Raw genomic sequence first — 126,507 nt, forward strand, 5'->3', positions numbered from 1 at the left:
CGCAACACATTCAGGGACATAGCGCCGTGGTGTTGAAGTCAGTGATCTTCGAAAGGCACCAAAACAAAAAAATATATAAACGACAAGTAGTATTTTCCACCGTTCCTCTTTCTCTCAGCCTCTGCACTAGCCTACCTTCTTCACATAATTTAGCATGTCTGATATGTATTTCTGCACTCGACCTGTACATATCATCAGAAGCTACATTCTTATACAATGTAACTTCTTTACCTTCTAATAGAAGGTAAATAAGTTACATTGTATTAGAATGTAACTTCTTCACATTCTATTAGAATTGTCTTTTGAAGATGAACAGGACATTTTTCAGTTTCAAGTAATGACTGGGTTGTTACTTTCGGTGCTGCTTTAGTATTGATCATGTTTTGATATTTGAGTAATTTTGTGGATGATCAGATGGAGTTATGATGGTAGCAGTCGCCCAATTGCAGATTCAGCTTGAGCAAAACCTTTGCCTATTGTGTTCAAATCAGGCCCACAGGAGTTTACAAGGCAGGTGTCCTTTCTCTAAACACTCACCTGATGCATCAAGTGGATATGTTTTGCTGAACATAATATTATGCATTTGCCCTCTACATCCTCTAGTCGGAATGAGCAGACTTATAAACGCACTGTTACAACTCCTTCATAGTGTCATATTGCTTTTCAGAGAATTATGATGATAAGTTCATCATAGTAGATGCAAAAGTATACTTATGTACAATATATTATGTTGAACATTGTTGCTCCTGGATGGATCACAGCCATCCCAATTATGTTCAACACAGCTCCATGTCCTTGGTCATGGTGCCACAGCACTTAAAATAATAAACTTCATAATTCTCAAAATTCTGACCCTTTGCTTTTTTATTAACAGCATTTACTTTTACTTTTACTTTCAATACTTAAGTACATTTAATATCAGAAAATTACTTTTGATACTTAAGTATAATAAATATCAGATACTTTAAGACTTTTACTCAAGTAGTATTCTAATAGGTGACTTTTACTTTTACTGGAGTCATTTTCCAGTAAGGTGTCTTTACTTTTACTCAAGTATGGCTTTTGGGTACTTTATACACCACTGCATATCATCCCATAGACATGTCACGTTTCTTTATGCATTTATGTAAGTGTATGTATTGTGCCATATATATGATTTGATAGAGTAAAAAGCTTACACTACCTAACTGCTCACCTCCACACATTGTATTTCTTTACAAATATATAGCTATATGTTGCTTCCATCACTATTAAGGTGTAGGTTTATTTATAGCAATCCACAAATGTATGATATGTAACGAATATAAGTTACATCTCTCTCTCTCGCTCTCTATCTATCTTGGTCTTCCATTACTTGGATATATCCCTACACCCCTCTCTCTCACACCACATCTTTGAAGACAAACCCCTCTGTATTCTCTCTCCCTTACAGCTCCAGTCTGAACTCAGAGGTTTCAAGAGGGGTCAGCTCAAGCGTTGACACTCCAGGAAGTCTACATCTGTGCTGCTTGATGCCCGTGGAGAAGTACAAGCTGTGAATACAGCGACTCAATGTTGAAGGATAGTATTTGGGAGTTCACAACATCCCATTCTGTGTACATAGTTAATGACTCTGCTGAGTCCAGTGCCCTCTAAATGGTCTGAATCATCTTTTGTCTGCTTCACAGCTACGCTGGCTTCTAAAACCACCACCCACACTGCAGCTATTTCAGTCACACAAAAGATTTAGTTTTAAAGTATTTCAGTCAATCATATACGAAAGAAACCTGCTGCTACGTAATTTTGGTTTTTGGCAAGCTAAGGTTATTAGTTTCACACCATTTTACGTTTGATTTTGTATTAAGTCATTCCATTTTCGACAAGGGCAATCTGGCACATTTCAGGCGGGTCTATATCTTGACCTAAATTTCAGCGGCAGCCTTCTGTATGATGTCGGATTGTTTTTCTTCCCTGTGTTTTTCTTTCTTGCTCTGTGGTTTGGGAGACCCCCTCCAACCATCAGTATAAGCACCATCTCTTCATCCAGCCATCACAGAGCAGGAAAGAGGGCTGTTTATTTCAGCTGGGCTTTCTGGACCCAGGCGCATGTCGGAATAATCTATCCCCCCCCATCTCTGCAATGCCCAATTTGTCAGCTCACTGATAAAGCACAAATGTTTTCTCACTTGCCAGTTTTGATGTCAACAGCTGTGTTTCATCTGCAGCCAGAACCCCTGTAGAGTTAAATGGAGCATCAGACAAAGCCCAAATGGCCAGGTGAACATTTTTTTGAGATGCTAAAATACATAATACCTGAACAAGGGACACTTTTCATGATTGCAAAAATAAATCTGGTGCCCACTATGGAGGAAAACACCGTGGCTATCTCCTCTACATGTTATTAAAAATAACCGGAGAGGATTGTTTCAATAGATCCAGAGCTCACATGAAAGGCAGCACTGAGAGCGACTCCACCAGCTTAGCAGACGTCAGAGATTTCAAAGGCTGTCAGTTGATAGATGTACTGCAGACAGTCATTAAGGCTGTGAAATAAAAGATGAACAACAGAAAATCATTCAGAAACAGAGAGGAGGCTGGAGGGAAAATCCTCTTCAAAACAGCACTCTTAAAGGACGCAGTCTACCGGATTAATGAAGCTTCCCTTTGTGAATGATCAGCTTTGATTACAAATTCAAATACTCCTTTGCTGGCGCCATCCGCCCAAACTGTGGCTGATTAGAAACACATTATTACACTCATTCTTAGTTTACTATTGTCTTCAGGGGTAATACTTAAGGCGTGTTCAGCTCGACTTAAACTAATTGGATTCAAGCACAATGAAATCAGAAACAATCATGAACGTGAAATATCTCTAACTGAAATCATGTGTTTCATTTTTAATGTGATTTTTAGATGAAGGTGATGGATACTATTCGGGCACAGGTTGCTATTTATAACCCTGGTATAATTACATGTCAAGTTCTTCCTTTGGCTGTGATGTACATTTTTAGCTGAGACATAATTCATCTTGCCACATCGCTGGCATTCATTATTCTCGTGACTGGGCTCGAGTCAAACAGCCTGGGAAAATGCTCTTTCTCTGTAGATATCAGAGGCAGACACAGCAAGCGAGAGAGGATTTTTTATTTATTTTTATCTGCTTAACCTTGTCACCATTTTCCTTGTATCATTCACAAATCAGTCTAGACTTAACATGCAAAGTCAGGGCTGGAATTGATTCACCGCCACAAGGTCTCACCTAACTACCACCTCCTAGCCACAACAAAGACAGCCCTGAGAGCAGAAAAGGCAGCATCTCACTGAAGAGTCAAACTACTGCCTGCATTGTTGGAATTCCAGTTTAACTTCCTGAGTCTGTCCACACCTGGCCGACCGCCAGCACACGCGTTTCTCTCTCTTTTCCCCCCTTTCCTTCCCTTTATCAAGATCATATGTAGAGTAAATGTTACTGTTGAGACATAACTTCAGTCTTTTCCAACCACGGGTTCTGTGTCTTTCTTACATGTTATATATTTATATATTTTAGCACTATTTATCTCTGACATTGGTCATCTATCCATCCATCCATCCATCCATCCATCCATCCATCCATCCATCCATCTATCTATCTATCTATCTATCTATCTATCTATCTATCTATCTATCTATCTATCTATCTATCTATCTATCTATCTATCTATCTATCTATCTATCTATCTATCTATCTATCTATCTATCTATCTATCTATCTATCTATCTATCTATCTATCTGTCTATCTATCTGTCTGTCTATCTGTCTGTCTGTCTATATCTATGTACGTCTATGATGGCATAAGATGAGGCATCTCCTGATGTCATAAGTTCTCTGTTTTCATGAGGCAAATTGTGCCTGAATTTCTTCGGTATCTCCGGCTGCCGTGGGCGTGACAGACATCTTCACACTTGTTCTCATGTCCAAGTGAACCCCTGTAATGAAACTGGCAGTGGCAAAGCATCGCTGGAGCTCAGCTCAGTCAACCATCTGCTAGGTTGCATGGATTCATGCGGAGTAAACTAGAGTGGACCTTGTATGGACATGTTCTAGTATGACTGTCATGACATCAATGTTCACCATGAAATGAACAAAAGGAAAACATTCCTGTCTCTTTCTAATGGAAAAAGCATGCGAGGAGAGCATGAATCACTGCCTTCCATGTCTAAGCCAGGTTTCAGTACATTAAATAAACAGCAAACTATATATTTTGCATGTACATTTGCATTCACACGGAACACATTTTGGCATTGCTAAGGCTCATCAGCACTAGCAGTGATAACACTGATGCATTTTACACAGTGAAGAAAGAGCTAAAAGGAATCAAAGTGGTACTCTGTTGGCTTGGATGAGGTCGTGACGTGATAGTTTGTTGACCTTTTTCAAGCAGAAAGTCTGCCTACTAGTAATAGACACCATCTCTGGCAGAAATAAAACACATTTGAACTCATGGTTAAGATAAGAGTTCAACTTCTTTCCAGCAAGGACACATAAGACATATTTTTTCTCTCTCCCCTCAAGGACGAGGCGAGTTTTGGCTGCATTTTTCTCACTAAGTGGCTGAGCCATAAGCCCAGAGGTGAATTGCAGCTGCTCAGCCAACTTAAATACGACTCTGCAGGAAGTGCTGAGCTTATGGACTTTCACTGCTGCGTCTAATGTTAAAATCCCAGCCAGTGCTGAGTCCTTCACCACTTCAGAGCACATTATCTGTCCAGCCCTTCTTCCATCGCATGATAACGGGCTGTCGGTTCCCAGGCTGCTCACATCTTCACTTCCCCATAAACTGGGAATAAGATGTGTGGGAGGGAGAATACTAGGTTTTCCAAGAAGTAAGGAGGAAAGAAGGAAATAGATGTATATGGGTTGCCATAGCACTATATAAGGGAGGAAGAAGAAGAATAGCGACGTTCTCACTGGGAGGACTCAAAGGGGAGGGGTTCAGTTCAGAAGAGTGCAGAACCCACATAAATAAAGCTAATGAAATGGAAGTTGAGTCTGGAGAGAGGTGGAATGGCTGGTTGGGCCTTACCCACTGTCTGATTTATCCTCAGGGTCCCTGTGAGCACAGCAGGGAGATCCATTACCTCACCTCATCAATAACATCCCATGGACAGGGAAAAAGGCCTACTTTCCACACCGACACCCACCCCAGGGACCAGCTCAGAAGGCTCACTCAGTCGGGGAGAGGAAGCCGGCCTAATGTAGTCACACACAGAGAGCAAAAATGTCTCCGCTGGGGGATGGGTTGCTTTAGGCTGAGATGTGTTGGGGGGGGTAGCTCAACATACAGCACAGAACTTACTCAGCATATTGTAGCAACTCACAATCACATGCACATGCATCTTACAAGCAACTGAAATTGATGCCGTTGCCGTCTCCCAAACAATCACAGTGCCTTCATTCTTATTCTGTGAGTGGATGGTAAACTGGAGTCAGTTTATGCAGGGCCCTATCATGAATAAGAGTGTCAACACACAGAGACAAGTGTCCCCTAATTCATGAGAAATGTAGTCAATGAACTAGAACAGTCAAGGTGTACGCATGCCCGAGCTCACGATGCGCTATAAACAGATCAGTGATTTAAATGATCCCTGAGAGACTTGAATTATGAAGGTGCAGGAAAATGTTCTTTGATGTGACAGAGAGCATTAAAACAAGGCTTGTGATGAAGATAATAGGGCATTGGAAGTATTACACACCAGAAATGAGGTGAAATGTCAACAGAGCTTATGGTACAGGCAGTTGATAACAGTACAGAGATAAGAATAGAGTGCAATAGCAGATACTGTGATTGGAGTGATCTCTGTCACACACTCCCTCTCTCTGTGCATGTGTGTGTGTGTGTGTGTGGTTGAGAAGGATCTTTCATGTGCTTTTTCTAGTGAGATCACAAGGTAGTAGCAGTGTCTGTGTCAGGGTTGAGTAAGAAACACCCTGAGGGAAAGGCTTTTCAGCAGCACGGCTGGAAGGAGGAAGCTCGACACTCGAACATGCCTCAGAAAGACACAGAGTAAAATCCTTGTCTCTGAGTCCCCCATTTCCCCCCATACTGCTCCAGTGTCAGCTACTGAACTGTTCGATGATCATGCAATTGAGGATTTCACTGCTTGCATCAGGAATCCAGATACGCCCCTTAGAGAGATTCTGGTGTTTGGACTGAGAAAGTACTGTCATTTTAGCTTTATAGAGAGTGAGTCTCTCTCTTCAAAGATAAGCCTCTACACTCTGCTACGGCTATCTTCTCTGTGTTATGAGGCAACACAGTGAGCCTTAGCGGGGGCATGCAGAGTTTAGTTCCCTATTCAGTGCTCAGCCGTGCCTTTCAACAAACAGACAATCTGATTACATCTGATACATGTAATAGTTCCACTCCCAGCTGTAGGTGACTCAGATAAGCACTTGTAATTTCTTTAGGCCACATAGCCCACGAGAGCCAAACCACCCAAAATATGATTAATACACTTCTAGTGGCTGAGGTGACACTCAGATGTTACTGGGCTGTTCTAACAATGGAAATAAGATGGAAAATATCATCTGGTCAAATGAATCTAAAAGAACAACGACAGTGATATTTGAGGTTTTATAACTAACATTAATGTCACATTCATTTATCAAAACAAAAACTCGTCTTCAAAATAAATATATACGACTGCATCTTGGTTATAAAGCCGACAATAACTGAGCTTTTGGTCACTTAGTGGCTGCAGAAACAAGCTGTAAACACAACAGTGATATGTTGTCGCTTTGTTCTGTAACTGGATATGGTAAACTTATTAGTATATAGTCGCCATTCAACAGATATGGAGCAACATTAACATTCATTTGGAGTCCTGTTTCTGGCATCCAGGTGGATGTAAGTTCAATATTTATTCTCATTTTAGCTCTATTGTTGGTCTTCTAGTTTTCACTGTTAATACACAAAGCAAACACAAAGCAGCATACTGCTGCGTACGTCCTAGAGGAAGAGAGAGAGAGATATCCCATTCAGCAGCTTCTGTCTGGCTCTGCTGACACCAAGGTCAAAATGTACACAACCCTTCTCAGACGGGAAGGAGGGAAAATAGTCCATCAAACAACAAAGTGTTGACGCAGGAAAACAGGATCCTCGGAGAATAGAGGCCGCACTGTAAGCATCTAAAACGATCCCTGAGCAATCACAGTGTACGTTCCTTTTTTTCCACTTGACCTGGCCTTCTGTCCTCTTGCACAGAGCCAACAGCACTTGAAGTGTGTTCTCAGAAACGACTTCTGCTCTTGTGAAGGCTCAGAAAATCACGAGATGGTGTCACAGATTTATGTGAAATAAGCTACCACAGCTCTCAGATGGCGTTCATGTGAGTGTAATCAAAACCCTATTTCGACAGTATGTCAATTCCTGTAAACCAGTGTGGTCTTCCATGACAACAACACACATCAGAGTCCATTGTGGTTGACTACGAGAGAAGAAAAAAAAACACAAAGGCAGCAGAAAGAGCTGAGTGGTCATTGTAAGAGAGTAACAGAAGAAGAATTTAGCCTTCGACTGCCAAAGCTGGTGAGTCACATCCGATCTTAGAGATTCTTGTCAGATGTGGGAGAGTGGGAGGTGTGTGTGGACGGCAGAAATATGATATATAGCTGCAATCCAGCCTGCAAGTGTTTTTTTCCTGAACACCCAGAAATGAATCCATCCGCCTTGGAAAGTCCTCAAGGCTTTTCACACTAAGAATGTAATGTTAGTAACAGATTTGTAAAGGGTTTTTGTGTGTTTATGTCCGTAAGAGACAGAGAGGAGACTGTGAACACACTGTATATGCTGAAAAGCTTGTGTGGGATGCATGTTGACTGTTTTGTTTGAAATAGCTCAATGATATCGATATCCTCTGCTCAAGCTCCTGTCGCTGTACTGGTGTGTAACTTGACAACTATGCAGGTATAGCCTTGCACTCAGTTGCAATCCTTTTAAACTACTAAGTGTAGTAACGCCACCATTTCAAGTGCCTTACTCACTGTCAGTGTGTGCTGAAAGGAAGAGTCCTCATTTTGATCCCGGTGATGATTGGTGCCCAGCCAGGTGGCAATAATGTGCCCATTCTACTGCGTTTCCTTCCAGGGGTCAGGGGGTGCTGGGTGATTAACACACAGGATGTGACCTTTAATCCACGAGCAGCTCCTCGCAGCATTAATCTCCCCCAGCCAGCATTCAGCTCTGATAATGGCATGTTAATGAATGATGCTCTTTTTGAGGTGGCGTCAGCCGGCACCGGGAGCTCCAGGAGCTGGTTAACACCTCGCACGTGTTCTCAAACATGCAAGTCACCTTCAGAATATCAAATACATGCATACGCAGAACTCACCATGTGACATCCACAGATTTCTTCTCAGGGGCTGTTTGCAAATGTCCTTTTCAGTGGCAGTCGGTGGGCATGATTAAATGTCCCGTTGATAAAATCTATATTCTTTGTGTCAGTGCTGTGGAGAAAGATTTATACGCTATCTTGTAAATACCAGCATAGCCATGAATGCACGCTTTCGCAAGCGTAAAATGTCAAACCATTCTCTATTTCTGTCTCCTCATAGCTCTCTGGTGAAGCATTTGAAATTCACCAACACACGCGCACGATCCACCCAAAGGACTCTCGTGGTCCCGGCTTATACATATTTAATTCAACATTTACATTTGCTTGTTCACTAATTCAGGGCTCATTCGTAGTCGATCTAACAAAGTGTGAGTTGTGCTCCCCCTTATGCTACACAAGAAAACAAAAATAAAATAAATGAATAAAGATTTACAGTGGTAGATGAGTTGAGGAGTCTCAAAGGCCGAGGAAAGAAGTTACTCTAAAGTCTCGTCGTATGGCAGCAGGGTGAAGAGGCATTGTTTTTTAAAAGCCTTTGGGCTCTGCGCAGACACCTCACCTCATCAATATCACTATATATAGACAGAGGTGTGTCCTTTCCCCCCTTTTCCTTAAAATCAACAATCAGTGCCTTGGTGTTGCTGACGTTAAGCAGTAGCTTGTGCACCACCCTCTGTAACTTTCTAGCCAGGTAGCTACTCTCCTCTGAGCCTGGTCCGGAGCTGGTGTCTGGGTCTGTGGCTGAGGTCGGCCTCTTAAAGCTGTGGACCAGAGACAGTCTGAAGGAGGCTGTCTGGACACACAGGTACATGATAACCATTGCATTGAAAATGGTCGTGGAAATGTCCTGTTATCAAATACTTTTGGAAGAAAGTAGCAACTATGTTGTTTTTTCACTTACTGTTGATTGTAGGCTTACTTAATGCCCTAGGTTATGATAATTGTGTATGCTTTCTGACTGTATAAGAAGTGAGGGGAAAACCACACAAGAGGGGATTTAAAACAGAGGAAGAAAAACTGACTGTCTATTTCAATTTTAAATGTCAGCTCTTGCTAACATATTTTATCGGATTTAGCTGGTTAATAATGCCATCATTTGCACTTCCTTGTTTGTGACAGGTACAGAAAGTTTAAAAACATATTTATATAATTAGAGGAGCTCAGATGAAGGTCAATGAAACATGTAGAACTGAAGATATAACACATTTGGTTCCGAAATGTGTGGATGAGTTCATATTAAGAGGAACAAAAACATCCTTCAGGGTTTTTAATAGAATATAAAAAATACATTTATTTAATTTAAAAACACAATTTCCCAAACGCAAAAGGTGATGTCTTGCTGAAATTGCTGATTTGTCCAACTAACAGTCCAAAACCCAAACCCCTGTTAGAGAAAAGGAAGTGCCAGGAGGAAACCAACGCAGACACAGGGACAACAAGCAAACTCCACATAGAAAGTTCCCAAAAAAGAATAAAGATACAGTTAAATAGTGTGCATTGCTGAAAGCTGGTACACTAAATAGTCACCCCTCCCCTTTCTTTTCTGTTCTCCCAGTCCTCCTCCTTCTTTACTTTCAGCCCCTTCCAACCTCTAATGCAAGAGAAGAGGCCCCTGGCCCAGACACTCGACCCCATCGCTTACTGACATGGTAGTACTTTTGTATGTGTGTGTGTGTGTGTGCGTTTGTGTGTATGCATGCGTGCGCGTGTGTGTGTGATTTATGTGTCTTGTCCAGACTCAGTGGGAGCTGGGAGTATACCGACCCCCTATCCTCCCCGACTCGCTCAACAAAGCTCTCGAAAAATGTGTGTGAGAGGTTTGGGGGAGGTTCCCCTGAGAGGCAAATAGAATCAAGGAGCCAACTTGAGTCACTGAAACTATGCTATAGCTCCTCAGCTGACAGCGGGAGCACACACCCAAGACTTCCCTCGCACAGAAACCTGCATATTTTCTTTAACCTACACTGCAATCAAAACGGAGAAGAATCGATTTAGATCCTCATTTTGACCTATATTGTAGACGAACACAATGATTTGCATAAGTATGCCTCTAATCACACATTCTCACATAAGCAATGAATAAAGCAAACACACAGCAACACCATCAGTGGGCTACTCCCTCTAGCATTATTCTCACACATTTATTCTGGTCAGTCTACTTAAAGGCAGGAATCCACCAGGACATCTCATGTTGCATATCAACACTTCCATTTGTACAGCTTGAGGTTTAAGTCGGTTAGAGGCAGGCATGCGCACTCCACTTTCGTCTCCAAGCCCTCCAGGCAGCAAACGATTCTGTCAGAGAGGCTGCTGCTCGTTATCGACGTGCTCGCAGGCTCCTGCACATAGCAATGCAGACTCTGCCACACACAGCAGCCATGCTATAGGATATAATGGTCATCATTGCTTTATGCTTGATGCAGCACAGTAATTGCTCGCCTGTGGCAGCTCTGTGAGGCTGCACTTTATAACAATGGTTATAAAAATGTTACCAAAGTTCATGATAATCCATTTCATAAACCTCACAGTGTCGCCGGGTGAAAAAAATCAGGGGTGCACCAAAGTAATTTTGATTCATCCTCTGGAGACCACAAATGTTAGGAGAAAATTGATGGTTGTTAATCTGCCTCCTCAGGCCAGTAGCTGACCAGGTTGGATCTATTGATAACAACTCTTGTTAGCCCTGTTCCTGTTCCTCTGCATTGCTCAGACTCAGGGTTGTTATTTCATGAGTATTTGTGGCTGGAATGTGTGTAGTTGGTGCCTATATCTATATATATTGTATTTTGGGGTAGGTGTAGTGCATAGACATTTTCACAGAGGAGCGCACACTGCGAGGGGTTTTAGGGGGATTATGGCGCAAAGTTAGCTGAATTGTGCAATCCATATGTTGCACCTGAGAGGTCTGACTGGAGCCCCCCAAGGCATACATGGGACAGTGAATTCCATTATCTCCCCCCAACCAAGCTCCTCATCTAACACACATGTTTTCTATCATGGTCGGGACATTCCAGGCGTTGCAGTAGTCCACAAGAAAGATCTATCATGTACCAAGTACGTTCAGATAGAAGAAAGATAAACCACACTGAGGAAACCTGCTCGGATTTTCATGTTTGTGTGCAGGATATGGTGCAATAAAGGTAATGGCGTTAAGTGCACTTGTTAGCAAATCTGTACTGAACACCTAATTCCCATGGAAGGTGGGGAAGTTCCTGGAAAAGCTGTACAGCCCAGCAGTATCTTACTCTTTCCTAACAAGACGCACATAAAACAAAATGTCAAGACAATAAGTTGTGATTTCACTTGTTTATGTATTTCTAATAAAATGGAAATCAAGAACCTAGTCGGATGTAGAGAGGTGTAAAGCGAATGCTTCTTTGTAGGCCAACCCCAAAGTTGGCTGTATTCAGATTGTACTGTGAGTGTGGTCAGTTGGCTCACCACTTAACTGAAATATCTCTAACATTCAGTGTTCCCAGAGGATGAATCCGATCAACTTGGGTGGTTCCTTGACTTTCCGTCTTGCACTTATCCATCATTTGTCCTGTAAAATATCTCTATATACAATTAATAGATTGGTACAAAATTCACGATTCCTAATGGATATATCCTGAGGACTGTAATTAGCAAATGTTAGCATGCTAATATAATCTAAGAACGGTGAATATCGTAAACATTACAGTGGCATGTAAGCATGGCTGCACCCATGGGAAGTAAACTAATTGCTTGATACATTTTTATCTGCTGTGGGAAAATGTCTTTTATATTACGTTATTCTAGCTTCCTCTTTTGTATGTCCCTTGCCTCCAAGATTACAGCGCTTTGAAGAAGCTGTGTCACACAATGTTTACAAAGAGATGCAACAAAGGTCCCCTGCTGGACTGTAACTGGGGACGTTGGGTTCATGTTTGGCATGATTGGTGCCTGAAACCGGGTCAATTAGGTCAACCCTTTTTCTCTGGCCACAATGTCAGATACCACTATTGCTGCCCAACATGTTATGGTGATGACTTCTGCCTCCTACACTTACATTTGTAGTTAAAATACACAGTGTCTGCAGAACAAATGCAGCTCATCCCATGACAAAGCTCGAGGCAATGCATGCAATTTAAATAATGACCCTAAACATACACATTGCCTGTAGTCAAATGGTCTCTAAAGTGATGCGAAAACACTTTCTCAGTTTCCTCTGGACATCACACAAAGAGCAGAAGGCTTTTTACACAATGTACATCATGAGAGGAAGAGAGGAGGAGAAGGAGGAGGAGGAAGAGGAGGAGGAAGAGGAGAGTCTGCAGAGCCATCCGTGGGGGCGGATCAGGACAAGATCAATGGGAGTGACAGGGAGTGCAGGAGGCAGCAGGAGATTCAAAGTAGGCCAATAAATAACGTCCTAGTGAGACAGCAACTGCCTCCTCTTCAGCCGCCACTGCCCCCTTCCACCCCCGACCCCCCTGGCCCTGCCGACTGGGCCCCCTTGATTAGTGGCCTCCAAGGGGGGGATGGAGGCTACGGCTGCACAATACACCTCTCACATGGGGCCCTCACTCGCCTCTTGCCTCCATTTGTTGGACATTCATCTTTCAGCATGTGTGTGAGTTTGTTTAGGGGGTGGGGGGGCTTAGTGGAAAGATGGAAGGGGGTGTACGTGTGTGTGTGTGTGTGTGTGTGGTAGAGTGGGGGGTCTTCCATGTTTTTTACATCTTCTCCCCTCTAACACACCCCCATCGCCCTACACATTATTCTATATTCTATCTTGCCCCCCCCCCCCATCCCCAGACCACTTGGCTCTGCTCTGTGATTTCACTGACTGAGTCAGGAGGTTTAAACATTAGCCACTCGTTTTTTTTTGCTCCTTAGCATCCAAGACGAAGAAAAAGAGCTTGTCTGCTCTTTAGTCCGTGCAGCAGCAATAGTTCTGCCTGACACGAATAGCCCTATAATGTCTATGTGGCCACCATGTGGGTATAGTGTGAGATTTATAATTGCCAGCTATGCTAGCCGTGTGGCTAAAAATGGTTGGATAACAATGCTGGTCAGTTTGCCCACCACTTTTGTCTTGACTGAAATATCTTAACAACTATCAGATTGCTATGAAAGTATGTGCAGACATTCAGGATGAATCTTTCTGACTTTGGTCATGCCCTGATTTATCCTCTAAAGCCACCGTCAGGTAACATTGTTGTTTTTCAGTGACATGTCTTGACAACTCAGCTGTACCTCATCTTCAGTGTTTATTAGCAAATGATAGCATGCTAACAGGCTAAACTGAGATGGTTAGCGTGATAAATACACTGTACCTGCAAAACATCAGTGTGTCAGCATCCTCATTGTGAGCATGTTAGCATGCTGATGTTTGCCTTTAGCCCCAAAGCACCTCTGTGGTGGCAGCTCTTAGGCCGCAGTCGAACAGTTAAAACAATGTAATGTCTTATGTTCTTTCCAACGCACTTTCCCTCCAGGGAAATCATCATGGGGTCAAGGAAAGGTGAGACAAAGAATTCATAGAAATAATCAAAAGTCAAGACAATCTGATTGTACTTACACTTGGGTACATAATTATGCAACGGCAATGTTAATAACGTGGGTCTGCAGCAAGGAATTGTGGGACGGCATTATCTCATTTCCCTTCGTAAAGGATGGCCCAGTGTACCCTATGCTGAAGGAGATAAGACAGGAAGCACTGAAGCACCTTTCCTTAGCCATTAGAGAATTTGACCAGCTCTCATCATGGTCGCCACCTAGATACTTCTGAGTCATTTCACTCAGGAATCTTCTTCAACAAAATAGACCATAGTCTTGTTTAAATTAATCCTGAGTTTTAAAATTCTCATGAAATATGCTATTGTGTTGTACTGGGGGAAATATAGGGTCCAGCATTCTTTACGCTTGGCCGATACTTGGGACTGAAATTAAAGATATCTTGGCCGCTTTGTACGTTGTGTAATATAACACTGGGAAATATATGACTACTTTTTCTCAGTATTAGTGGATGTTGGCCCAATTCAGGTCATTGTTCATAAAAATCTAAACTTACATCACAATATATTACAAGAATTGACAGACTAAGACTGTGACCCATCATGAGTGCTTAAGAGGGGATCATGATTTATGCTCCAACACAGGATAGTGGTTTCACTTAATTACAGTGGATGATGCACCTGGACAGGAGAATCTATAACTCAGGAGTGCAATTCCGGTTGGGTGACTTTGCTATCTTCCCTTGCCTCACTGAGGAGTACCTAAATATTTCACAAAGCACAGACAGGACACGTAAGAATGTCGCCAAGACTCAGACAGAAGACCGAGATTCCCTTTGTGGTTCACAGCCACTCGCTTACATGACTGTCATACCACAAGACGTTTGTGTGGAAGAAGAGTGCAGCTGAGCGTAGTGAGCTGACAGGAGCAAACAGAGAGGAAGAGGCAAGCTGGGAAGAAAGAGAAGCCCAGGGAGACAGAACGAGAGAGAGAGAAAGAAAGAGAGATTCATGGAAAAAGAGTGGGAGGTGGGAGCACAGCGTGGCAGACTCGTACTGTAGATCTTGGTGGTACGTTTTTCAAAGTGCCAAATGACACTTCCTATCACTTTGTCGAGGGAAGTGGAGCGTGTCAGCTCTGGTGCTCTCTCACCCCATCTTGCATGCAGAGCAATTACCACTGGCACATAACCTCCCGTCACCATCACCTCCACCACCATCCCCCCTGCAGACCCGTGACTCATTTAGAGTAGTAGGCCTGTCCTGAGTTGGCCTTTAGGAGTCTCAACGCTTGTAGTAGGCTGAGGAGCACGGGGGAGATGACTAAACAGAGCAAAGCTGTCTGAATACAGGGCGGAGGACATCATAGAAATCATCTCACCTTTTTAATCCTTAGTTGTGTGGATCAGAAAGCCAGCATATCAACATCACTGAATAGCTGCTGTAGCCATTTCCTGACCTGGAAGATATCAATATTCCACCGTCAAACACCGTGCTTACCAGCCCTTTGGACAGCACAATATGAAATCCATATTTTGGTCCTGAAGCTGAACAACCGATTATTTAGCGTGATTGATTTATTCAAAGGGCAACCGAACATGAGACACGGCCGAGAAGCCGTATTGCCTGTAGTGTGTGTGCTACATAAACCATTGTTCCTCCTCCAGCCCTGTGATTTGCACTAAAGGGGTCGCAGTGGGTTGCCATGGCAACCTTTCAGTATCGATGGCCTGTTTCTTTTTTTTTTTTCCCCAATAGCGATCATCAGCATCATTGGAGGAGAGTCATTAGAGGGGGGGGGGGGGGGGGGGGGGCTGTGTGATCAGTCCCTGGCCAGGACATTAGAGAGTGTGGAGAGAATGATCGACAGAGGATTTGGCCTTAATGCAGCAGGGCTGAGCCACGACAAGACTAACCTCCTTGGGCTCCTTTGTACGTGGATGCCTTTTCTTTTTTTCCACCCTCGGCGGGCTAGCTTGCCTCTGCATCTGTTGCCTTCAGCTCTGCTTGTCTCTAAGGCAACAACAAAGCCCTCGCCGTGTTGATCTCTCCACTGTTGTCGTGTCAACACACGTAATGATTGTATCATCCCGGCTTCCAGAGTGTTATGATGTGGTGTGTTCATGGACCCGAATGCAGACTCAGACAGCAGAGTTCTATTTCAAAACCACGATAATTTATTTCTCTCAGTCAAGGGAAAAGACAGGAAATGGACAAAGTCAATAGGAGGCGTGTCCACGCCTCCGCACGGTTCCAAGCCAGAAAGTGGCTAATCCTGCTGAGCGGCAGACGAAGCCGACAGGAAAACTGGCCACTGAAGTGGCCGGTCCGCGTCCGCGGCTGGCAGGCAGGCTGGATCGTCTGTGTGGCACCCGAGGCTCGACACAGGAACGCCAAGACTACACAGTTCATCTCCGAGGAACTAACTGGAAGGCTTCTTCGTACAGGTGAAAACCCGAGGCTCGACACTGTACGGCAGGCAAGTTGAAAAAACGAAATGCATCATTAGTAGCGGATCTTCAGAGAGTGAACAAATGGACTACTCATGGGTCGGAATACCAGATAGGTAAACGGACGGACTGACAACTGGAATGAGAGTGACAGGAGTATTAGACACATGGAAAACAGGGTGGATCCTCATGGATTGCGGGAGCTTGAGCTTGACCATGACCAGGTTGATAACGGAGACAATGGGGAACGGGCCAATGAATCTGAGAGAGAGCTTCTTGGATTCAGTGCATAGGGGTATGTCCTTGGTGGAAAGCCAGACCTGTTGGCCGGGAAGATAGGTGGGGGCGGGTGTGCGGCGGCGATCAGCCAGACGCTTGTTTTGTTCGGAATAACGAAGTAGGGCGGCACGAGTCTCTCTCCAGACTCTTCTGCATCGGCGATGGTTGATTTGGACTGACGGGACGGAAATCTCGACCTCTTGGCTGGGTAGAAGGGGAGGTTGGTAGCCAATGGAGGCCTCGAAGGGGGAGAGACCTGTTGCCGTGGAGGTATGGCTGTTGTGTGCGTACTCTATCCAGGGCAAGTGACGACTCCAGGAAGATGGATTTGCCGCCGCTACACACCGGAGCATGGCTTCTAGCTCCTGGTTCAGCCTCTCGGTCTGCCCATTGGTCTGGGGGTGAAAGCCGGAGGAGAGGCTAGCAGTGGCACCGAGGCTGCGGCAGAACGCCTTCCAAACTTGGGAGGAGAACTGAGGACCCCGATCAGAAACAATATCCATAGGGATGCCGTGGAGTCTAAAGACACGTTGAACCAACAAGTCTGCGGTCTCGTGGGCCGATGGGAGCTTGGGAAGGGGAATAAAATGAGCTGCCTTGGAAAACCGGTCCACGATGGTCAGGATGACCGTGTTGTTCTCGGAGGGAGGAAATCCGGTGACGAAGTCCAATGCCATATGCGACCAAGGCCTGTGGGGAACAGGCAGAGGTCGTAATAGTCCAACAGGGGGTCTGTGTGAGGCCTTGTTGCGCGCACAGGTGGTACAGTCTGCTGAGCCTCCCGCACTGAAGACTCTATCGCCCAGGTGAGAACCCCTAGGACACAGGCAGGTGGAACAATCGTGTCCAGATCTGGGTCAACCTCGTCTGGGGAAAACTGCCGAGAGAGGGCGTCGGGCTTGATGTTCTTACTTCCTGGGCGTTTGGTGATGGTGAAGTTGAAACGGGCAAAGAACAGAGCCCAACGGGCTTGGCGGGAGTTCAGTCGCCGGGCAGGATGGATGTATTCGAGATTTCGGTGGTCGGTCCACACAATGAACGGGTGGACTGACCCCTCCAACCAATGTCTCCATTCCTCCAGAGCCAGCTTGACGGCCAGTAACTCCCGGTTGCCCACATCATAGTTCCACTCGGCCGGGGAAAGGCGGTGAGAGAAAAAAACACACGGACGGAGCTTAGAGTCAGTGGTTGAGCGTTGTGATAATAGGATAATGGGATAAATTATCGTGGTTTTGAAATAGAACTCTGCTGTCCGAGTCTGCATTCGGGTCCATGAACACACCACATCAGAACGGACTGACCATAACTATGGACCCAGCAGCCACAGCAGGATTTCCACCTGCAGATCCCCGGGTCCGTGAGTAATTTGTTCCGTCTCCTGAACCTTTCCACTGAGACATGAGAGGATGCAGAGGTTTTCTGCTCCAGATGACGTTTGTGTTCAACCAACAGCCCTGCACGTATGCATCGGACAGTTCTAAAATTGCCTATCTGACCGGGTTACTACATGGCCGTGCTCTCGACTGGGCCCAGGCCTGGTTCACTCAGAACCTGTTGGATACGGTTTCTTTTGGACAATACCTGGAGGCGTTTTAAGAGAGCTTTCGACCACCCTACATACTCTCAGGTCGCTGTTCAGAACCTCCTCCGCCTCAGTCAGGGCTCTGCTAGCGCCGCTGAACATTCCATTGACTTTCGCATCCTGGCCGCAGAGTCCGGTTGGGAGGAGAGGGCGCTAAAGGGGGTTTTTCTCAGCAGCCTGTCGGAGGGATTAAAGGATGAGCTCGCTGTTCTGGAGGAGGCTAAGACACTAGAAGACCTGATCGCTCTCACCATCCGACTGGATAATGGGAAAAGACAGAAAATGGACAAAGTCAATAGGAGGCGTCTCCACGCCTCCGCACGGTTCCAAGCCGGAAAGTGGCTAATCCTGCTGAGCGGCAGACGAAGCAGACAGGAAAACTGTCAAACGTCAGTACGGAGGCGCGTCCTCGCGCTCCGCTCGGATCTTAGCCGGGAAGTGGCCGGTCCGCGTCCGCGGCTGGCAGGCAGGCTGGATCGTCTGTGTGACACCCGAGGCTCGACACAGGAACGCCAAGACTACACAGTTGATCTCCGAGGAACGAACTGGAAGGCTTCCTCGTACAGGTGAAAACCCGAGGCTCGACACTGTACGGCAGGCAAGTTGAAAAAGTGGAATGCATTGTTAGTAGCAGATCTTCAGAGAGTGAACAAATGGACTACTCACGGGTCGGAATACCAGATAGGTAAACGGACGGACTGACAACTGGAATGAGAGTGACAGGAGTATTTATGTCAGCTGGAGGCGATCACAGGAGATGAGGCACAGCTGTGCCTGCGGAGAGAGGCGCGGCAGTGGGCAGGACTCGTAGGAGGACCCTACTGAGGGAAATACAGCAGAGCTAGACACAAATCCTCACACAGAGGCTGTCATTCACATGGCTCCTCCGCCTTCCATCACGCTGAAGGGGGCTCTTGTTTACGGCTCGGTGCAAATGGAGGAAAACACACAACAGTGAAACAGCAGCCCTCATCTTCTGGCTCACACGTTTGACATTGTTCAGAGGCTTTAAAGAGCCTCCTGAGGTGAACACGCTCATGGTGGGAAGGCTGGTGTCTCAGTAGGATGAGATAGACTGTGACAGCCTCAGCAGCTTTAACCTCACTTACCCTGCACCCCTCCTAATGCAGGACTTTTTGAATGAGATAAAGATATCACAATACAAGCACACCAAAAGTGCAGCCATGGGGGGGGGGTAGTTCCTACACACTGAACTTACAGCTGTAAACTCCACTCTCACTTCCTGGATCACAGAGCTTGTGTTGTTCCTCTGGTTTGGTGTTTGCATGTTTACAGTTGTGTGTGAATGGTGCACCTACACTCATCCCTATCTGTTACAAATTGACATTTGAAAAAAAAAAAAAAGGTGGGTGGAGGTTGAAGTGGAGAACGGTTACACAAGTGTTTAAATTTATTGTGTCTCTGCAGCTTTCTACCTCAAACGCACACATTATCAGAGAGCTGTGAAGCTTGTGAGGTGTATAACTGAAGGGGTGTGATTCATCTCTCCTTCACCACACCATGACAGCTCCTGAGCTCTGAAGCCTGCTAGCTGCTTCTCCCTCCAGCTCTAATGCATCAATACATGGGCCATCGTAAATCTTCATGTTTCTGACCTTCACATCGTGCAATAAACATTTATAATGTACAGTTCTTCAAGATAGAGATTAAAGAGGTCAAGCACAGGGATGGAGTGATGCCCAGGCAAAAAGGAACCAGCTTTGCCCATCTGTTCATCTCTCGGTCCTCTCTTCCGCCTCACCTCCCTTGTCGCACTCATTTAGTGGTGAATGTGGACCGGCCACCAAATAAGTGCCAGTGGAGAGAGGAGATGCAGGGTATGCACCAAGGAGCAGATGGGAGATTTAAATGAGCTGGAAACCCCAGTATGGTAGTGGGCCTTCCTCAGAGGGTGATGGTGATACAACAGTGCCCCCTTGTGGAACTATACACATCTGCAGCATTTCCTTCATGTAAGCAAGTCTTTTTTAGTATGTTGGTATTTAGAGGTGTTCTCATTTTTTTGATAATTTAGAAAGTGTTTGCAAAGGGCAAATGTTCATAATGTGTGGGGTGGCTGGGTTAATCCGCAGCTCCTTCGCCCCTTGTGTCCGACTTTCTCTGCTAACATATCTGCAAGAGTCAGCATGCAGCCAGGCCAAGCACACTGCTGAGAAGGCTTTAGTCACTATTGACTACCTCAGTCTGTGCAAAGGCAACTGCATGCCAAATCACTACTTTGACTTTACAGCAGCCTTTGACTGTGACAATTTCTGTTTGGTCGGGCGTTTTTTCCAGCTGAACGCTACTGGTCCAGATGCTGCCGGCCTCCAGGACCTTTTTTTAATTAATGACTAAAAGAAAAACTAATTTATATTCATACAAAATCCCTCATTAAAGATTACAACCTCTGGATTTTGGTAGAACAACAAATAAAGTCCCAGCAAACTGTTGGCTGCAGATGTTATAACAAACCAGGGAATGCGTTATAAGAACTCACAAGATTTCCAAGTAGTTACAACGGATTTAATGAAAAAAAACGAAAGGAAAAAAGATGAATTTGTGTATAAAAACAAAACACTTTATTACAATTAGGCTGAAAAAACCCAATGAAAACACGACTACTTTACAAGTACAAATGTTTTTCATTCATATTTACATTTTTTTTCCTTGACATCAATAAAAAAAGACAATTTATGAGAAAACACAAAATACTAAAGTACATGTTTACAGTGTATTTGCTGCAATAAAAAAAAACAAATGACTAAAGGAACGTGCATTACTCTCCATTCAGTATCTATAGACAACAAGGGAATTAGACATAAAAGGGACTATTTATGAACACATTTATTCTAATGGACAGTTCATTTCCCAATGCAGAATTACCCAGAAGCCTCAGATATCTCGAGTTATAATATCATCATCATTTGAAGGCATGCCTGCTGTGTCTGTCGCTTGATGTTTCGGGCAGTAGCCAAGGGGAAAGTTGTGGTAATGTCAAGAAATTTCCACATTTCATGACGAAAGAATAAATGTAACAATGTTTACTCAGTACGGCAACATTATGGATCCCACAGGAATTATGGGCGACAGTGCTGCGGTTGATCTGCCAGAATAGTTTAGGTGTGAGCCCTGAAATAATTATGCTGAACGCAGTTGTAATCGGTTAGAGGTTTGGGAGTGGCGATGTTTGGGGTGAGGTAACGGTTTGATGCGATTAACAATGTGATGCAAAGTCTGTCTCTGGCGTTAGCGGCTGTGGGATCTATAAGAATGCCTCAGCACAACTTCAGTACCGTCACATCTGTACTGCAGGAAAACATTTGGTAATTGCAGTTTCGCTAGTGTGCTTCTTCCTAGCCGCTTCCCCCGCTGGGCTTGGCGGGAGTTTTGGCCCGGATGCCGCCCTGGCGAGCTTGACCCTTGGTGGGCTGTTGGGTCTGAGCGGCCTGCTGAGCCGGGGACTCTGCAGAAGAGGGTGCAGCGGGCTGCTGGGCGGGGCTGTGGGGAGGAGGCGTCTGGATCTTGGGTGAAGTGGCTGCAGTCACCACCTGCTGCTGGAGGATCTTCTGCTGGACCACCTGGGCCGTCGCCGTGCCGGCAGAGATCATCTGCATCTGAGAAGGAGCAGACGTGGCTGCCTGGGTCAGAGTCACCGTCTGGGCCTGGATCTGAAGAGAAACCACAAGAACAAAACATCTGTTTCAGGGGTTTGATGTGATCCATTCCACTGCATTGAAAAGTATCACGGTGCTTTTACAAAGAGGTGACAGAGTTTAAGCTCAATCAAACCATAAAGACATAAAAGCATGTGACATTTGACAAAGTTAAAATGATGATTTAAACAAATATTCTCACGATACAGTTTAGGGACAAAAATGATCATCAATACAGAGGTTACCTTCAGGACCGATGATCGGCACAAAAAAACACTTTACCTGCTGGGAAGAAGACACAATCTGTGGAATATTGGCCACGGTGCTTTGCTGCTGCACTATTTGTGGGAGCTTAGCCACCTGATAAGAGAAGTCAACAACAAAATCTCATATCAACACACAAAGCCATTGTTTATCGGCAAATATTGACTTTGCGGTAGGGACTGCCACTGATAATACCTGGATTTGTTGGGCTCCAGTGGGTTTCTGAGTCTGGGAGATGGACGTAGTAAAGAACTGGGTCTTGATTCCAGGTTGGAGCTGTGTGGTGGTAGCATAGGTCACCTTCTGCTGCTGCTGGGCTGGCTGGGCCGCCTGCACTGTAACCTGCTGGGTGCCGATCTAAGGGAAATAACAGAATTACAGTTTACCTCACCTTCCTAATAGATTATTATTTATATTGAACTCATATGCTTGTGTGTTTACCTTCTGCTGCACAGTGGCCTGTCCTTGCTGCGGCTGCCCTGCTTTCTGCTGGGCTGCTGCCGCCTGCTGCTGCTGCTTCTTCATCTGAAGCAGCTGCTGGACCTGCATCTGTGGGAACGGCTGAGTCAGCACAGGCCCACCTGACGGAGAGGAGAGAATAACATATTGGGACTGTAGAATATAGACATTTGTGATAATGACAACAGCAGCATGGATGTCTCAAAAAGGTTGAGTTATTATTATCATAACAGCAAAACATAATTCAACAATGAAAGCCCACATTGACGTGAGGAGCAAGTCAGGGTCGAGAAACAATGTCCACTGTCAAAGAGAGTAAATAAGACTTAACCCACCTGTTTTCTGGGGCTGACCAATAGCCACACTAATGCCTGCTACTGTGACCGGCAGAGTAGTGACGCCGGCTGATGAGACCACAGCAGGCACAGAGACCACAGGAGGCTTGGTGAGGGTCACCTGGGCCGTCTGCCCCGCCTGGCCCTGAGTTGGCGCTCGAGTCTGTGAAAGGAACCACAACCAGTTTTAAAATCATTGTTTGTGTTCTTTCACGTGGTCTGTGATATAATCCTATATAATCCCATCCCTATCTGTAGGTAGAGTGTTAGACAAACACTTGACCTTTGATTCATATGGTGGAGACCGAAAGTGAAAGCATTCTCAATTACCGGTACTACAAATTCTGTATTTATGTCAAATCAAATTATCCTTTAAATCTTACCAGTCGGGCCACCTGCAGGTTGGCGACAGTGGTGCCGGTCAGCACGGCTCCAGGTCTGGGTGCTGCCACAGCCGCTAGCTGGGGGTTGGCTTGGGCCGCCTGTGCAGGCTGCAACTGGGCGGCCTGCTGGGCCCCTGCAGCCTGTTGGCCCTGGGCTGCTGCCACGGCTGCAGCTACCTGCTGCTGCTGCTGCAACTTATGCTTGTGCATCTTCAACAACTCCTGTACACACACAGATTACAGTGTTTCATTGTAGTGTTTACCGGGTAAATCTGAAGTGCGATCATTCTACGAAAGTACGGTCACAGCTGCTAATATGTTTGATTTATCCAACAGAGGAAAACAGAGATTCACATTTCTCAAAGTGACCCGTTGCCTTTTGTAAAGCCATTGTGTGGCGCTGGGAGTGTACCTGCGGTTTGCCTACAGCTTTGATCTGTGGGGACGCAGCCTGCTGTTGCTGCTGTTGGTGCTGCTGCAGCTGTTGCTGTCGGAGCATCTGCAGGTGGGCCGGGGTGAGAGTCTTTCCTTGTGGCAACTGCATACCTGTGGCTGGATGGAGGACAGCCGATAAGTCATATCTGTCAAACGGTAATGGGTACTCAAGGGATGTCTTGTTCGAGGAACAGCGCGTGTTCCGTTCAGTACCTGCTGAGACCTGAGTGACCAGTGGGCGAGTCTGCGACTGCACCGGGCTCAGAGTGGTAGAGACTACTGCGGACGCCGTCACTTGGGTCACGGCTCGAACACCCTGACCCGTAGCAATGGCGACCACCTCGGCAGGGGCAGCGGCAGCCGTGACGGCCCTCTGTTGTGCGTGGACCACCTGGGCTCCAGCTGCACCAGCAGGCTGGATCAACAACACAAACAGCAACACAATGAGCAAAAGGCTTTTACACTTGTAGTGATCATTCTGTCTCCAGGACTCAGTGGGTGTGCATTCTGCTTCATGACAATCCAACAGCTATTTGCGTCATTGGATTCCAGTAAGTCAGTAGGAGGCCGAGCTAAGCTAAAACAGCAGTGATAAACGAACATGACTCACAGACAGAGTGCCTGGTATCACGGGAGATGCCAGGCGTTTGTTGGCCTGGAAGGGACTTGGAGGAACTCCAGCTAGTGTGTTCACGATCACATTCCCCCCTACAGTCGCTGGGACAAACAAAAGAGAAATGAATAAACTATTCCAACGCCAACAGCTCTGTAACGTGAACCATGTGTGTGTCAGCGTACCAGCCTGCAGGGTTGTGCCCACAGCGGTATTTTTTATGGCTCCAGCCTGAAAAACACGAACAGCAAGTGTATTAAGCTTTCACTGGGTGAAGCGGCGTGTTTTGAGGTCACGACACGGAGAAGAATATTGGTTTTGGATGTTTGGATTCTCACCAGAACAGCCGCGTTTGGCACCACAGCGGCTCCGGCCACTGTGGCGACCTGAGGAACCTGAGCCTGGCCGGCAGCAGGAGTCTGCGCCTGGCCGGGGGCCACCGGGGCCAGGGGAGCTCCAGCCTGCTGCTGCTGGGCCAACTGCTGAGCCTTCTGCTGCTCTGCAAGGGCCTGGAAACACACACAGTGCACACAATCAAACACACACGTCAGTAAAGACGGAAAACAAGCACGACTTGGATCCGACAGCGAGGAAACACAATGCAGGCGCTCCTAATTGTCGACAATCACCTTTTTCTCCTTGGCAATCCTTTCAGCACGTTGAGATGCCACCTGGATGGGAGGCAGGGGCTTGTCGTAGCTTATCCCACTGAGGCAAAGAAAAACAATGTCATGCTTTGTTCTTCGAATCGAGATTTGGATGTGAACAGTATAAAAATGGTGACGTTAAACACACCTTTCTGCTAAAACAGAGGCATGTTTGGGATTCTTCTGGAATGCATTCATGCCGAGCCTGAAAGTAGCACAAATTAAATTAATACAATTCAAAATGAAATATCCCATCTGAACTTCGGCTTTTTTCCCCCAGTGTTTGAAACCTCCTGCTTTAGTGTTAGCAGCTTGAGGAAACTTACGCATTCATTGTCAACAGCATCAGAACTTACAGTGGTTTGATTGGTGGGCTCCTCTTGCTGGCAATAATCTTCATGAGTTCAAAGCGGCTGTTGTAGAGCTGGATGTGAGTGGCGTTGTCATCCTGTGTGTAGATCTGACAGGTCCTTAGAGGACGGCTGTTCTTAGACTGGACACGTACACAGACACACAGGAGACGAGTTAGGCCGTGAATTCAAGAGCAGAGAAGGATTCATCAAACACAAGGCCAGGATAGGGTACCTTGTATATGCTCTTGGTTTTCTTCTTGGGGTTTGCCTCATACACCAACTGAATAAAAAGTTTAGAGACATGGTTTAAAGAAACAAATAAAGAAAGTAGGGTGACACGGCATTCACTGCTCACTCTCCGTTACCTTGCCCTCTTCTCTGGGAATGATGACATTCTCGTAGCGGTTGCGACACTGTTTGGGCGAGCGGTAGATGCGGCTGCAGGAGTTCACCACATCGCTCACCAGGTCCCAGTTCGGAGTGTGTGCAGGAGAGACGATGGTCAGGTTCAGAGGCAACTCCAGCAGCTGCTTTACAGCCTGTGAGACACGCGGCGAGGGGGTTTGGACATTGAATGTACATATAATATAAATTGCAATTTCAAGATTAATCTTATTTCCAGCATGGTTGGGAGAAACGTCATCATGTAAACGATGAGTGAAGCCAGTACCTGAAGCAGAGCCCAGTCCTCACTGATGAGCCACTCGGGGTTGTCTTGGCCGGCCTCCATGGCAGGTTTAACCAGCGAGGGAAGGGGCTTGGCAAAGGGCGCCTGCTGCTTGAGGGAAAAGTTCTTCTTTTGGTCCTTTCCCTCTCTGCGAACTTTCAGCATGCTGGCCTTTTCGAACAGGGAGCGTGGAGGAATGACGGTCTCCCCGTGGCCCTTCTTCTTCTTTCTGGCTGCTGCTGGACAAACATACTCGAGTAAGGAGTGAATAAAACTGTATGCATCTATTCTTAAAAAGTCTCAAGAAACTATTTTCCCTAAAATACACATTCACTTCAAAACTTCCTTGACTGACTGAAGAAACCACTGTTTAGAGCATAACTGACATATTGTTGTACAAAGGAGATAACGGAGGCCTGGATGACTAATGTTGTTTTACCCGAGGGGTCCATCTTGAGTCTTTTGTGCTCCTTACGGACGTAGACGGGAGGCAGATTGGACTCTGGCATGGGTGTGGTGTCATACATCAGCATCATCACAGAGTCAATGTAAATGTCATTGTTATCCTGCGGTGGGGTCGGTGGAGTCCAGAGCTGTGTCACAATATAACAGGTCAGAACATAGCACATCATCGTGTGTCTCAGCACAAATACATGACATTAGAGTGACGATCCAAATTCAGATAATACAAGGATTTGTGTAAAAATGTACACATATGATCAAATCCATAGGTATTGATGCTATTTAAAAAACGGAATCATTTAAAATATTAGGCAAATCTGATATTTTTTCCAATTACATAACATTTTGGTGTCTTACCGGCATGATTTCTGTATGTCCGTCCTCTGCATCGAAGACATACTCCTGTTGAAATGCAGAGAAGATGTTAACGTCAACAACAGCGCAGCACAATCCGCACGCCACCTCACGTTTGATTCGCAGTGAACACCCACCATGTTGTAGGCATCCTCTCTGGTGTAGGTGAAGAGATCTTCGTCTCCCTCCGTAATATGCCGCTCCTCCTCCTCCTCCTTCAGCTTCTGCAGCTGCTGCAGCTCCCAGCCTCTCTTGGAGCACTCCAACCGCTCCTGAGGAATATAAACATGGATCGGTCCAATTCATCAACGGACAAATAGTACACTGAATCACCAACACAGCGGAGCAGAAATCAGAGCTGATCAGTGGGTTGATGGACAGATTTTCACATCTATACCTCAATACATCTGTAAATATATACCTCGAATCTGTATAATAATATTCAGTGAAAGTTACCTTGAGAGCAGTTTCATCGTCACTGATGTGGAGGTACTCCAGGTAATGCAGGGCATACCTTTCAATCGGTGTGAGCTGTTTAAGAGAAGGTAAGCAAACATAAACTCAGCAAGACAAACAGCAAAAAAACCCAATTGTTTTATGATCCATGTCTTGCGTGACTCGTACCTGTTCCATGATTGCGTTCAGCTCCTCTTTCTGAGCAGGCTCTTCTTTAGCTTGGTTCTCGGGCTCTTGGTAGTCCTCTGTTGAGCCCTTGCCTGCTAACGCCTCCTCCTCCTGCGGCTGCTCCTTCTCCTCGGGCGGGGCGTCCAGGTTTATGCTGTGGAGAGCCTGGATGTAGGGCCTAGCCACTCTGGGAGAGATGGCCTCGGAGGCCGAAGGCTCCTGGTGAAGAACCACAAACTCCTCCACCTTCTCTCCCGAGCCAGCCTCCACCTCAAATAGATCCTGTATAGTCCGCTGAGAACACAAACAGATCAGGTCAGTTTCTATATGTCCCCAGTTGAATGAAAGCATAGTCATGGGTCTTGCAGAAAATGACAGCTTTACTGATTCACAGTTTGAATAAAAGTAGCTTTAAGAAATTCAAAATGAAAGAACTGTGCAGAGTTTGAGACCCCAGTGAGTTCCTCTTACTTGTGTGAGGAAAGCCAGGGTGTAGTCAGTACCCTGGGCAGCCACCTCTCTGATCAGGTCCTTGGTGCCGTTCTTCAGCAGCTTCTCTTCGATGGAGTTCCCACTCTCCAACCTGGGCAACAAAAAGTAACCAGAGTGGCATCGAAGTCCTTCAATATCAAAGTGGGTAAGTTACGTTTCGAGTTTTGTTCCGGATCATAACGAAGACCGAACACAGATGTCACCGTGTTGATAATATCACCTGTATATGTGTATATCCTTGGAACGTCCTATTTTGTCACACCACTCCTGGGTGCGGGCATCCATGCTGGGATTGAGGTCCGTGTCGTAGAAGATGATGGTGTCTGCATCAAACAAAGTCCCAACTGCAGAGCAGCAGCGGTTGGTCAGGATGCTGCAGAACACCTTCCTGTTCCTGTTGAACTTCTTGATATTCTCCTGCAGGGACAAAACACACCAGCCAGGTGAACAGACTGGTAAACGACATAGAACCGTCATACGCTCTCGCCCTTCATGGCACAAGCTTGCCCACTACTGGTCAACTGTTATACCTGGTCAACGCTGACTTCATTTCAACTAAGAAGCTTGTTGTATGTATGGCTTGTCAGAACCAATGTTAGTGGTGGTGATTTTACCTGTCGCTCGTCAGGAGAGAAGCTTTCATCGACCCGCACATAAGTGAGCTGTCTGAAATCGAGGAAGGCCTCCAGGATGTCGAGCATCTTCACCATCTGAGTGAAAATGAGGACGCGGCGGCTGTCTGATCGCAGCTTCTGCAGCAGAATGGCAAGAGCTTCCAGTTTACCTTTGGGAAAGAAAAATATTAAAAGTTAGAATTCTTTGCAGCTGAAACACCACAGAGAGAATTATTTCAGTTATTGACTGACAGTTGTTGAAATTACTAGGTCAGAGCATGAAAAAAAGGCTAATTTACTTCACTGTTTCTATTTAATTATATTCAAATATTGTGTTATGTGTGTACAAGAGATGGTTATGTATGGAGAGCCTATTCTTCTGTTTGACAAAAGGTATACTAAGGAAAACCTGGGATAAGATGAGTCATTCACATAAATATATGTTATTCGTTCCCGGTATATTGCGGTTATCCATACATGTCATTAAGTCGTTATTTTTGAAGCCTGAGCTTGCTGCTTGTAAGAAATGATAGAAAAAGGTGCAAGGCTAACCTGAGTCCATCTGCATTAGCTGCAGGTCAGAAAAACGAAGGAGTGGCCTGGATACCAAGCGGTGGATTTCAGCACTGTGGGGAGCAGAGGCCTCCTGTAGACGATGGTGAAGGGATTTCTGCTCCAGGCTGTAGGGAACTGGGGGATTGGATGCATACAGGCGAGTAGGTGTCGCTTCAGCTGGAGGCACCACGCATACCAACCTATAACATGACAACAGTCCATCAGATAGTCATCATTTGGATTAAGAAATAAAACATTTGGATTTGCATTTTGATAAAACCCTCTTATGTAAATTGTTAATTTCATGAACAAGATGGTGGTCGAGATTGTGATTATTTTTTATATTGCAATAAAAAGTATTAGTTTTACCCAACAAATGCAGGGCTAGTAAGCTACACATACAGACGAAACAAGACTTCAACACGAGGCTGAAGTACCTCTTGATCAGGCTGTTGGCGGCCTCCAGACGGTCCTCCACAGACAGCAGAGAGGACTGCAGCGTAGAGGTGGTAGCCACGCAGGTTCTCTGGGCCCGGAGGCAGCTCTCTCTGCCCACCCACCTCCAGCCTCCAGCGGTCACAGCCGAGTGACCGGGCTCTGTGCTCAAAGTGCAAGCCTGCAGCAGGTCTGACCCGTACAACACTCTGCGGCTACAGCGTCGCTCGTTCGCTTCAAACAGGCGGCACAAGCGCTCCTTCAGCTGCTGAGTCTTTTCTTCTGAAGACACCTGAAGATTACAGCGAGAGACGGTACGCACAACCACAATTAGTCATTTTTATTTTTGTCTTTGTTTTTAGATTATAAAACAAGTCTGAACCGGGGAATATAAACACTTGCTTGAAAGAGATGAACTGACCTGAGAACCAGCATGAGTTGCAGTTGTGAGCTTGGTGGGGGCTGATGTGGCATTTGTTGTTACACCCAATGCATAAAAAGAAACACACAATGTCAGTAATAAGAAAAATAATCAATTCTATCAATTTACAGAAGCAGTGCTTTTGTGAATGCCAGTGTTCAACCTATTGTACAGGAAAATCGATTAACTTTCAGCATTATAATAAAATATTGGTACGAGATGACGTGACTAAACAAGTGACTGAGACAGACTTGATTAATCGGAGATAGCGATGCAACATGTTTACTGTGAATGAGTCACCTTGTTGGGCCGTTGACAGGGCAGGATGAGGTGGGCCGGGTGTAGCTGAGGCGTTGGAGGCCGGGACAGCTGGCGGCATTGTTTGCATGACCATGGATCCCTGTGGTCTGATGATCTGCTGCCCTGGAGCTGACACAATCTGCAGGATGTTGCCTAAATCCATGACACACATTAAGCAACAAATATAAGAGGGGCCTTCCCAAAACTCTGGCTAGAGTGGCAGTTAAGACCCACTGGGCCAGTAAAATAATGTGAAAAACAAAAACAACAGTCATGCTGAGGCAGAAACAACAGTACTTTCATGGAAGTATGGCAACAGCGGCGCATGTACGTGCTGAGGCCGGTAGCTCCCATGAATTTGCTCCATTTTTGTGTTGCAGAATGACAATAAAGGATCCTTGAAACACCGTCAGAGTCTGTGGCTCTTGTGTTGTGTTAAGACAATATGTTTATCTTTAACTGTATTCAAGTTTGATTCCACTTCTTTTTGCATTTAGTCCTTATTGACCACTGAAGACGGGACACATGAGGAGAGAGGCTGATGACAAGAAACAAAAGGTCCCCCAACAGAATCAAACCAGGGAATTTGAAAGTATATGGTACCCATCGTAAGGGATCCCAAGGCCTTGAGGACTTGCAGACAAGTAGAATTAGTGGATACAAAGGAGAGAATTATTTTGAGATAAAAGTGTGACAATGGGATGTACATTACCGAGTGTACCTTGGAGCTGCAAGGGCTGTCCGGTGGTGAGCTGGCGGAGCTGGCTGGGGGACAAAGTGAACTTGTTACCCTGAAACTGCAGAGTGACGGGAGTCTCTGGCTGGGAGATACGATTCTGACTGCCTGCTATGTTGGCCAGCTGGGCAATCTTCACCACATCTCCACCTTCAATGGGAAGGAAGAACAGACACTTTATCAAAGACGGCATTAAAAAGTCCAGGCTGAAATGTCTGTGATAGTTACAAAACCATATACTCTGCATCAGTTAGTTTCAGGGTGAAGAAGAGACAAGACATGCAAAAACCAGGGTGGATTAATCAGAGGAACGAGCACAGCCGCCCTCCACAACAGAACTATAGCAGCTCCCACATTTACAAACCCTGAAGGGGAAGGAAAATGTCTGTAAGGGCAGTCCTCAGTGAAACAGAGAACCTCAAACATACACATACACAAAGCACTGATGCACTTTCAAGGAAGTATACTTAAGGATTGCTGTCAAACAGTAATATCCATAATAACAATAACACCCCCTATTCATCAATCATTATGTTTATAGCTTTCTTTTTCATTTAATATTACATATTCAAACACTGCTTTTAACTCTTTTTAGCCTTTTACGGCGAAGCAATGCTGAGAGGCCGTTACATTAGAACATATGTGCGAGGTGTAAGAGGCGTAAATGAGAAATTGAGAATTCATTAAGAAAGTTTAGAAATGGTATGATTGATTTCCCAGTCAATTTCAAATGTAAGATCAACTGCCTCCAAGGCAAATCATGATCCATGGCAGATCAGTGTTCCTCATAAGAAATATTGAACATGATGATATATTTCACATTTCTACGGTCCCGTACCACTGACTCAGTGTTTGGAGTGGCCATTAGAAATGTTCAGTCAGACAGGCGAGGAAAACACTTGATTTCAGACCCGTTGCCGACTATGAGGGCTGTTTACAAACCTCCGACTAGCACTGCACTTCTCAGTACCATGACAATGTTAAGTAACAACAAAGCCATCAAAGAGTAACCAAAGAGAGAACATTTAAAAATGTTTACTGAGGATATAAATTGCAGTGTGTGAAGGCATTAATGATCATTTAAATTACCATTTACATTTTAAAAACCCGGTAACGGTGTCCAGGCTGTGGTTCACATATACTTTAGATATAGTTTGGGTTTTAGTTGTAAACAAGTGATTTTTGGCATCCTTTCATAAGATTGTTTCTGTTTATTCCATTATTTCATCCACACAAGTTATTAACTGCATGAAGTATTTACAGGTAACACATTGCTAATTAGTGGGCACAAGAAATGAGTGTGCATGAATCACGAAGTCACGTTTACAGAACACTAATATATGCTCACAAATGATATGTAAAAGTGTTTACATTCAAAGGGGGTCATCTCTTTAAAGTGTGATGTTACTGAAAAGGATTCTCTGTTCACGTTTGAGGGGAAAGTGTTGCTCATTTGTGGGGTTTCTCCACATGCTTTGCATCACGGTGAAATCATAACATTAGCAAAGAAAAAAACTAAAACAACCAAAGCTTTGTGGATTTTTTCCTGCAGCTGTGCTGATGCAAGAGACAAAAGAATATTAGTAAACTGGGAGAAATAAATATTAAAAGGGGGGGGGGGCATCATAATTTAGTAAAATAGTATAGTGATGTGTGGTTTAACATAAGTGGGTTGTTGATAGTGTACATGCAGGTATCGAAAAAGAAATTGGAGAATGCTGAGGCTGTAGAGATGCTGCTGATATGGCTACAGATCTAAGCTTTTTTTTTTTATTATCACTATCAGTTGTGGAACTATTGCTACGTGGCATCGCTGCCATGACCAAAATTGCTGCATCACCAGTGCTGCTACCACTGCAAGTTTGAGTCTATGTACAAAGCCATTTCTCTGGGAGGAGTGAAAACTAAACACATATCAGCAGTGCCTCAAGTAAAGGCCTCAGAGTAGAGCAGCCCATACTGTGTTGTGCCAGAGGTGGAGGGGAAACACTGAGAGGGAGGGGAGGCCACTTACTAGGCAACCGTGCCTGGGCCTGAGATGTAAGAACCAGCCTCTGGGACAGTAAGCTGGGCTGGATGGCATGGCTGGGGGCGAGAGCTGGCCTGGGGACATGTGCTAATGCAGGCTGGCTGGTTGGAGCTACAGATCCCACGACTGTGCTAGCTAAGGCCTGGCCCAAGGCCACAGGGGCAGCCCCCAACACATGCTGTCCAATGCCACTGCTCCCAGAGGCAGTGTTGTTGCTGCTGCTGCTGCTGCTGACAGGAGGGGTAGTCTGGGCTCTCTGAGTGGCTGTTCCAACTGCTGTGAAATACAAGGCAATGGGGGTATGGGACTACATGTTAAGGGTAACCCAATATTTAGTCAAATCATCGATGCGATCAAACACTTTCACCCATACAAAATCACTCAGCAGTAGTGGGCCAAAACAGCAAGCAGGATTAGAGATGTTATTGATTATAAACGGACAAAATAATCACTGCTAACGATCTGATTGATGAACATCTATTACTTGGCAATGACAAAAGTTGGTGTGACAGTAATTGTGTATCTCTAGTAAATCAGTTCCATCTGTGTGGATGAATTCAGTGGAAGGCAAGTGCACCTAAAACGATTATCCATTCATCTTCATTATTGAGTTTTAGGCATTGCGTCATCATCATTCAAGAGAGATTCCCGATGCATCTAAAACATGTTTTCCCCCACCTCTAACTAAAACGCAGTAAAGGCCTTTTGCCTGCAGCTCTTCATGTAGAAAGTTAACGATGACTGTTGCTTCTTTCATAATATCCTGGCTGTGCTGCCACTAGGTCAAAACAATGAGGCCAGCCCACCACTGCTGCATAGAAATATAAATATAAACAAATGAACCCTCTATGCCAGTGAGGGTGTCCCCAAACCTCTCCATAAAGCTGTAGGAGCAGAGTGCATAAATATGTAGACACTGTACGTGATTTAAAAATGTGCTGCAAACACTAACGATAACAATATGTGACATTACGGGCACAGCTTGAATTCGATTTTAATCATGAAAAAGTAAATCAGGTTAATTTAAATCCCTAACAGTGACACTTCCATGCAGCATATATGCACACTGTGCTACAACTCAGTATGTAACACAAGGTTCAGACTAGAACATTAGTTAAAGGCACCATGAACAGCTATGGGTAGTTAGGTTTGTCTTTTTGATGGACACCAACTGGAATCCTTCACCCACTGAAAACAACATTTTCTGTCCTTGACTGAGTATTACTGCCGCCGCGTTGTTACCGTGAGAGGGGGCTGCAGTCGTTGCAGTGGTGACGGGGGACTTGCCCCGGGCCTGGGCCGACTGGTTGGTGGTGGAAACAGAGGTGCTAGTAACGGGAGAGCTCGTTGGAGGACGCTGGCCGGCTGCACTTGTGATGGCAGCCAGGCGACCTTCTGGCTTCATTCCATACTGCACCGGCTGGAACAATCTACGAAGAAAAATAGATTATCAGTATTACAATATGAGGTTTACATTTTCAAAATGTCCATGGATCTCCAACATCAACCATGTCAAGGTGCTTGGAGGTTTTATTGCTGACCTCAAGGGTTTTATCGGACATGGCTTGGGTCGTGCTGGTGGTTCTGGACCAGAGTGGATCTCCTCTATGAGCTGCTGAGTGATCTTTAGTTTGGGTAGAACCTCTTCAGTCTGATACCGAGTCAGTCTGTTCTCGTTATTGATCAGATCAAATATGGACATGTTTGCAATCTAGGAGAACGAGATAAAAGTGGAGGCGGATCAGTGCAGATTGATTATGAATATGTTTCTGCACATTAGCAATGATACGAACAAGTGCATACCTTGCTTGAGTCATTCCGAAGAGCTCCCAGCACCAGTGACGGGACGTTGTATTGCAGAGCGGAGCAGAAGTAGGAGCTGCTGGTCTCCCTGGGGGCCACCAGCTCAGGGTGGTTACACACTCGCTGTAGCTGCATCAAGACCTGAAGCACACTGACAAAATGACCCGTCTTCAGCGCCTCCTGAGCTCTAAGGGAGCAGAAGACATGATTACGAACAGTTCAAAACAAGAGAAAGATGCAGCCAATACTTAAAGACATGTACATATTGACACTTTAAAAATGTATAATAGAGCTCCTTCCCAGTAAAAACTAAGGTGCTGAAGCTAATCTTGAATATTTTTTGGTACTAGTTGCAAGATCGGCATAATTCAAAACATTTCAATTGTTTCTTTGTTACAGAAAATAAATTGATTTGAAAACAAATAATGTGATGAAAGTTCTTTGGCCATAAAAGATGTTGTGATTAAGATTAAACTGCCGTCCCGTGATTCATTTGTAAATTTGCTCTGCGGTGCATGAAGCAATACAGTTTGACATTTTTGGCAAGAAAGCTGAATAAATACAGTTGTTTTCCCAGCAAAACAAAACAAATATTCGAGAGAGATTTATGACCCGTTTTAACTCCAGTTCCTGTATAATGGCCAATTCATTCATGGTGAGCTTATCGAGTATTATTCTCATCACACTATAACTATCCATGTGGAGCAAATATCTCACCCTGGTTGAGTGAGGATATCGTCGTAAAGGCTTTTCTGTCTGCTCGAGAGACGGCACTTCAGAATATGCTCGTACTTCTTGGGCAGTTGTTTCTCCACGTCCCTTTTGGAGCGCCTCAGGATGAAAGGCTGGATCATCTACAGGTAGGAGAAAGAAGGCGAGGCCAAATCAGTCACATTTCTGAATTTTAATGTAGCACAGTTTGACCGGCGCTATACCCACCCTGTGCAGGCGGATGACCAGTTTGTGGCAGTAGTCCTGGTTCTGGTCGGTGCCGGCCTTAACAGGGAAGTCAGAGTAGGACCTGGTGATTCCTGGTAAAAGGAAGTGGATCATGGTCCACAACTCCTTCAGAGTATTCTGTAGAGGAGTGTTGATGAGGAGAATCCTCTGCTCACTGCAAGACGCACAGAAATGTTTTACTTAAAAAGACAAAAATATATGGAAAACAAAACCGCCTGCACATATGCACAAAAACTCTGTGCTGTGATCCTCACGAAAACACTCCTGATTCTAGAGAAACTGTAATTGATATCATGTTTATCCCCGTGCTCACCTTCTGAGAGCAAAGATTGTTTCCCAGTGTTTCTCAGTCATGTGTTTGATGAGCTGCACCTCGTCCAGGACCAGGTGCCTCCACCTCCTCCTCACAAAATGGCTCTGGTCTTTCATCAGCAGCTTGTAGGACGTCACACATACATGGAAGCTGTTGGCTTCCCCCCACGACTGTAGAGACCAATGATGATTTGTTACCACATTTACAGCTGTGTATTGAAAAGAAAGGCCTTCTATATTGAGTAATGCTGCCGATATGTGTTGTTTAAGCACAGCCAAACTACCATTCTCTTAGATCTGCGCTCCCTTCTGTTGCCGAGGTACAAGAGGATCTTCAGGCCAGGACACCAGCGCTTGAACTCCACTTCCCAATTTAGCAACTTGCAGGTCCTTACTACAATAAGGTGGGGTCCCCAGATGCCTATGGACAAAAACAGACTCCATCTTAATTAAATGCACTCTTAATAAATGAAGACAATGATTGTGTACAGCATTGCACAGAGGCCTACCCTCTTGGCCAGCTAACTGCGCCATGTAAGCCACCGTCTGTATGGTCTTGCCGAGGCCGGTCTCATCAGCGAGGATGCCGTTGAGGTGTTTCTTGTGAAGGTTTACCAGCCAGTCCACACCAATCTGTTGGTACTCTCGCAGCGACCCATGCAGTAGAAAAGGAGCTGGGCTGCGGGTCTAATGAAATAAAAGATTATAAAAGATTTTTTTTTTTTTAAATGATAAAAGGCATCTTTTTTCTTTAATGTGTGCGTGTGTGCGTCTTACAGAGGAAGTGGTCCTGAAGCTGCCCTTAGGCAGGATGAGCTCTGTGGCAGCGGCTACTTCAGCTATGTCTTTAGCGGGCTTCTTATCAGAGTCAGAGGACGAGGCTTTATCAGCACCACGGTACTGGTCCACACTAAGCAGGGAGTCAATCAACACCGCCTCCGCTGGGCTGCCTGTCGGACACTCCGCTTCTGAAAAAATAAAGAATATCTTACAAAAATAATTCACAACTGCTAAACCAATAAAACAGCTGTGCGGATGAACAGGATCATTTCATTTTTTTTAATTCCAAAAGGCACCTTCAGTCTCTTCCATGTCATCCTCATCACTAGGCTGAGGCCACTCAAAGCCCTCAGCGTAGGCGCCAGCATACTGCTTCTTCAAAGCATCAAGAGGCATCTCAGCTAAAAGTCAAATAAAAAGCATTTGAGCCAGCAATGCAGACATGTTCATAACCTGATAACCTGAATATATTGTATGTTTTGCACAAATTGGTGTTTGTAAAGAAGTTAAGTAAACATGTACCATCTTTGGCCAGGTCAACCAACTCTGCTTTGTGGTCTGCTTCCCCCTCCATGGCCTCCTGTTCCTCTATGGTGCTCTCTATATCTGTGAGGAAAGGAAACAACGTATAATGATCAGTTGCAAATAACTATGCAGAGTAACAGCAACAGGACACGCTCTTGAACATTCATGCTATTATTTTCATACCGTGTTCATCAACAAAGGACGAACTTGATTTCCTTTTTTTAGCTGAAGTCACAACATCCTAGAAAAAAAGAAGAAAACAACATGTATCAAAAAATATAAATAGGATTGAAAATGTGCATTTGTATTGTCAGTGCAGCACCTACCTCCTTATCAGCTTTCACTCCTGCTGACTGACCAGGTACTGAAACACAAGTCACTTAAATTAATTACGAAAATCTGGTTAATAAAAAAGTCATTACAAGTGAGATAAACTGGCACAGAAGCTTATGAAGCAAATATGTTTGTTGTATTTCTGGTAGCTGCTCAGTGTGACGTACCTTTGGCTGAGGCTTTTTGTAAGCTGAGAGCTTTGAGCCTCTTCTCATAAATTTCAAACTGGAGTTTAATTTCCACAACCTGACAAAAAATAAAAATCGAATTACAACTGAAAATAAATACTGTTATGATTTGTAAATCATGAAGAAAATGAAATAAATAAACATACCTGCTCAATGTTTGACCAGAAGAATTCCACCTCACGGGCGATTGTGCTGGCAATGTGACGAAGATGAATTTCCCTTTCCTTCTTTAACCTCTCTTCACTTTTCTTCTGCTCTTGATGGTAACGGGCACATGTGCGAACAAGCTGTAGTGGAGACACAAGAGACAGTTCGGCTTTCAACAAAACATCAGTTTCTGCAGTGACTCCTCCTTTTGTTGTGCTGATGTGTAACTTCACATTTGCACTGTGAATTATTCCATCTATGCCATACCTTCTTAGCAGCAGCCTCTTTCCATCTCCTCTCCTGGGCAAAGTCAGCTGCCATCCACTGCATCTCCTCCAGGAGATAGTCCCAGTGGGACTTTGGACGAGAGGCCTCCACAAGCTTTGGGAGCCTACTGGCTGACCACTGGCCCTCCTTCCTTAGCTCAGAGATGCGCTGATGCACTTGACTCTCCTGGGAAATAGAAACAGCGTTTGACATCAGAATAAAAATCAAGAATATTCATCCTTTTTTTCAGTTAGCTCCCAAATTAAAAACCTCAATGAGCAGACTCAAATACAACACAATGCACTAAAGCAGAACACAATACAACATACGACACATAAGTGTCTTCAAGACCGTTGAAGAAACAGCGTCTATCTGTTTGCAAACTAAGTGTTCTTTAGGGACTCACTAGTTTGGCCTGCTCCACTTGTTTATCTTGAGAACCCTCCTGGGAGGACTGCATGGCCGCACTTTGACCAAAGCCACCAATTTTGACCGCAGATATACCGTTGGTTCCCGTCAGTTTGGACTGGGTGCTTGGGTTGATGTTAGAGCCGAGAGGGCGGAGCGGACTTGCAGTATGGGGGGTTGGAACAGAATTGGGAACAGAGAGTGGAGCAGGAGACATGGATATCGAGTTGGTCATAATCCTCTGAACCGGCTGGTTTGATTCAGTACCAGGGCGAGCAAGTGCCACCGTCTGTAGTGAAGAGAGGAAAACAAAGTTCTTATTAGGTAAAGTTGCAGTATCACCAGTTAGTCATAGAAACTGTATTTGCATGGTTTCGGGTCGACTCACCGCTTGTCCTGACTGCAGTACGGCCTGGGATTGTTGCTGTTGGGGCTGCAACTGGAGATGAAGACCCGGCTGCATCTGCTGCTGCAGTTGGGCCTGGAGCTGTGTGTGGGGGTTTATTGTGGCCATGACAGGCCCACCTGTCTGCACCTTCACTTGTGCCTGGAGCTGACCACCAGGCTGAGCTGTGTTCTCCACTAACTGGGCCTGCTGAGAGAGTGTCATGGACAGGCCCATAGGAAGGACACCTTGGGGCAGCCGAGCGGGCAGCTGGGGAGGAGGTGTGTGCAGGCTGGCTGCATTCTGCACCGGGGGTCCCTTGGAGTGGTCGTATACTTGCTGGTTCTGCTTCTGTCCTGGAATCTGGATCGCTTGAGGAGAAGGCGGCATCCCGCCTGTACACATAGTAACCAAATTATAGGACAAACAAGGGGGTGGTACAGAAAGCAACACAAAGACAGTAAAAATCAAGTAGACACCCATGTCATCTTAGGTAAGTGAAGTGCTTTGTGTGTCTTTTTGTGCTGTTGCTTGAATAAAGACGGTTTTAAATGCCATTAAATTGTAGTTTTCACTTAAACTACATTTGAGAGACCCATTTATACAAGTTACATTTTTTTGAGCTATGCGTAGATAATGAAAGAGTACTTTTAAATTTGAAATGACAGTTTGAGCTTCAGCTACTGGAGCTCCTCAGAACCTTGAACTAGATGTACTGTATGAATCAACAGTAGTGTACTACTTACTGATGATCAGAGCAGAAACTAATGAAAGTCATACGGCAAAAATGATTACGGAAGAAATGAAATCAATGTGAGAATCTACATGTCTCTCAAATAAAATACTAATTTGATAAATGCAAAACCAAGATATTGCATTTCAAATGTTGAGAGAATATGGTTAAAAACATCAAAACTTGTACATGCAATAAGAGAGGTTTTTAAGAGCGGGAGAATAGAAATGTTACAAAGGAAAATGAAAAAATAAAAAAATAACTTCTGGTCATAAAGAGACAGGGAGAAGAAAGCGGAAATAAAAATACAGAGCAGACACTCACAGAAACACCATATGTTTGGCATGCATGAAGCAATGTCATTTGAGCGGTAACCAAAGCATCTGGATGCCTCACATAGCGACAAAGCACAGAGGCGAGCAAAAGGACGAACATGGGGTCTTGCAGACAGCGGGCCTGAGCGGAGCTGTGCACACTAAAGTGGCACCTGCCTTACCTCCCCTGCACGTCACACCACCTTGCCTAGACGCCATCAACACCTGGCCCTGACACACCCACCACCACCACAATCGCAAAAACCTGCGCCGTGAACGCAACTCCGCGACATGATTCCCCTCCTTCTTAGAGTGAGGGAAAGAAGCCAAGTCAGAACAAAATGCCATGAAATAACATGGAAGGAAATCAACTCAACGTGAACATGAGGTGAATAAAGACACTCTTGAAGATGTGACGTATGAGTTTAAGATCGATGATTTTTGGAATCCCTGTTGATGATGCGAGGACGGACAGTCGGAGAGTAAACGACTTGTGAAGGAATGACAATGGGAAACCAAAAGGAAGCATGACACGTGGATTCATAAAAAATGGGAAAACAAGCGAAGCCCATTGGAAAGTGAAGTTATTCTCACTGTGATCCACCTCCAAAAAAGATGAAAATCCATCGGCACGGGAAGGTCTGTCCAAATAAAGATGACCAACGGGAACAAACTTCAGAAAAGAAGAGATGAATAACGACGGGTGATCAATAGGTAAAACAAAAAAAGGGAAAATCATAAGACATGGCATCTTCCCATTGAGTGGCTACTCTTCTTCAGACTTCAATTGTCTTCTTCCCCAGTTATCCTGATAGAGAGAGAGAGAGATGGTGTTGGTACAGCTAAGCCTGAACTTCCTGAGGACTGCTGGGAGAATCCAGCAGATGGATGAAGATCTGTTTGTTGACGCTGCTTGAAGTTTGTTTGTAGAAGAGGAATGTTGTGATTCACTTTCTTAATTCTCCTTAGTTTTGAGGAAGGGGATACGTCCAGCGGCATCGAACAGAACACAGAACGACCTGGTGGTGGCACTCCTACCTTGCGCAGTTGGCATAAGCTGCTGGAGTGGAATGCCAGGTGATCCTAGAGCTACACCAGGATGCTGGAAAATCAGCCCATGGCGACCAACGTCAATCCAGGACCTCTTTGCCTGATCTGGGATTTAAAACACACAATACCCTCATAACGCAAAAAAAGCACTCGGCACAGAGCAATGACCATCGGAAGACCTTACAGGTCACCTCTCCTTCCTCGGGTTAAGACTTCAACACACAGCGCTAGTAGAGGGTGCCAAATGTCTAAAAGCAGAAGCAATTAAGAGGGAGAAAAGAAAACAAACAGAAAATAAAGCAAACAGGGAGGAAACAAAGCAACATAAGAGAGACAGGGGTCTACGATCCTTGCCCTACCTGCTTGCGCCATAGCCTGTTGCCTCTTAAAGGCGTCCATGTCTCCGGGGTTCGTCATGGTGCCACCAGCAGTCCCATGGTGTCCCTGCAAAAAAACAACCTCTCACGGGATTAGCCATAAAGATAAAACTATTCATTGTTTCACAGTGCTCAAACAAAGTGTCACCTCCATCACCTGAAACTGTGTCTGGACAGAGAAAGCTGCAGACACATTGGGAGGAAGCTGTGTTGCTATGGCAACTGGTGTCACTGCTTGGCCATCCTTACCAGTAACAACCTTAACCTGAAAAGACACAGATTTAAAGAGTGAACTGTATTCATTGGATGAAACGAACATAGTTTTCTAGTTCTAGAATTCCTTCTTGATCTTACAAAAAGAACCAGCCAATGTTATACCTCATCATTAATGACCTCAGACTGTTCTTCTTCTTCCTCTTCATCTTCAAGGTCCAAGTCATTCTGTCTCAAGTAAGTATACAAGGGAACACAAGGCTTCTTCTTAAAAGCGACATAGTCCATCATGTTCCCTTGGAGGTGCTGCAGAAAGAAAAGCTCAATCAGGTATTCTTTGAACACTTCTTTCAGGCTCTCCCTCTTCTTGCTGTGGTGCTCCATGCACAGTTTTCTCAGCTGGGCAATCTCTGGAGTAGAAGGAGCAATTTCCTCTAACCTCTTGGGAACCTGTTTCCTCACAGTGGCCACAGCCATGCTGTTGGTTGCAAGAGGATTGTTGGGCACCCCGTGGTGCTGACTGATGAGGGATGTGCTAGATGTAATGGAGGAGGGCAAACTGAATGATGTTGTGGTTCCTACTCCAGCAACCACACCCTGCTGCGTCTTCTCAAATATCATAGGGCGTGCCAGCTGCCCTTGAATGATACTGCTTATCTGTGGAGGTAGGTTGGAAGTGGTGATGTGACCAGGACTGCCCAAAATAGGGAGAGTAGCACTGGTAGCCACAGGACTTTGAGGTCCGAGGTGGTGGATGGTGCCTCCGGTTTGTGAGTGGGGCTGAGAGAGTCGGCGTTCCCTCACTGAGCCTGGTACTCCTGGAGAGGACAGCTGGATCTGGCCAGGTGTGGCTGGGGCAATCTGGGCCAATCCCGTCCCTTCTTGGTAAACAAAGTGGCCACTTCCCGACGGACTGCTTAAGCTGATTTGTCGCACTATCATACCAGCGTCAACAAATCGTGTTGGACTCTGTCCACACACACCCAACGCTGTTGCAGGTGCTCCTGGCCTTGTCACACCTTGCAGAGGGACCGGGCTGTGCTGGGTGGGACTTTGGGGCTGCATGGGCTGGGGCACAGGTGAGGTGACCTGGATGTAGGAGGATGGCGCATGCTCAAACCTCCACTGAGGTGTAGTATGCTGGAATCCAGGGGATGCTGGGTTCTGGATTGGAAGTGGAGTTAGGGTGATCTGCTGGTTACCAGTCACCATCTGTCCCACATTTTGTAATGTGATGTTCATGTTCTGGCCAGTGACTGGGCTACGACTCATGATTATCTGATAATTGGGTGACTGGGGGGCTGAAGGGCTGGCAGCAGAGGAAAATGTGGTCACAGGAGATTGAGGGTGGTTAACTGTAGCTTGCTGTGTGACTGCCATGGTGGGCTGCTGCTGCTGTTGCTGCTCATCTGCATCAGCCCCAGTGGCAGACTTGGATCTCTGAAGCTGTCGTTGCATATTCTGTGATCCACTTCCATGTTGCATTGCGTGACACTGTTACTATATCTAAACACAATAATCTGTGGAAAGGGAACACAGCAAAGCACAACAATGAGTGATTTTAACTATTGAATGTGACCCAAAGAAGCGGTGGTCAGCAGGCTTTGTCTGGTAAGTCACCCAAGTGTGGCATGAATTAGGGACACATTGTTACAGAACTATAATAAACATGTTGGGCTCAGATTTCAAACATCTTAATGAATTGTAATATAAATAGGGTTCTCTTTAAATAGCATATAAAGAAGATATGCACTTTTCATGTAACCCGATACCGTTTATACATTTGCAATTACCATTAAAATCGGTAAATAAATAAATAGGTAATTGTCGGCAGTGTTGCAGCGTAATGCGCAGTTGTGCTTTGTGGCAATATTGTATTTCTATTTGATTTTACATTATTGAGTTTCTTAATTTGATAGGTATACAATTTACTGAATTATTCCTGTACTTATTTATATTGTATACACCATTTCTCAAATTATTCAATGAACAAGATCATGATATATATCAATATCTTGACATAAAATTGGATACATCTTGGATTTTTTCCACATCTAGCATTAAAGTGGTAATCTTAAATACATACACACATATAGAGGTCCACGTGCATTTAGATGAATGTAACGTAGAAACAGAGGGCAGGTGGTGGTCAGTACACTTGACAGCTACACACTTGACAGCTGGCACATCTTCACACATTAAAATGTGCTTATTATTGTGTACAGCTATGGAATGCTTTAATAACAAAGTACTGTTACCTTAAAGAGCGCATCATACACCTGGCAAGCAGTTCATGTTATTTTTAAATTACATCTTTGACGTATAACATAGCTACAACCATCTTTACACTATATATCTAACGTAATGTGCACCTTTACGTGTGTGCCAGACAATATATCTAGATGTAGATATATTGTCCTGTCATGGAAGTGATGGTAGATCTTGTTTACTGTTGTGATTAATCAGGCAAAGACAACCTGCATAGCAAACAAAGGTGATATACTGACGTTGGCGATCTGTTACTGTTGGCCTATTACAGTAGCGCTAGCTAAATGCACGTTACAGAGATTGTTCTAGACTACCGTTAATCGTTTATACACCACAATACGGTTCTATTCACAACTAACGTGACCAACATAAAGCCGTAGTTTCTTGGTAACGTTACTGGCTTACGTTTTCATTGTTTCTTACGACGTTTCGCTCAGGGGGCATAGCGTTAGCTAGTTAGTAGCATGACAATAACACATAAAACCACTACATTTTAAAAACAATTAGGTATGGGCTAGGGGCTGTGTGATTCCTATACTCAAATTGGATTACATATAGTCAACTGTTACATCTGCAATAATGCTGCCTGTGTCATTTCAGCAATTACAATGACCCTTGCTACGGGACGCGTGCTAGCCAATGCTAACGATGTTATCTTGTTATTGCTAGCAGGCCAGCTTCCAATGAATACATACATTTTATCACCTCAACGGTGTTACTTACAGGGAATGGGACTTCTGCGGTGGTTTCATGAATCCTAAGTCATATTTACAATGAGTCACATGCTGTAACAAATGTTATTCCGCGAGAAAATAAAATATCGATATTGCTAGCGGCTATTCAATGTTTTGGAGCTAATTTCATTCACCAACATGGCGGCGGCGACAACCTTTAGAGTGACCCGGATGTAGTTCTGTCTCCGGGAAGTGGCAAACCCGTGAAAGGAAAATATATTTTGTTATGTTTATACCTTAGAAACTGATTAACGCAGCTAACAATTTGGAGTAATGTATACATGTAACAGATATTATGGCAAACTAAGGTATAACGTTACAGATTTAGCATGCAAAGTAAAACTTGAAAACAATCCATAGTTTTAACAATAAATATTTATTTTCATCACACTGTGTAACAATTCATTTTTGGCAAATTTCACTGGCACTCAAACAAATAAGTAGAAAACACAATTTGATAAATTCTAACAAACTTTCATTTCAACAACAAAATTATGAATATGTAATTTAATAAACTAGTAAACTGTTCACAAAATCGTGTGCAAATTCATTCACAGATGAACATTCTTTTTCCATTATTCCAAGAAGCTGGGGGAAATAAACTAATGTGTACACATACACACAAATAAACACCAGATAAACATAAGCAAAGTGGCATGCAGTTAATCTCGCTTAAAATTACGATAGAGTACATTACCACGGACAGAGGGCAAACATCAAAATATACTTATTGCAGTCTATGATGCAAGTCCACATGACTGTAAGACAATCGTTCTGTATGAGGTCAACACATACTTTCATTACCTTTACATCCACTACTCTGGTGGGATGAAACATGTAGTAAAAAAAACAGGCATAGTTTTAATATTACTGCTACACATTTGGTCATCCAAAATATTGTGACTCCTGCTGGCCAGTGAACTTTTACAGTACACATAACACCAACCCTTCAAATACAGAAAACAGCTAAATAACATTTGTTTCAAATTTAAAATCAGTTATTATTTAATCTGATTTTTCTATGTGCAAAAAACAAAACAACACACTGACATATTCCGTCTGTAACAAAACAGAAAAACTCTGAACAATTTACCTGATCAAAGTATTCAAACAATCGTGACAAAATCCGTCTTCTAGAACTTGTCCAAAACAGGACTTTCAGTCTTTTTGTGCATTTATGTAAAGATTACAGACTGGCTGGTGGGATAAGAGCAGATGCTCCAGTGGTCATTTCCCTTAAGACAGATCAAAGTGCATGTGTGTATTGACAGTCTAGGGGGATCCATCTACATTTAGGGATGAATGAGACAGCATAATGCAGTTGGTGTGGCCGCAGTTGTAGAGCCCATTGCTACTGCTAAGTCTGCAGAGCGTAAAGGCGTCGCCCGATACACTGCTTACCTGAGAACAGAGAGATTGAAAAATTCGGATAAGAATAAAATCTAGACAAGCCCTGGGCAAGATCACACGAGGAATCCATTCTCCTGGGGTCTGATTCTAGCGTTTTAAACTACTATCTGCTGGTTTGTGTGTCACAGTGCTGCCACATACATTTCTCTATGCTGTCGACGTCCTTCTGCGCTGTGATGATTCGGGACAGACCCTCCATCAGCAAAAGGGCTTTGTGGTAACGCTGGACTGATGCTGTGCTATAGTGGAACATCTCATCTAGGGCAGCACACTGTACCTGAACGCAGTAAGAACAGACACATTAAGATAAAGATAAAGATGCATACGGGATATATGCTGGAAAGAATCTGAATGAAGTGAATATCAACATTGCCTGCTGTGAGGTGAGCTCACCATGTGCACAGTGTGGCTGTAGATTAGCTTCTCTGCTGTGAGTCCATTGAAGCGGTCCATAAGCTTTTGTTTGTCAAGCAAGAATGTCTGCAGGCGATGGTTGAGAGTGCGACAGTATGTTACACAGCTCTTGTACAAGTCATTCAGCTTCCTTATCACTGCACAAAGGAAATACAGTATGCAAAGACATGTCATTATCCTAAAAAACACAAACAGACTCTTGTTATCACGCTTTAACCAGGAATGCCAATTCTTATTCAGTTAGACTACCTGGATGGAACAAACTGCTCTCTTTGAAGTTTTAATGCTTTCATTTTTTTAAGACCATAACACCCGGAAGCTCTTGTTCTTCCTGAAGGTCCACAAACTACAAACATTTAATAGACATCTTTCAAGTCTACAAAAGGAGAGTGCTTGTTACAAAAAAAATAGAGGTCAATGGTCTCACCATCTTTGACTGTCGCAGAGGGAAGGAGTCGGCCTTGTTTGATAGTCTCTTTAGCAGTGTGCAGTGCTGATGACAGAAACTCTTCAGCCTTCATGTACAACACTAACTGCTCTGCATAGCTGAAATATGCACACATCATAAACAGCAGTCATTTACAAGCACATTTGTGAAGAAAGGGAGGTATTGTACATGTTGAGAAAAAGTAGAAAGCCTCTCACCTCCATTCTCTACTCAGAAGGCTGATCTGATCCGTCACCAAGCTCTGCTCTAGAAAGGAAACATCAGGAATGCTGATGGCATCCAGCCCCGAGTCCTTAGATGAAGCCAATTCCATGACACAGTGGTCCTTAGATGAAGCCAATTCCATGACACAGTGGCCAAAAGCCAAAGTGAAACGCATCTCATTCAGTGCATCTGTGTGAGCCTGCTGTGAAGAGAACAAATACGGTACTGTGTATTCTGAAACTGTTCATGTGGAATCTGAATTTGTCTATTTAATGTTCATCTGCAAATGTCTGTAATTTACAAAATAACCCGGAGGGTTCAACTCAAAGTATCATCATAGCATTCGTCTGTACCTCCATCAGGGTTTCTTCCAGGAGCTCTGGAGGGTGAAAGACCAGACTGCTGTGCGGAGTAGCGTCCATGGCTTCAGTCTCACTGTTTCTACGGCTTCCTCCCTGGAAGGAGCATCTACCTGAGAACATCCGTGGCACCGTGGTATCAGTAGGAGTGTTTCCTCTGGATTGAGAACCCGTAGTGAAGATTCCAGGGGGTGGGCTGTCTGAATACGGAGAGCCTCTATGACGACCAGTAGGTGGAGCTGTAGGAGCAAATAAGAAGAGTTTAAAAGTTCAAAGATGTCCATGTGAAATGTTGCCCAGCTGAACTGCAGCCCAGTAAACTACATGGTCATAGTGGTAGATACCTCAAAATATGTGTTGTAATTTCTGCATGTTACAAACGTAGTAACACCTTCAGTACCAGAAGAAAACATTCGACTGGTCCTATCTGTTCCAATAGTACCTGTTATATCCATGCCTTTCTCACAGTTGAGGCTCTCGTCGCTGCCCTCCTCCAAAAGGTGAGCTCCAACAGCCGCCTTCAGCAGCATGTCAGACAGCCTGCCTGTGCTCAGTGATCTGGACATCCAATACAGCCACAGACACCATCGAGAGCATTACATTATTCATCAGATGGCTTGTCTTTTGTACTGCGTAACATCTCTCGGTGCCATATGGCAGGTTTAATATGAAAGTCTCAATTTGATGTGAATTAGAGACATAAACACCTGCAAATCATAGGATTTTGCAGGTGACAATATCATATGACTGTAATTGTGATTTTCATAAAATAATATCTGTATTATACTGTTCTGACCTTCTGAAAGGGCCATTTTTATTGGCTGATTTCGAGCTGTTGGTCTGGGAAGCAGGAGATGGGTCAAGGGATTGAAGGTCTAGGACTGTCCTGTTTCGGTGTGGCATGCTTGATTGAACCTGTTGAAAAGGAAATGATAGTTCTGAAAACATATCGCACTGCTAGCATATACACTGTACAATCTGGTATTGTTGTATTTCAGAACAATTCTACTGTGTGAGCTGCTTGTAGATATTCTACTACAAGTATTTGCTGCTGTAGAAAGTGTAACGAATTAGTCACTTTGGCTGTTTTGAGAGAGAGAAACAAAATTGCACCAGCTAATAACATGCTGTGTGTACGTTGTTTAAAAAATGCACATGATGGCGTCTGGTAATATAGATGTTTGAAAGCTGACCTTGGGACTGGAGGTGTCCTGCCTGTCTGGACAGCCAGCGAGCAGTCCAGTACTTGTGCTGAGCGGGAGAGTCTGCTCCGAGGTGATTGGAGTCATTCCCACTAGAGTACAGAGCATTGTAAAGATTGACCATCATGAGTCAGGCAGAGGGAAAGTGGGTACGGAGAAAATCAAATGGCAACACATCATCACAACAACAACTCTGGGAATGTACAGAACATGACATATTTCAGATGGTGGAATTTCTTTTGTTAACACCTAAATGGCCCTTGTGGCCAACAACAAGTGACATGACACGGGCACATTCCCATGTAGTGTGTTAAGGACTGTGACCTAAAAAGGTTTCTGTGAAAGAGCTCTGCTTGAGAAAAACTCCCTAAATGTGTGAAACAAAAGTCGATTGAGATGCCTACCTAGCGGGGAGGATTGTTGCGGTCGGGCTCCTCCAGTTGCCAGCCGTGGGGAGTTGAGGATAAATCTTGGACTTGGAGTTCTACAGCCTCCAGATTGCGGAGAACGGCTGCCAGCGCAGCAGAGTGTGACCCTGAAAGACGTGAGACATGGTTAGACGGAGGCAGAAAAGAATGGGTAGTACCAAGACACTGAGGTTGAAGCAGAGATAACACAGCCGAGCGGCTGTACATGCCTGGTGGAGCCATGCAGGCCAACGGGTTGCAGGTTCTGTTCCATACGCTGGTAGTTTTGGATCTGAGATGGGACAGGAATCGGCAACGAGGGGCTGTACTTACGGCCAACAATTGCAACAGGCTTGCTGCATCGATGACGGAGGAGGCAAAGGACACAAATGAGTGTGATGTTATAAAATCAATTAAAATAACAGTGGATACGTGTTCCTAACCCATCATTTCTCACATTGGACATAACATGAATATAAAGCACAACTCATCTTTTAAGCCACCAAAACCTGAACCTGCCTGGCTTTCTCTTACCTAACAGGCTTGGAGGGAGAGTGTAGCAGGGGAGACGGTGGAGGTGTCCTTCCTGCATTTCTGGGACCTCTCTCAGCCAGTAATGGGCTTCTAAAGAGAGATATTCGTTGGCTCAATCTGCTCAATGGATAACATTCAAATGCAAAACATTATTAAATACATCTATCCTGCATTTTTTCTGAAGATAGATATCTGCTTCCTATATATTTATTTTTTCAGAAATAGTTTTATAACAATAATTTAACAGAAATAGTCCATTGTGGACTTTAATCAATTAGTGCAATGTATGAGGCAACATTTCATATTAGTCCATGTCGTGAAATCATATTCTCAACATGCCGATTAACTGACAAGTTATTGTGCACCCCTCGGTGTGACCACTCACCCACTGTATATCAGGCAACTGTCAATGGGTGACCCAACGTCCAGCTCACATGTGCACCCACCTACAAAGTAGTCAGATAAAAAGAGTCAGACTCCTTGTGCTGATAATGATGATGAATAAAATAATGCAGATATCGATAGTGATGTCTCACTTGGAAACTGGGCATGCACCATGACATAGTCCTCTGAGTAAGATGAGGTGTTCCTACTGTCTTGATTGACGGTTTCCTTCAGGAGGAAGCCGTGGGTGTCCCGTGTAGGCGAATACTGTGCTTTGGGCTGAAGTCGGTGCATTTCTGCATCGGAATGCTAGGAGAGTGTAAAATAAAGTACTGTTTAATCAAATATAACTACGATAGATTACAGGGAAACACGTACACTACAAGCTTGCTGTATTTCTTTTAAAAAATACATTTACATTTCACAACTTTGACAATGGGATTTTGTTTTATAAAATCTAAAGAGATTTATAAAAGTGAAAGAGAGGTGTACGCACTTGAGGGGAGGTCAGATGTGATGTGGAGGAGCTGCTACAGGAAGTGACTGAGCCTGAACTGGGGAAAGAAATCACGGGAACTGGAGAGCCTGCCAAAAAAAAAACACATAGATGTGGTTGCGTTAGGACCCCGGCTACAGCACCTTTATTGATTCTGAAGCTGTAAAGAGGCGAGCAAGACACAGTCCATACATTTCTTTGTGGATGATCTCGTCTCCAAGAAAGGATGGTGGAAAAACTCATCTGCAAATGTAAAGATTAAGATGTAAAAGAGGCTGCTTTTTTTTATTATTTTTTTTATGTAATTATGAAAAAAGTTTCTGAATTACAAAGAGAAGAGGCTCACCAAAGCCGATCCGTTCGCTGTGGTTTCTTTGCAGCAGCCCCAACAGTAAGTGTGTTAGGTTAGTAGAAGTCTCCTTTGGGATGCTGGGAAAAGAGGTGGAATCTGCATTCAGCTTTGTACACCGTGTTGCATGTGTAGCCTTCATGTTTTTCACATCTTGATGTTTGCACGATAGAAGTAGTCTTAAAATAAATCATGTTTCGGTATCTTGTGTTTCATCAATTCAGAGTGAGCTGTAAAATGTGTGAATTTGTAATCAACTTTGCGGCTTCAGTTCAAAACCTCAGGGCATCATGACAGTCGGTACAGACTGTGTGTGTGTGTGTGTGTGTGTGTTTAAATCTGCAAGGAGCTATGTGGGTCAAGTGGAAAATGATAGCCGTACAGGTTAATAGCTGGCAACTTGGAGGAGGTTTTATATATAGAATGAAAACAACAAACCATGCCCCTTAATGCTGAGTCTTATCAAGCGGCTTTATTGCTGCAAAAGATAAGCATGGCCCCAGAGCCAAACAGACTGGAAAAGCACACCGTTAAAACAGTGCGAAAACAACTTCTCTGAACGCTTTCCAGGCATGACGGCGTAAGTGTTCAAAGTGACTTTAAATAGCCAAGAGAAATAATTGTAAAGGCATTTGTCAACTGAGATTAAGACAGTATATTATTGGCAGTGTGAGAGAGTGGAGAAAGCTCCAGATGACTGGCCCCGTCAGGTGTCTGTATATGTTTCTTCCACATAAGAACTATTTTTAGTGGCAGTATGGGGTTTATGGAGTGCTAAACTGTCCGTGTGCACATCGAACATCATCCCCATACACACAGTCATTCATCTGCAAACTGAGTGCAGAGAACACAGCTGTCACTGTAATGCCTGTTTACGCCCTCGTCTTATCATCTTCCTGTGTGCATTGTGTGCGTACAGTACAGATGTGCGTGGGGTCGTCCACTAACCTGGGTAAGAGGGTACTGTTGCTTTCATAAAACAGACGGAGCTCCTGCGGTGTGCTGGCCTATACATACACCCACACACACAGACCACAAACAGGAGTTACACTTGAAATGACCCTTCCTATGCGAACACACAATATGATATGCAAAGGAATGCATCTGCATCCTTACAAACAAGCATGTGAATATATGACAGTGGAACATTTGACTATTTATTTGACTGCATTACTGCAAATCTACAGAAACTAGTTATGCCACAGAGCTTGTAATCCAAACATAAAGGGAAAAGTGGAATGCTTGGAGGTGCCAGCTAAGGCAGCAGCAGCTAACCTCACACTGACCCTTGGACTTATCTCAACTCACAGACCTGCATGGCAGAAATAGAAGTCAATCTTCCCTCTCATTCTCAGGGAAAATGCTTTCAAGGAAACTGCAACATAAATAACCTCAAAATGTACAAAAGGTCAAGTGTTTCTTCTTCCCTAACTGTACCTACCTACCCACACACACACACACACACACACACACACACGCACACTCACACGCACACGCACACGCACACGCACACGCACACAGGGATGAAATAGACTTCAGACAAAGAAAGGGACCAAAGAAGAGACAAGACATTATATGTGCGTCTATACATGAATCACAACTGAAGAAATATTCAACAGTTGTCATCTGAGCAGCCACGTGAACAGCAGAAAGTAATACCCAGAGTTGTGAAACAATATTAACACATCCCCCCTCCCCCCCATATGTACACAAGGTGCTTTCCTAACAAGTAACCAAGCTGTTCCAGCATTTTCCAACTAATCACACTGGAGATCAGGGAGAGTGCCACCCAGCAGGCAGGTGGTGTTTCATGGTTGTGTTGTGCGTCGTGTGCTTTTCTGTGTTGTGAAAGGGATGTATCATATTCTGTGTTGATAATAACGAGTCTCTGCTTCTAGGAAGTAAAGCAAAACAATTTCATGACTATTTGTGATTATCTAAAAGGGACTTAAGCGAAAATTTATAGGCGATTTTCTAAATCTACACCTAAAAAGAGGGATGTTACAGTTTTCGTACCTGCATGTGTATGTGTACTCACGTAAAATGGAGCCTTTCCAGTCAGACACTGGTACACAATGGTACCTATGCTCCACAGATCAGCCTTGGCATCATAGTTCTGGGACATGATGACCTCAGGAGCCTGTGTCCAGACAAACACTGCTTAGAGACACGGCGAGGTTACACTCGGTGCATGAAACTCATAATACTCACCATGTACATGGGTGAGCCACACAGCGTGGCTGCCATAGTGTTCGTCTGGAGATGACGTGCAAACCCGAAATCAGCTGCAGGGGGAGTAAACAAGGTGAGGGACATACAGTACTGTGTGTGTGTTCAGTAAGAAATTAACCAACCAACACATTTCCAAAACTATGCTGAGTGAAGTCATTACCGATCTTAAGAGAGGTATTGCCGGCGCTGGGCCTGCGCCCCTCTGGGTGGCAGAGCAAGATATTCTGAGGTTTGAGGTCTCTGTGGAGGATGTCTTTGCTCCGCAAGACCTTCATGGCCCGACCGATCTGCAGCAGGAATACGCGGATGGTGTCCTCACTCAACGTGCCCTTAGCTGTGGTTCAGAGGAATGAAATTAAAAAAAAGACGATCAAGAAGGAAGTTAGCATGTTAATGTAAGGGTCATCATATTGCATGGTACCGAGATACAAGTGAAGAGGTGAGGATGACACACTGTCAGCATTTATTCCCATCATGTTGGCCCCGCTAAAGTGCTGTTCTGTCGGACTGTTGAGATGCAACTATTCCAGTAATACTTGATTTCTAGGATTACCTTAGATTAAAGTGACTTCTCAAAGACTTTACATTTGTTAAATGAGAAGCTTTAATAACGTTGTGATGCTAACAACATCAAGGCCAACTAGTAAACGTGGTTAACCGGTTATTGTAGCGTATTAGCGTCCAGCTGTTATTAGAGATTGAAAGATGAGTCAATCAATAGAACATTAACCTAAACTATTCGACTGTTTATTCATCATTAAAGTACTTTTTATGCACAAAAGTCAAATATTTACCAGCTATGTCTTTTGAAATATAAATATTTTTGGTTTGTTCTTGTCTTCTATGATATTAAACGACATACTTTGGGATTTTGGACATTTTGTCAGACAATATCAATAATTTGAATATGTCCACTTGGGTTTTGGGAAATTACTCCAACATAATATCAGGTGAATATGCAAAAACTCTAATCACATCAGCGTCACTGCTGTCAAACTTCGTGGAAGAGAATTTTGTTTACGACGGGGCTTCATGTGGATATCAATGTCAGGGCCGTCTGACACGCTCGCACCCTCCACTACCTTCCCAGGACATTCAGGCTTTCTAGCTGCAGTGTTTTTCAGCCGGAGCACGGGGGATAAGTGAGCGGCAGATGGGTGAGGTCAAGCGGGTGCTCCGTGAACCTTGCCAAGTGTGACTGACTGTTGTGCTGCAAATAGCTGGATGTGCCGCCTTGGCAGGGACACAGAGCGGGCAAGGCTTCAAAATAAGAGACGCTGGCGAGGTGACAGAATTAGATCGCCGATCCACATTTAAATAAACACCGCCGAGGTAAATTCGGCTTGAGAAAAATCACCTCCATGCACTCAGCTGCATCGTGTTTTGCAGCAGGGTTTGAAACTTGAAGCGGGGACGTTTTCAGGGGGATAGTCTCGTGAGAAAATAGTTTATATCATTCTGAGAATTCAAACGTGGTGAAATCACAAGGTGCTCTTAAACCCAACGAACTCCAAAATGAAAGCTGGGAGTTATTTCGGCAACTCGTTTTGTACTGGCTTCTACTATTTTATCTGGGTTAAGCACTTGGGAGTATGAGTGACAATTTACCCACTGACCTGTTCTGTTCAGCTCTGCCTCCTCAAAATCCTATTATTCCTCCAAAACACTGAAAAAGCTTAGCCAAGCCTCTTAAAAGCCAAACAGAACTGCCAACAGTAAGCTGCTCCAAACATGTTTACAGATAACAAACTCGAAGTTCTATCCTCTGACGCAACAGTGAGTCGTGGTGTGAATGTCACAATTTTTTTTTCTTTGACTGCAGGTGAAGCAGAAAACTTTACAGTCGTGGGACATGATCTATATTAAGCCCTGCAGGATGTAGCAAACTTACAGTGAAGGTACTCTGCCAGGTCGCCTCCATTGCAGTACTGAAAAGATGAGACAGGCCACTCTTATTAGACGCTTCTATAATGCTGCAATGTTGAGTGATTTGCATTTTCATTCCCACAGACCAGACATCATCAATTCCATCAAAACTCACCTCCATGACGAGATACACACACCCTCCCATTTCCTGTTGATAAACCAGATGAAATCATTTTATTAATTATTTTCAAAAAGCCATAGTTACTCCAATGCAGTGTAAAAATGACAACTATATATCGATAGAGATATGGGGAAGTAGGACTTACTCCAACAATCAATCACTGTCTTGCCAGCTGTGACCCAAATTACACAGCAAGTGACACCAGCACATTTCTTAGACCGAGTTGACTCTTTTAGGCCGGTCACCAGCAGCGCTTCTAGCAATTCTGGGTCCCCTGAACACAGCTAACCCAGGGGTCTGAAACTGTACCCCATCGTGGCCCCTGTCCAGTCCTGCCCCCCTGAATCATCATTTTAAAAAGTCACAGAGCGGTGACGTGACACGGGTGGGGGAGTAAAAAGGGTGACAAATTGAAGGTGTCAATCCACCTGATTGAAGTAAAATGAGTGGGGGAGCGAATTGCTTCTTCTTTTTTTTGTATTTTACATCAAGTTAAAGCAAGAAGACTCTGTGTATTTGAGTGAAACTTAAAGTGTTTACCACTTATACTTTTGTACAAATAACACTCCGGGCATACGATGCAGTAATTATCCCTGTACCAGAAAACAAGAGAGATCAGGTGAGGACAGGTAAACTCACAGTTTGCTGTCAACAAAAGGCTCCTGCAGCCTGATCTGGAACATATCACTTAAAGGTCTTTGCCCTTGCATGCTGGTGCGTGTCAGCTGTGAGACGCTACTTATGCACTCTGTTTAATAAGCTGTTGTTTAGTCGGATGCACCCTGCCAACTGTCAGGAATAGTGAGAGATCAGCTCACCCCTGTCTGGTGTATGCCAGGTGTCAGTAAGGTGAGTAGAGGGAAGCGCACACACACACTCGTGCAAACTCACATCAGAGCAAGCAGTTAATTGCCTGTACTGTAAAAGTTTAAGGATATTCCTTTAGTCTAAGCCGGCATAGTGTGAAACGCAGTGAGAAATCAATATTGTTCTCATGAAGCCGCCATGCAACCAGTTTTTAATCTTTTAGAATCATTTGTTTGAAGAAAGAAATATAAACTACAGATCCACTCCAGGTCATTGAGGTCGCTAGCCCCGTGAAAAACTACAACATCCGACAGCCAAATCTGCATCACGTGTGCAAGCGATGTGCAATGTTGCTGCAACATGTGGCAGCAAAGTAAACAGTATTGCAGAGGTCTGTGCTGATGTGTGTATGAGAGGAGAGAGGGGGAACAGAGAAGACAAACCCGTCTTTACCTGATGGTCAAGAAGTCTGACAATGTTTTCATGTTTGAGTTCCTGGAGGAGGTGGGACAAACATTTTAGTTCAAAGACGACACAGAGAGACTGACAAAGAATATGTGGCAACATCAAACTCCTCTCAGTACCTTCAATATTTTGATTTCTTTACCAAGCAAAGCCTGCGATTTGGCCAAGTTTTTCTTGTTGATACATTTCACTGCAACTACCCAGTCACGTTTCTTGAAAAGAAAGAAAACAGAAGTAGGATGTAAACACCAGTCGTACATGCATCAACAATGACAAAGATAAATTTGCCTCAGATGTACAAGTTACCTCCTTATGTCTGCCTTTGAACACAACTGCAAAGGCACCGTGACCGATCAGGTCTTTCCTGTTGAACTCAAACTTCCCAACAGTCTCCATGAATAATAAAAATAAACGCGTTCAAGTCTCCGAGCAGGTTCGAGAGGTTGATTTAGCAGCTGAAACAGACGTGCAGAAGTACTTCCCTCGTGCCGGTAAATCCCATTTCATTGATGGAAAATACTGTCTTCACACGTGACGCGCTCCATGCTCGAAGAAAATATCGATGACAACATACCGAAGTTTCTGTCAACACAAAAAGTCAAAAACAACGTGCGTAAGAATGAACAACTGTACGTAAACAAAATATTAGCGACCCGCTGTTCTTATTTAACGATTCTAATGAGTCCCTGGTACTTTCTAGATCCAGTACAAGTTGAAAGTTCACGTTAGTACTGTTTGTTTTGAGACGCTGATGTCAGATACTATCGTCTTCCTCACCTTTCTAGCTATTCACAGGAGTTATTCATATCTCACGGCGCGCATGCGCACACAGACAGGCTGCGGTTTGAGGATGGCGCCTTCAGGGACAGCTCGTAAACTCGTTATTCAATGGCTTACTTTGGCCTGCTAAAGTTTATTTGTTTAAAATGCTATATCAAGAAGCAGCCATTTTCCAAAACTAGAATGGTGTTAGCAGATATCTATCTGCTAACCCAGGGGTCTGAAACGCTATGCAGTGTGTGTGTATTCATATAACGCTATATGCAAATGTGAACATAACGGTGAGGGGCATAGAATGAAGATGATGCTGATTTATTGTCATTAACGTTTTTTAATAAAGATAATTAGAAGCACAAACCATAGTACCATAAAACAACACTCATTAAAAGCCATACAAGCATAGAAATATTGAAATATTTAACATTAAATTTGACATGGAAAGTGAACGTAGAGTGACTTACAGTAAATCCTGTTTTAGGAAACTTAATGTTGGTACAGTGTAAGATCAATGACATTTTAAAATATGCCATCTCCCTCCATTCTCACAGTATTTAAGAAAAAAAGCAACCTTATCAAGTCCCTCTGTTGTAGAACATATTTCACTGTACAAAAAAATGTATGAAAATGTAAAGGACATCAGCAACAGAAATAGCTAAAGACACCATAAGACTTCACAGAATTGTGTCGAAAACACACAATCAGTATTATTCACTTTTCCTCAAAAAGCATGAAATACTGCAGCTTACTAAGATGTGAGGTACTGCATATATACTAGTTCATTTCAAGAGAGAAAACACACAAATAGACAGAATTTAACATGAGAACATATGCCGATTGATGAGCTGTGACACTTTGCAGAAGAAATTATGCAGAATCACAAAATAAATAAATACATTCCATCAGAATTACACTGCTGCTCCATCCATTGTTATCATGCAGTTGTTGTGTTGCACTGCCCCCCAACATTGGATTAAAGCGGCATGAACCTTTATGATAATGAATCTCTGAACAGCTGGTGAAATCATTATGTCTTTATTTTTAAGGCACAAATCTAACACAATTTAGGAAAATTTACTTTAAGTTTATGTAGCCTATTTGTAACCTACAATACCCTGAAAATACTTATAATCTCTAATGTTACATTTTTTGCAAGTCAATTAAAGCAGATGTAATTGCTTAATTAAAGCTTATCTGCTTTCTTGCAGAAGTCCCTGCTCTTGTTTTTGGGAACACAATATGTTTTTAAGAGACAATAATAAGGCACAGTCCTTACAGTCTGTTTGTCTTTAAAGGTGAAGCTATTATTCAGCTACACAAAATCGCCTTTGGTATCACTTTCACTGGAGCGGATGAGTGTCCGATTCATTGCATAACATAGTGGGCGAATAGTCTGGCCAGTGTTTGTCATTCTACACTCGGGAGCTGCGGATCGCTCTCCTGCCACAGACAGAAATGATTCTACACGACGGAGAGGTCGATACGATTGGCCGAGTTGGTGCTTTTGTCCCATGTGTTCATCTTGGTGGGTGTCACGCCCTCCTTGTTTCCATTCATCTAGAGGATGGGAAGGACAATGTTAGACTAAGGCCATTGAGAGTTCAACAGCTCATTTTCGCTTGAGCAAATCTTTAACACCGGCACTCACAATGTCCGAGTTGAATGGCTTCACATTGACGTTTCGGATGGAGCTGCTAGTAAGAGACCACACCTTGGTTTTGTGTTTGAAAGCAGCTCTGACCTACAGAAAGAAGCAAAGCCATAACAGATGATGGTGACACATGTCAGGCACAATACATCTCGTCATCCTTAATCAGAAATTGGGGTTGCAACAGAGAACATTGTCCCTTTCCTGCTAATTGGAATAAATATCTGGACTAATTGATGGTTTAGGCTGTGTACACTTTCCTAAAAGACGTGACACATCAAAACATTTAAACATACTTCTAATACATTTAGCATCATACCTCAGAGTTGAGAAGACAGTGAAACAAGAAGACAAAGAACCCCTAAGGAAAAGAGGACAAAAGGTTAACTTCAGCATCATTTTCAGAAATAGATGCAAACATTTTGGAAAAGAAAAGATCCCAAAGTGAAGAACTTACTTGGAATGAGTTGAATACAGCAAAAATATACAGGAACGGCAAAGAGTGTCTGTTGACAGCGAGAACGCCAAAGATCCAGGAAATGCCGAGTATGGGCAGGAGCACAGCCACTGCCTTTACAGTCAGCCTTGAAACAAAGCAAGAGACAGCCATGTTTATATTATCTGCCTTTAATAAGAGAACAATATCAAAAGAGCTCTTTTATTAACTCACTTGACTGCATTAGCATCTCCATGAACCCTGTAACTCTCTCCGCTGATTCGAGATATGATCCTTGTCACAGATATCAGAATGCCAATGTTCACCTGGAGATCAGAAAGAAGGTTATCTACATTTAACCCATTCACACAGGAGGTAAGATCCCTTTGATCTTGTTTTGTTCCTCCCCAAATAGACTACACGTTTTACAATGAATACAGAGTCTCAGATTCAATTCTTGATCAAATTACGCAGCAAATAGTGAACTGTAAAAAATGACAAATGCAAATTTCTCACCACAATGACAAACAGAGCCGGTGCCACAAAAGCCCAGATGGCTCCATTCCTCAGTGACAGCCAACAGCTGAGAAAACAAGCAGAAGGGGCAGGGGTAAAAAAGAAAATCATGTTCCCTTCCAAGTAAAAATGCTCTCATGTCAATATGGAATGACGTGTAGTTACGGTTAACCTAAACGCTTTTGAATAACATTGAACACAGTTGATGGTTCCAATTTCTCCCACAGGTGATGCCATTCTTACTCAACCCCACCGAGCTTTGACGGAATGAAATCAATTCCACATAATTCACAGGATTTGTTCAAAGTGCAGGTCATACTCACTTGTCAACCTCGCCATAACTGTTCAGAGCTGATGTCATGGACACCACACATACCACCAATGGAGAGCCTGATAGTAAACAAAGAAACAAACACACATGTTACTTTCACTTAAGATGCCACATCGCACCTGACTGGATTAACATGCTGTGGGGCCCCATTGACCCCATATTTATCCAACTCTCTTTGCACTGTGCTTGTTCCCTGCTGCGTTCAAGTACCAATCAAGTACACATTTATTTATGAATATGCATCAAGTACAACTGTTCCCTCCTCATAAAACCATTTTTTTGCATTGTTTACATCTATATTTGCATGCTAGCAGTCTTCCTCATTTGATACCTTTATTAAGGTATTGAGTACATTAAATTAAAATACCACAAACATAAATTGACACACACTAAATCGGAGGCTTTGAGGCCCCTGTGGACCTGGGCCCAAGGCAGTTGCTGCCTTGTTAATCACAGCATCAAAACAAGTTAAAAGCACTCTCATATTCTTGGATCAACAAGACTGGAATCAACGGAAATATTTAAGAATCATCTCAAAACAACCCAGTCAACCTAAAAAGCTTTGAGCAAGGCCACAGACATACATTTCCGATCGATAGGCCAAATAGTGATTACAGCACAATTCATACAGTATTCAACCTTTACAGTGTCACCTGAAATTATGCCTCAGTTCATTTGAGCAAACAGCCTCTGGGCCCCGTTCAACATCTCGTTATCGTGTCCAACATATAAACTCCCCCCATTGTCACACCTGTCTTTGGATACACTTTTACCCCCTGTGGTGGTTTTATTTATCTGCTGTGCTGATAATTGCTAATTTCCCTGAAAATAACTTTTGGCTGGCCAAGCCCAAAGGTTTCCAGCATGCTATGCTACAGTCCAAGGAAATGTTTACGTTGAAGGAGGAAATGAAAGCTAAAGTAGTCAACACCCTTTATCAAAGCTAATAGCAGCGGCAATTAATTGTAAAACGAGTATTTACTTTTTATGTATAACAGCTGTACTCCTAACTGTCAGACGAGTCTCCTGTTGGCCACACGAAATGAAAAATCACTCTGGCCTGAAGAAAGAAGTCATAAAAAAGGGATAATTTTTCCACTAATGGGTTCAGCATGTGAAAGACAATGCATTCTTCAGCAGCCAAAGACAGTACGGATGTCCCAGAGTCTTTTTTATCTGTCCGTCAAACTCCAGTTCACTCAGATCAGTTGTTCTGTTGGAATGTAACTCAAAGCTGATTTATTCAACAGGGTCATAGTTACGTGCTTTTTGTAAACAATACTTGACCAGTAAGTCAAATCATATTTACAGTCATTCCCTGGTGTGAGGGAGAGCCAGGACATTGTGTGAAATTAGGGTCAATGAAATAAGATGACATCGTGTATTCTTGAATACACAAATGAGAAACACACAAGGAATAAGAAGGTAAATATGGCAGCGATATCATCGTCTGTGTTTTCCATCTAAGTGTAGTAATTTAATTCTGCGGCGCAGACCTACCCCAGCCAATGCCGTAGTAATAGAAGTGTTTGCTGCCCTCAGAGCCGAACACCTTGACCACCATACTGTAGAGGTGGAGGCCCTCCACCAGCATCCAGGCGAAGGCGCTCAGAAAGAAGAAGTGAAGCAGGACAGCCATTACCTTACAAGGCAACTGAGACAGGGGACAAAATCTGAATTGTCACCATCAACACATTCTCTTTTCCATCATTATTTATGAATGCATTATTATCGCTATTTTCCTTTTTTAAAACTTTTTATCCTCCGTTCTGCTTCTCTGTTGCTCCAGTGGAATGTGGACTTTCCTTCTAGGAATTTAATCATTTAGTGGTTGTTTAACTTAACCACATTTTACATTGTTAGTTCACTTCATACATCATCCAAGTACCCACAAAATCTCATCATGTATTTTGATAATCTGTATATTATCAAAATAAATAACAAGACACTAACCCCGTCATTATCATTACAATAGTCACAATTAACTTGTATCACTTATCATCAATCATTATGACCATCTTCAACAACATAATCTGTACTGTGGACGTACCGTGCCCGGTTCGAAGCGAGAGCTGATGAGCAGTAAGATCTCAGCCACCAGGATGGCAAAGGACAGGTTAGCGTGGATGTGGTAGCGTTGGTTTCGGATGGTACTCACTGACCTGCAGAGGGACAGCATCACATCAACTTGCTGTAGTGCTCAGGTAATAACAACACTTAGTAAACAAGTCAATGCTTTGAATACAAATGTACAGCACAGGTTGTTAAAGTGGTGGTACTCACGACAGAACAGCAAAAGTGACCAGAGTGATGGCAAGACAGAAGATGGAAATTGAACAGCCGACGTAACCAATGGTTGATAGTGCCACCCTGTGGCCAGTAGTGAGCTGTGTACAAAGACAACTGACCATCAACAACGACCAAGACAACATGTACAAACATTATTATTTTGCCCTCATGGTGGGTCGTTGCTACAAATACACATACAAATCAAGTTTAGCGTCTGTCATTCAGCCTCTATCATGAGCCAGGAAATTCAAAGGGGCCTCGTGGAGTTTATGATGATGAACACAATACTGAGTCTCATTAGTATTTACGGTATCAGGCAGGCTACTCTCCAACACTGGGCATACTGTCATAAAGCTTCAGCGTAATGGATAAATTCCTCCTGTCTAAGTTGGCTAAAACACAGACGTTGGAAATGGTTCTAGATGACATTATTAAATCAGATTATGTGTAGTTTTTATGATACATGTTTTAACAGTGCTAAAGGTTTTATAAATGTGCAGTCAAATACCTTTTTGTTATGATTATTGATGATGTAAAAACTGCATTGCCCATGAAGCTGATAGATTGTGTTTCTCCATATGCACACATTCATGACATATGGCCCCGTGCAATGATGTTGTTTTGGAGTACAGGCTATTTTGAGGGTTTGGATATTGTTATCCATTAACTGTCTTCACATGTGCCTTGTCATTAACAAGGGCAGAGGAGTCTCAGCCTTCCAGAAATGGGATATGTGGGACGTTCCCTTGCAGCTGAGGGATGAGGCACCCCACTAATTAGAGACTGGCGAAGGGAAAGTATAGCATCAAACAGACTGCTGCGCCTTAAATACAGCGCTGGACCTCTTAGCTGCAATAAGAAGTCGTCTTTTCTATTTAAAAAAAGCCATCGTGGATGTTGACCACACTCCCATTGCACATATTCTTGGATAACAAAGAGTTATGTGTGACTGTGGTGACAATGTACACAGGTTTGGCATTCCAAACTGCTCTACAGATAATATGAATGTAAAATACTGTGCAGGACAGTGTTCAGAGAAGAGAAAGACTGTTATCCCAGATGTTTTAAGGAGACAGTTTTTGGAGGACGGTTCAAAGCGACGGTTTCTAGTTTCTGAAGAGAGCGTGGTCTTTGACGAATAGACCACTGACCTGTGTAGGGAACCCAAAAATACCACACTTAATCATGGTCGTCTGAAGTACTTCTGTATAAAACCACCAGTGAAACCGACATTGTGACTGTGTAGTAGATCTGCTTACTGCTGACCTACAGGGAGGACCGATAAACTGTCCAAAGGCTAAAGTGGGGACTTCTGGTTGGTGGTATACTGTGTGGTTAACCGCTGCTTCCTGTCCAATTATGTTCCTACAAATGCACTTATTATTTTGTGACAAAGTCACAGAGGGAGGGACAGACGCATGACATGAAAAGCACTGTGGTGAAAATCCTCAACAGGTCTTGTTCACAGCAGGTGTCATAGTGGGAAAAGCACAGGTGTTACTAATAACATAAACAATGGCTACGTTCAATTGACGTTTAAGGCACGACAGTTGGACAATAAGCTGGCATGCAACATACCAGGACCATGGATGTATAATAAGAACTGCTAACGGACTCAAAGATTCACTTCAATGAAAATTGCTCACCAAGCACATAAGCAAACGTTTTCTGGCTTCCGGGTTTGCCTCTATGTTGTGCGGGCCAGTTTACGTCAGTGTTTCTCTGACTGGCCCCACATGTCTGATTGCGTGCTCGGCCCATACACTCTTTATTACTTTTCAAGCATGTGGAAAAGTTTTACAAATATAAAAATTCATAAACAAAGCAGTAATTTAGACTGTTTGCAATTCTTGGTGCAGCTTTTATAATGCCGGTCTGTGGGGGAAATGCTTTTTGGGCCGCAGGGGATTTTATTCCAGTATCCTGAGTGTCAACAGGAACACAGCAAAGCTGAGATGGCACCGTACCCCAGCTCCCTTAATACATTCATCACCAGGGCCTTGAAACTAAAGCAGCTAAATAGAATTAAGCAATCATTTTGTTATTTGCACCTGTACTTTTCCTGCTGAAGCAATCCATTGTTAACATGTCTTACCTTTAATGGCACCACTTGCATAAGTATGGCAAAGTTGGTGAGGTGGTTGCACAAACACACAGAGTACGTCATGTTTCCATCAGCGCGTACACAACCTTCATTGGACCATACTACCTCATTTGAACTGAAAAGGATGACAATCGTTCATTATTTGCAGAGACTGCTGGCAAGGATCAACATGATCCATTAATGGGAGGCACACAGAGAATCATTTTGCTGAATTTACCAGGGCAGTCTGACAGGGCAATCCAAAACATGAGCTTCAGGGCAAAGAGGAGTAAGGAGAGGATGCCTTTGAATCCAACTAAAGCATACTCCCTTTTAAAATGATTTATGCTTTCTTAATAATGTTCTGGCTCCATTTATGTTATCGCCATATTATATTTCTATTTTTTTGGGGGCTGTTGCTCAAGATACACCAAAACTGAAACAGGAACACATGTAACACTGGCTGCTTTTGATTTGAATGACAAAAGGGAAGTACACTTTTTCCAAATCACTGGTCATTACTATGATTTAGAGTCTTTAAGGCTTGAACAGAACACATGCAAAGAGTCGGTAATCAAGATGAAACTCTTTTTGGCTCTACATCTGAATGAATAATTGAGACATGCTGCATCTAAATCACGAACACAGACCCACCTGTAGTCCAAGAAGGCGCAGTAGAGGAATACTTTATTGCTCTGATTTAGGACTTGCTCTTGCTGTTCTTTAGTCTGAAAAAGAAAAGTTAACTGAAATGAGATTTGTAATCATCAGAGAAAGTATGTAATAAAGGACAAACATTTGCTTTAGGATTTTACTGGCTCATTGAATTACATGCAAAAACTCATTACATGAAAATGTACTTTGATCAAGACGACGATGTGGAAGATTTATATATCTTTCCTTTATGCTCTTTGGCTTTCTTTCTATCCATATGCAGACTGATCAGATCTTGATATATTAGATAAAAGCTTAAAATATTCCATAGTTTTCTTTTGTACCTAAAGAAGAACAAACCACTTAAAAATGTTGCTTCTGATACAAAATAAAAAACCCTTAATCAGTGCTTAGATGCCAATAAAAAAGGCTAAAGAGGTCTGAGACCATACTAAATGACAGAGAAGACGCAGATCGACACTCAGCAGAGGTGATGATTCCTCCGAGAGAAAATCCCTGCTCTCTTCAAGAATCTTATTTGATTATAACTCACTTTTTCCGTGTCATTCCTTAATATGAGATTTGGAGTCTCCGGAGACAGTGAGCTAATGGCTACAGTGCAAGAATGCAGTAATTGGGGCTTGGCCCTGGTTTCAGGTCAAACCACTACCCTCCTCAATCTGTCATCTGAGGAAAACAACACTTTCATTGGCAGTTGGGTGTATACTGAGAGACTGCACACCTCTTCTCATTCCCCAAGCCTTGACTCTCAGACTGAATAAGAGTATGATTAGATGGACTGTGTCTGCACTATTTCCTTCTGGAAAAAGTGAGCGAGAGAGAGAGTGAAAGCGACACTCAGGCTGTCTGTTTCCTGGCCCATATGCTCAGTGATTCATATTACAAAGCATAGCATAAATAAATAAATAAATAAATAATGCGTTGACTTTATTGCGTAACCATATTGTGCTCTCATTCTGTCTGTTTCGCACATGCAGCTCTTTAGTCATCATGTATCGTGAGTGACCCTCGAGATGAATGCAATGGATGAATCTTCGTGTGGCCCATTACAGCAGGCAACACAATGGGTCCACGGACCATGAGAGCGCCATAAATGCACCCTGTCATCACAAGCCGGCGGTGAGCTTTGAGGAGCTACAAGCAACCCCGTGGGTAAAATTACAGCTCCCCTGTGGGTTTTAATCAGTTACATTGCATGTTGGGTGTAAATGAAAGCAGATGGAAGACAAATAAACTCTGATTGGCACACTAGACTTGCTTTCTGGGGTCGTGTTTGCTCTGTAACAATCGCTGAACCTTTAATGTTCCTTTGCAATGAAGGAAGACTAATTATCCACATTAGGCACAACTATAAACCTTAGTTCATGGGAAATAATCCATCAATATCAAACCATGATATGTACTAGACACAAGTTGAAATATACATTGACTAACAGACCTTCACACATATAAGGAGCGCTCTTTGGCCATGCTTCCTCTCTAGCAACTGTCTATTTGTGGTACATCCAGCGTGTTTCCAGTTGATATCTGAGGTGAGGTGCAGGAACCTGAAAGTCATTGGTGAGTGTTAAAATATACTTGGAGATCTGGCCGAGCTTTGCGCGCACATCGTTGTTCCCTCAGTGACCTGAGGCCTCAGCCAGCAGCCAAGACTGGAGCTGGCGCTCCAACTCTTTATTAACAACAGAAGGCCAGCAAACACCGCCTTGGAAATCACTTTGAGCCTCATAAGGAGAATAGATGTAGAGAGGAAGAAGAGAGTGAAAGCTAGTGACAGCAGAGGGATACAGAGTGACAGCTGATAGAGGAGAAGGGTCAGAGAGAGACAGAGAGGCTGATAAATCATAGATCGTCAAGGTGTCTGGTGCTTCTGTGTCACTTTGTCTTCAATTCGACTTATCACAACTCACCCTCCATGGTTGATCTCCAGATCCACAAGCAAACATCAGTGGTGGAAGATGTATTTAGATACTTTACAGTATCAATGCAAGAATGTTTAATGAATGCGCACTACGTAAAGTAAGTCAATATCCTGCATTCATAATCATAATTATGTAAAAATATTCACTCTGCAGACAAATGGCCCCTGTGACTGATGTATTATTATAGATGCTCTTATTCGATTGTTAATGGTGATGCATCATTCCAGATGGCGACCTCACTGTTTTATATACTACAGTTACAGGTGAGTAGGTTAGTCCAGTGGTTCCCAACCTAGGGGTCAGGGCTACTCCAAATGGTCACAATAGTCTGAGGGGTCCCCGATGATTAATGTGGTAAGAAAAAATACAGAATTAAGTTCTGCTACACATATTCATTTTGTCCACTTTTCTCTAATCTTTGCTTTTTAAGAAATATTGGGTGGTTTTCCATCTTTGGGATTCAAATCGTTTTTTTATGCAAAAATAAGTTTAAAGAGTGGAATTAACTCTTTGGTGGAACTGCTAACAACTCATGGACATCTGAAACTTACAAGAGGTGTAAGGTGTACACAGACCAAAAAAGGTTGGGAACCACCAGTTTCATGTTTAAAGATGTATTAAAAGAAAGTAGTAAAATATATAGTTCAGAGTAAAAAGCACAATATCTCCCTCTTAAATGTAGTGGAATAGAAGTACAAAGTAGCATAAAATGGATACTCAAGTAACGTAGTATTTCCTAATTGTACTTAGGATACTGGAAAAAATGCACTTAATTTCTCTCCTTCACTGGCAGCTGTACTACATGGAGTGAGTCTTGAGTGTTGACTTGGATTTCAGTTGACACAGCTGCATGGGGGTATGAGCACTGTAAATCACCATGCAACTCTTTTAGAGGGAACAAACACTCTTAGCTGACATGTGATCGTCAACATACGTATAATATGACAGTGTTTTGCATCATAGATATTTAATGGTGCATCCTGATGACTTACTAATGGAAACACACCCCTGCCGGCCAATTACACCACCACACCAATCAGCTGATGGGAACAAAGGGCCTTCAACATCAGCATGAGAGCTGCTGGCCGCCGTATGATGCGTAAATCTCTCGAACACAAAGCACACCTCGTCCTTTCGCTGTTTTATGACTATGTTGAGCCTGTTGGATGAAACAATGAGGGATGAAAATAAACACTCTCATGCATCACAAAAGCATTTAAGTCCCAGATGACATGCAGCAACCAGCAATTTGTATAAACGCAAGCTTCTCTGTCCTCTGTGGCGTCTTTCAGACCTACCATGACTAGCAGAGAAGCCCCGTTGAGCTAACTACAAGATATAGCGACAACACATGTCTCTGCAAATCCCAAGAAATTGGGCAACTCTGGGCTAATTTAAATGTTAACTTTTGACAGCTGGTCCTCAAGCAAGGCGCAAATAAAGAAAAGATGGAGAAAGCTACACACCCATCATCCTTGTTTCAACACTCAATTCGAAACAGACTGGATATAATACAACCAAAAGCATACCCCCCACCACACACACACACACACACACACACACACACACACACATGCGCATGTGTGCACACAAACATATATATCCGCCTGAAATTATGTTTTGTTCATTAAAGTAAGACTGATTAACCTTTGTGTTAATTTCTATCTGAAGTATAGTATGCTGCAGTGCAACCAGTTCAAAATAATCTATTGTCAACAAACACGACACATAAAAAAGAAAATCCTGTCATAGTAAATAGAATTAATCAAATTGAACGAAAGCACGAATTGACAGAATATGGAATATTGAGCATGAAGGTTCATTCTCAACTTTAATTTGGAAACAGTTTAACATAACAGAGTCTTTAGTTTTTGGTCCATTTACGAGCTTTTTCCAAAGCTTGATATTTGCTTGAGAACACGAGATGCAGTTGAACGCTACATAAAGGGCTAGTAAGTGGACCTTGAATAAATATAAAATATCACTTGCAAAAAAAAGTCCTGCTCATACCCACTCATTCCACCCAGCATTGGTACAAGAATATGCAGCCACGACAGCCAAATAATCTAAATACAGGCTTTGCTTGTGCTAAATTTAAAAAAGCAGGGGAAAAAAAGGACACAACCGTGTGAATGAAAAAGTCAGCGATCTTCTCTTTTTCCTTCAAACGTTCCAAATATTTGAGAGCACAGAAAGCCACGGTGTAATTTCGACGCCACTTTCTGCATTTGGTATAGATATCAATTTTGAACAGTGAAGCTGTCACCAGGGCCCATAGCAGCACTAAAAACCATCAGTCACACTTTACAGAATGACATAACATCAATTAAAGCTGCCATCACCTTCTGTTTTTGTGGAAGTGTACTGTAGGAGAAAGGTAAAATATGAGTCAACAGAAAGGCTCAGATGTTTTGACAAAGGCTAAATCGCTCTGCATAACAACAGAGCGGCCATACATGCACTCTCCAAAAGCTACATTGACTGCTCTTAAATTTAGTAAGGGAAGGAAACACTTTCATGCAGTATGTCTGGGAGAGGCACACCAAGGTATAGTGTGACATTGCTCAGTCCAGCAGGCTCACAAAGACCAAACCACAGCTCAAAACTTCACCTGGAGTTTGAGAAAAACCTGTCTGTTTTACCGACTTTTAAGGTCAATACATAAAAGCATGACACTGATACAACCTGCGGCTCTGATGGCGTACAGATCTCTGCGTTGTTATCACAGGGTTTTTCGGTCAGAGGTCAGACTTAAGCTGATCCACATACAGCATGTGGAGTAACAAGTCCATGCAGTAAAACACAACTGGCCTTGAGTGAGATCATGCCTTCAGGGGAAATGTAATAAGACATGCAGCTGTGGTCTCAGCTCAGTCTCTGAGGTAGACACTGAAAACAACGAGACGTGTTGATAGGTATGCAGGGTGTGAGGAAAACTGGGGACAATTAGAAACCCCAAAAATGAGAGTTGTTTTTGATAGGGTGAGCGTGACCAATCACAGAAATACTGCAATGTGGCCATTTTTGTTCAAAACAACAAATATGACTTTTTGAAGTGAACTCACATTACAACGAGAAAGGTTCTCCATGCATGAATGTCTATGTTCCCACGGGCTTTCATACGAGGCCGCTGTTATACCTCTCTGGTTTCTGGCTTGTTTCTGTCGGAACATGTTTGCATTCATAAGTTGAGGGCTGCATGTTGAGCCTTTGCAGAGAAGTTTCAAAGGGGGAAATACATCAGATCAAATAAGGTTTAATACGATTTTTAGTTGATGACGTTCGGTGATATATTTCAAATCCTGGGGTTGTACAGCGCCCTTTGTAAACCTGTCAAAAAACTTCAAGAGTTTAATCTTGACATTCTCAAACCTTTCAAACTACGAATCTTTCAACACATTCATAAAACACAAATGTACATGATTTATAACCACAGGTTTTGAAACGATTTGTTAACATTATTTGAGGCCGTAGAGAGAATCATATAAACAGAATCAGGACCCTTTCTACTTTTCTCTGAGCTCAAGCTCTGCTCTGTTCAGCACTACCAAGAGGTGGTGGTCGCGAGGTTTGAGTGGTTATGGAAAGGGGGTGCTGAATGGGAGGGGCCGTAAAGAGAGACTCTAAATCTTTTGGCAAGGCAGGAATAGCAATAGCCAGACCTCCATCTGTGATTGATCAGCATGTTGGCTCACACAGCTTGGTTTGCATGCGTGTTGGTGTATGGATGGGTGTGGGTCGTTAGGAGAGAGCGAGAGACGGAGGAGAGTTTTTGACTACAAGGTTTAAGCTGGGCATGTTCTAGGAGTTATAAAAAGACTGGCAATAAAGGGGCGCTTATTATTGTTTCAGAAAGAACTAATACCAGCATTGGCCTACACAATTAACAGCATTGGTATCAGAAAGTGTGAGATAACCTTTGCATGTTTATTTTCAAAGTTGCTGAACAATTGATCCACCAGCTCCAACAAGTCTAGACGTCTTTGTAAACACAAGCCACCCAGTTTCCCTTTCTGCCCCTGACCTCTTTACTCACTTCCCAGCACAACTCTGCTTCACGTTCTTTAAATCACGGATGGAAACAGCTTAATGGACGACTTAGTCACGGCTACTCGTCCAGTCACTTGGTAAATATTTGAGTAATGGGTAAAGAGTAATGTTCTTCATTTTGAGTGTGTGTAGAAAAGAAGCTGTTGCTTGAGCAAAAGTTTTGGGAAAAAACATTTGCTTTCTGGAAGAGAGTCAGATGCAAAGATTGATACTACTCCCACCACTGTCTCTTAAATATAAGCCTGCAGCTAGCAGTCAGTTATCTTTGTTGACAGATGACATCATATGAAGGAGAATTGAAGGACAGACAGAGGCCACCTGTGCTGCCGGCCGGTTCCATCCTTTTGCCTTGGCCCTTCTTAAGAAGCCGCCAACCTAACACATTGCTTTATAAGCCCGTAAAGTCAGGCCCGCTTGTTTTTTAAATCCTCAGTTTTTACCCTATAAATCCACTTTGCTCATGAAATCAATCTTTCCATTCATTCCCTTCATACCATCAGCGTGACGCTTTGACAGAAGACGAGGACAGAGAGGCGGTGTCGTCCTCTTGTATTAATGTTTAACTACTCACCCACGATGCCGCCCACCCTCCCTTTTCTCCCCTTCGTCTCTCCTTAGGCTCTCTCAAACTGAACCTGAGTCAGACAGCAGTGATAAATCACGATGGAGCCAGGGTCCAATCAACACCACAGCCGAATGGCGTGTGAAAGTATGCGGGCCTCCTGCAGCCTTGATAACACCTTGTCTGGGTATGAAACCCGCTCTGTGCCACATAACGTGCGATGGCTGCACCTCGGCTCTGACTGAGTCAGCTGGGAATGGCATGACCTCAGCGGGCTGTTTCAGTGTGCTCAGAGGGCATCAATCAGGACTGCGAGGTCAGTCTGACACCAACCACATGGCTTTCACCTTCTGTGAGCGGTACCTGCCCCGACACAAGGCTCTTCACAAGTCTGTGACTCCATCAATCCACGGTACAATACATTTTATCATGGCAGGTGTCAGACAGAGAAAATGGATGACATTTGGGTCCGAGCCATGAAAGTATGGTGCCTGTTTGTACAGACCAAGCGATGGCACCTAGGACTTGTTGTTACCATGACAGCACGAGAAGACAGATGAGGAGGATGACACGTTTCAGCTTCAGACACACTCAGTTCCCGCGCTAAGTTTTAATGAAGTCACTGGCTGTTTGTCTACTTCCTGAGGATAAACAGAGAGGTCAGTTGCAAATCACTTGCTCTCGGCCACTGAACTGGTGCCATGAGAGGACATCTTCAAGGTTTAACTTTAATACGGCAAAGAGCGACATAAACAATGACGTGAAAGGTCGGCCTCATACAGTGTGCGCCGCCCTCCCTGCCTCCGAGCTAGGGAGGTGATAAGTATCCACCTGCTGCCAAAGACATTAAAACTCCAAAAATAGTTGTATTTTGACAAAATCCATCTGTGCAGCAACGCAGTTACAGCAAAACAGGCCTTTTTATGAACGCAACCACAGCCAGAAGTGCTCTGTGCCAAATTACGATGCAGCGCCAACATAAAAATCTTCGTCTAAGGTAAGCAGCCTAAATTAAGTTGAGATATGCTGGCATGTTGCATTCCAATCAGTATGTGTCGTATTAGTAATAAGTATAACAGCTTATTCGGAATGGGATAGAGGGGAAAGAATGTAAGAAACCTGATTTGTCCTTACATCAGAGGAAAAGGCAATCCAACTAAAATAGAAACACCTTGACTCAACAGACAGCAGAGCTGTTGAGCATCTCCAGCACTACCATAACAAAGGAGATTATGAGCCTTCTCCCATGGTGTCTGCTAAAACAAACACAGTCATATTGTCACAGGAACCAAGCCAGATGATTGCAGCATAAACATTTATTTCACGAGGGAAAATTAAGGCAAACGAAGCAATACCACCATAGTTTCATGAAGCTGCATGGCTTTCATTTGTGCTCTTATGAGTGAGGAGAGAAAAAAAGGTATTGGTAATTTACTTCCATAGGAAGTGATTCTTGTAGGACTTATAAATTAAACAGAACCACATTGTTGTGGGGTTTAGTCAACTGCCTCATTAATGCTATTGAATGATAGTATAATATGCTATCATAATTCATTTAGATGAAAAGAATGGCTTCAATAATCCTGTTAATGTGCAACAAATAAATACATATATAAATGTACATGGCTGTGAGGAACACTGCCACGTTTCTGACTTCACAGGGAAGCAAGCTAATTCAATACACATTTTTAATTTTCATTGTGAGTTTCAACTGCATTTCCCATGGAAAGATGGCCCAGCTCCTGCCATTAAGCCGAAAAGAAAAAATATGCTATTCATAAAAGAAAGTTATTGTTCCATTCAAAGCGCCCTAAGTCTGCAGTTCAAATGTACATAATCAGCTTGCTTTCTGGAGGCCACATGCTTCGTGAGGCAGGCTAATGAAAACCAAAATAGGCTTCATTCTTTGTGCTGCTGGGTGCCCAGCTGCACAAGCCTCGGTTAGTGATAGATACTCATCTTCTTACAGAAGAGAACGCCAAAAATAGAGCTGATAGATTTCATATGGGGGGGGGGGGGGATCCAGCTACTGTAGCCTCAGGCAAACCAGGGCCGTCTTTCCTCTGATAAGGTGGGTGTCCCACACTCAACAACTGCACCAGCCAACTAGTAAAGCACTCAATTTTCCCAGTATGACTGACTCATACAGAAAGTAAATGAAGACATGAGCCAAAGACCAAGAAACTGGGACATCGCATGGGTTGATTCTTACCAGGATGTGGGTGAGGACAATCTTGATGACTGGCGCTCCAGAGAGGTTCACCGACAGGGCCGGTGAAGGCTCCACTTTCAGAGAGATCAGACAGCTTGCTACTTGGATCTTGTAATCCTTAAAAGCAGCTGCTGCATTAATCCTAACAGACAAAAAAAGAGGGAAGAGACTCAGAGAATGTAAGAAAAGAAAGGCGGCGTGGCAGAAACAAACAGGGGCATAAATGAGATTAAAAGTTACAAATAATAAAGAAAGAGACAGAAAAAAAGAATAAACAGAGACATAATCGAATACAGTCAGATATGTAAAACACAACACTGTAATCTGGTACTCAGATTAACACATAGGTGTTACACACCAACCCAGAGCACTAACATTTAAGTGGGACTTCGATCATCTGACTATATAATGAATCACACTGACAAGCAGCGGCATTGCATCAATAGTTTTTCAAGGCAATCTGATATGTGACATTGGGATAATACAAGCGTCACCTCTCTATCGTGATACAGAGAAGACATTCTCACCCCCAGAGAAGTCGGGCAGTGGTAGAGCCATATTAGAAACGATCAGTCGCAAACACCTCCAAATGTACTGTCACAAATTTTACATATTGTACTTGAACTTCTATGAAATATAAAGTGGGAAAAACAGGTTGCTTCAACGCTGTTATGTCAGGTTTGGTAAAAATTTAAATTGCAGCACGAGTGGAACAAGCCGGGCCAGTGATGAGACAATAACAGAGGGGGGATACGTAGAGCTAATAGCAGGGTGTATCAGTCGTTGAGTGAGATGAGAGATAGGCGAGAGGACAGATAAGGCCCTGGCCCCAGGCATCAGTCGTTCTGTGTTTCAGGAAGCAGGGGCGCCTTAGTGCCAGCGGACCTGATTCCCCACACAGGAAGTACAAAGACAGAATCCGGAACTTTTTTGTTGTTGAATGGCTTCAACAATTTTGTTTAGAATATATTTTCGGAGATAAAGCCCTGGCCGAAGCTAAAGTGGTGTGATTGACTTTTCGCATTGGGTGTTGTCCCGTTCTCTTACTTGGTCTTGACAGGGCTGATCTCTTTGTAGTAGTTGTGCATGTTGTGGTAGAAGAGGCCAACGATGGTGGTTTGAGCTGAAGAAAAGAAGACAACATACAGTAGTTGAGCGGCTTGGGCGGTGGGCTGGGAATGTAATGCAGTGCCGCTAAAATGCTCACAAAGAAGGGAAGTTAATTAGCGCTGCCTTGCCGGCGCACGCTGGCACCGGCAGGCTAATAGGACGACCTTATGCTCGCACAAGGGTGAAAGATAGAGGGCCGCACACCCCGTGGATGCTGGAAAATCTTATGAAACATCTACATGACTTCACTAGGAGAGCAGGAGGTCTGGTCCCCCTCCTCTAATCAGATCTATCATCCAGCTCGGTCCCACCTCAACACTGCAAGATAAACAATGAAATCGCAGGAAATCCTGAATGATTCTGTTCCTCCTTTCAAATGTCAAACAAACAGGAGAGCTTTTAACCTTCCACAAAATGATTTAGACAGAATGTCCCCCGGCAAGTTCCCAAGAGATCTCAAGGTGGCCAGTTTGCTTGTACAACTCTCTCTCTCTCTTAAGGAGGAGAGCGCAAAAGGAAAAATATAATAAAGCATCCAAACACACCAATGTGTGGCATGCTTTCCACTTCATTGGGTTATAAAACCTCCCCTCAAGTATTTCATACAGCCAGGTATCCAGAGCTATGAGTTAATTTGGAACTGGCTGTAATGTGTCAAGCAATAACACATATTCAATTTCTGATAACAGTCCTTTAATGAGTTATTAAAACGGTTTATTCCAGCGATTATATGGCAACACAGTACATGTGGCGGCCAGGTGGAGCCAAGGGAATCTGACCTGTACACAAACTCAAACAAGCAGAGTTTAATGCCCACCGTAATTACTGCTCTCCCTCACTCCACTATGTAGGTCCATTCTTTTTAATGACAGAGGAAAGTGGAGAGAAAGTGCTCTCTCTTTCATTCTTCCTGTTTTGAATAAAAGGGTAACTGCCAACATTAAAGTCATAGTTGGATTTCTACGGTGCCCCATAAAGTCACACAATAGCTCTCATGGAACTCCTGTCCTACACTGTCTGCGATGTTAGCGGTCTTAAATCTTAGCATAATAAATTACTGGCAAATAACAAGAGCTTCCAAGCTGGACAATTTTCTCTTGGCACATTCAGACCACGATTAATGTGCTGTATTCACACTCAAGAGGAGCCACTACTTTTTATACAGAGAATCCTCAGGCTAGGACACGTCCGCCTTGTACATCACTCAAGACATGTCGCTGAACATCTGTAGTACTGGAATAGTTGCACTTACACTGCATGGCGAAAGCCTCTCCAGGCACCGAGATGTAACTCTTGCCTTGTGTGGGGAAGCGGTAATGTGGCAGGTTGTAGTTCTGTGGGAATTTCATCAGAGAGTAGTCTGTGGGGGTCAGAGGTTAGAAAAAGCAAAAACTGTTAAAAAAACAAACATTGACATTGAGGCAAGCATCAAGACCCATCTGTTTCATCATTGGGTGGATCAGAGCTGTGAAGCCACCCTTGGGAGAAAGACACAAGCAACCTTATTGGCTGAGTGGCAAACAAAATGTTATGCAAAAACAAAACAAAAACCTGGAAAGTGGAGGGGTTTGAGATCTGCTTTTCTGACCCGCATATGTCCTCTGATTAAGAAAACAAATGATGTCAGCTGGCGCTCCATGTCCTTCTACCCTAACACACAAACTACAAACAATGAGTCACCTTATGGAGAGCTGACAGCATACTGACCTGCTACAGAAGATGTTCCAGCGATGGAAATGAGGGAGTTCGGGCTGGACTCCAGGTTAGTCACCATGTGTTCCATCACTCTGTCCACGGTCTCGATCAGACCGCTGACCACAGGGATGGACTGCTCAACAATGACCACACAGAGAAATGTTCACAATCAATACACAGGCGCTGCATCCAGTGTGAAGCATTGCTTCAACCTGGTGTAGAGATGTCTCTGTCGACATTACCAGATAGAAAGGAACAATGAACTGATGCTATTGTTTGCGTTATGGCAAAAGCAGAATCCAGTGTTTTTAGCAGGCATGTAAAAGTGAAAACTTGATTTATTACCTCAGTAAACATTGTAAACATGAGTTTATGGTCTCAATCTCTAGTTTCAAGTCTACTTCAATACAACATGATGTTCATTTTGTAAATCATGGCCCCATTTAGCGGCCAATGTGGCTACAAATGACAATTAGCTTAGGGGATAATGTTTAATGCTAATATACTTTCTAGCATTTAGCTACAATAGGAAAAGTAGCACAAATGTACTATCTTGAATCTAATTCAATTGAATAACAAAAGGTACAAAAACATTGAGCGCAGCATACACAGCCATACGATGTAGATTAAAAAAGTCATACAAATCTTGATACAGAGAGACATTTTTCGAACACTCCGCATGAATTTGATTAGAGACGGCGATCACAAGGGGCTTGACTGAACACTGTATCTGACGTCCAAGTTTTTGACTTGTCATACGTGAACATCTGTTTCAGCTTGCTCCTACTAAAACAAGCATGCTTGTTCTGAGAAGTCAATGTGCTGAAACCACACGTTTGCTCAAAATGCCTTTCTTCTGTTTGTATATAGGAGCCTGCTGCAGTTAAGGAGGCTGCTCCACATTTACATTCAAAGCATTGTGTTGTAGGACAGTTTATAGTCAGCAGTGCTGTCTTATACTATTTGCACCAGTGAAGACCACATACTGTAATCCTGTGTGGGTAAACTGCCAGGTACTGTTATTGCTGCTGGCCCCATTTGTGCAATGTTAAAATCTCAAAGTCATGGATCCCTTCAGTGCGTTGGATTAAAGTATTCACCAAATTGCATATGTTACATTATCTCATTGTTAAACATTGCACAACAACAGTGTGAACTTATTTACCTCTGGCAGCCCTGGAGAGGACAGCACTTCTTCCACACTTTTGAGAAAAGCCTGGATGGAAGAAAATGGACATCACGGAACTGTTGCATCATATGCACATGGGTGGGCATTGTGTCTATGCGTGAACTGGTTTTGCAAGTGTAATGTGTGTGTGTGTGTGTGTGTGTGTGTGTGTGTGTGTGTGTGTGTGTGTGTGTGTGTGCGTGTGTTGGACTGTGCTCCAAGACCTGTGTGAGGTTGTTGGCAGTGTTGTGAGGAATAGTCCTATTGGGTAGCGCCTTAAGGAAGCCCAACACCGGCAAGGACTCCGGATCCTGGGCGCTCTGGACCTCCTCTCGCTGGCCGCTGACGACAGGATTACTCACTTCAGGGGCGCCCTTGGGAGACAACACATCAGGCATCAAATGAAGTTTACAATCAGGAGGTGGTTTCCAAAGGAGCACCCATTTCCAACATACACAGGATGTTCAGTGACTGGGTTGGGGAAATTCTCTTTGGACAAGTGATTCAGTGTTGCTCTTTTTTCAGCCTAGTGCCCTACAGGGAGCCATTTTGTGCGTACTGTTGAGCAGCTGTCTCTACTTTCTTTATCCGCTTTCTACCTCCAAAGCCCTTTAATAAACAGGACGGATCTGTTCACATGTGCTCTCAATATCCTTGTTTTCCAGCTCCTCTATCTCCAAAAGGAAAGAACAGCTCACTAAGAAATAAACTGTTGTCAATGTCCTCAAAACTGTATGCCAATTGTTCATATACCATTTCCATGTTGCTGCTATATTTGTGAACAAATGATTTATAGATGTAGTTTATGCAATTACATTTAGGTTATTATATCTTACAAAGTCTGAGTTGACAAACTTACAGCTGTTGGTGCAGTTGAAGTGGCTTCTTTGGAGACTCTGGGTGTTGTGGCAGAAATCATGGCCTGGCCTACAAAAAGAAACACAACAAAGGGCTCTATTACAATGTGGAAGGAACCACGCTGGTGACATGTATACATTGTGTTCAATTTTAGAGTTTGGATATCGCCATTTTAGAAGCATTTTTGTTATTCGATCCTTGGTTGAACTTAAACTTGCGAAGCTGATGTAATGTAGCTGGGTTTTATCAGTTGTACAAGGCTGGACCGTACCCAGTCATGAAGATAAAGACAGATTACAACCTCCACAACACTGGGATAATCAACCACATAATACTCTGCCACTAGCTTCTGTACAAGGCTAAGATACATTTTATGTCTTTGTTGTCGTTTAATAAAAACAGCACTAACTATAGCTACCAGAAAACGGCCATATATGGACGTACATTAGAGGTATAAGTCTGAACCATTCCTGCTCTTCTTTGGTTCAATGCAACATTTTATAGGAGTGCGCTGCAGAAGTAAAAATATTTTTCTGTAACCATAACAGTTGGGCTCTTTGCGTCTGGTAATGGTCTCTGGAATATATTGCTTTTGGTAACTACTTCGGAGAATAAATTCAGGCAGCGTGCACTTTATGCTTCACATGTTGTGAGCAGTTGAAGCTTTAACAGTGCAAAGTAATACTTTTCATATATTTTAACCATCTTTAACCGGCCCTGATATGCTTCATACGAGCTAAAAAAGGGCATTTCATCAGGTTTTGACCATTTGTCAGACTGTCGTGAAATGTATTCATATGTATTATCACACAGCATAATAATTTTATTTATAAGTTCTCGTAAATGTCAACATGGTTTGTCACTCTGCAGACCAAACGAGGTTAACAGCGAGAGAACAAAAACAGTCAAGAGTCTGAGTTTTGTTGTCCTCCTAGCGTGTAATAACCTGTCAAATAAAAGCATAATGATCTGCCCCCTGCGACCCAACACGCCTCTTCACTCTTCCAAATACTTATAAGGCAGAACTATGTGAGCCAAGTCACTTGTATGGCAGATGGTCATGATAATGTTTTCGGCAAGAAGAGCTATTTGACAGGGAGCGGGGGTATATTTGTTTAGTTTAATATCTTGTTGAATGCTGTGGATGGAATGTAAGGAGGACAAGGGCGCAAATTGCTTTCTAAGCTATTTCCTGAGAGCAGGGTCAAGAGGGAGGATGCATTATAACACATATGCCACATCGTAGAATTAAGTGAAATACTTTTCTGGTTGCGCGTGATGTCCTACCTGTGGCTGCACTGTAGTAGAGCAAGATCTCGTAAGGAGAAAGGGCCCTTTCCCAGATGACAAACTCATCGAAGGCGCCGGTTACGTAGTGACCATACGCCCTGTTGTTGCCAGTTCCAATGACAAGGTCAGGATAGGGATCACCATAGTTCTCCGAGACGCTGCCAGCTGTATCACCAGCGGTGAAGGTACTGTTGATGTAGACCTGCAGACCATCCTTTTTCGTCCACGTGAAGAGAATGTGGGTCCAGTAAGGCCCTGCAAAAGGAAACATACGACTCAAACAGCATGTATGATTTGTATAGAATTCCACTGCAAATGTTCAGGCAATGGAAAAGAGGGTGATTCGAGCAAAAGAAAGAATGATTTGAGAGTCTAGTGACATGGTAGACCGTTACCACTCTAACTCTTTTAGGGTGGTTACTTGTAGGGTGTCAGCATGCTAATGTTTGCCGAATAACACATAACTCAAAGTACAACTGAGTCTGATCGGCATGTCATTTGCTTTGCAGATTCATGTAAGTTATTACAATTCATTGAGAAGGAAGCTAACGTTAACTGACAACAATGCTAATTGCTAATCAAAATAGTTGCAGATTAAGTTAACTTCCTGATGATCTGATGAATTGGTTTGAGCTCAAAACATTTTATTTGTCTCTGTAATATCATGACAGAGAGTAAATACTGTGTACCCACAAGAACTCAAGGTGAGGTCTGTTTTGGTCCTGCAAGCTCTCTCCAGTCACATTTACACGACAAAGAACTTACTTCCCCCTTGATTCTCTGAAGTAAATTGACAATGAGGGGAGTCCCATGAGGCAACACATCTGAAAACACTTCCACTAGCAGAGCAAAACACATCTCAGTTGCGGTTAGAATATAAACCATGTGTGCAAAGACCCATTTACATGTTTTAACCCTCTTTTTCTCTTTTTTTATGCAGAGGGATCTATTGTGTTACAGTCTCAGCTTTCAGTGAAAACTACATGTGGTCCCAGTGCACCGCCAGGTTTAATCTATCACCCTCAAAGCTTTTACTCACTTAAGAGAGGACTGACAGATGACATGACACACATATGAGACCCAGATGACTTTTGATCCTCTGTAACCGATGATTAAAATCTAAATTGAGTTACGACACACGTGAGCACGGCCTTGAGTAACTTGCAGCAAAAACAAAGATGACAGAAGGCATTTGAGAACAAAACACTGGCTCTAAAAGTTTCAAATGACGTTAACGTTGGTTTTATTTTCTTCCATTTTATCAAACAGTTTTGGCTCATTTAAATCCGATTTTTATTTTCAGAATTGAATTCAAAGTATTGGTCACACTCTTATAATGTTTCAAATTGCATCTAACTCAATCAACAAATATTCTTGTAGCCTGTTTAAGAAGGAAATGACCGCATCGCATGAAACGTCCATAATAATTGTATGTTTTGTGATACAGCAAAAGATTTATAAAATGTAACCTTGATCAACTGTCTGCGGTTACATCTGGTTTCAGTTAACCGAACCATGAATGCAATTACATAACAATTTATGGTTGAAGACAAAAACATATATATTTCCAAGACCAAAATACATTCCTCATGGGTGCCGATGGGGAATAAAGTAACTGAAAGAACACTGTGATACAAAGGCAAATTCATCCGCAGTACCTGGGACTCTGATGTTGGCCTTCCATCTATGGTTGTTGCCTCTAGTGTAAAACTCAACATATCCTCCAAAGGGATTGGTGAAGATAGAGAAGCCATTGGAGATAACTTTCCCTCCAGAGGCTACAGCAAAACGGGACTCTGACTCGTGGTTTTTCCAAAAAAAGGAGAAGGTAATCCCTAGAGAATGATAGAGAGATGAGAAATCACCTGCAGCCATCAATACAAGAGACTCAAATGGTTTGAAAGTAATTCGAGTTTTGCCAAATTATCATATGCACTCACCCTCCGGACCACACCATGTAGGGTCGCTAATACAAGAGTTCTGGTACTTTCCAAAGTGGAGAAAGGTACCGCCATGATCTCCATTTAGAAAGATGCCTTTGTTGACCATTCCCTCAACAATATCTGCAGCAAAGTACAAATCAAGGGTATCATTTCGCTTGAAAATGATTTGCAGTGTCTGTTAGCCAGGGGGTCTATAGACTGTCTACTCATGTGCCAAAATATTCCAAATGTTCAACAAATCAAATTACCAAAAATCCCTTAACATTTAACTTCATTGTTTATGCTACTGATGAACATGAAAGTGTTATAGCCTTCTTGGTATCTCATAAAATAATACAAAGGCATTGAAACAAGTGGCTTGGATGCTAATAAAAGCTAATTAACAATAACAAATAATGAAAAGGCTCAGAATTCTTTCTTTGTGCTGAATGGACAAAAAGACTTAACAAGGACAAACTCAACGGCTCAACCACATGTAGACACAGAGAGGACAACAGGGAGCGACAGGTGATGCACAAATGAATTTCAGTGAGCGGAAAGTGATTGATCCTCACCTACTGTTGCAGAAATGTTAGTGTAGGCAGAGTCATTGGTATACACATAGGAAGAGTTATGGGAGGAAGGTAGCACAGTGTGGTTGTGGATTCGGAGAGCTGGACAAAGACAACGGAGAAAAACAGTGATTGACATATAGACACGTAACAAGAGGACAAAAGAGAACAGTGAGAGGAAGACAACAGGAGGAACGTGGTGTGCAGGTATGAGACAGAGTGATGCTGAGCTGAGTGCACAGTGGCAGCGCTCAAAGAGTTTCAGCTCTTTTCCTCTTCACTTGAGGATTCCTCCTGAACTCAGAGTGACTCCACATCATACTCAAGTCTATACCTGATCCCTCTTCAACTTTAACATTTTCACAAAACCTTGCACTGACTTATGATGGGACAACGAGGCTGCAAAATCTACGCACGTGGATATTGTCTTTCAGTCTCTCACCAATTAAAACAACTCTGAGAGCAGAATAATGATCTATTCCCTACATTTCTTTAGTTATTTTTCAGACATTGACCACCTCCATATGATAGAATACTGCATGTAAAGCATTGCAGAATTTTAAATCACAGTTACATCACACACCAGATATTCTGTTCTACAATGTCACTGATTAATCTGACCTACAATATAACCACTCTGACAACAGCAGCACATTTAAAAAGCACGATGGCTGTGGCTGGAAGGTGGGTGGTGAACAAAAAAAAGCTTGAGACCATGCAGCGAGCAAGACATTTAGGTGGTGCATTCCCATGAGTATAGACAGGTCTGTTTATGTATGCACATACTTATGTTACTCCCGTTAACATAACCTGGTCTGTTTCCAATCTGGTCCCACAGTTCATGGATTCCATCCACAGCGTCGAGAGGCCAATAATGTGAGGCGGAGGCCAACACCTGCAGGCCTGAACGGAGAGTTAACGGGTAAACAAGCATCCAGAAAGGGCTTTCCCCTGCAATCAAGCTCTGTCCCATTCCTCAAATAGAAATTTTCCTGGCACTTCGTTTTGGATTTTGGGGGGGGGATTAAAAGATTGATAATAATGAATCCAACAGCTGTAAAAGTTATGCAAACTATTCTGATTAATGAGTAGGGCAGTGAACAAATCAACAACATTCTCTGGTTTGGTGAGCTTTTACAATTCACATTGTTATTCTGATCCCACAGATGTTAACAATGTAATCTTATTTAAATTTGGCAGTTTAAAACAGCATAGAAAAATGAAAGCAATCACACCACCACCCATACAAAATCCATTACTACCTGGGTGCTTTGCAGGTTGTACCACTTGAGCGTAAACCTGTGAAGAAATCACATGTATCTACTGTATAAAGACGCCATACAAGACATAATGTAACAGGATGAAGTCAAAATGTGTTGTGTGTGTGTGTGTGTATGAGCTTACCTTAATACAGGAGACAAAAGCTGTAAGAAGGTGAATTCGAAAAGAAAATTCCATATCTTTTGTAAAATATACCATATAGTCTTTTATAAAACAGCAGTTAAATCCCCAAATAAAGATGAATCCAGGAGAAGTCACTCATTATTCCAAAATATTAAAACTTTTGATCAGTCCAGTTTCCAATCTTAGAAATATAGATAAATAATAATAACAGTTCTCGAACAAAACAAAAAGGAATCAGTTTAGTGTCCTGGCAGGAGGCAGAAAAACTTCAGAAGTTTCCCTTCTCATGATAAAAATCCGAACACCAACTTCCATGCAGAAAACTGTAATCCGTGATCGTGATTCCTAGAGTGAACTAGTACTTGTTTCTTTGAGTTTCTGTGGCTGCATCTGGAAATGGCAAGGAGCAGAGAAGCTCCGTACTGGATTGTTGGACTGAACGTGGGAATTGCAAAGCGTGATGTCATTTTTGGACCTTCTGAGGAGGGGCGTTGGAACTGTGCGTAAATGGCATTTCACTTGTGCGTAATTGGATATTGCGCAGGGAATGAATGAGATCAAGATCGGAACTGCGCGATCCGAAATGCTGCTTAGATAAAAGATGCGCATGAATATGTGCACTCATGAGTAGTTTCGATTATTGGGTTAAATTACGGGACAACACCCCGGATTTATGAGAGCAGCAGGGACGCTGTTTCTGGAAGGCAGGCAGACCCAGACTGGAGTCGCACAGATATAGTATCTGCAGCATACATTGTTACAATACATCAATATAATATTGTGTTTTTTGAGTGACCTGGTGGGTTTAGTGAGCCTGCTTAATTACGTTTATTTTGACCAAATAATCTTTTTTCTTGGCTAAATTATGTTTTTTTTTTTTACTAAATAATCTTAAGAATGTATCAAACGAGACGAGGGTCACATCTGGTGTTTTCTTGTGTTACTTTTCGTAAGTGAAATACTGATGGATAGGAGGAAACCAACAGGTGGAGAGGAGTAATCAGAACCACTTCCAGTCCTATTACAAGCTGCCAACGTACACAGCAAGGTAAACAGCGCCACCGCGTGGTTATATTGCCGACAGATTAGTGGCCACCCAGTCGTGTTTATCGATTATTCATTAAACCTTCTCACATAACTGTCTGTTGGTGGGATTGCTGTCAAACTAATATTTATCATCTGATAAAATCACAGTTTTCACATCAACAACCACACAATGCTGATGTACTGCGTCGCAGTTGTACTTAGTTTTTAATGGAGGAAACAAGTTTTCTTTTCTTTTTTTTATTGTTGCCCTTCCAAAACATAACAGGATTACATTAATTTAGTTTGCTTATCGTGATGGTCCGATCACATTGAATTGAGGGTGGAACTAGTCCCCCCCCCCCCCCCCCCCCCTGAGGCGGAGAGAGAGAGAGAGGGAGAGGCGTATCCCGGGAGAGAGAGAGAGAGAGAGAGAGCTGGCGTGGATCTGTTACGGTGAAGACCAGAAACACCGTCACTTTAGACTTTAATTGCAGCGTCTTTATTTTTTTAGAACTGTATTGTAGACACCGTTTTGCCAGAATTAAAACTTTTTCGACGTATTTCTGCCGCCTTGATAACGCTGCTAACGTTGGCCTGCTGTGTTTCTCGTCTCCATTACTCGACAATCTGGACCCCAGTGCACAGTAAGCTGGATCAATGTTACTCTACACATGGAGACTTGACAGGATGATGATGTTTTACTAGAATTATCTGGGCAGGAGACGAGCTGATCGGTGTGATGAAGGACCGACTGGCCGAACTGACTGTGAGTCTATGTTCTTGCTTTAACTGTTTAAACAGCTTAAACGTGCTGGCATTACAAAAAGTCACTCACACACCTTTTGTTTCACCTGTACAGGGTACGTCACGAGCAGAGGAGGATGTCACAGTCGCAGTGGACAGAGATGGCTTCATGGAGAGCTTTTTCAGGAGGGTGGGTTTCACTGCAACTTCCAGGATGTGCACACGTTTGGGAACAGATTTGGGTTGATTCAAGACACTGTTGTCTTGTTGATTGATTTAGGTGGAAGAAGTCAGAGGACTCATTGATAAGGTCTCCTACCAAGTGGAGGAGGTGAGGAAGATGCACAGCATGATCCTGTCGTCACCCAACCCAGATGACAGTAAGTGTGTCTTTATAAAGGATTAAGATGAAGACAGAGAACATTTGAATCTCAATGGTGACGTGTTTGTTGTTTTCAAGGGTTCATTTGTGCATTCAGTTGTATTGACAACTGCTTTGCTGGAGTTTGACTTTTGAGGCACAGAGTGAAAATGTCTCACTTCCTTTGTTACATTTTCCTCCTCGTTGTAAATGAATGGCTGCCTGGCCGGAAACCTGTGAAGGAAACGGCTCCTTTTCCCCCCCAAAACGCACAAACCATTGTAGTTTAGGCTCCGACTTGTTCTGCCAGGAACCTTTAAACAGCCAGGAATTCAAACATGCTGTCATTTGCAGATGTTTACAGGCACCGGTGTATTATGTACATTTTCCTTTACTAATCAGATACATTTATAAAGTATTTCCAATGATTCAAAGCTCCATGAGAGCGAGAACAGTGTTACCACTCGGTGCACTCAGTTCCTGGCTTTGTTCAGTGTGTGAGCCTGAGGACCCTGCAAGACAAAGAGCCAGTTTCCAATGCCATGGCATCATCAGTGATTATGTTTAATGCAACACAGCACAGTGCTTTAAGATCCATGACGTGGAAACGGTCACCAGGCAGAGAAACAAAGAGCCTTGTGCTGTGTGACCTCTGCAACATTGCCACAGGATTGTTGCCAAGTTACAAGATGAAATCCAACATTTACATGTGAGCGAGGCGCAGCGATGAGCTGGATGACATTATTTTTCCTCCTCAGTAAACCAAGTCTGACGAGTTTCTTATTTGTGTTTGTGTGAAGGAACAAAGGACCAACTGGATGCACTGACCAACGACATCAAAGGCAATGCCAACGTGGTGCGAACTAAGCTAAAAAGTGAGTTGAACTATGACCTGATTGTCATCACACTTGTTCATTGACTTCACATTACAAAAGCTGATGTTGTCGGCTGCTGTGTAACGTGTCATCGCTCTGTCCCTCTAAAGCCATGGAGCACAGTATGCCCAAAGACGACGCAGCGAACAGATCTTCGGTTGACTTCAGGATCCAGAAAACGCAGGTCGGAAAAACCGATCGATGGCTGCTCAACTCCTGACATACACACATATTACATATCCTGCTCGCACACGATCGTCATCTGCCATCAAACATCAGGAGGGAAATGTTTTTGGAAAGGTGTATCCACCTTGGAGACAAATAAGGAACATTCTACTTATTCACTGTCAAATTCCCAAATTTACCTGCCACATTCTTTATTTTACAGGATGTGTTTGTTGTATTTCTTTTGTTTTATAAGTACTTTTGAACCGCGCAGAGAATGACCCATTAAAACGTACCTTTGATTCAAACAGTGTACGTATGTTTTACAGCACTGCTTTCAGGGCTGTTTAGTCACAAAAGTCCGAACGCCCTCATTGCCCCCCTCTGTGTTGTCTCTTGTCCTCAGCACACAGTGCTGTCCAGGAAGTTTGTGGAGGCCATGACCCAGTACAATGAGACTCAAGTGTCCTTTCGGGAAAGAAGCAAAGGGAGGATCCAGAGACAGCTGGAGATAAGTAAGTGAACAATAATGCACCCCCTAAACCCTCGCAGGGCCAGGAATTATGGACTGTATTTCTAGAGTAGCCTTTGATCATAATGAATGTAAATTGCGACTACAAACAGGGAATACTCCTGTTTCTGTCAACACATCAACGGCTTGAATTTGGTTGCTCGGGACACAATTTGTAAACAGACCGCACCGGTTTCCTCTAAGTGTTGACAGACAGACACCAGCAGCAACGGCTGGATTTTTTTTTCAGATTTCTTCAAGTGGTTTTCGACAGAAAACAGAGTCACGAGTGATCTCATCCAAACACTGGATTTTGAATGCTTTGTGAGTTTAAATGAGCAGTAGTTTGAGTAGTAAGATCGATCAAAGAATAGGAGAGCACCAACCGGTTCTACAAAGACACATACAAGGCAAGAGTTACTGACAAACCAGAATGAATATGTGGAGTCATTATTACTAGGATGTGTAAAATAGCAGCAGAGTATAGAAGTGTATTCATACAATTCGTTTTAACTTGGTGTTTTCCATCATGTTCGGTCCTCTCTGTTCAGAATTACAGCGACAAACGAATGTGTATGTATTGTATTATGCACATGAGTAACACGAGACAATGTGAAAAAAAAAAAAAGAATAGGACCGTCTCTCGCAGTCCCTGCGGCCAGCATTAATGAGCGGCTCTAGTTCTCCACACTGCAGACGGGAGAGCCTGATACTGGAGACGCCTTGTTGTGTTTGTGTTCCCTGGGAAACGGGCAGAGTGCTCAGCGGCCAGTGTAACAGTACTTCACCTGCCTTTGACGCGGCCACATGAAGCCGTCTGTGCCGTCGTGGACTTGCACCATTTATTTACTTCATTCAGAAGTGATACTTCTCTGCGTGATGTGTTGTAATGGTGGCGTGTTTTTGCTGTGTGTTTGCCTCTGGCTCTCTGGGGAATATTGCAATATTGGTGTGTGACATACAGTAAGCGCAGAGATCGCTCTCTCCAGGGAGGGTGTTGTACAATAGGAGGCATGGCTCCAGAAAAAGAAAGCTTTCTGTTTATAGAGTTCCAGCAGCTGTTTGTCTATGAGGGCTGCTGGCTTCCTTTTGTTCCTCAGACACTTCTATGCATCGGCACAAAAACAACCCCCACTGATAAATGCTTTAGCTGTTCCACTGAGATTTGTCGTTTAATTGCCACATGTTGATATTCAGTATTATGAAAACACCAGTCATTTGGTTCTTAAAAACATCTTAACTTTAACAGAAACCCTCAGTGTGCCTCTCTTTAACGCCGTCAAACACATTATCAGTTATTTCATATTTGTCTTAACTTATCTAGAGATATCGCTCACTACTTGGGGAAACGTTAGCATTGTGTCTCCTGGCTGGATAACAGAGACATTTTGCTGTCGCTTCTCCTCACACAGCTGGCTTCATACACAGATGTATTACCCTGGAATTAAGCACACAACAGTATATATTGTACAGGCATTTGTTGTTTACATTCTTGACATTGGAGTTTTGTCTGTTAAATGTCAGAGTTGAGTTTTTATGTTTTTTAAAAGCATGCCACAAGAATGACGAACACAAGTCCCTGATTAAAACAGGATGCGTCAGATAAACAGTCTTTATAGTCAAAGACAGCTGTTTGAACCACAACCAAATATTATCTGATAAATAATAGATCAACAGATCCATGAAATTATGACTTCTGCATTGAACCCATCCTTCAGGAGGTGGGTTCTGTTCATTGCTGGATAATCATTGTCTGCTATTTATTATTTTAGCTGGAAAAGTGACCACCGATGAAGAACTAGAGGGCATGTTAGAAAGTGGAAATCCATCGATCTTCACATCTGATGTAAGTTGTCTCTTAATCTTCACTGTGCAGTACAGAGTTTAACCCGACCTCTCTTTGGAGGATGCCAAACCGTTGACCTAGATCTAGATTACCGTAATGCACTCTATACTGGATTTTATTATTTTGTTAACGCTCCTTGTGTCCCCCACCTGTGTTATTGATTTATTTATTGAGTAAAGCACTTTGAGCTGCATGTTATGATTGGTGTGCATTATTATTATTATTATTATTATTATAGTGTACTATTGTTGCAGGGTTAAAAGCTAATAGTGCCATCTAGTGGTGGTGGAGGAGGAGTAAATCATTTGGGGCGTTTTTAAAATTGTATTTACACACACACACACAGACACACACAGACACACACACACACACACACACACACACACACACACACATACACACACAGACAGCTCTGAGCATTTGTTTGGTGTATTTGGATGAATTACTTTACCTTCTCTCCCTCAGATTATTTCTGATTCCCAGATCACACGTCAAGCCCTGAGCGAGATCGAGTCCCGACATCAGGACATTATGCGTCTGGAGTCGAGCATCAGAGAGCTCCATGCGATGTTCATGGACATGGCGATGTTGGTAGAAACTCAGGTAACAGTTGGATCGAAGTGGAGAGGTTCATAGCTGAACTCTACTCTTTAGTTAGTCAACGTCGAATAGTTTATGCTTTATGATGGTTTATAGCCACTGTGCTTCTTTACTAATACTGAGACAATATTCTGATTCTGTCATTTACAGGGCGATATGGTTAACAACATCGAGAAGAACGTTTCCAATGCAGTCGAATACATTTGCAGTGCAAAGGAAGAGACCAAAAAAGCAGTGAGATACCAGAAGAAATCCCGGAGGGTATGCGTTTCTTTTCTTCTTCTTTTTAAACAAGTAAATGTCAATTATACAGGATATCAAAGTCACATGTGACCACTTAAGATGACTGCATTAATCTGTTCATAGCCTGTTTTCATGATACCTTACTCTTAATTGATGTTCAAATAACACCCTCTTCTTCCCTTGACAGAAATACATCATCATTGCCTTTGCTCTGTTGATCCTGCTTGCTGTCATTGCTCTAATTGTTGGCCTGTCTGTTGGACTAACCAAACTCCCTGTATGAGAACTACTGATTACTGCGTGAGGTAACACACCATCCACAGCTTCCATTCCTAAAACACCGCATCCATCCACTCACCTATACATCCAGGGAGTCATTTACTCATTTCGCCGTTGACTGGTTTACAGGATATGTAATGCAATATTTGTCTGTTTCCTTCTCTTCTTGACAGAAACTCCTCGGCCTTATCATGTGTGTGGTCGCAGCGTTACTCCTTTTGCTCATCATAATAGTTGGAGTCTTTGAGTGAGTCACAGCAGTCAGCTGTATGCAGGTCCAGTACAGTGATGAAACAAAGAGCAGCTTCATAGTAAGACAACAATAAGTCATTCACCATCGAAGAGCATTACAGAGGGGATCGCGCTGAAGTAAGTATACCGTGTGTGATCCACTCTGCACCAGCACCGTCAGACCTCATGATATACCGTCCTGGAGCAATTCTGTACTGTGTTGCTCGGACAAAGCCTCCTGTCAGCACACATCCTTTTCCCTTAGCGGTCATATAATGAATGCTGACAGCACATCTGATGTTAAAACTGGTGTGCTGGTTCTGTATCGCTGGCATTTGTTCATGTAAACGGTAGGGTTGGTAATCTTCTTTAAATTTATTTTTGATATTTCTGTTGAAATTGTCATTGCATCCTGACAACAATCAATGAATCAGATTCTCTGATGAAAAAAAGAAACCAGTATGTAATGGTTGGACGGGCTACCTCCCTGTCTGTCTACCTGCTGCCTGAGCGTTTTCTGCCCGTGCACTCATTGGTCTTCCACAAGCTGCCAGCTTGACCGCTGTGAGTACTAACAGTAGCATGTTCATTGTTTACACTCATGATAACGTTGAGGTAGTGGCGTTGGAGGAAGGGCGGTCAGTGATGGCGACTTTCTTGCAAATTTAGCATCTTTTGAAACGAGTGCTGCTACCTACTTTCATTGGAAAAGAGTTGCCAACACTGGGCGGGGTTTTTCGGTTCGATCATTTAAAAAAAATGTAGCCTACTTTTGCTAGTTTCTCAAGATTACCAACTAGCTTTAAGTATCATTCGCAGATATTTCTTTGTCGTTTGTCGAAGGACATTTTGGGAAATGAGCTCATTCGTCTTCTTGCCGAAAGTTCGATAAGAAGATTGATTACCACTCATGTCTGTACCAGCAGTAGCTAGCTTAGCTTAGCATAAAGACTGGAAACAGACAAACAGCTAGCCTGGCTCTGCCAAAAGTAACAAATATGGCACGTTACGGGTTTACAGGGGTTTTTAATGCCAAACTATTTCTTGGCCAGGCGCAGTGACTTCCACTTCTCCTGGCACATAGGCCTTCGTAAATCCACAATCTGTCGTTTTTACACTTCTGTTTGTGTACAGATTAAACAAACAAGATGTAATGTGGTCGTCTGAGAGTTTTAGAGACGGTGGTAGGCTGATTTTGTTATCTTTTGGCAGAGCCAGGCCAGCTGTTTCTCTTTGTTCCCGGTCTTTGTGCTAAGCTAAGTGGCTGCAGCATCATATTTGGCATGCAGACATGAGAGTGGTATCCATATTCTCATCTTACTCTTGACAAGAAACCGAATAAGCATTTAAATATAGATATTAAATTATCTTTGTAAATGAATTGCATAATTTGTGTTTACATGTTCATGTGTATGATCCTTATGTTCTCTTGTCCTTTCATGCATTTCCTGTAATTCATGTGAATTGAATGTAAAGCTCCTACAGCTCAGGAGTCCTTTAGAAATAGAACATTTTTTAAATATATTCTCTGTATCATTTCTCGGTAACTGTGTGTCAATCAGACGAAATATCTTCAGATCAATCGAATTTCATTCTTCATCTCATTCAAGAACTCAAAATCAACAATCTTATAAAAGTTCCTTGACATTTAATATGAAGCCTTAACTTATTGAACATATTATATTTATCCCGATCAAGGTGTGTGATGACTGAAATGTTTATTGTGAAAAGAGTTGCGCTACATTGTAGGACTCTTGGATTATGTTGTTTCAAGAGCACACATTTTTAATTTTGATACATTTGATTCTTGTAAGTTATATATTGTATTTTATATTGAAACAGAATACTGAAGTCATGTAATTAAAAGATAAAGAGTAAAAAGCCTCTGCAGAGAGCATTGTTTGTCTATTTCCTTTCACATTGAAGGTGCTGAAGTTTAATTTATTTAGTCGTAAATACTGGAGTACTTTTAAATTGCAAACATCTGAATTTGTCAGACAGAATTCAGTTTATTTTCTGTGTTCTTTTAGCACTCCAAACATTTGGAGGTTCAGTTTGTATGGAGGAAAACAGAAAGAAGCAGAGGGTGCTGTTTACTTGAGGACTAATGAGCACTTTGCACAAAATGCGTGACTTCCGTGTAATCAACCAAACAAGATTAGTGAATAAAGTGGAAGTAAGTCCCCCGAGGGCAAGTTCTTTTCTCTCTTTGAATTAGATCAAAGGAAACTTCAGAGGTGCACTTAGAGTGAAATAGCGAATGTCCTTAAAATCGGTGCGTGAGGGTGTTTTCAGGTCACTGAGCAAGACGTCCGAGATGTCAAAAGGGATATTATGAACTGTGATTTAACTTGGACACAGCAGTTTATGTGGATGAGTAATCTCTGTGGCCAGCTGTAGGTGTTGGAAGCTTTGACGAGAACAAATGTTCAGAAATAATATTTTGAGACGTATGGAGGGTTGTTTATTCTAATTAGTGTATTTCTGGACATTGGATAAAGCAGGTTGAAAATGATTGTTTAATTTTGTTTACATGTTATCGTCAAAGGTTTTTTACAGAGGAGATTTTAGATATCTTTTTATCACATCACTCCATTAATCAGAAAATACTGTCAACAGCTGTAAAAAAATATATATTTTCACCATGTTTTTAGGAATAAAATGTTCCATAAATCAGGCAATGAATCATAACAAACCCTCCTGTAGCCTTCGGAATATAGATAGGAATGAAACTGGAACGTTTAGTGTTATTAAGTGGAGATTTCTGAGTCAGAGTATGAGAAAAAAACTTATTTAGAGGCTTTCTATTGTAAAATTGAAAATGCTGTTTGGTACAAAAACGTCCCCAGTTGATTACTTATGTACGGTAAGCACTTCCTGATCACACTATCAGATGATATATGCACAAGCGGTTAACCGGTACTTTTCAAACAGTAGAAGAGGAATAAAAACACCAGAAAACCTGCTTCGTTTACTTAGAACCAGCTCTGCTTACAACACATTTCATCAATGTCTTATCAAAAACACACAATTAAATTAAATTACATGAATTCTTCATAACAGAGTAGGCTACACTGAATTAACGTTAGCTATGAATGGTAGATATTCACCAGAGAATTGAGTTTTTTCTTTCCAGAAGTCTCCTTTTATGGTCATCCATGCAGCCTGATGAAGCGAGACAGAAAAGTAGTGAACAAACTGCAGGAGAGAAAAAAAACACAGACGACATTTATTTTATGTGTGCATGACTGATGCAACATTTCAGCCACAGATGAAAGATATATGTAGAAAGATTTTTCTGTTACAGTGTGGACTGTATGAGATATGTCTCTGCGAGTGAATTGCATAGTACAATAAAGTGCTTGGTCTAACTGGAATTGGAGCTGACAGGGAAGGAAAACAGTCTCTTCTGCAGTGTTTCTTTGGAGAATGCCGGCCTGGATGACCCAGTGGAGACTGTACTGTCAGTGATGACCGGACCACTGGACATTTTAATTGCTGCCTCATTTCTGCTGGAGCCCGGCTTATCCTGCATCAAAGGTGGGTCGTAAAATATTAAACAAATCTGTTTGATTTTGTATTATTAGTATTATTAGTCTGTAGTGGAATTATAGTCCACAGCTACTGTGAATCACAATTTCATGTACAATGAAAAATTGAATTGAACTCCAGTCGGATTGTAATCAAAATGTCTTCTTACCTTTTTAATATGATGTTTTAACGAGAAATACATAAAAAAAATTGTGTAGATTCAGAAAAACAAAATAAAACCTACACTTGTCGTTTCTACAGTGATACTGTAAAAACTGTTTTTATCTCCATGTGCATGTGATACAATAATCTTTTAAATGTCATCAATGAAAACTGACAACACAAGGTTCTTTCAGAGGAAATACACTTATCCTCTAAATACACAGTACATTTCTTACATGCAGTTCTTGTCTGTTTTTTGTTGATCAACAAAATTCAATTTGAGATGGTTTTGTCGTTTTATGTATTTCCTGTGGCAGCTGTGCCATCTTTTCTGTCTGTGTGTACTAACAATAATCCAACATCCATTATTATGTAACTCTGCTGAATACAGATATTTATAATCCGAACATGCTGGAGTTATGACATCAACCGGCACTGCTGACCATGACACGCATTTGGGGAAGCATGCAAGCCATTCTGTCATGGTAGGTTATGGCTTGTAAAAAACAGGGAATGTATTATTGAGATGTTATGTGATTGATGCGTGACTTAGCTTGACATCAGTTTCTATGTGCCAGGGGACAATGGGTTGTCAGAAGACTTGCAAGGTGGAGAAACTCCTGAAACAGTCGCAGTGGGAAGTAGCGTGGAGCCAGAGACAGAGGTTAGCCACAGCAAAGAAGAACAGCCGGACGAGAGGCACAGATAAGGTGAGCGCTGTGTGCTGATTGCCTGTGTGTTGGATCGTAAAGCTCTCGATGAATACGCTTTGATTCGTCCGTGTCTGGACACTGGCGGGATCAGCACTTGTTGATGCCTGTAGCCATAATCTGACCTCAGCCTGCATGCAGCCAAGACTCTTTACCGTCACCAAGGCTCAACATTAACGGATGAAACCATATGTGGCACTCAGTGAATGTATTTTCATCTCTTCTTTATTTAGCAAGCAAACAAACAAGACGCTGTAATGCTGTAAATGTTCTGTACTGTAAGTGGCATTTGCTTGTTTGCAAAGGGATTACCCAACATGTCATTATGTAATATGCATTTTACTAAATATAACCTATAATTTGACATTTCCTACAAATTAATTCCATTTGGGCATTTTATTTTGCATTAGTTTATATCAGTGCATACCCACACCTAAATACATATGCTTATATTTGTGGAAAACCTATTATATACTATATTTTTAATAACTTAATAACCATTATATGACTTACAAGATGCGGTTTAAAAGAATATGAATGTCAGGTGGAAAGTAAACACTATACACCACAAGGACGGACATGGAGTTGTGGAGTAAGATAATCGTATAGTGACATTTCTCTTATCGTTAATTGTCGTGGCATTTAACTACTGGCATGGCATTCCTGTATATACAATAGAGATTAAGAGTCAGGTTTAAGTTGTTGTTCAAGCATCGATAGTGCAGAAATCCATTGATACAAAATGAAATACAATTATTCTCCAGATGTGCTAAAGGCAGCTGGGTTGGTAAATAGAGTATCTTATATCACAGAGTGTTGTGTATTTTTGTATTCTGTGTGTATGAGACGATGTGAGAACCTGCTTGGGATGTGGAAATGGGTGGTGGATTTTAGAAGGGCACACTGTGAATTATTTCAAGCTGGTTCAACTTAAAAGCTCGTTCCCCTGCTGCTGCAGTTCACTGAACTTAACTAGAATAAGCAAATTAACGTAATTTTAGGAGTTAATTCACTGAACTCTTGATATTAAGTTCAATCAACAACTGTTCAGTCAAACGGACACACATTTGAAATATCACTAATACCAATGTCCTGCTTGATCCATTTAAAAACATTAAGGGAACAATTGACATCATATTATGTGGATCAAACACGTCTAGTCTTTGTATTAACTTATTTTTTGTAAATTTACAAGTAAATTCGATGTAATTTGATTGTGGTGATCAAGTAAAACTAGAATGTGTTATGCATATACTTGAATCAAGAAACATTTCTCGATTATATTCAGGAATTTTAATTTTAAGATATTTTATGTCACGATACCTACTGCTCTTGAGGTGCAGTGGCGCATTATGAAGAAAAATGTTCCATCATCTCTACTTTACCTCTAGTTTAGTTCTGAGATCCAAATATTAATTCAGTTTTTCTACGACTGATATCAATCGAACCACAGCTAAATTGGTCCGAAGACACTCATGGTGCTAGTCATGGCTTATGGCTCCTCTCACTCTGCATTTATATTGAAACAGAGTAAATAAAACAAGATCATTGTTTGTTGTGTGGGTGCAGATGTTTGGCTGGAGTTATCCAAACACATATTGTTAAGTATAAAATGTCTTTTGAACAAATGCAGATTAACTTTCGACTAAATATGTTCAAACATGTTTTTTTCTATTGTCAATATCACAGATTTGATTATGCTACATTATGATACTCTGAGATTCTTTTTTTTTCAATGATAATTTTTAAAACTCAATTTGAAGAGTTGTACCAGATATGACAAAAGTCACCATATGGAATTGTTGACTATAAATATTAAATAAGTGCACATGGGTACGGACAGAATTAGGACACCTTCATAGAAGTAGCATTGCTTTTTGTTATTTTTACATTGACGACCATCTTAACACATATTAGAGACACAAGTTATGTCTGTGATCTCCAAATTACAAAAAGAATGTCTCTGGAGAATTTTAACTCTCAAACAATACATGCTGGGAAATGTGCTAATGTCCTGCACAATTATTCCCTTGGAATAATATAAAAGTTTTATGTAATCTTCATGTTTCTTTTGACATTGATTTGAATGAGTTGAGCTAACTCTCAGCAGTACATTAATTGAACTCAACACTTCCCTTCACAATAAATCATTTTAGACTTATTTTTTCAATCAATTAAACGTATATTAATGAGAAAATTATTTTTTGACTCCACAAAATTCCTGTGTGATGTTTTACGGTGTAGGTTGAGGACACAGCAGTGGGGAGGAAACTGTTGAACTGTGCTGACTGGGATGCAGTACAACCATCTTCCAGAGTGGAACTGAGGTAGTTTCTGTGTACCATACGTTAGTTTTGGGAAGTTATTTGATGGAAAATTACTGATTATCCTCCTAGCTATATGCAAAGCATGATTGTATAAGTTGACTAGTATTATGTTGTGACACTGACACATCCTCCACAATGTCCTCTGTTTGGTGTCTACAAAATCCCACACTGTGTACAATTAGATTCAAGAGGAAAGTTCTTATTGGTACTTGTACATGTAGAAACAAGAGGCGTGTTGGCGTGCAAGCAGAGTGAACTGACGGCATCAGCAGTTCACTCTGCAGGCAAACACCAGGAGGCAGAACTGGACCTGCTATACAAGGAAGTTTGTGTGAAGTCAGTGCCACTCACTGGTCTGTGGCCACAGAGGCTGTGCCCTGATTTGGGATGGGAAAAATATGGATTTGAACTCAGCAGGAGGTTTTATATTGGTACATATCATTATCCCAATGAGACTACGGTAGATACTATCTGAGATTTTGGTCTTCAGACTATTTTGTACAACGATGGTCTCTTCCTGTTTGGCCAACATACACCAACTATATTCTTTCTTTTCAAGATATCGTGTAAATCTTGTGTGACTGCATCAATATTTATCCGCACGACATCAGTGTCGCTGTTCTTCATTCCTCTTTATTCGCCGCCTCTCGATGTATGAGTTACCTGTTGTTGTTATTGTTGTTGTTGCTGCACCTCACACAGTGTTTTGTTAATCTGCAGAACCCTTCACAAAAGGGAATGTCAAAACAGTTGTTCACACCTCCAAACGTGTCTCAGCCGGCTGAGTTAAGGCAGGCCTGGAGCTCCTGGTCGGCCTTCTGACATCCTCTGACAGCTGTCTGAACGGCTTTGCTTCCCTTTAACATTCTAAGGCAGGCAGGCATCCTCTGAATCATTATTTAAAAAATAAATAAAATGAACGCAAGACCAGCACCGAACAAAGCGCTGCCCTCCCTATTGAAGAGTCAGAAAGCCTTGATTCCACTTGGCTCAGACATTATTTGATGTCAACAGTTTAATGATTTTATTAAAATGTTTCCGGCAGTCATTTTTCTTCTCCCCTTGACCCAAACGTTGAAAGCACATAGCCACGGGCGGATACGAATGAAATAGACCTAGAAATGAAGGACTACATTATCCTCCTTCATGGGGACACTTTCATATTTGTAGGTCATTCATGACTTCTCCATTCATAAATAATGGAATAAAAAGAGAGTCATAAACACAGTTCCGCCAGCAAAAAAAATCCGCCAGCAAAAAAAAAAAAGAAAAAAGTAAAACTTTTTTTAAGCTTTGAACAAAGTTGTTGTAATAACTTGTTTGATATTTGTCTTTCTTTTCTTTTATTTTATTCAATAGTTTGATCTTTGATAGAGTAATGTGGGTTTCTTAACCCTCAATTAAAAGGATTTAAGTTATAATAACAGAAATGTGCTTAAATATATGTTTACATTTATATAACTACATGTACAATATTTTTTACACTTGAAGAAACAATAATCAAATGCAGAGACAGTTATTTACCAATATGTTAGGAGTAGTTACATTTACACAGTCTTACATTTACAACCGGCCCTTTGAGGGCGACCGTGATGCTGATGTGGCCCGCAGTGAAAATGAGTTTGAGACCCCTGCTCGAAACAGAGGTAAGGAGATGCTGTGGTTGCTAGGCATCCACGCTGAGCAAAGCATATCTGTTTTGGGCGCTGCTCCTCCTCTGCCCTTCTCCCACAACAGAGTGCAGCACCGCTGTCAGCCACGGAGGGCAGCCACACTGCACATGCTGCGGAGCTGCTCCTTTTCATCTCCCTACAGTGAAAAAAACCCAGGATGGCCCAAATAATCCCCTTTAATCCCCTTCTGCACTTGATTCCCTGATCTGTGATTGGATGGTAGCAGTGTAGCGCTGTTTGTGATAGCTGATTGGTCTGGACCACCCTTTAGTGAGTGATGGTTTGTCAAGCTCAGCCTCCAGGTATAGCCTCTGTGGCATAATGACCCATGACGAGGCTAGGCTGAGTCCCTGTATCAGCTTGCAAAAAAAAATAAAGGAAAAAATAACTGCAACAAAACTGTGAGCAAAGACCAAGGGGGACGCCAGAGAACCTCACATGACCTTGCCAGCTTCAATCATGGCTGCTCATCAGTGGTGGTGAGGTGGGCAGGCGGTACGATGGAGCACGTGGCTGGAAGGCTTTATTGACAGGATTGTCTGTGACTGCTGAGGATAGGACAGAGAATGACCAATTCTGATTAAGGAAGACAAAAGACATCCTGGAGAAGGAGCGCTGCTCAGTGCTGCTGCGCACTGCTCTGCCTCTGCACCCCTGCGTGCCTGTGTCTGTGTGACTAAGCGTGTGTGTGCGTGTGTGAGAGAGAAAGTGAGAGAGAGAGAGAGAGAGAAAGGGGGCGTGTTGGTGTGTGTGTGTGCTCTGCTGCACAGTCACGGTAGTGTGAGCTGAGGGATGCTCGCTGGCTGTGTCTCTCTCTCTCTGTCTCTCTCTGTCTCTCTCTCTCTCTGTCTGTCTCTCTGTCTGTCTCTCTCTCTGTCTCTCGCTCTCTCTCCCTGCGCTGCCTGGCTGTGCCTCTTTCTGTCGTGCACTGATGAACCATTTTATGCTACAGAGCTGCCAAAGCCATCGTCCTCGTTCTGCTGTTTTTCTGTCCTTCCAACACAGTAGGAAACACCTGCCTCTGCATCGGCCCTTTAACTGCTGCTGCTAAGGTACTGTACCATGTACTGTCTGCTGTCAAGCCGCGTGTGTGTGTGTGTGTGTGTGTGTGTGTGTGTGTGTGTGTGTGTGTGTGTGTGTGTGTGTGTGTGTGTGTGTGTGTGTGTGTGTGTGTGTGTGTGTGTGTGTGTGTGTGTGTGTGTGTGTGTGTTTTTCTGAGCGAATAATTGTTGTGCTGCCTCTGCTGCAGGATCCCTGTGCTGCTGCTGCTGCTGCTGGAGGGATAAGGATCATCATGTCTTCGTGTTTTTAGACTTAGCGGCTACAATGATTGAAATGTAGTCTTAGGTTATCGCACACATGTAGCAACTATCCTTTTATGCATTTCTCAAGAGATGGATAAACCTGCTTTCAGCTGTTATGCACAGGAGTGCAGAATAGCCAGGTTTGACAGCACTGAGAAGAGCCAAAGGACATTGCACATCATTTGCATGCAGTGAGGATTCACTCTCATATTGTTGTAATGAGTTTCCCCAACTGAAATCATGCTGCAGTTTATTTGAAACACTGTAGTGCTGGAGCAGTGTGATTATTGTCCGTGGGTGATATAACATGATATTTAGGGTTGACGTTGGCTCCGGTTGTCACTGCCATCCATGTCTGTCGGATGACGCTTTCTGCAGAGTCTTCAGGCGGAGCAGATGTGTCAGTCTTAAGTTGAAGTTCAATCATCAGGGTAAATTAAGTTGTGTTAATGAATTGGAGATATGAAAGCGAATTGGTAGACACCAGTCATCTGGTGCTTGCTCATTGCTTGCATGGATTTTGTCAAACATTTGTGCAGATTATCCATCGGTGTTGTTTCCCGGCATAGATTGTTATCAATGCAAGGCTGTTAAGACAACAGGGACACTGTAAGGTTGGTGTTTTTTCCTCCACATACCCAAAAGGTGTCCTTGAGTATGTTTGTGTGAATGTGTGTGTGTGTATTAGAGGCCATTAATATATATGTGAAGCATACGTGTTTCTGTATCTTGTGTCATCAGCTACAGAGCTCGGATGAAGTGACTCAAGATCCCATAGGTGGCAGTCACGAGAGCAGAGGGTGGCAGGGGGAATAAACAGTGGGAGCTGAACTGTGATTTTTTACTGTGTGTGTGTGTGTGTGTGTGTGCGTGCGCACAGGTATGGATGTTTCTGCTGCCTCCCAAGGTCACTCATTTCAAGAGCTTCAGTCTCGACCCACACTTCGGATATGAGCGAGTATACTCACAAACTCCCATTCATACTGTAGCTCCGCCTGTCCACCTTGACAAGCACGCATGGGCATTCATAATTTCACTGGTTATCCCTGGACTGCCAGCAAGTGACTTTTGTCTTCACTATATATGCACAGGAGACAGGGATTCATATTTCTAACCAAAATGAGTTTTCTCTGCAATGATTTGGAGAGAGGAGGCAAGGGTGTTGGTGGAGGGGGAGTTCAAGGAGGGAGGAAGAATACTGTTGAGCTTCTTCTTTTTTTCTAATCCAGCCTTGGGTCAAATAATATTTGCATTACATTCCTAGTGTTTATTTCCTCCCTGTGGTAGCGCCAATCGGGTGGGGTTTACCGCACTGGGAGTTCAGACATTTTGTTTTGAGTCACAGAAAACTAAATTTAATTTAATTTAAAAACCGCCTCCTCACTGATTTTATACCATGTTGAAGCCATTCTGTATTTGCCCATATTAGTTTATAAAGAAGTGTACTAAGTGTGACATAGTCCTAAAAGATCTGATATTGATATTTTTTATATCTTCAAATATTTCTAATAAAGATTGTGACAATAATGTGTAGCTACAGTGGATTATCAGAGGTTGTTTGTTTGTTTGTCTGCGGTTTTTGTAATGGAGAAAGTGTTTCTAAATACATCTTTGACATTTCCGTACTGCTATCTCTTGCACCGTGTACACTGATACTGACATACATATGAATGCAGATACATCTGTGATAAGTTCATGTTGTTCTCTATCTGCTTGCATGTGTCTTTATGTCAGCGTGTGATTGTTGCAGTTTGTATCTTTACATATGTGCACGTGTGTGTTTACAGCACATGTTTGTGTTACGCCACAGCTCCCGCAGCTAAACTGTAATGTAAGTAGATATGTTGTGTCATCTGTCGTCATGTCGGCAGTTTGACGGACTGCTGTAGTCGCTCACAGACGGCCGTAATGGACCGGCTGCTGACTTCTCTTGAGGTCAGAGAAGAGTAGCCGGTAATCACCTCAGGGATCTGACTGCATTCATAATTGATTGTTCCTAGAGTTGATCAGCGCTGTCCACTCAGTCAGATGGACAACACTGATCTGGTGTAAACCACATGCGATTAGATGAGACCCCAGAAGTTAGTTGTAGTGGTTGCATTGCTTTTTTTCCTCTTTTTTTTCCCTTCAGTTTATTCCTAGATGTGGCATTTTCACAGCAGCAAATGTTTGCATTAAAAGCTTTGTTAGTGTTACATTGTTAAGGACAAATCATTGGTTGTCTTTATAGGAATCACTGGAGGAATGCTTGGATCCGTTCTGAAAGGTGGACGATGACGCCTGAGGGTGGGGGCCGGGGATGATTATGTGGATCTTGCCAAAATCCACAGACAGTGATGATTATTCGTCAGGATTTGCTTTGTAATAAAAAAGCTTATCTCCACAGGTTCAATCTCTCTCTCTCTCTCTCTCTCTCTCTCTCTCTCTCTCTCTCTCTCTCTCTCTCTCTCTCTCTCTCTCTCTCTGCCTTTCTGCTTACAGGTTTTTCTTACTGCATCTGCTCAGTCCACACTTTACTTATATATATTTTTTAAAAAGCGTAATCCTGTTCAGTTTCATGTTGCATAGGTTAAGTAGACCCAAACTTGCTAAATTGTATTTTTACGAAAAGGCGATCCACATTGATGTGAACCCTGGTCCATTTGATTCATTCAACTTACAGTTGAAAACAGTCAGCAACCAGAGCAGGGTCCTTTGATGTCTGTGTTGGTTGTTGAACACCATGTCCAATGTTCATGTCCTTTCTACGAACATGCTGTACTCTGCGTATTGTCCACCATGTTGGAGGTTAATTTCACTCTCTTTGATAACGTGCATTTGGCAGGCAGTGCTACAAACACACTGTGCCAGTCAGTTCAAGGCACACTTGCAGTTTCTTCGACACTTTTCATGTTGCAGATGATTAATGGGATGCTAATGTGCTCCGGAGTTAATGCTTTGTGTTTATGTGAGGATATAATTGATTCTAATGTCCCGATCAAGTGGAATTTCACAGCAGATTACGAGAAAAGAAGAGCTTGGCGGTGCAGTGAAATATTTCTTTGTTTTTGCAGTGATTCATCTTTGTCAACTGTATGATAGGCTACATCGTTCTCTGTTATATGTCTCTGTGGACTTGGTAAGTCTGCTGTCCAATCCACTGCCTCCATGCTGGTCCATCAATGAACAGGGGCACAGGGTAATAGGGTGGATTGAATTAGCTTTGCCCTGACGAAAATGAATTAAAGAGGCCGTCATGACATACCGACTCCCAAACTGACTCATTATACCCGCTCAGCCAGATATATCATAATATTCCGTGTTATCTTTGAGTAGTTGACAGTCAAGGACCTCAGCCCAACATGGGTTTGAGGAAATGCCTGCATGCTGGAAAAAATGGTGTCTAATTCTGCTTAATTAGAAATGCCTGCATGGAATACTCATCCTCGTAAAACGCTTACCTCGGCATTATCATGAGACATTATCACAAGGGATGAGCCCATACTGTTCTGAAATGTCATTCAATCTGATTACGTACACAGTGATGAAATGTTTCTGAATGATACTTCTAAAAAATTGTAGTCGCCACAAATAATTACAAGTAAAATGACTCGAATAATTATCCAAATTAATGAATGAAGATATTGAACGTCACACCTCGCTGTGGCTTTTTCAGTTTGTTCAGTCGCCTGAGGCTTCAGAAAGCTGTGGGTGCAATCATTTGCAGATTAACTGATGATTTGCAGTTCCATTCTGAAATATGTGGACAGTTGGAGTTGATGGCTACTTTGACAAACAAGCAGGTGTTTGGTCCAATCAATTGTACTTATATTGAAACAGGCATGTGACAGTATTATTTTCAGATGAGGCCACAAACGATTGCACAAGTATACGTAAATAAGTCACCTAGTTTCCAGCGTGAATGGCAGCTGATGAGCTTCTCAGGGTTCAGGTGGATGGAGGGACGGCACGGCTTAAGGAGTCTTGCCTGCCTTGCGGAAAGGGGTACGGGGCAGGACAGAGACAGTCTTTGTCCAGATGTCTGTTTGCGTTAGGGAGGTTACGGCACTGACTCCTGCCATAAGAAACAAACACTAATTGCTCATTGGCCCCGGGTTGGATATGTGCAGCTGGGGACATGTGGCTAAAAATAGCACTGCTTGTTCCCGTGAGTGGCAGGCACACAGCACCAAGGCATTCAGCACGAAAGCATGGCGTGGAGAAAAAAAAAGGTCATCTTCTGGCCATGCCCACAAATGTCAGGGTGGGGTGCAGCGACACCAACACAGGGTGGGTGACTTCAGGCTCCGCTTTAGTCCAACCTGCTGAATCTTTGTCCTCTGTTTGAACACTTGCAGGAAAATGTCACATGGAAACAACCAAGTGAGTGTCATGACATCCTGTGTTTTGTTTATAGCCCAGCAGCATCCACGCTTGTTCCATAAAGTCTTTACCTCCGTGCAGCGATGGCCTTCCATGCTTGAGTCGAGTTACAGCTCTCCTTCTATGACACAAAAGCAGCATCTGGTTCCACCTGACTGGAGCTATGAATAATGTACCGTAATAGGGGGCATTATTATTTCCAGCCAGCTCCACTAGCTTGGCAATAACAAGCAGTTTGGGTCGTGCTATCAGCATTGCTGGCTAAGTGGTTGAACATGGAGAGAGGATGTTACTTTACCTTGTTGGCATCTTATACTTGTGTGGGTTTGTAAGTTGAATGAGTGCTTGAGTGTTATTTTTTATTGATACACCAGGTCAACATGTTGTTTTGGTATGTGAGTTAACAGAGCTGTGCGAAGCATCTGACTGGGATTAATACAATTAAGTCACCATTATACCAATCATGTCTTGTGACATGCACAGATTAACAAGCACAGCCCTTCAGGACATGATTTTACAGCTGATCCATTATAAAAACTTAATTTTTCTGTTTTCATCACATTTCATTGTTATTTAACTAGATTGCACATCTGTGATTTTTAGTTTTCATGAAAGTGAAGTTTAGTGGTACTCTGTGTCCAACATGCTTAAAGCAGCAGGTGGGCAGGTAGTGCAGTAGATGCTTCATTCCTTCCATTGTCAGACTGAAGCTGTGAAGATCAATGAAGAAAGAATACACGGTTTGTTCTGCAATGTCAGCAGTGTAGCTGTTGGCTGTTTCTCCGACCACCTGCTGGCTCTGAGCGGCCACTCTCCTACACTTAGAGATAGAGTGCTGGCAGATTTAATCACCAGTGGGACCGGCAGTGGTGAAAAGTTATTTGTAATAAGAAAATATGCAGTAATATTTTTACTATATTTTCTGTTCCCCCCCCCCCCCCCCCCCCCCACCCCCCACACAGCTGAGAAATGAAGTTTTGTCCCTCCAGCTCCCAGGTGTGCAGCGTTTGGACAACTTTCGTCTTCTAGAGGACAACAGCGGAGCTCTGAGACTCAACCCGGACACCCTGAGCCACCAAAGGCTGAAGCAGAAGTTACTGGTGAGTTCTGTGTGTGAAAGGCAGATAAAGGCTTGTTGATGCTGGACTGCATGGTCCATTAGGGGCAGTTGAAGGCTGTCGGAGGCATTTGCTTCCAGCAATTGTCTGGCTTTCATGTTCCTCTCTCTGCTTTGGATTGTGAACTCGTGAACCATGAGTTATTTTTCCTCCAGTTGTTGGTTTCATTTTGAAATGAGCTGTGCTCCCTTCTGCCTGTGTTAATTTCGAGTCATCATTGGGATTAATTAGGGTCAAAGTAGCAGTTTTCGCTGCATTTCATGACCATTGACCATCATCTACAGATGAAATCATTCTTATGTTTCTTATGAATGAAGGATAAGAGGTCATTTTTCATTAGGTTCATTATTCACTTTTTTTTTTTTTATTGTCAATAATACCAGGCAACCAATATTTGCAGCATCATTTTTATGTAGAAGATTGTCCCTGTTTGTTAGAGAGAGTGAGGATGTTAATAGGAACTGTACAGTTACTGCTAGGAAAATAAATAGGCATATCAAAGCAACCCCATAGGCCAGGGTTCACTGGTTCACAATTTTGGTAATTTCAAAATCATAAATATATCTGTAACGTAAAACATGAAATGAAATGATAAGGGTGCTGAAAGTGGCTTCCGCATTTTTACCCACAGTTATCTCAGTACCATAAATATCCAAAACACAGTATACCGTCGTTTTTTAAATTATCTTTTACCAATGTGGTTTAAGTGCTGCCTGTTCAGTGTCATTGCCTGTGGATCGAAGAGGCCCAGTAGACATGTTTAAAAGGGCCGTGGACAGCAAACGGCAGGTTACCAGAGCAAAGCTATAGCTTCGTCTTCTTCAGGCTTCCTCCGGGCTGTGATATCACAGTGGAAGCTGGTTGTAATTCCCTCGGCTTCCCCTGACGTCTGTGGTACAATATGAATGAGCTGCATCGATTAGAACTCAGCGTGGTGCTTGCGCAAAGAGGATGAGCCGTGTGTGTGTGTGTGGGGGGGGGGGGGGGGGGGCTGCTGCTGCTGCTGCTGGCTTTCGATCCTGCATCCCATCAGCACTTACCAGACTGTTGTTTTCACAGTGGGCAACGTTTTGGGTGACATCTTCGGGCTGAACTGAAGCTTCGTTATTGGCAGCTTTTTCTTGCGTGTTTATCAACAGTTCATTTTCGTGATCTTTTCAAGTGATGAGAGAGATGCATTGTATGAGCAGTAATGGCGACATAAGAAACTAACAAAGGTGTTTTGTCTGTATCGTCTTTAAGTTCCTGAGCTTCGGTTCGGATGCATTGCACAAACTTACAGGAGCACACGATATTCTCACACACCCCTTTCACAACGCTCAAACCTTCTTGTCTCACACACTGAGAGAGTGTGGTCTTCTTGTCGTCCGCCAGCTGTAGTCTATAGGGGTGTGAGGTTAGCACTGCTGACTGTGATTGTTTACAGAATGAGGGTGGTGTGAACCTTATTTTTAAACTCTCTGCCTGCTTGTGACAGGGCTGATCATTAGCTTGTCAACAGTTCTTGAGGGCTCGCCTGCCATTTTAGCCATGTCAAAGCAACCAAATGCATAATAATGATCATTTAAAAAAGTGGAACGTAAAACATTTGTATGTCTGTCAAACAATTCTGTGTAAAGGAAATGTATTTTGCATTTGCCTGCATATGCTGTTGACAGTTAAATGTGAATTATGGAGTTTATGCCTTCCGTCAGTTCTAAATCTTCTGATAATTATAACATCCTTGAATGAGGTCTGGTCACACAAAATCTCTTCACTTGTACCTGTGGCGGTTGTTGGGAAACGAGTGCTTTTGAAGTCGACGTGCATCCTATCGTGTCTTTAAGCTGGTGGTTTGCACCGCTCAGTCAACAGAGAAATGGACTGGGAGGAACAGAGGTATTGGTGAGGGGGTGCGCGATGTTGTTAGTTCCCTGAAGTGGAAAAACAGCTGATTGTGGATCCTGAAAGATTGGCGTATAGCATCAGTAATTATCAACACTGAATGGTCCTACCTGAGACTGAATGAAGAGGTAATGAAAAACTGAAAGCTCCATTAGCCTGCAGCTCTGTTATCTTATGACGGAGATGCAATCAACAAACCGCAGACGTACTCAGGTATTTTCCTTGTGTACACAGCTGTCTGCCCATCGATTGCAGCGTGGGTGTTTTCAAGGGAGCGATGTTCATAAAAGCGACGTCTTTTCTTTTTTTCTTTCTTTGAGAGATTTTATTTTGTACCTTTGTTGCTTGTCCTCTTTTAGGCATGGCTATTTGTGCTGAAGAGGGAATCCCACAGATACTTAGTTATTCTGCAAAAGTTGTCAACGACAATGTTTTTTTCTCTTACAGCACTTTTTAAGTGTGTATGACTGCAGGCGTTTTTGAGATCAACGGAAGTGGCAGAAGAAAGAAGCAGTTTTCTGATTTCAGACAATTTCCTACCAGAAAATGAAGCACCTATAGAACAGTTTTGAAAAATGGCATGTTACATGGTGTTGCTTTTTGAAAAACAGGATTTGCCATGGAGGTGTGTTGTTTTTCCCCGATGAGTCTGTCCTCATCCATGTTTTCCTCCTGCTCTGCTGCAGGGGTAAACTCTTGAGGTAAATTGGCAGGCTCTGCAGGTTATCAAAAGATAGAACAGGCGCATCTGTCAAAGACTGGTCGAAGCAAGGTTTAACATTTTTTTTTGTGTTGAGCGTTTGATAGATGGGAGTCGCATGAACATATATATGCTGTTCAAAGTAGAGGAGGTTTACTGATTTACTGCCCAATGAAGTAATGGGATGTGTGATGTTTTGGCAAAGAGTTAGGCAATGCATTTCTCTTAGTACCTTTGCAAAAGACTATTTTTCTGTCTCCATATCCGTCGCTTTTCTTCCTGTGCTCTGATTTGCCCACCTGCATGTTGAAAAGCTGAGGATGTGACCTCTTACCCATCTGTCTCTGGGAGTGTCTCATTGTCACAGATGGAAAGGGGAAAGACTTATTAGGGATGTGAGCAGTTTTTCCCTGGTTAACTCGTGCCCTCATAACTATTCATCAGAGGGCCTACAGGCAAGCCTACAGGTTTACTTGGCTGTGCTCAGTTTGATGGTCAAGTGAATCATCAGGCCGAGGCTGATCATAAATATGCGTCACGAAGATTGAAAAAAATCACTTCGCAGGATGGATATCACAGATTTTGGCTCCCCATCGTGTTCTTCTAAACAACATAACTAAAAATATTCCCTGCTGTCAACTTAATGTCTCATGTACTCTCGCCCACACTACCATCAATGCCAGTTTTATAGAGCATTCATTTTCAGAAAACATAAACACCACACAGAAGAGCAGAGAATCAATCTTCCTCTTGCTATGAGACAGCAGTGCTAACAACTGAGCCCCCGTGCTGCACACAATTTAATGACACTTTGAATACTTGAATACCTGATGCTGTGTTCCTACTCTTCTTCTACCACATAATGCTGATTCCCCCCTGATTCGCCTTTATTACTTCACCAGTGTAGCCTCTCTCACAAACTATTACACAGGCTGAAATCTCTGCATGGTGGGACAGGATGTTACATGACACAAGCAGGTGTATATTTGTGGTTTTGTAATTTATTTTTTACATGTGAGCATTGTATTGTTCTGTGTGTGCGCGCGTGTGTTCGTGCATGTGTGGATGTGGGAGGCCCTCGCACTAGGGGCCAACATCATGTTTACATCACTTGTAATGAAATTAGAGCGGTGTGGCGCCCGCACTACAGGCCTCCACTGATCCTCTAATTCAATTACCCCCCTTATTAACGCTCGGATGCTGCTGGCTGACCCAGGACCGCACACTGCTTTTGCTACACAACATTAACTCAGCAGCCCATTCTGCGTCACCAGTGGACAGACCAGTTATTAGTGGTTGTCTTACTGATGCACAGGGGTCACCCAGGATCCCAATGTGTTTGTTTGTGACTGTAGTAGCAGCTCTAAGTCAAATACTGCTAAAGAGGAAACATATCTACGACTATATATCGACAGTAAGACTGGAGCATGCGTTTTTATTCCACTTTGCTATGTTTCTGTCGCATCTATTCTTGCTAGAGCTGCAGTGATTATTTATAAAAACACTGAGGTGTAGACAGTTTTGTCTTCAATATTCAGACATATAGCAAAGTTTATTCTCAGTACTGGTTCTACCAACACTACCACAGCTAATCCTCATCAGATTTGTTGGGCAGTGCAGGATAAAACTTTACTGATGTTGCACAGCTGTAATTGTTTTTCAAAAGACCCTTCAAACTAACTTTATTTACATCCGGACCTCATCCCATTGCATGTACGATCTTTAAAAAAAACGTATGCAATACGACCAAGTAAGCTACTATGGCCTGTTTTCTTGTTAATAACTTCCTCATTTGTTTCTAGAATTAGTTTTGCATGCTCACTTTACAGAATAAGAGGAGTATAAATGGCAGTATAAAACAATTTAACACCAAAGTTTAGCAATCTAGAATAGATTCCCTGCATTTGGTGTCGGCCCTGTCCACTTCCTTTATAAATCTGAATACAGATATGAATATGAATATTTTTCTGAAATAAACAGACACCAATAATAGCTTTTCATTCAACCCCTCCAAGGAACCAATATGTACCCAATTCAATTTTCAATGATTTAACAGAAAAAAGCAAGTCAAAATTGCTGTGAACGATGAATGTTTAGTATTTTTTACTTGAGACAGTAACAATCTAATAATTGTTCATCAGTGCACAGAGAACATGTGCTGTCATTCATTAGCAGTAAACATGGTTCTCACTCCTGTCCTATTTCCTGACTGAGAAACGAGCCTTGAATGTAAACTGTAATTGCTGTGTTGCTGTTGGAACAAGGCCCACTGCCTCTCTGCTGTAACAGGTCTGCAAGGAGCTGGAGGAATGTATGGCATGATTCAACACACAGGGTGTCTGGTGCCAGCATGCACACATGGGACAAGGGCAAACACACACACACACACACACACACACAAACGTACATACACAGCACTGTATGTAGTCAATGCCTTTGCCTTACCAGATAACGGTACACTTGTGATGCTGAGATACCGTTGATCCCAGCCTTCCCACAGATAGCAGAGAGAGTCTCCTCCAGGGTCGGTGTTTCCGAGCCTGCTGACACCAGCCGCCTTCATCTCCGGTCTGGTCTGTCACGATGGCCATGGGCTTCAGCATCACCTTGCTCTTTCTGGATTCATTCATTCAGAAGTGGTGTGCTGCTTAGAGAAAAGAAATCACCAGTCCAGCAAAACATGCCTGTTTGAGATAACAATATGTCGGATAAGTAATGTTCGATAAAACCTGCCAAATATACGGCTAGTAGTCCTGATAGTATCTTATTACGCTGAGCTAAAGGGGACTACATTAGAAATAGCGGTAGAAACATTGCTTCATATCACACAGATTAAATCGGGGACGTGTCTGAAGTTAAGCTGGTTAATGGGTTTATCACAGGTTTGCAGAATCCCCTGTCCTTTGACCTGCTTGAGTGCATGCATGATACAATGAGGCTAAATCATCTCATGCCCACATTCAGGATTTCAAAGCTAAATCTCTGCCAAGTGTCTCAATCTCTAGCCACTGCATTGATCTTATTAAAATTTCAATCTGCTACAGGCTCTCTTTCTCGCCTCGCAGGATGAATGTGCCCTTTTAATAATGTAACCGGTTTTAACAAGATCGTAAAATGTTCATCTAACTTTCATAAGCCCTGTTAGCAAAGTGACACATTCAAGTGATGGCAGGAATCACTTTGGCAGTCCGTCAGTTTTAGAAATGAGAACAGTGTTTTTTTTCTTCTTCTTTTTGCTTCAGCTCCATGGAGGCTGGAGAGGTCTGCCTTAGTTTACAGCTGCCTGCAGGGAAGGCTGAGCTTGTTGCTGTGTCACCCTCATGGCTCTGAAATAGAGCCTATAGTCATGATGAGGGAGATTTAGATCGGCCTTCTCCTCTGCCTCATCTATAATGAAGATGAGTTACACAGGGCTAAACCTTGAAAACACACCCGCCTCAGACGCAGCTCGAGCATGTGCCATGTGATGGTATTTATAATCCATTCATGGCTGATGAGCTTTCTCTGTTTTTACACGTTTTAATACAGTGTGTGTTTCAGTGACATCAGTTGAACTTGGGCATGGGTCCGGGTGGCGTGAATGCAAAAGCTGCTGGCTGATCTGGTTGCGTGTGCATATGTGAGCGTCGTCCTCTCAAGCGTTGTTGGAGTAATGTGACCTTCGTGGGCAGATTAAAATATGTAGCAGGCGTGCATTGATTTTTAGACTGGCCACTGGTATTTATGGAGCCAGTGCATAAATATTGATACTCTCTCCTAAAGAAAGATCTATGTGTGCTTGTGCACTCATGTGCCAATTGAGAGAAAGAAAAAAAAGGTATGACGACAGATAGTACCTGATACAAAAGAATAGCTCGTCTGTTTTAGCAACCTCAATCTGCTTGTGACCCAGCAGAAACTTAATAAGGTCATTCCAATTATGTGGTGGCTAAATACAATGCCTGTCATTGAAGTCCCCGAGCTGCACTGTCACGTGAAAGAGCAGTTTAAAGGGACACTCCACACCTAAACCTTTGGGCGGTGTATCACTTCATTTTGATATTTGTTGTGGCATTGAGCATTTTGGCTGGCCCCTATGTTGAGTGCAAATTATTATTATTAGGTTATTGTACTGGTTCCCTCAACAGAAAGCCAATAAATAAGCTCTGCTGAAAACACAAGTTCGTGATACTAACACATTTTGTTCAGCAAGATAATCGTCACAAATATACTTTTATGATTTTTGAAGCGTATAAGTGCACCTAGCTGAAGGAAAAAGCTAACATTAGGCTACATCTACATCTGCTGACGTATTTTATGTTTTAAGACAAAATGTTAGAATCTCTTAATCTTGTGTCAACCACGGACCTCATTTCAAACACCGAACCAAAAATCCATAAAGAAATCATGGATTCTGCGACTTAGTGCTCTTAATACTGTATGTTTTATGTATTATTCTTTTATTTCATGAATATGCACATTTGCAGAACATGCTTTATTTTTTAAATCTATGCGTAATTGTGAATCACCAGGAGGTGTTTGATTATGCTCATTCGAGTGCCCCTAAATTTGACTGGTGCCTGGGTGGACTTAAAAGGCCAACGATGGCTGCCAGTGTTTCTCATACAGACAGAGGAGCTGACCGATAAGCCGGCCACTCACAGTGTCAGAGGAGCTGTGATGAGCTGTGTCTGTGTCTGGAGTGTTGTTATTGTATCCCTCTCTATCCTTCTTTGTTTCCTTGAATTGCTCTTTTGTCTCAGTCGGGACTGCTTGTTCATCAGAGCGTTTTGTTCGGTGGTAAAACGTTTTCTCTGAGAACTTGTTGACTGCTCAGTTCAGACTCCTGCCTCTTGCTGCATTTGAGATGCTGTCCTCTGTGAGGCTTTGTTCTTATCGGTGCTTTGGGATGACTGTGAGGGGCTAGTGGTCCTGACAGGCGACTTAGGATGACTCACCCAGCTGACACGACTTTTTGTTCAATGAGTTGATTGAAAAAGGTTGTTTTCTGGGTCTTTTGCTTGAACTGCATCGCCCCATCTCTCCTTCTAGCTCTCTTTCTCTTTCTCTTCCTTACACGTAACTTATCAATTCATCTGTGATGATGCATTATTAGGTGACTGGAGCTATTGCAGTATGCAGTAATTTAATCAGCAGGCTTGTATTGCACTTGCAGCATGGGCTTCAGGTGAACTTTAGGATCAGGTTGCAGACTTATGCTGCGGTTTCAGAACTCTGTGAAGAGAGGTCCGTCTATTTCACCACCTCTGCTACGATCCGGACAGACTTGTGCAGAACCGAGGAGACAAACAAAACCTACCGTCGGTCACCTGCTGCTTGTGTGGATATGAGGGACCTAGTCTTTAAGGCTTGCGCCGATTCTGTGTGGGAGAAGGTAAGGTCAAGCCTGCGAGACCGCTGTGGAAAATGTAACCTTTGTACAGCGTGGGTGAGAAAATAGAGAAGGTATGAGGAAAGTTCAGGCAAGTGGATTGAATTGTGTCTGTTTGATGTTTTCGCAAGGGGACAAGGAGCCAGTCTCCGCCTGTGTCAGACACTCTTCTGACCTGTATTTTGAGTAATTGCTCTTTCGTTAAAAGAGCTGCTGGAATCATACTGCTGTTACGGTTGAAAGGAAATGATAAGTCCTTATATAATATATAATTTCATTGATAACAAGTTAATATCTGTCCAATTTCACAGTTTGGGCCATTCAGTCATTTTTATGTTAAGTGTTTGCTGTGAACAGACATTTAACCTCGTATTCTGTCTTACTAACGCCTTTGAGATATTCTGACAGTAGTGTGAGACTTCCAGTGCAGTCCGCCAGGAATTTTCTTAATGCCTCTGGAGATTTCTAGAAGCAAGCATCATTACTTCATTACTAAACAATGCACTCAGGGGCCGATTCCTCCAGTAGACCCCTGGATGTTGTGAGAACTTAACTTTCAGGGAGCAAGATTTTTTTGTTGGCTGATGTATGAGAAATATGATATATGATAAATGTTGTGCATTTTTTGCAAAGGAGCCGGGCTGCCACTAACGATTATTTTCATTTTTGATTCATCAGATTATTTTTTTTGATTCATCATTCATTGTTTTAGTCTATAAAACATCAAACAGACAAAAAAAGATTTCGTCTTCAAATGTCTCATTTTTATTTTATGACAGTCGAACATCCAGTATTTTTTGTCAATCAGCTAATCAGTGAACAGAATAATAAAATGAGCACTTTAAAGATGTAATTTACTGAATTTGTTCTGGAGAACATTTCATAGTCACCCTACACTCTGTATCACACCTTGTGTCATACATTGGAAACTACAGTGGTGCGTGCGGGCCTGTCTTCATTACAGTAACTTGACCACGATGGAAAGTCACCCATAAAACATTGAGCTTCGGCTTTGGCCCAACATTGTCTGGTGCTCCGATCATTCAATAGGCTATACGGAGCTGCTGTTGTTGTTGCATAACAGCAGGATAGCATATACATGTACCTGCTGGGAGTCCTTTACCTGCACTTGTTTGATATTTGCTTTGGATTTCAACCCTGTTAAAGAGGCGGGGAGTGTTGTATTTCCTTGCTGCATTGCTGCCATAAGCACTGCCTTCGACTTAAAGAATGCCTCTCCCCTCTTTCTCTCTCTGCACTGATGATGACTCACACTCCAACACACCCTGCAGAAATCTCCTCTCATGCACCAGAGAGAGAGAGAGAGAGAGAGAGAGAGAGAGAGAGAGAGAGATGTTTTATGTGGCTCACACACACAATATCTGTTCATGTGTCCTGATACCTGCTCTTACTGTCTGTTTCCAGAAATATCTGTACTCTTCAGTATTTCCTCTGGTTCCCTACAGGGTGGGAATGAAGCTGGTGTTTTTGTAAAGCTAAACCCCCGTAAGTGTATTTCGTATTTATTTGTGCAACAGATTTGCTTATCTGCAACCAAAGGTGCCTCACCTCCCGAAAAAGGAGAAATCACAAAAAGGCTCATCATTTTATCAGAGGGAGGTGAGTGTCAGATCAAAGCATTAGCAAACATTACACCCATTAGCAGTTAGGTGCAAAGGTGCCATTCGTAGATCGTCCTCGTGATCCTCTGACCATAGTCTGCCCTCCAGTGAACGAGCTAACATTGTGTGACATTTGCAGTGATGCTGAAGTCCAGCCTGCACGTGCTGCAGTGCCGTAGGTCCGCTGCCCTCAGGATTCTGTTCTCTGGAAATAGAAAAAGAGCAAAGACACAGAGCGTGATTAATGGCCATATATGTGCAGCAGAAAACACAACAGGCCTGTCTGCCGCCATTTCCTAACACACGACCCCACAGGCTGAGAATTACGTAACAGATCTGCAAACTTGCTCATGCTGATTCTTAATTGCTTGGGTTGGTTCATTGTGCGGGATTGCGGCTGCGTGGCCTTTGTGCGGAGCACGTCAGGTGGCATCACAGTCTCAGTGAGATGTGAGCTGTCTCGGATTCAGAGTAGCTCGCTCTCCTTGTATTTACCATGCCCCCTAGTGCAGCTCTCAGGACTGTCTTTGGACGAAATGTTTTATCTCTCCCCTCTCGTGCCACTCTGGATTTGACTGCCACTCTGTTTTTTTCCTATTAAGAATGTGCTATTTTTAGCGCACTGTGTCAAAACACGGTTGTCTCATCCTGTGTATGTATGTGCTCACTGAAATAACTTCACTTCAGCTACATGTGCTGAAGCCCTGTTTGCTTCACACTGCATGCAGACCCATTACGCAACCCTGTGCATCAGCCGTGGGGCCGCCGGGCCAGAATGGCAGCCAGCTACCAATCACTCTCCCTCTCATCCTCCCTTTCTCTCCCGTTTTCATCTCTTTCTCCATCTGTCTGTATTTTCAAAAGTATCGGGCAATACTCTCGGCTCTTGGCAGGTTTAACTGAGCGTTCGATGTTCCTTGCATTTTTAATATGCCATCTACTGATAATGATATGAAGTGTACCATGCAGGTCATGATCGGATTCTCATGAAAGATTACATTGTTACCAAGGAAGACTTCATTGTATGTCTGCGTGTGATGTTTTCCTGTTGTTTTTAAGAATCAATGTATTGTTCTCTCTGCACATGAGTTTACTGTATAGGAATGGCCGATTTATTGTCTTTGGAATCATATTGTGATGAAAACATTTATCGAGATATGGTGATACACAATTACATCATCTAAATTAATAATAACAAGCACATGTGAACTCAAACTTCTAAAGTTGTTAATTAAATGAGAAAATACGATTTGTTTAGTCAAGTATTTAATTCTGACACGGGTCTGCAAAACCATTTGGTCATTTCATATCGACCGTCTATTTATTAAATTACCAGAAAACAATATCGTGATATATATCGTTATTGAGATATACAATGACTTATCGGGATGGAAGATTTTGACCATATCGCCCTGTAACTATATGTTTACTACGCTATGATTGGTGAGTTGGTGTAAATAATAGAAATACTAAAATTTGTATCAGCGAATAAGCTTATTTCCCAAAATGTTGAACCATTCCTTTAAGTCGTAAGAGTTTTAGATTAGTTAGAGTAGTACACACTAACTAAATCATGTTCTGTGTCACTTTCTGCAGTTTCAGAAATACAGATCATAATAACCATGGAATTCAAGGAGTGAAATTACAGGCAAATTATATCCCACAAATTAAAAGCACATTATGTTCCATTCAAGTCCACTCAGTGTGTTGAGAGTCCGTCTGCTTTGACATGATCTTAAACGAGCTGAATCTCAGATATCAACATTGAGCTGAAACTCTATTAAGGTGGTAAATGAGCCTCAGACAGATATTTGAAGTAGTTCAGAGTTTTAATTGAGAGGAGCTGGGATATCAGAGAGGTAATGTCACGCTCTCTTTCACACACGCACACGCACACACACACACGCACACACACACACACACAGTCTATCTTGTTCCTTCTGTTGCTGTGTTTTCAAAGCATGAAAAATGCTTTGGAGGACATGGAGACATTCTGTGTGATAAAACAATCCACAGCCGTGCAGTTTGAGCCATTTAAGAGTCCACAGAAACACTATTGATGTGTCTTTGTATTCTGCATGGGGAAATGAGAATCTCAGCACAGTGAAGTTCGACATCAACTTGTATGTAGATGTAAAAACCTTCTGAAAAACAGCATCTCTTCATCTTCAAACCTTTGCTTTGCCAGCACAAATGCCATGGTAACTGCTGAGAGCAGTGAAAGATTTGCTGAAGTGTTCTCAGTGGAAAGATAATCAGTGTGCTCCTGTGTTGCACGAAGGGTAGAACAAGGCTTATTTTGCAATGTGTATTCACTGCTTTACTGGACTGTGCTTCGATAGAACCAACCATTGAAGACTACACATTGCATTTGTTGTCACTGTATGCAAGCAGCTATTCAATAGGATGATCCAGTGTCTGTGTTCAGACTTCTAAAACATACTAGCTGCTGTGTTGCTCTATGAGGGCTTATTAAAGTTATTTGTAGTGAGTTCCAGTGAGCATAAAGTGCTTGGATCAGTACAAGTGTTGGCTCTGTTCCCTCCGAACCAGCATCACCGAGCGAAATTGATGGTGTCCTTCCTGAGAACCACAAGCACACACACACACACACACACACACACACACACACACGCACACACACGCACACACATATTTAATACTGCTCAGTCAGGTTCCTGCTTATGAAAATGCAGTGAAGTGGAGTGAATTATATCTGGGAAAGCAGAAATGCCTGTTGGCACTGTTATTACACCAGTAAGACATTTGTCTGGCCTCTCCTTGTTTTCAATCCAGTCGTCTGTTTTGGACCTTTCTGAGTCCATTTTCCAAAAGCATAAAGCTAAATTGGAGTTCTGTTTTTGTCACGCTGAATACTCCAATTGGAGTCCATAGTGATAGAAATGGAGAGTTCAATGATTGACAGGTTGGAGTGTTGTTTTTCAGTCCCCTGTGAGCAGGAATCAAAGTCCTGACAGCTCCTCTCTGATCCCTGGATGAGGACCAGCGAGCATATTGACAATCAAGCCCTAGTCCAGGCTGTTGTTTATATGCTAATGGTGGACTCTGTCAAACCAGCACGACGACTCACTGTCTGTTATGCGCTCAACTGTTGGTTGTGCACGGCAGGCTTCAAATTAATCTTAACTCCAATTCAGTTTGACAAAATCGTCACCTCTCATGATCTTTTGACAGCATCTTTTGTCACCTGTGAGATCACGATACCTGCAAAATTGACTCTACCAGCAAATGGTCCGCTGATCACAAAATGTAGCTCACTGTGGAACAGGCCGAAGCTAAATTAGTTTCAGATTTAGATTTGGTCATCCTTCACGCCCTGGAGTTACAGTTTCTTTGCTGTAAAAATACGTAATTCTTTCTCAATGGAGCCTCGGGGATGCCTCCTCATTCGTTCCAAGCTAATTTGTCAGTGTGACCACGTTTCTGTGGCATAATATAATGTATTTTTGGCTCCATTAACTTTATTTTTTATACCATAACAGATACTTTTGGTATTTAAATATTTTCTTTGCCATACTAAAGGTCTTCATACTTACTATCAGTGGCACTGTCGGTCTGTCAGTTGGTCCGTCCACCACTTTGATCCAGACTGAAATATCTGAACAGCTACTATTTGACGGTTTGCCATGTGGCTAGCATTAGCATTTAGCACAGCACCACAGAACCACCAGCATGGCTGCATACTCAGACTCTACTTAGTCTTATACATGCTGTATTGTATAAATGTATAATGCTGTTCAATGAAATAACTTGCATGCTCACACACTCACACCCATCCACAAACACGCACACTTTGTGTGTCTGATTTATATGTTGTGGCTCGTCTTTTTAAGACCTCTTTGCAGATACTTTTGTATTGCGAACTTTATGATAATAACAGAGCTGAATCGAATTTGCCTGTATCCATTGCTGGCTTTATTTCGTTTCTTCATCTGTCTACTTCTATGATTTGGCACTTGGACGCTGAAGGCAGCAAGTCGTCGCTAAGATAATGACCAGTAATTGAGTGTCCTGTAAATTGGCAGTGATGGTCAGAGAGTGTCCCGCAGATGGGCTGCAAAGGCGTCTGTTTCTGCTGCGATTGTGCCAGAATCCTGTGGGGTGAGCGCCTCACTCTTTATCTCCACCTGGGCACCACCTGTCTTCCATTACTGGACACAGGATCTCTTCACCCACACCCTAATGTAAAAACTCCTCACATCAGAGTCTGTCTGGCTTTGCTGAGGCCAAAAGCCAAGTCTGACACCTCATAATGATCAATTCACAGACAGGCAGCCTTTCTAACTCGCACGTTTACACGCGGATGATCCTCTACACCAGACCACGTACAACCTCCCTCTCCAGTTTCCTTTCTCTGGCATTAAAGACCCATTAATGGACACGGCTGTGGGGTCAGACTGACAGCAGCTATTGGCAGGCGTTGAAGATTGAGCTGAGGGAGAGATGTTTAAGCCTGGTGCCGAGGTTGATAATAATCCGCTCATTCTCCGCCTGAACTAAAAGGAAAAATATTTCAGCTCTTGACCGTTTACAGCAGTATTGTACAAACTATATTTTGCCAACATTAAGTTTGTTCCCCTTTGACAAAAGGTATACAAGTTAAGGTGTACTCATTATATTGGGTTTGCAATCCGGAGAGCCAACTAATTGGTCGGCAGCTGTTGAAATGTAGTTAATGAATGGAAAGGCAACGGAGAGCTGTTCCCTGCATCCAGTACAGCTCCTCCCTGCAGGATGGAGCAGCATATGTGTGTGGCTCTGGCTGAGGATCAAAGCGGGAGACAGGCCACCTCAGCTGACAACCCCATCGCCTAGACCAGCCCGCGGTCTCACTGTCTCACTCGGGGCATGTACAACAGAGCTCGTGTTGGTTAGTGCAGACTGTGTATCAGAGTCTGCTGCACTAATGCTATCAATCTCAAAATCACAATCGCATCAACACAGAGCTTTTGTTGCTGCCTGACACAGTAGAGCACAGGTGATAATCCAGTGGGTGGAAGATGGAGTCCCTGTGCTCCTGTGACTCCTCAATCATTTTATACTTTGCAGGTCTAGATGAAATTATTGGACATAATTCTCACAGCTTAAACAGTCCCATTTGTGTCAAAGGCTGCACTTGTTTGGATCTGAAGGATCGCTGTATATACCGCATAATTATCCATCGTATTGTACCTTGACATTTCATAGGTCAGTGATTTTGCATTACCAGAGACATTGGGATAACCCTGGATCAGAACAAATAGGACAGCATGTAATATTTTGTTATAATCAGTTTATCTGGTTGGGGCCCAAGTGTGCAGACAAACAGGCAGCCTGGTTCGATGTGAATTCATTTGATCATGTCAGGTTTGTGAGATTCTCTTCCTCTGTGAGCTTTTGACTGAGAGGGGTGCAGATGTGAGAGCACTAACTTTGGGGCCTTTTAGTTTGACCTAATTAAATGTATCCTCACTGCTTCATTTCTGTTTCATTTCTGTGTGCCACTCGCCATTAAACCTTTGGAAAATGATTGCCAAGTATAAAACTAAACATATTGTCGAGCAAAGTTCTTTAGAAAGCTTTTAACATTGGATCTAAGTTATTTATTTAAATGTATTTATTGAGTCTTTTTTTAGTCAAAGACATTTGGAATGACTGGAATGACAGCAAATCAAGTTATGTATCAGCTTTACAGACGATGGAAGTTTGTTTCCAGTTTCACAGTAGTTTGAAATTGACATCATCTAATTACTTTGTGTACATTCTGTATCTGTGGCTGCTAAAAGAATAGAGGCCTCTGCTATTGCTAATGGGTTAACTGCTAATGGGTTGAATTCCTGTGTGTACAGCTGCATCGTACTAGTGGGTCCTGATTCATGGTTCCTTTGTTCTCCTGTGTTTGCTCCCATGCTCAGTTTCCCATGTTCCTATGGGTTGAACACTCTGTCTGGACCGCTCAGAGAACAGTCGATCATCTCGGTGGCTCATCTACCTGCACGGCTACTGGCCACTCTAGTGAGACTGAGCCAGCCGTGACGCTCTGGTCTCAGTGTTGTCTGTTTACACACAGGCCATCTGGGTGCCTCAACGCCTCCAACCCAGTGATGCTACACATCTCTTGTAATGAATTCCAGCATTATTTTAGTTCTCTGTTTGAATCATGTTGTCGTCTTTTGACAGTAAACTTTAACAGTAAACATTTTGACCTTCAATTGATGTCGACAGACTGTACCAACACTGGAAACCTAATGTGAATGCAAGTTGATTCTAGTTCTGTAGTTGTCCACTCCATGGGTACTATTCCACAACATTTATTTTTGTGAAACGCCTGCTGGGTTGTTTATATTTTGAAATATCAGTCTCAGCAGGGTCTCACACTGTTAATTGTGAATCTGTCCAAAGTGATTGATTGTGCAGAGACTGTTCAGAACGATTGGGATGCAATTCGCAGCTTTCTTTGTCGGTTTTTAGAAGCACTTCTTTGGGAGTGACAATCCAGCCTGGCAGTGAACTCTGTCTGAGAAAGCACGTTGGGAGCATTTGTGGTATTAAATATATTTATTTCAGGAATAGATGGTAGCATAATAGTTTTATATGAAAAGTGGCTGTAAATTGACAGTAAACAGAAATGTTGACAGGATTTAAAAAACCTGGAGTCTTCTGCAAATATGCAGGGGTTTGGTTGAATTTGCAATACTTATAATTATTACTGAAATATAGATACTTGAAGGCTCTCCTGGCATGTTTTGTTCCTAGTTTTAGAGTATTCAGCTTGTGTGTGTATCTCTGTGACTGAGCTAGCTGTGAGCCTCTGAAGTTCTATAGATCTCTGGACTATTATCAAACGCAACGCTGCAGGGAGTCGATCCTCAAAGTTTACACTGCACATATTTAAAATAACTTCTCGTAGTGGCCCATGCACACATCAGCACTGTGTACTGTGAGGTTGATGTTTTGGAGAGAGAAGTTTTCTCTATAAAGTCACAATAAACGCTGCAGAGGTGATGCGTGTTTGAGAGAACTGCCTTTTGTTTCACAGCATTTACTGAGCTGCCATGAAAGATGAAGGTTACCATGTGAACCCGAATCACAGTCTGCCGAAGCTCGGCCAGCAAACCCAGCTGGGGATGAGTAAGCCTCCGTGTCTGTCTGAGTGGGCAACAACAGTGGGCTTCCAGCATTTGCTTGCTTGCAGCAGTAATCATCAGATGTTCTCTCTGTGGACCTTTGGTCAGCGAAATGGTTTCAGCAGCCAAAACTCAAAAATATAACCTGTTTATTTTCTGAGTGGTTTTATAACCGTTCATTATTGAATCCAGTATTTTCACAATGAATCTGCATCACAGCACTGAACGGCACCCTCCTTTATCTCTGGAGTCTGTTGTGGCTGCATGAGTCATTGTTTGGTTTCCATTCAGGTAAAAGTGTCATCTGACATCTTTGTGTTCATGCTGTGGGATTATCAGATTTACAGTCTTTTCTCTGGAGCCTCTCTCACACACTGAGCCTGCTCTTTCAAATTAGCCTCCTACAGCAAACTTTAATTTCTAATCCTAGTTTTTGTTCCTCTCATGTCACTCTCCTTTCATCACTCATTTTATTATAAAGGCCTCTGATAGTAGCAGGATAGTTCCTCTTTCTATAGTTAGTTAGTTCCTCTTTTTTGACTGTTGTTTTTTCCTCATTCATTATCATTCATTCACTTCTCCCCTGCTGGGATCCCTTCTTCTCTCCTCCGCCTTTTTTGCTCCAGACTCATAAGCGTGAGACTCATAAGACATCAGCAGGCAGGTAGTGTTGCGTTTCGGTTGCTCAGAGAGGTCAGACCACGTTGACAATGGCAGCTTCATTTCTGATTGGCAGCACGGCAATTCTTGTGGATCCTGGTAGGGAGATAGAATGTGAAAGGAAAACAAAAGAGAGAGAAATGCGGCGAGGAAGTGGAATCCAGACTAGGCTACTTCTTTTGCCACTGCTGCATGATGTTTAATATGCCTGATAGAGGGCGCCTCACCGAGGTCTTACACCCGGGACAAAATGCTGCAGAGCTGAGGAGCTTAGGCGGTAAATCCTGCCTCCATCCCATTTTTCATTCCGCCCATTCTCCCTTCTTTTTCATTTGCATTCACATCTAGGTCTCCCTGCTTTTATGTTTGTATCACATGATCACACGCTCATTCACTATCACTCTTTTCCCCCTCACCTCACTCTTCACCCTTTCTTCTCTGCTCTTGGTCTCTCTGTCTTGTGTGGAGGAATGCACTCGTTGACCTCTGGGATTTACTCTTGTTTTTCCTGTGAATGTGTGATTCAGCAGTCAGCCTGCATGTTGCTGTGCATACACACACATGCACAGCACACACACAAACATACACACAGATACACTCTTGCAGGCGGCAGGCGAGTACAGTATTAGTGGAGCGCAAGCATCTGTGCCTGCGCACAGATGCTTAAGCTGTAGGGGTTATGTAACTTACTCTGCCGTTTCAAATGATCTGAAATCACAAGTGCTTACTGTGCTGCACTAGATTACGGTGTGTCTGGGCAGTATAGTCATATACTACATGGTGCTAAGTGAAGCTAGTGCTCGGATGTTGAGTAATAGAGGGAAATCCTCCCTGACAACACTCAACATTAGAAGTCTTTCCTCCAGCCTCCTTAATGGCCTTTCCTTTGGCTGTGGCTTGGCTGGGGAAAAGCAACAAACACACAATAACAAGAAAAAGTGTCTCGGGACATTTTATATCTCAGGGAGCACTGCTGACATTTTGAGAGGCAACAAATTAGCTGTAAAGCTACAGTATGTGCCACAGTTAGAGGTGATGTTTGTTTCTAAGCATAACTGCTCCCAGTAAAAAGTCAAGTGCCTTTTCTTTTGGGTGGCCATCACTTTTATTTTAATGTAGCTCAGCTGAGGTGTAGCACACTGTGTGCCTGCATATTTCTTAAAGGATTAGTATTCAGAGTCATTATTAGATGTGAAGTTAACCTAAAAGACTTCGCAAGAAGAACAGAGGCTGCTTTAAAACTCGTCCTGGAGCAAGTCTTACTCCTGTGCACGTCTGTCTATATTTGATATCTCCGTCAGATATCTTCTGTTTCTCATAGAATCGACCCCTGGCAGAAAACGTTAGCAGTTTTTGTTATGCTCATAGGCAGGATTAATACCCATCATTACGCATCATGCATATTCAACACAGCAAGGGATGAAAGAGAGAGAGTAATGAGGTTACCCCTGCTCGCCAGAGATTATACACAGAGCTTTCCCAACTACAAAAGATCAGAAGACCGAACGCTGAGAATAGGATGGGGAAAGCCTTCTGTGTTAATTAGTCATTGCAGAAATGATGCTGTAGCATGTGCACCTCATGTCATCAAGATGTTGCGGTGCATTGAACTCACAGTGGGGAGTCAGCAGCAACAAAAACAGTTGAAGTGAACCGTGTATTCGCCACATACTACTGTTGTTGTCCCAGGGGAACTCTCCATGGTGCTGAACACCAATACGGCTGTGTTCAGGGCTCACAGCTGAGGCTTTCTTTTGAAAAACACTTACTAACTTCTACAGCTTCATTTAGTGCAAGTAAAGTCAATGATGATTTGTAGTCCAGCCAGATTTTTAGGTGTGTTTTGTGAGCTTATTTGTAAAAGGAAAAACATAAAGTGTGTCCATAATAGTGACTTATGGAGGTATATAATGTTAGCATAATGGCTGTATGAGGCTGATGTTTTGCAGGTTTTTGGTCATGAAACAAAGTATGATGATACTTGATGATAACACTACATGGGGAAAGTCAGGGGAATCCCAAGAACCTCGCAATTAGTAGAATACATGAATACAATCGGTAAATGCTGTACAAAACTGAATGGCAATCCAGAAACTACTTTTTAGATATTTCAGTCCGGGCCAAAGTGGTGAACCAACCGACCTGCATTGCGATCCCTAGAGCCATGAGGCTTGCATGGCAAAAAACCATAACAGTTGGAAAAGTAATCTGATGAAAGCTCGATTATTTTCATTGATGATCAATGTTTCAATGATTTCTTTTCATTTGTATTGTTAAGAAATAAAAAGAATATGCAATACAAGTTCCCAGAGCCCACGGTCAGGCCTTCATTTGCGTCCAACCTGAACAGTCTGAAACCCCAAAATATTAACTTTGCAATGATATAAGTCAGAGAAAAGTAGCAAATCGTCATATTTGAAAAGCTGGTAACTAAGAATATCATCAAATATCATCATTGTGTTTAATTCATGTTTTGTTGATTGGCTCAAACTTACATATTTTCAGATTGGTAAAAAGATTATAGATTCATTTTACATTATCCTGCAGTACTTTTGTCTTTGATGAAAAAACAAAACATCAGCTTTATGGAGACCTTGTACCACACACTAACCTGGAACAAAGTTGTGAAGATATTGACTTTCACAGAATGTGAAATTCCTGTTGCTTATACATAAGAGACGTGTAGGTAGTATAGATCGCTGTGGATGCACCTCTCTTGTGTATGCATTTGCATTAGTGCCACTGAGGCACGAATGGCAAATCCAGCTTAAGGGGATGGTCTTTCTCATCTGTCTTCATCTGCTGTGCAGTAAACGCCTCTTCACTTATACAGGAGCTCATTACTCACAATGGCAGCCATTTGAATCTTTTATCAGAGGGATTTTTAATTGAACATTGGCAAATGGGCTCCAAACAAATGGGCCTCAGGAACAGTGAGAACTATGTGTGTGCAAGTGTGTGAGTCAAATATCTCATCGTGTGCGTTGCGGCCGTCTGGTTCTGAAGACCGTACACATCTGATA

At 42.9% G+C, this 126,507-nt stretch overlaps 4 protein-coding genes across 11 annotated transcripts; 1 reads left to right on the forward strand and 3 right to left on the reverse strand.

The window, feature by feature from the left end:
* Positions 1–20,700: 20,700 nt before the first annotated feature.
* Positions 20,701–44,896, reverse strand: ep400 (E1A binding protein p400). Of its 5 annotated transcripts, none has more exons than XM_079270308.1 (53): positions 44,764–44,896; positions 41,938–43,292; positions 41,717–41,824; positions 41,542–41,626; positions 39,089–39,480; positions 38,699–38,989; positions 38,293–38,478; positions 38,025–38,165; positions 37,858–37,936; positions 37,684–37,721; positions 37,541–37,598; positions 37,355–37,438; positions 37,129–37,233; positions 36,830–37,020; positions 36,562–36,739; positions 36,337–36,473; positions 36,054–36,223; positions 35,720–35,894; positions 35,498–35,634; positions 34,781–34,967; positions 34,519–34,688; positions 34,220–34,407; positions 32,963–33,253; positions 30,934–31,098; positions 30,213–30,365; positions 29,913–29,953; positions 29,494–29,783; positions 29,054–29,256; positions 28,502–28,671; positions 28,108–28,304; positions 27,867–27,978; positions 27,396–27,689; positions 27,228–27,302; positions 26,909–27,043; positions 26,775–26,819; positions 26,395–26,548; positions 25,959–26,191; positions 25,654–25,827; positions 25,521–25,568; positions 25,292–25,428; positions 25,084–25,140; positions 24,918–24,996; positions 24,627–24,797; positions 24,474–24,519; positions 24,286–24,392; positions 23,889–24,090; positions 23,653–23,792; positions 23,241–23,462; positions 22,858–23,020; positions 22,505–22,644; positions 22,259–22,420; positions 22,082–22,159; positions 20,701–21,814 (listed from the first exon to the last, which is right to left on the reverse strand). In XM_079270308.1, the coding sequence occupies exons 2-53, from the start codon at positions 43,255–43,257 to the stop codon at positions 21,500–21,502; spliced, it is 9,219 nt and encodes a 3,072-aa protein (XP_079126434.1). In that variant the 5' UTR covers positions 43,258–43,292; positions 44,764–44,896; the 3' UTR covers positions 20,701–21,499. The 5 variants fall into 5 exon arrangements, with proteins under 5 accessions (XP_079126434.1, XP_079126435.1, XP_079126433.1 ...); XM_079270309.1 differs by having other exon boundaries at positions 24,286–24,356; positions 30,925–31,098; XM_079270307.1 differs by having other exon boundaries at positions 30,925–31,098.
* Positions 44,897–45,131: 235 nt separating this feature from the next.
* ulk1a (unc-51 like autophagy activating kinase 1a) lies at positions 45,132–57,048 on the reverse strand. Of its 2 annotated transcripts, none has more exons than XM_079269962.1 (26): positions 56,839–57,048; positions 56,652–56,744; positions 56,521–56,562; positions 55,255–55,287; positions 55,105–55,141; positions 53,374–53,547; positions 53,193–53,266; positions 53,020–53,121; positions 51,930–51,988; positions 50,979–51,061; positions 50,825–50,875; positions 50,633–50,721; positions 50,346–50,445; positions 50,138–50,198; positions 49,753–49,842; positions 49,449–49,574; positions 49,216–49,346; positions 48,803–48,903; positions 48,406–48,524; positions 48,052–48,167; positions 47,604–47,848; positions 47,244–47,452; positions 47,026–47,144; positions 46,578–46,735; positions 46,326–46,461; positions 45,132–46,175 (listed from the first exon to the last, which is right to left on the reverse strand). In XM_079269962.1, the coding sequence occupies exons 1-26, from the start codon at positions 56,926–56,928 to the stop codon at positions 46,132–46,134; spliced, it is 2,682 nt and encodes an 893-aa protein (XP_079126088.1). In that variant the 5' UTR covers positions 56,929–57,048; the 3' UTR covers positions 45,132–46,131. The 2 variants fall into 2 exon arrangements, with proteins under 2 accessions (XP_079126088.1, XP_079126087.1); XM_079269961.1 differs by having other exon boundaries at positions 50,289–50,445.
* Positions 57,049–57,629: 581 nt separating this feature from the next.
* Positions 57,630–84,426, reverse strand: adgrd1 (adhesion G protein-coupled receptor D1). 2 transcript variants are annotated; one of them, XM_079270443.1, is made up of 26 exons: positions 84,053–84,426; positions 83,911–83,947; positions 83,435–83,551; positions 82,652–82,750; positions 82,095–82,217; positions 81,813–81,989; positions 80,152–80,409; positions 78,866–78,933; positions 78,231–78,380; positions 78,004–78,054; positions 76,851–76,971; positions 76,396–76,503; positions 75,081–75,156; positions 74,034–74,175; positions 65,267–65,340; positions 64,625–64,748; positions 62,524–62,627; positions 62,291–62,402; positions 61,741–61,894; positions 60,233–60,299; positions 59,910–59,976; positions 59,628–59,719; positions 59,415–59,541; positions 59,277–59,318; positions 58,958–59,050; positions 57,630–58,866 (listed from the first exon to the last, which is right to left on the reverse strand). In XM_079270443.1, exons 1-26 carry the CDS (start codon positions 84,125–84,127, stop codon positions 58,771–58,773), a joined length of 2,754 nt encoding a protein of 917 aa, XP_079126569.1. In that variant the 5' UTR covers positions 84,128–84,426; the 3' UTR covers positions 57,630–58,770. The 2 variants fall into 2 exon arrangements, with proteins under 2 accessions (XP_079126569.1, XP_079126570.1); XM_079270444.1 differs by lacking the exon at positions 82,652–82,750.
* Positions 84,427–85,601: 1,175 nt separating this feature from the next.
* stx2b (syntaxin 2b) lies at positions 85,602–92,772 on the forward strand. Of its 2 annotated transcripts, XM_079269760.1 has the most exons (12): positions 85,631–85,722; positions 85,798–85,844; positions 85,938–86,012; positions 86,103–86,202; positions 86,984–87,058; positions 87,169–87,242; positions 87,630–87,738; positions 89,507–89,580; positions 90,046–90,183; positions 90,331–90,441; positions 90,611–90,728; positions 90,876–90,985. In XM_079269760.1, the coding sequence occupies exons 2-11, from the start codon at positions 85,818–85,820 to the stop codon at positions 90,704–90,706; spliced, it is 879 nt and encodes a 292-aa protein (XP_079125886.1). In that variant the 5' UTR covers positions 85,631–85,722; positions 85,798–85,817; the 3' UTR covers positions 90,707–90,728; positions 90,876–90,985. The 2 variants fall into 2 exon arrangements, with proteins under 2 accessions (XP_079125887.1, XP_079125886.1); XM_079269761.1 differs by lacking the exon at positions 90,611–90,728 and having other exon boundaries at positions 85,602–85,844; positions 90,876–92,772.
* Positions 92,773–126,507: the final 33,735 nt, after the last annotated feature.

The sequence above is a fragment of the Melanostigma gelatinosum genome (assembly GCF_949748355.1).
Source record: "Melanostigma gelatinosum genome assembly, chromosome: 6".
Lineage (NCBI taxonomy): Eukaryota > Metazoa > Chordata > Actinopteri > Perciformes > Zoarcidae > Melanostigma > Melanostigma gelatinosum.

What these genes read in the sequence shown, in the direction of transcription:
- ep400 (XM_079270307.1), bottom strand. Translation starts at nt 43,257, where the DNA reads ATGCAACATGGAAGTGGATCACAGAATATGCAACGACAGCTTCAGAGA. An exon ending in AAGAGGCTGCTGCTAAGAAG is followed by an intron (nt 38,166 to 38,292) that starts GTATGGCATAGA and finishes TCTCCACTACAG; the next exon opens with CTTGTTCGCACATGTGCCCG. An exon ending in GCTAATGCAGATGGACTCAG is followed by an intron (nt 28,672 to 29,053) that starts GTTAGCCTTGCA and finishes TCTTTCCCAAAG; the next exon opens with GTAAACTGGAAGCTCTTGCC.
- ulk1a (XM_079269961.1), bottom strand. Translation starts at nt 56,928, where the DNA reads ATGGAGACTGTTGGGAAGTTTGAGTTCAACAGGAAAGACCTGATCGGT. An exon ending in GAAAGGCATGGATATAACAG is followed by an intron (nt 47,849 to 48,051) that starts GTACTATTGGAA and finishes TTGCTCCTACAG; the next exon opens with CTCCACCTACTGGTCGTCAT. An exon ending in CGTCGACAGCATAGAGAAAT is followed by an intron (nt 46,176 to 46,325) that starts GTATGTGGCAGC and finishes CTCTGTTCTCAG; the next exon opens with GTAAGCAGTGTATCGGGCGA.
- adgrd1 (XM_079270443.1), bottom strand. Translation starts at nt 84,127, where the DNA reads ATGGTATATTTTACAAAAGATATGGAATTTTCTTTTCGAATTCACCTT. An exon ending in CGGCTCTGTTTGTCATTGTG is followed by an intron (nt 59,720 to 59,909) that starts GTGAGAAATTTG and finishes TCTGATCTCCAG; the next exon opens with GTGAACATTGGCATTCTGAT. An exon ending in ACTGTCTTCTCAACTCTGAG is followed by an intron (nt 59,051 to 59,276) that starts GTATGATGCTAA and finishes TTCTTTCTGTAG; the next exon opens with GTCAGAGCTGCTTTCAAACA.
- stx2b (XM_079269760.1), top strand. Translation starts at nt 85,818, where the DNA reads ATGAAGGACCGACTGGCCGAACTGACT. An exon ending in ACCGACTGGCCGAACTGACT is followed by an intron (nt 85,845 to 85,937) that starts GTGAGTCTATGT and finishes TCACCTGTACAG; the next exon opens with GGTACGTCACGAGCAGAGGA. An exon ending in GGTGCGAACTAAGCTAAAAA is followed by an intron (nt 87,059 to 87,168) that starts GTGAGTTGAACT and finishes GTCCCTCTAAAG; the next exon opens with CCATGGAGCACAGTATGCCC.